Source organism: Ptychodera flava, chromosome 7, assembly GCF_041260155.1.
Source record: "Ptychodera flava strain L36383 chromosome 7, AS_Pfla_20210202, whole genome shotgun sequence".
Lineage (NCBI taxonomy): Eukaryota > Metazoa > Hemichordata > Enteropneusta > Ptychoderidae > Ptychodera > Ptychodera flava.
The window spans coordinates 22032249-22145144 of record NC_091934.1 but is presented as its reverse complement, the minus strand read 5'-3'; the positions used below and the strand labels follow the sequence as shown (position 1 = coordinate 22145144).

Below are 112896 nucleotides of genomic sequence, written 5' to 3'. Positions count from 1 at the left end.
TTTACAGTTGTAGATTTGCCAAAATCATTCCAAAGCCGGCCGTACTCTTAGAAAAGCTTAGATATTATAGAAAAATTCTCGAATATAATAGCAACAACCGTAAGACTAGGGATTCTATGCAGGTGTTAGATAGAATCTTACAAGACTTGTAAAATTTAATTACTCATTTTTTGTAGTTTTCCCCGTGGGTTTTGTCTTTTCCTTTCCTTTTGTTTTCCTCATTTCTTGTTGTGCTTCTTCTTTTTTTGAAATAAAAAAAATTAAAAAAAAAAAAAATACTATTGACTGGGACTGCAATTTTACTGAGAACATTTCGCATTAACATGCTTATCATTGGTGGAACTCAAAACAAAAGGATTATCTGAAGTCCTCCTCGTTGCTCTGAACCAGACTGAATGGTGAAAGAATACCACTGCTATCAAGAAAATTAATAAGCCTGCAATCCAACAAACAGTTTTGCAAGACAACCATTCAGACTCAATTTTAATTTTTATGGATCACTTGTATTACCTGTGATTGGAACACTGGGACCAAATATGCTTTTTCCAAGCTTTTGGAAATGTTCCTGATCTAAGGATGACATTACATAATGAACGCAGTGGCGTAAGTGTGGAAGACCCACCGTATTTTAGCATTTCATTTAAAATACCATCAACACGTGAAGATTCCCCTGATTCTAATGTACACATAGCTTTGTCAAAGTTTTAAAAGAAATTTCGATAATTATCAACACACCACAAGAGGGCGTACTTTCGAACACACTGCTAACAAGGGACAGCATGTTGAATCACTCTCTGTTAAGATACTGGCAGATTTAAAAAAAAAAGAATCCTAACAAACGTCAGTAAAAAATCAGCCAGAGAAGGCTTGACTGAAAAAAGGTAACGCATATGGTGATAGAAAAAATCCATCATAAGTTACTTTCTGGAACAATTTTCTTTATTTTCTGGGCGCCCTTCGGGCGCCAATCAGATATACTATTGTTCTTTGGACAAATCCGCGGGAGGGGGTGGGGAAGAGAATATATTTGGTACAATGTGTCCTTTCTGAAGTTGGATCTGAAGGGTGTAGTCGTCGTCAATAAATGTAGTAACTTTTTTTACTTCCACTGAAGTTGGACATCGCAAAGTAATTTGGGATCGAAATATGTACACCTGTGATTGTTGACAACTATATTGTGGTCCTTAAATTATGAATAATATACAAGAATTCTAGAATTTAGGCAGCTTGCATTGGGTGCGTAAAATGGGAACACCCAGTAAGCATATGGAAAAGGAACAGTTGTCACATGCTTACCCAAATTTGTAATTTAAAGCAACGGACAATGACAAATATTTAATTTGAACTGAATGAACTTTAATAACTTAACGATTGGAGGAACTTTAATACCTTAAACCCGAACCGCAGGTATAACTCGATCCGAAGGGTATAATAGTGACCAGTAAACGCAGTAACTGTTGCTTTTATAACTTTTGTTCAGTTTGTTAACTTGCTTCTTCTCACTGAAGTTTGACATGAGTTTGATATCAGGTAAACAATTGATGAGGTAACATAATCTTTTTAGACAATTAGACAAGACAATTAGTTTATCTCTCATAGGTCATGAAAAAAATAACAATACAACACTATTTATACCTGGTAAAATTCAATGAGAAAAGAACTGAAAATAGTTGCATTCCGCAACTAATCAGGTTCAGCCTCACAACTCACTGTACAACAGTTTTCAAAATACTGGTATTATTTAGGTAACACTGTTCCTTTTAGAAAATAAATATGGATGAGCAATTTCAGACTCGGTAAATCAGTAGAGTATAAGAAAATAAATATAAATCAAAACAATACAACAATTTCTAAGAAAAGCAATAAACGCATGACAAATAAAAGATAAAATTACAAGCCTAATAAGAGATACTTTTTCAATTCACATTTGAATAGGTGTCTTGAATGAATAGTTTTAATGTTTTCTGGAATACTGTTCCACACCACTGGACCAACAAATTTGATTGAAGTCTGGCCTAATCTACTATTAAATTTAGGGGGATGAAGAATACTTATATTTTTAGACCTGGTGCCATAAACATGCTCTAGAGGGAAAAAATGAGTTAAAATGCAAGGGGAATCTGTCATGGAGTGACTTACTTGATCCATTTACCATAATTTTTTTGATCAGGTAAAAAGTTCTATGCTACCTCAATCTTCCAGGCCCCAGGATATCGAATGGTCCACCACTAGCTGGCTAAGACAGTACTGACCGGGCATACTACAGTTACTGTATGTACTACTATATGTTACTGTATATCGACTACATTTCTGACGGTCTGTACTACTACTGTATTATCTTGGCATAAATACTGATCATCTCGCAGGATTCAAGTGCAGTTGGATAGATTTCAAGGATGACAGATATATTCAATATTTATCAACAATATTCATTAATTATAAATTTTCAATAACAGGGTCTGTACTGCATCAGTTTGGCATAACTGCTGATCATCATTCAGGAATCAAGTGCAGTTTGGTACTTTTGTAAGTATGATACAATGACACAAATAATATCACAATAGGGCTGAACCCGTAGGCTCGCCCAGCTGTGTAATATACGTTGGTTTCACTCGGATTAAATTTCAATGAAGTGACAGTCCATCGATCGTAGTAGATGTGCTTTGGATAAAGATATTTTAAAGATACACCTCTTCACAGGTGTTGACAGCCTCGTAGCAAGCATGCGGCAAGCTTGCTGAGTTGAGACCAACTACACAAGGCTGCCGCGTGATTTGTGTCACTGCAGTGACCCGGGCAGTGACCCCTATCAAAAGATTACTGCCAGCATGCACGTACACAGCTGATGCTTTTGAACGGTGCAATGTCTTTTATCCTTAACGAAAATATATGGATGCTTTTGATCTATATTCATTTTACTACATTAAGTAATTTTATAATTTTATCGCTAGCAAATCTTGCTCAAAATGAAAAACTATTAAAGCTTTGCCGATATGTACGATGACGCAGTCACAAGAATCATGGAATTGCAATGGCAGCGACCATGCCATCAAGAATTTTATTCTTATCGTACTGCACTGACGTATGAGTGAGCTGCTTGCGAGCTGTTAAATTATTATCAAAAAATTCACATTCATAAATTTGTAAATTTATTAACACTTTTGTTATGACTGATAGCCCTAATACCCAGAAACTTTATTGGAGATTAGCTGATAAGAAAGGGCATGCTGTCAAATGTTAAAATTGGTGAAAATGTGCTGTGATCTCACCAACAATTACAAACCTTCTTTATTCAGTCGTTTTAATTCAACAGGAATTGTAAGCATACTCAGTATTAAGTATATAATTGAAATTGAATTTATTCAACAGATGCCTGTGTCAGAAAACAATCTTGGTGACAATATCAAAAGATTGGCAATTGTAGGGATTGGAAATGATCAAAATGGATCATCTGACACTATATTGTAGCCCTTCGTCTGAAAAATACTTTGGAATGTAAGAAAGTAAGCTACTCTGGATGAGATTAAGTTACCCTATAATCCTATGTTATGCAACTCAAATGCTGTCCTTCTTCATGGATGAATCAACTGTATTTAACTTATATGATGAGGAACAAAGCTGATGATTTTATTACAAAGTATTCAAACCTTGTACCACTTAAGGGTTCACTCCGGAATTTTGGAATTACACAACGCTGTATTTCTTGAGAAATATTTCACCTCATTTTTTGCATAAATATGGTTTGTAAATTGAATATATGATGGATGAAATGATGTTTCTACAAACTCTGACTATATCTTAAATTACCATACTTATTGTACTATTTAGGGTTTCACACCAGAATGCTTCTTGAGATTGTCACTCCGCTGAACTGTTTTACCACAATGCTTTTATTCACATGGCTTTACAAGTTAATGTATAATTATACATGATACACAATAGTGTGCCACCATATAAAAGCGCTACCATTATACGCAAATGGTCGAACTTTTTGACTTGAGCAGGTCAACATATGTTTTCAGACTATGCCTGTCTTTATGTTCTACCGCACTCATTACACTCATGCCGTCTGTTAGAGTTTGTGGATCAACATATGTGCCTTTCGATTGTCTGCATTTCCGCATGTTTTGCCACACCCTTTATACTGGCTTGATGTCCTTGTGGGCAGGGGTCAGTATATGTATCTTCAGCTAGTTTTTCCTTTGAACACTCATAAGGTCTGAAATTTGTGTGGGTCAAAATATGTTCCTTCAGATGGTTATTCTGTGTTGAATAATCTTTACGGCCCTGATACGGCTTTTGCGGCCCGAGGTCGTACGGCGGAAGGGCCCGAGCGTGCGAGGGCCCGTACGCCGTACGACCAAGGGCCGCAAAAGCCGTATCAGGGCCGTAAAGGTTTTATCATATACCTTATGGAATGATAAATATGTATTTTACATAATATTCAGCGTTGTTTAGGAGATAAAAATGCGTGCGATATCAAAATTTATCGCCATTTGTGTCAGTTTTTCATAAATTCGATGGCCGCTTTCCCGGCGCGGATTGACAACATAATGACGTCATTTGTTTACCTGCAGAATTCTAGAACGCGCAAAGCAACATCCGTACTTTTACGTGACCAACAGAGATCAAGGCTGAAAGCGAGGTGCAAGAAGGACAAAAGCGTGATGTCAGTTTCTTGAAATTTATACTAAACAGGCACGCACCTAGTATACACAGGATTTCACCAGAATTTAGAAATATAAGCTGATGTCACCGGCGCGGCTCCACTGTCGCCACGCGCAACTACGATCTGAGCGAGCAGACGTTTTCCTAATCTCGCGCTGGCTTTGTGTACGAATGGAACGTTTGCGGATAGCAACGCGCGTAGTAACCAGAATTGAGTTACTTCAGAAATGCACGCGATTGCCCATATTTGGGCACCGGGCCGGGGCGTGATACGTAAAAAAAATGCACGGATCTGAGGGCGCTTCCTCCCATAGGTTTACACAGGCACGTGAATGTAGGTATATGATAACACTCTTTACATTCATAAGGTCTGGTATTTGTATGGGTCAACAACATATGTCTCTTCAGATTGCTTTTTTGGATGAATGTTCTACCACACTCTCTACACTCATGTGGTCTGATATTTGTGTGGGCCAACATATGTGACTTCAGATGGCCTTTCCTATTGAATGCTCTACCACACTGTTTACACTTGTAAGGTCTGACATTTGTGTGGATCAAGATATGCGCTTCAAGATTGTATTTCCTCGCGAATGTTCTACCACACTCCTTACACGCATGTGGTCTGATGTTTGTGTGGGTCAACATATGTGACTTCAGATGGCTTTTCTGATGAAATGATCTACCACACTCTTTACACTTATGTGGTCTGATATTCGTGTGGGTCAACATATGTGACTTCAGATTGCTTTGCTGATTGAATGTTTGTCCACACTCCTTACACTCATGTGGTCTGATATTCGTGTGGGTCAATATATGTGACTTCAGATTGCTTCGCTGACTGAATGTTTTTCCACAATATTTACAATCATAAGGTCTTATTTTTGTGTGGGTCACCATGTGTTCCCTGAGATTGTACGCCAGTCTGAATGTGCTACCACACTCTTTACACTCATAAGGTCTGATATTTGTGTGAGCCAACATATGTCTCTTCAGATAGCATGACTGTTTGAATGTTCTTCCACACTCTTTGCACTCATGTGGTCTGATGTCTGTGTGGGTCAACATATGTGACTTCAGACTGCTTTGGTGACTGAATGTTCTACCACACTCTTTGCACTCATGTGGTCTAATATTTGTGTGGGTAATAATATGTCTCTTCAGACAGTGTGAGCGTTTGAATGTTCTTCCACACTCTTTGCATTCATGTTCTCTAGCAAGCGAATGGGTCAATCTTTGTAATGGCAGAGAGCTACTATATGAGAACGTTTTCCCACAATCTTTGCGTCCATATGGTTTTATGCCATTATGCATTAATTTATGACTATCAACATTTTGTGTTTGGTACTCTTGAAATGTTTTGCTACTTTCTTTGTAGAGACATTGTTTTACATTTGTTTGCATGCTCAAATGTCTGTTATAAGTGTCATTGTTTATGATGAATACTCGATTGCACTCTTTGCATTGATACGGTTTGATACTTGATTGTGTTAACGTGTGAGCTGTTAAAGTGCTTCTCAGGTTAAATGATTTAACGCATTTTTCACACTGAAATAGTCTGATACTTGAGTTTGCCAGCATGTAGTTTGTAAAAGTTCTTTTCTCAGTAAATGTTCTGCTAAACTCTTCAAATTTATCTTGTTGTACACTTGAGTGAGCTCCAACATGTGTCTTGTGACTCTCTTGGTTGTCATATCGTTTACTTTGTACATTTGCGTGGATCAAAATATGGTCATTTAGTTCACTTGTTAACATAAAAGTAGCATCACTCGCTGAACAGGAATTACTCTGTTCTGACTGTGATAGGCTATTTTTCAATGGACTAGGTTGGCTTTCACACCTCCAGCGGCTACTGCCCTTGACTTCTTGCAGATTGTGTACAAGTATATCACTTTCTCCCGTTTGAAAGCACTCTGCTGAACTGAAGAAGTCTTTGTGTGCTGTTGATTGGTTGTCCCTATGCTCAAGTTCAGTTTGTTCATTCAGGTCTTCTTCAAAAATTTTTTTACTAGATCTACTGAACTCCAATGTGATGAAACCATGTTGGACAAGGCTTTGTATGATTATTGATGTACCTGTAAGCAGAGTGATATATAAACATCAGTCGGTGGGAGTACCAGAAGTGGCATGGTATGACAATGAAGAGACAATGTAAGTTATGAATTTCATAGATGCTTTCAATCAATCTCTATCTGTCTATCTATCTATCTATCTATCTATCTATCTATCTATCTATCTATCTATCTATCTATCTATATATATATATATATATATATATATATATATATATATATATTAGATATATAGATATATAGATATTGTCTTTACAAATGGATCCTTGGCACTAGCTTTGCTAGAATTGTGAATGGAGTTTGCATATATTAGGTTGATTGTGACAGCAATATATTTATATCTACCTCCGCAAGATCTTTATACACACACACATACACACACACACACACACACACACACATATATATATATATATATATATATTAGAGAGACAGACAGTTAACTCAATTATCCTGAGATATTTTCTCATTTTAATGGTTTCGATGCTCCTTTTCATTATGTTTTTGTTGGTGTTGAAATTAATTGAATAATATTATTTGATGTATTGTAACACCACATAAATAATTATATGGTACATACAACCATATAAATGAGAGTGTAGATCTAAGGATAAATTAGTTCTCTCTGCTAATGAGTGTTGGATGCATGAAACTTAAGCTACTGTGTCTGTCTGTGTGTGCATGTTTGTGTGTACAAAAACCTCCACTGTTCTGCACCGTTCACACTGTACAGATATATACAATGGCTGATAAAACGTTGCAGTGCTGTTTTGCAATGTGATGCAAACCATTTGCTCAATTAATGAGGAAGGCTAAATTTTCTGGTAAAGACTTGATTAAAAGCTGTGTTCATTACTGCCCTATACTTACTTTTCATTGGTAATGCCTTGTCATGATATTGCCGACACAATGTTTTTGAAAGCATTTCAAAATGTCTCACTAGCTGATGTAGCTGGTCAAAATCTCTTGCAGCTTCACAAATCGCTGAACATTCTGAAATATATAAATGAAATATTTTAAAACCTTGCAAACATTAAAGCACCTACCAACTATATAATTTGACAATACAGAACAAAAAATACACTTATGATATGTCTGTCTCTGCTGTTGGTTTGACAGATAACTATGGTGAAAATTGGACTATCTCGTATTCACAGTGGATATCGAGCATTGACTTTTACGGATTATAAGTCAATAGTTTCAACAAGTGCAAAAGTCCCACAAAACACTTATTTGATAGATTTTTATGGAAACTCTCAAAAACGAGCTTCTTGACCAAAACTTGTATGTGTGAAAAGCATAGCATGCTATAGAGAAAGAGAGCTTATTACTAGGGGAATGTGAATGTGAGGAATATGTAATGGCCTATATAATTGCCTTTTAGATGAAAGAAATCTATAACGTATGTTAAATTTGGGAGTTTATATTAATATTTAGATCGCCCCATGCTGTACATAACAGGAATGTGAAAATAGAGCCTGCTGCCAGCAAAAGCAACCGGCATCAGTTGTCAGCTACAATTTGGCAGCTGTGAAGATTGAGTGTTAGTTTAAAATCAGGTCATTTCAAACAAACTTCATGTGTATTTCACGTACATTATACTGGTAACAGCATCACGGATTGAATATTAAGCGGTAGTCCCGCGTCCACACATACCAAAGCATGGGACATGAAATTCAGTCACTACTTTGCGCGCGATGCACAGTAAGTGAGGTTATCCACAATTCTCCGTGATCTGTACACACGGAGATCACTCACTGAACTGAAGCAAATTTCATCTATACGCAAAAAGCTCGGTCCATATTTCATAATTGCGACAACATAAGTTTTCATAATCATAGTTTTGTGATTTCCCGCTGTGAATTATGAGAAGATAAACCACTTTTCCGTGGAGCAGATAGCAATTTTGTAATTTTTTCAACATAGATTTTTGACACCTATACACAATAATTTCAAGGAAACTAAGGGAATAAGTTGCATCTGTGTTGGCAAAACAAAGAGTATTGATTTTTTAATGTTCATGACAAAGGAAAATTGCATGTCTGACAGGTGGTCTTATGAAACCATCCCAGTTGCTGATAACATTAACATTATCTTGACAAGTGTACAATTTTTAGCACACATTCAAACATTGACTTTTATTTAATTTACTTTTGAACTTTAAACATAATCGATAATTTTGTGACAAATAATCCTGAAATTAAATTCTAAGTTTCAAATTGTTAAGAAACTGATAAAATTGAAGAAGCCTTTAGCAAACAATGTCTGAGTGCACAAATCAAGGGGAATTGTTGATAGCCTTACTGTATGATGTCCATTACTTTGGGTCAAGCTAGCTATTAAATGCAGTCAACCCAGCTGGACACAGAAAGGTCAGACCATGACTTTGTTTTGAGCATTTTAAAGGCGGCAGTGCAGTGGGATTTTTGCAACAAAGTGTCATTGTCTGAACTGATGTACTTGGATAACAGGCACAGGAAATGATGGCCAATGAAAATGTATTTTCGTTGCATTTTGATCATAATTTGAATACAACCAATGACTATGAACAAAAATGGTTGTCAATAGGTCACCAAACTTTTGAGTGTTACTGTTGTCCATTATACTATTTTTCCTTTGGTATTAAAGTGTGCAAGTATTCACATCAAATGACTAGAAAATTAACTTCATTTGCAGAAAAAATATTGAAAAATAAGTCTTTTCTTGTCTTGTTAATGAAAAAATATAACTAAACTAAAAGATGATGGGCTACCAGGCATTGTAACTGAGCTACCAACTTCAGAAAATGTTAGCCAAAGTGAATAACTAGGGGAAAAGTTAATTTCAAGCCCTGTTTTAAAACCGCATACATACTTTCATATTTGCCACCTGTATTAAACCAAACCAAAATCTCTACATCCCTGTATAATGGTTGCTCCCTAATCTATACTTGTGGCCTTCCCATGTAGCTGTGATAATTGTAGCCCACCGACCATGCGGTGGCTTTTTCCATCATGTTGGCATTGCCGATCAGTATGCCAGTAGTGGTGGCGCTTCACAGCCAACGCAACAAAAAAATGGAGTGTATGTTGACACTTTGGTGTCAATAGTCAAGAGCTGTCCCACATGGCTATCGACACTCCCGTGACCTTCATAAATGTAATAACCTCCGTAAATGTAAGATTAACAACAATTGTAATAAAAGCAACGACAAAGGTAATAAAAGAGCCAGCCATTGATGCAACAACCTGGACACAAACGTAATACACAAATTAACCGTAAATGTAATAAACTTGAATTGTATATGTGATCATTTGTTTATCAATTCCCTGAGTAAATAATAAACTTCAATAAGATTAGTGTAATACTATTGCATACTTTCCTAAAACTACATTTCTTCTGAAATACAGAATAGAATACATTGAGAACCCTGTCAGACAACGGCAAGATAAGGACGTGGAACAACATTTCTAGACACTAATGATGGCGCAATAAGGAAGCGTCAAAATAGCTCATCAACCAGTGATACCACACAAAGTTTGCAACAGATAAATAACAGAGAAATATGCAACCTTGTCACGGAAACTTATGACACAAAACATATTGACGAGGGCTACTCATAATCGATGAAATAATTTAGCGAAATGGCAAAATAAGGGACGGGACAGAGATTACCGGGAGGGAGGGCGAGCGTCTTTCAAAGTGAATCTGAACATAAAATAGTGACACTAAAAAGTGTTTTGCAACAAAAATGTGACCTAGCCCGATTTCCCTGTGCAACAAACAATGATCCTCCCCCTGTGTGTCACAGCCAACATCAGTAATATTTTATTTGACTTACAATTAATTAGTTAAAGATATGATTAGGCGACTCATTCCACCAATTATGAAGGCTATATCGAAGTTACTGATTTCAAGGCATATGTGTAAAATCGAGGTCTAAGGTCCTGGTTATGTGACATTTTGGCAGAAAACTTTGCCCACATAATCATCTCTGTACATCACAAATTAGATCTCTAGCTCTATAGGCTAGCCTATTATTACATATGTGTATAATTAGTAAGGTACGGGATGATATGAGGGCCAAAGGTCACCAGCAACCCAAAATATTGTGCATTTTCGTCCCTTACAGGCCACTGTTCAATAGACAACTGAGCCCTCTACGACTGTTTACAGGATAACATATAGCCATAGCTTAGCTGCAGAGGTACAGGGCAGGTCTACGGTCAAAAATAATTCAGAAAACTTTTACTTTAAACAATTATCTTCGCAAAATTGACATGGCTTAACACCTTCATATTTGCAATATAGCAAGCTGGCCATATGATCTTTAAAGCCAATGTACAGAATTTTGATTGATCAATTTTTAAACAAATTAGGTCAGTTTTATACAAATTTATTTAAATTTATACAAATTAGGTCAATTTTAAGGGTTAAAATCTGATGGCCGCAAGAGAAAGGGTCCAGATATTATTGATGTGGACTGTGACACGTAGGGGAAGAGCCACTGTTTGTTGCACAAGGAAATTAGGGAGAATCACTTTTTCATTACCAACACTTTTAAATTTAAAAGCTCAGTATTTTACGCAAACTGTCGTTATAAAAAACACCGGCCGTCTCTCCGTTTAGTTTATCCCCTTCCTTTACCCAAACGGGATGCTGTATTAAGGGGACAATGGGGAGCAAGTGGCACCAGCAGTATATGGAATCGATCGTCCCTTTTGCTGTTTGTAGGATTTATTTCATTGTATATACTGTAGTTTCTTTATTTCTTTATTAATGTTTGAATTTATTTTTCAGTTTCTTTATTTCTCTATTTAGCTATTCCTCCATTTACGATTCGTCGATTATATTTAGCCGTTGACGAGAAAATATATTTCACTAGGGGTGCTAGGATGTCTAATTTTGTTCTATTGTGTTCAAGGTAGTGTTCGTATTGTGTTTACTAGATTTATTACATATACAAATATTTAAGGGCTTATTATTCAATTGCGATGACAAATATATTTATCATGTTTATGGTTAACAGGTATTACATTTAGGGGTGATTTTTATTATAAATTAAGTAGTTAATTTATTATGGGTGCATTATATTATTATATCACATCTATGGGTGCATTATATTATTATATCACATTTATGGAGGTTACAACCCCAGACCCCTTCTCGAATCCTTTCAGAATCAAGCAGAGTTACGTCATGCATTCCTTGTTTTTTTAATAAGTTCATGCCATTTTTGCATGGTTAGAGATATAAAGTTGTAGAAAAATATATCCCTTCAGGGTCAATAAAACCTGATTTTGTTCGTGAAGTTGACTATTGATACCCTATTGGTAGGCAGCCTACAATGTCAAATTGAGACTACAATATGATAACCACTGTGGTTGCAAAGAAAACATTCCGGGGATTTCTAAATAGCTACGTTTGTACGAATTTAGAGGCTAACTAGTGAAAAAAGAGGATTGTCAATATCCAAATACAAGGCCAGTAGGCTATTGACACGCATTGGCTAATAAGGCGGCCCTCTGTCGCACTGTTAGGACTGCAATATGATGACCACGGTGGACATGAAAGTATTCATAGAGTATTTATAGCCAAATACAAAAGGCCAGTTGGCTATTGATACCACGCTGTCAATAGCCTTGAGATACCTTATATGGCTATTGACCCCCGGGTGTCAATAGACTCGGCCTAAAAAAAACCGACACGGCCTAAAAACAAGTCGGCCACGACCTAGTTCCTACAACACGATTGGAACTAATTTGGGATAATTGGATAGTGAAGAAATGTCTGTTTAATCTACAAATGTAAGCTCATCTGCTTTTCTTCGTAAGTCATACACTTGTTCTTAAAAGTGATTTGTAATATTGCAACATTTAGCTATAAGGCACCTAACATTTTTGAGAAATTTGAAAAATATGAAGATCCAATAATCCCAAATTAGTTCCAATCGTGTTCTACATATGCTGTTGCGAACTCTTTATGTACTGCTTTGTGAACACACCACCGCTAAGTTGAGGGAAAGACAGGAGGGTTTATTGCAAAAAGGAGAACGTAAACGCCAACAAAGTATAGAACAAGCGACCTAGCGGCCGATATAGCTCCGCTGTGTTTATGTAGAGAATAACTATTTTTGACACATGTTGATGAAGAAGGAGGAAATCTTTGATAGCTCAATGCAGTGGCCAGAAAAAAGTGGCTAAAATAAGCTGCAAAAATACACAATTGAAGATTTCATCATACTTTGAATATATCACATCGGATCATCCCTAGGAACATGTCAACCAAAGCTATCTGATGAGTAGTTTTTGAGAATAAAATTTTCTGACCAAAAATGGCAACAATTGCCCCCCAAAATAAAAATTGCAGATTTCATCATAATTTCAAAAGATCAAATTTAGTTCATCTATAGAAACCTGTATACCAATTTTCAAAGCTGTTAGACCAGTACTTTTTGAGAAACACATATTTTGACCAAAAATGGGAAAAATTGCCCCAAAATTCAAAATTGCAGATTTCATCATTATTTCAATAAATATCATTTAGTTCATCTATGGAAACCTGTATACCAAATTTCAAAGCTATCAGATGAGCAGTTTTTGAAATACACATTTTTTGACCTAAAATTGCAAAAATTGCCCAAAAATACAAAACAACAGATTTCAGGAGAAATTAAATATATATTACTTAGCTCATCTGTAGGAACCTGTATACCAAATTTCAAAGCTATCAGACCAGTACTTTTTGAGAAACACGTTTTTTTGTCCAAAAATGGCAAAAATTGCCCCAAAATTACAAAATTGCAGATTTCATCATAATTTCTATAAATATCATTAAGGTGATCTGTAGGAAGCTGTATACTAAATTGCAAAGCTATCAGATGAGTACTTTTGGAAATACACATTTTTTGACCAAAAATGGCAAAAATTGCCCCAAAAATACAAAATTGCAGATTTCATCATAATTTCAATACATATCATTTAGTTCATGTGTAGGAACCTCTATACCAAATTTCAAAGCTATCAGATGAGTAGTTTTGGAAATACACATTTTTTGACCAAAAATGGCAAAAATTGCCCCAAAAATACAAAATTACAGATTTCATCAGAAATTCAATATATATTACTTAGTGCATCTATAGAAACCTGTATACCAAATTTCAAAACTATCAGACCAGTACTTTTTGAGAAATACATTTTTTGACCAAAAATGGCAAAAATTGCCTTAAAAATGCAAATTTGCATATTTCTTCACAATTTGTACAAATCTGAAATAGATCATCCCTAGGGACATATGTACCAAATTTCAAAGCTATCTGACTGGTAGTTTTGAAGAAGAAGATTTTTAAAGATTTTTTTACCAAAAATGACAAAAATTGCCTTAAAAATACAAATATGCAAATTTCACCACGATTTGAACAAATCTGACTGAAGTCACCCTAAGTAAACTGCATATTAAATTTCAAAGCAATTGGACAAGTGGTTTCAGAGAAGAAGATTTTTTAACCAAAAACACCAAAAAATGCCCCAAAAATACAAATATGCAAATTTCACCACGATTTGAACAAACTTAAGTGAGGTCACCCCAAGTGAACTACATATAAAATTTCAAAGCAATTGGACTTGCGGTTTCAGAGGAGAAGGCAATTGTTGACGGACGACGACGACGACGACGGACGACGGACGACGACGGACGACGACGGAAAATCAACCTATTTGATAAGCTCCGCGTCGCTGACAGCGGAGCTAAAAAAGCACAAAATGAAACGGCAAATATAAAGCGGTAAAGGGCATAGAACTTATAAGTGCCCTCGCAGATCTCAAACTAAGTACTATAAAAACTTACAATACAAAACAGTCAAAATAGAAGTAGCAAACTAACCTACAATAAAATATGAGCAAAATATATGGGAGAGGGCCCCTTCAGTCAAGCAACCGAGCAACGGTCATTGGCGACCTTGGGGTCAAGGTCTGAATGACCTTGATGATGAATCCATCCTGAGAGGCCGCAATGTGGGAAAGGGGTGGAATTCCCGAGAAATGGGGTCAGGATGGAATCCAAAGCCCAAACGAAGGAAGTATGACTGAAGTGACCCCCAAAAGGAGGGAAGAAATTGAGGGGCCTTGTGTAAGGCTGAGCGCGGGGTCTTGAAGCTGGTTGAGTATTCGGACGCTGAGATTTTTTGGCTGTCTTCGGACGTCCTTTGGCTGGCATAGTTGTTCGACGGAAGGGATCGTAAGCGTATCCGGACGTAGAGTAATTGGCTGAGCTGGTATGGCATGAGGGCCGACTCGCAGCGATTTTGACGCTGTTAGGGACTGGACGTAAATTAGCAGGGGGGGGAGGGCCGGGGGGATTTCGTAAGAGAGTGACCAAAAATTTATGACCCTCCCCCAAAGCAAGGCTGAAAAATTTATGACCCTCCCCCAAAGCAAGGCTGAACAATTTGTGACCCTCCCCAAGTTTCAAAAAAATAGAATATTACAATTGATCGAATCTTTAACGATCAAAAATTGAGGTGGGGATTTACAACACAGGGCAATATAGATGGATACCAGCAAGGGATGTCTGCAAATTTTTTATTTGCTTCTGCTTGTGACAAGACAATCTAGATATGGATGTCAGCCTTACCTAAGAATACTTTCAATGACATGGTGTCAGTCCCATTTGACCAGCATGGGTAAAACTAATCTTGTAGAAAAAATCTCGATTATTCTATGCTACAGATTTTTCAGTACTTTTAATAAAAGGGAAACCCCATGATATCTCTGCCCACACAATATTCAGTTTTAATTGTAATGATAATGGTTTAATATACTGTTTAACCCTTTCACCACCATGGTTTGGCCCAATCCCATTGTTATCAATGGTGAGTGTGGACCTGTTTACTGGGAATTGGGGGTGAACAGGTTAACTTAGTAAACCAATCACCAGATAAAGGAGTACTGGTATTCTTGTTTCCAGTGTGGTATGGGTGGATTGTTCTGGGGAACACCATAGGATAAACTCTATGATTAAATTAATTCATTGTTTGATTTTCTGCACAAGTTTGATGAAATGCTCTATTTTCAACTTTGTCAGCACACTTGTAAATGTGGAACAACCACAAAGAACAGTTTAAGACTTCACTGGACACAAAAAATGACACACTGCATGCTCAAGTGTCATCAAGCTAGGCTGACAAACTGAATCAATACAGAGCATATCATGCTAAAATACAGCAGCTAATACTGAAAAATTCTGAAATCTTATGAATTTATATAACTCTGACCTGCAAAGTAAACAACAAAACCACATCTTGTCCAAACACCATTGTTTCAAGTTACAGTGACTGACAGGCAAAACTAACAAAACAGCAAACATGGAATTTAACCATTTTCATGGCCATTAAAGGGACAAAGTCACTCATTTTTGACAAAATTTTGGTGATTTTAATTTCCTTTGAATATATATGCTTTTCTGCTGCTCACTTAAATGGGCTAAATTGCAATCTCTGGTTGTCACAGCTCAACTCATATGCATGCATGGATATAACATGTGGCTACTTAAGAATTTAATTTAAGGTATGTACCAAAAATTGTCACAGTAAATTTCACATGTTAATGTGCCTTATAAAAAGTGAGAATTGAATTGCAATAACCAGAGAGTGAGCATATTTCAGTGAGAATAATCTATCAAAAGAAATTTAAATGGCAAAATAATGTCAATAATGAGCAACTTTGTCCCTTTAACTTGGTACATATCTAGTAGAGATTCTTTTAATTCAAGTGTCAAGCAGCATGACCATTGCACTGCTGAAGTATTAAAATGGTGGCAATGAATTTTTTATAATTGGTGCATTGACAAGATAGTACTGTAAAATGTTGACAAAAATAGCTTTGTCCAAAGTATCATAATATTAGCCATTTGTGAACAGGGATGTAAGATTTCACCACCATGTGAACTCACAAATATTTCCAATATGAAAGTGCAGTCCTCTGCTGAGTGCCGAACCATGTACCGGTATGTTGAACACCATGGAGGTAGACACAAAGCATAGCATTATGTGAAAAAGTTAAAGTCTTGGTACTAGATGACCACTAAACAAGATTGGCAGTCCGCTTGTTTCAAAGCTATTTAAAAATTTTCTTCTGGGCCTTCATTATACTTGACCCTCTGTACTTGACCTGCAAGCTTGGTACGTACATGTATTCTGGAAAGTGACAGTAATTTCAACGTCATTTTAAGTCACAGATTCGTCATGTAAGTCATTAATTTCACTCAATTATTTCTGTCTGTTCTTCCTGACTGTCAAAATTGATAAAAGTCTAAGTATTGAAAGTACTTAATTTAATGATGATTTTCACAAATATGTTTCACTTACAACTTGACTAAATTGTCACTACTTCCAAGTGTGACTGTGAACATCATTCTAAAAATATTCAAATACCTTCAACGCATACAAGTTTGTTTACAAGTTTCGCGCTGTACCAAGAAGTTCTCTGGACGTACACTGTACATTTTAGCATATCATTTTCAGGAAATAAAGGTCTGTATGTTTAAATGATTGACTTATTGGCTTATGAAAAATATATTAAGGATCAGAAGGATGTTAATATTGCAATTCACAAGTCTCGGTGTTGTTTTCCAAGCAGGAGCGTACCAGGGGAGCGTATCAGTATCACCATGGAACTACCTAGCTCTGCGTGGCAGGACTGTGTGTTTTACCAGCGCGCGTTATACGGCCTCCTACCACAGGCCGTATAACGCTGGTAACACACAGCCCTGCCATGCAAAGCTAGGAGCTACCACACTCTTTTGGTAGTACCGTGGTATCATATATTGCTTTATGTAGCTGCAGTTCCGAAACTGAAGGGTTTGCCTTTTTTCGAGTTTAAGCTTTTAGATTTTAGGGTTTGATCAAGTTGACGTCCTACCTAAACAGCAGTCCAAATATTGAGGTACAACGGCAATATTGCCCTACGCTAGAAGGATATGTGTACCACCGTCGCTACGCAAAGACTACTTCCCCAAAGAGCTCTCTCTCTACCGGGTGAATACTCCTACCATTCTCTTAGGGCTCAGACTGCTACACCAAGTCAATGGCATATATCATGTAAAGTAGGCAGTAAATATGTACCCTTTCACTTTGGCTTTGAACTGCAGATGTGGAATGTTATGATTCAACAGACTGTCCAATAATTCCAATAATGAATGCCCAAATTGGCTCATAATGGACTAGAGCACACTTATACTCCATTAAGAGTGATTGTGATAAGTAATGCTCTTCAAATGTTTTCTTTTATATTAATGCACATGCATGTGCCTGCCATTTTTTCTAAGGAATTATAATTTAATATTTATCACAATATCAGTGAAATTCATAATTTTAGAATGTATCACATTGACAATTGAGGGAATACTGGAAACACAATGTGACACTGATCTCCATAACAATGATATATGGTCATGTACAATGTATTGAGCAGTTCAATCTCTACATGAGGAGGAAATATGGGAAAGTACAATGTACGTGTTTAAAATGTGTACAGATATAGAACTACATGTGTGCATGACCCCATTATTCACTGGATTTTATAATATTCCTGATCGACCTGTGTAGTCAGAGAACTGAAAATACCTGTACATGTGCTCATTGCACTCATATCAAATCCAGTTTTACAAAATGTACTATTGTGTTCCAGTAGACAATGAGAAGTTTAATTTTGGTCATGTTACCCTGTTTGTGGGGAAAGGTCAACAGAAAGGCTATGCCTATTCAAGCAATAATTTAAGCAAACAATTCAAAGTGTGGTCATGGATTGAATGCTATAGTGTGAAATTATGGTGTTTTAACATTGACAATACTTTGTCAATTTTTGTGCCTCGTTTCTTTGCTTTTTAAACATATCACAGAAAGCAGCCTAGATAATAGATGATAGACTGATCCAGATTTGACACAGAAGTGGCAAACACTATTTCATGACCAATCAAATCTCCATATTCTGAAATAACATTCGGATATCACCATATTTAATCAAGTTCAATCTGAATACGTGATCAACATGGCTGATTCACTGTATAAATTACCCACATTAAATTTCAACAAATGTCATATACCTGCCTTCACAACACAAATGAACACTATCCATTTCAAAGATAGTACCCACGTGGTAAAGCCAATATAAACTTGAAAAATGCCACAAGTAGCCATACCAATCAGATGACTGTATACCTAAATATTTAAGTATACTAAAATCACTTTTCTGAATCAAAATTATTAATTATCACACCAAAGCTTGCTCTTAATTTCAAACGATAGTGTCTCTGAAAACTAAAATTCATGAACCTAAAAAGTGACTGATACAGGGTGGAGCTTGGCCTTAAACTTTAAAGGGAACGAAGTGGCTTATGAAAGAGAGGGAACTTTTGTTGATCAACAAAAAGTGGAATGAGAAATAATATTGTCAAACAGTTATAGGTTCAAGTTTGACTACATCAGTGGAACAATGTAAGATATTGTGGTAAAATCCAGCAGGTTTTTGTTAAGGGCGGTACCTAGGTAAATGTTACCGGGGTTCCCCGGTCATTTTACCAGGGTTAGCCTTGGTATATCAGTGCAGTCATACTAGCGGACAACAGAAATTTTACCAGGGTTCCCAATGTTCCCCAATCTTAGCAAAAACACTGTCCAATGTTTATTAACGAAACACACTACATGTACAGTGGGCAGCCAGAGTGCCACGGTTAGCTGAGGAACATTGGATTTGCTATATACTTAATGGCGATAAGAATAGCAACAAGAGAGGCAATCCTGTTTAAGATTAAGATAATGGTGGGGAAGAGATACACAGAGAGTTGGGAATGAGCACTTAATAGAAAGTAAGAGGCAATTGTGCGAGTGATGTCATGTGAGCATAATTGTCTATACAAACAATTTGCTTTCTACCTTTAGTGCACCGACAACAAGCCCAAAAATTTGTGACCCTCCCCCTTAGAAGAGCTCAAAAATTGTGACCCTCCCCCAAACAGAGGCTCAAAAATTTGTGACCCTCCCCCGAATCCCCCCGCCCTCCCCCCCCTGCTAATTTACGTCCAGTCCCTTATCCAATTGGTTGGCAGAATCGTACCGTTATAATGAAATAATACAAATAAACTCCCTAAGTTGCTGTGAATAGTGACAATCGACCAATCAGATATAACCTTGCAAACACGCTGCGAGTCAGCCGCGGCATGAACCCAGCGGCTGAATGAATGAATAAATGAATGAATGGGAGCGATGAGACAAAGGCTTGATTATGTAGTGTCGTGTGCAAACGTGGCTGATTGGCTTGGAAGGAGGATTGACAGCGGTCATGGCTAGAAGAGCCGATTGGCTAAGGGGACGACAGTGAATATGTAAGGAAGGCAGATAGCTAGGTGTAATCACAAAACACATGTGTGATAAAACACAGATTCCACATTAGGGGCCGTGGATAATTAAAGCGTGTGCACGGTAAACGAAACTAAGTGCGTTTGGCCTCAACCCGCCCTCCTAAACTAAACTTTAGAAGTGCTAAAATCCAACCTAGCCTCATTCTGTATCATACCTACAATCGGTAATAACGTGGCTATGAATTTTCGGTATTTTCAATCGGGTTCACATCCCAACATCGAGTCACCTAGTGGAGAAGCAACAGACAGAAATACTCGGCCAAATCACGCAATTATGAATATGCGTCCACCATCACTGGCATACCCCCTCTAAAATCAATCTTTGTTCAGCATCAACTCGACAATAACGAAATGTATCCAACTGGTTGTTATGTTATTTTACACCGTGCACTGAACCCCATGTATGTCAAAAGAATGGTGTAGTGCAGGTGCTGCACTGGCCCGGTACAGGCCAAACAGTATAGTGCGCTATTTTGCGATACAGTAAAACGTTGAGCGAGATGTTGATATGAAAACATGCAGTGCGATTTTTTGCGCACGGTAATCGAAATACAGATAAACCCCCTTCCCCCCTCAACGCGGAAGTTACGTTTGCCGTGCGCGTGTTTTGATTATCTACAGCCCCTTAGGGATCGCCTCAGTTTGTCGCGTAAGTCCAAGAAACGGACTATCTCAGATTGTCAAATAAGTTCAAAAAGTGAAATTCGTTCGCAGTGACAGTGGTTAGTACTCAAATTCGATCGATTACTTAGCGATGTAAAGCTAGAGTCAGGGGAAGTATATACTTCAGTATCTAGAGCAACACGCTACATTGTACTCTCAGGCAGACATCAACATTTCGCACTTTTGGACTTTCGTTTAGGGGAGGGGAGGGGGATTTGATGTAAAAGAAGGAATTTCGTTTCTTGAATTCATGCGATAATCAGAACGGTCCCTTATGGCCCGCGTGGGCGGGACGTATGAGCCATACGCTGGCATATGTCGAAAAGTTGTGTGCATGAACAAAAGTTTTCGACGACCTCGCCGTACTACGACGTATACCAGCGTAGCTTCACAAAACGTAGCCACGTATTCGACGTACGCCCAGCGTATTCGCCATATTTTTCATACGCTGGCTAAATTGTCAAACTGTGACAGGGCCATTATGAAATTTGGCATACATGATACTGTAAATACATCTTTGATATCACCGCTGAGAACTGAACAGAACGCCGCAACAAGCATATATACCAGCACTACCAGTACAAAGTACAAAGACCATTGGTTTCATCGGTTGTATTCTGGGTCTCCCCATCCGGCAGAGGGCTGTTCCTGTCCATCATCCCCGCCGACTCCATTTCTGCTGAAGAAATACTTGTGCGCCAGTCTGAATGTGCTACCACACTATTTATACTCATAAGGTCTGATATTTGTGTGAGCCAACATATTTCTCTTCAGATAGCATGACTGTTTAAATGTCCTACCACATTCTTTACACTCGTGCAGTCTGGTGTCTGTGTGCGTCAACATATGTCTATTCAGAATGCTTTTGTGACTGAATGTTCTACCACACTCTTTGCACTCATATGGTCTGATATTTGTGTGGGTCATAATAGTCCGGGGTCAATTGTCATTCCGTGTGTTTTAGGTGAAGATTTTTGCCAACCTAGCTCATCGATTTACTGAAAGACCAAGTTTTTCAAAAAAGATTGTTGGCATTTTTTTTGACAACTGTGAAGGTCATTTCAAGGTCATTTCCTTAAAATCGACAAAAATCGTTTTTTCTTAGCCATGAAAAGATTTTATTGCCAGCTTGCAACCATATTACCTTTGGAAACATGCATTTTGATGTGAATTATTCCTTACAATCATTAACATTGAGGTTTTTTGAAAAAAATGGTTATTGTATTAAAAATATATAGAACTACTTTACCAAAGGTCAATTGAAGGTCAGTATGAAATTTCTTTCTAATTTTCGTAGAAATGCCTTCCATATCTTAAAACATCACAATGATTATCTTGTATACAATTTCAGATTCATGAAACTTATACAACAGTCTCAGGAAGTAAGATGTCTAACATTTCATGTCAATGGTCAATGACTTTTAATGCCATAATCTCTAATCTGAAGAAAGTTTTGTAATAAAAGTAATACTATCACACAGCAACTTCAAAACTTTGATAACTCTGCATGAGTGACTTTCAAAAAAACAGAAGATTTCCATGCTTGAGTTGTTAATCATCATCAAAATCATCAACAAAAGTGTCACTTATAGGAGGTGAACAGTTCGGACAAAAATTTTCATCAGCCTCACCGTGACACATTTCCGTACATGTGATGTCATTGCATTCGTCTTGCAAGAGCAGATATTTGTTTTGTATATACATGTATTTTGTTTACATGAACATCTGATCAAATGCCCAACAGCTTCAGGGAAAGGAGGAAGCATGCTTACTATGGGTATGAATGTGTTTTCCTCCAGCTTCCATTGTTAGTTTGCTGGAGGTGGCAATTCGGGTTTGGCAATGATATCATTTTCCATATCATTGTTTGATAATGGGCTATGAGAATTGCTCGGATAAGATTGCCTTTGGTTGGTGTACTTCTTGAAAATGATATTGCTTTTCTCAAAATTTTGGCAGCTTTGAATAGTACTCTTACATTTTCCTCTGTACTTTTCTCAGCAACTCCCTGTATTGCTGCATCTTTAGTAGCATTTAGCAAAACCAATTCTGGTTCACTGTGTCGTGCAGATTTTCCAAATTCCACACTTTTATGTGATCAGTTATAATTTTCTTTAATTTCCTATTTCCAATTGATGGGTTCACAATTCCATGTTCCTTACGTATTGCCAAATATGAGTCATGTACTTCACCCAGCTTTAAAACTGAACCTTCAGCTAAAGAATTTTCCAACAAGGAAACAATTGATATCTGCAGCAAGCATGGTGGTATTTATGATTACCGACATTTGCAGATCCAGTCTCACATAATGGGTCTGCCTTTGTGTTTAAATTTCGCAATACATTTTCAACGTTTTTGGTCCAACATCTTTTGTGATATTTAATATCAATGGCTGTAGCATCCTTTGGATCTATTGCACCACTGAGTCTGACTTTTAACAAGTCTGATTTTCCGTGGTTTTAATACTGCTCTTTGTGGTTTTTCCTCGGCATTGAATGAAGAAACCTCATGGATAGGACCCAAAGAAAATATATAGTGTTGACAGAAAAAACACAGGCTTTTGTCTTATGTACTAGCTGATGATATAGTGAAAGCAACTTTAGGTTCAGATAAACCAGCACTATACGTGGTAGATGAGAATAAAGTTGGTGTACAGGGTCGTCCACGAGCTAAACCTATTAATACAGAGCTATCACTTCGCTCTAACGCTTTTTCATAGCCCAATTTTGCTCACTGGAGTACACCTTTGTGGCAAGTATTTGCATAACATTCCCTATATGCCAGCAAGCACCACAATCTCGAAGGGAAGAGGAAACATCATCCCTGAGTCTTGAACATATTCTTGGAAAGTCATTATCACAAAATTCACCTCTCTGGTGAACAAACTCCAGCACTGTGTCATATTCAGTGCGATATGTGACACAAGCTCACCACTTGCTTCCTGACATATCAGGCATTACGTCCTCTTTTCGGAGGAATGAAATGCTTTTTTACTGAAGGTTTTGACGAAGTTATTTGCATGCAATGTCAGTTATGTGTAATATGTATATGTGAAATGCAACCACTAAATGTCAAGATTCCGTGACAATAAATATCGAATAAATAGCCTTTGGATAACGGTTTATGAAAAACTACTAACACCGTATATGACTAATCTCGTCGTTTTTAACCGCAAATAATCTAAGGACTTCCAGTGTCTCACAATAAAAGTTCAACCCATTGTTAATGAATCATTTTTCGTACTCAGTATCAATATTTTAACAATGGGTGTCTTGGTTAGTACAACATTGTGCGTACTGGAGTTGATTTTCAAAAGCCACAGGTAATAGCCTATATTTCTCAGCGCAGAGGCTTAGTTTTGATAAATGGCTTCTGCATGTAGCCTATGTTTAGCAACAAGTCTCTAATCCCTGCTATTGTTAGGAAAAAATACAAATCGTTTTATATGACTTGGAGAGAAATGCGAGGAAAAGGGATGACTTAGTCTCACTACAAGCAGAGAGTATACACTGCTAACTGCACAGCAATCCTGTCTTCACTAGTGAAAGTTTGCACAGAGGTCTGGAATTTCAATTTACAACCCACCAGAGTTGGTAATACTGCGGATGGCTTACGCCGAGATGCAGGGAAAGTTATGATGTAGTTGTCAAGCACAGTGCATGTCAAAAACCGATCTGTGTCATTATTTAACACCGTGCATGGAAAAAGATGTACAACTGCAATACAAGCAAATCCTTGTAATTGCATAAAAATTCATATAAAATGATAAAAAACAGAAACAATAAGGTTTTTAAAATCTTTTATGAGCTGTGAAGTTCCCTTCCACCACTGAAGGTATTATAAAGTAATTTGGTCAATGAGTATAGCCATTTTGTACGCACTACAATGCTTAATCAATGGAATTTGTGGAGTAACGAATGACCTTGAATTTGACCTTGACAAAGTGGAAAGAAAAAATGCCAACAATGTTTTTTGGACTCTCCAGATATTAAGGAACAAAATGATATATGTTGACAAGAGTCTTCACGAAATCCACACGGAAGCCAAAATCATGACATGTGACCCCGGACTTTAATATGTCTCTTCAGATAGAGTGAGTGTTTGAATGTTTTTCCACACTCTTTGCATTCATGTTCTCTAGCAAGTGAATGGGTCAATCTATGTGATGACAGAGAGCTACTATACTTTAAAGGATTGTAGTGTTATACAGTCTCTCTACTCTAGAGAAGAGACTGCGCTGACACACAGATTACAGCTGTGTCTAATCGTGGCTAATCAGTTCTATACACAAATCATTCCAAATGTAAATAGTACACAAACACACTAGTCGCAAACGAATAAAATATGAACAATGTGTGGAGTTGCTTTCCTTCATAACATATACCAATATTTAAGGGCTAATTCTTCAATTCCGATGACAAATATATTTATCACATTTATTGTTGTATTACATTTAACATTTAGGGGTAATTTTTATTATTAATTAATTAGTTGCTTAATTTCTGGGTGCATTTATTAAAATTATGGTCGATGTTACGTTTATGGAGATTATCACATTTATAGAGGTTACAGCCCCAGACCCCTTCTCGAATCCTTTCAGAATCGAGGAGAGTTACGTCATGCATTCCTTGTTTTTTAATAAGTTAATGCCATTTTTTCCATGATTAGAGATATAAAGTTATAGAATAATATATCCCTTCAGGGTCAATAAAACCTGATTTTGTTCATGAAGTTGACTATTGATACCCCATTGGTAGGCAACCTACAATGTCACATTGAGACTGCAATATGATAAATACAGGGATACATAGAAAACATTCCGGGGATTTTTAAATAGCTAAGTTTGTACGAATTTAGAGGCTAACTAGTGAAAAAAGAGGGTAGTCAATACCCAAATACAAGGCCAGTTGGCTATTGACACGCATTGGCTAATAAGGCGGCTCTCTGTTGCACTGTTAGGACTGCAATATGATGACCAAAGTGGACATGAAAGAATTATTTCGATTTGGTTTGTTGTTACAAAGCTAAGTTTGTACGAATTTGGATGCTAACTTGGGAAAATACAGGAGTATTAATAGCCAAATACAAAAGGCTAGTTGGCTATTGACACCACGCTGTCAATAGCCTTGAGATGCCTTATATGGCTATAGATTGACCCCCAGGTTCAATAGACTCGGCCTAAAAAAAAACCCGACACGGCCTAAATACAAGTCGGCCACGACCTAGTTCCTACATAATATGCTGTTTGCGAACTCAGTAACTGCGTGTGGGACGGCTGTGGTGTTGACTTAATGATCCGCTGATACGGAAAGCCGATTAGCAAGTTGGCAACGTTTGCGGAACAATTAAAGTAGTATGTACAAAGGTTGGAGAGGAGATAAGGACTGGTAGGTAATAAAAGAAGGAGTCAGACGGTTTGGAGTTAAAATCTTTATTTGAAATGTCATAGTCAAAATTAATGAAATTACCTGTAGTAATAGAGAAAGCAGTCATACGGTTTGTAGTTGAAATCTTTAATTGAAATATCACAGTCAAAATTAATAAAATAAAATAAACCCGTGTACAAAGACCCAAACCCCAGGGGACTGCCTCCTTTACCCTGTGCACTGGCCTGGCCAAATAGTATAGCGATTTTTGGGATACAATTAAACGTGGAGCGATATGTTGATATGAAAACATGCAGTGAGATTTTTGCGCACGGTATTCGAAATACAACCACCCCCTCCCCCATAAACGCGGAAGTTACGTTTGCCGTGCGCGTATTTTGATTATCTAAACCCCTTAGGGATCGTCTCAGATTGTCGCATAAGTCCAGGAAACGAAATTCCTTCTTTTACATCAAATCACCCTCCCCTCCCTCTACACGAAAGTCCAAAAGTGCGAAATGTGGATGTCTGCCTGAGAGTACAATGTAGCATTTTGCTATAGATACTGATGAATATGTTTCCCCTGACGTCATTACATCGCCAAGTAATCGATCAAAAATGAGTACTCACCACTGTCACTCCGAACGAACCAATTTCGCTTTTTGAACTTATGCAACAATCTGAGACGGTCCCTAAGTCGGAGGTAGGTTATACTCTCTTTGCTTTGACCAAGGTCCTTTTGTGGAGGGAACGTGCTTTGACACACGTTCACACACGTTACTTGTAAGTTACTCATAAGTCGAGATGCGCTGAGATAATTGTCTAGCGTACCCAAACCGTATTTTTAACCTATGAGTACGTTATAATTACGCTATGTATATGCCCGAAATTGAAAAATACATGGTGACGTCAGCAAGCCAGCGTTTTAGAGAAATTTTGATACGTCGGCATACGCCAGCTAAAGTGACAGGGCCCTAAGAGGCCGTCTCAGATTGTCGCATGAGTTCAAAAAGCAAAATTCGTTAGTTTACGGGGGAAGGGGTTTTGACCTCTATTCAATTAGTTAACTTGAAAGTGAAGTCACTTTCGCACTTTTATTTTGTGATTACAAGTTCTCCTTAAAAATAAACAAAAACTGCACACTCGTACCAACAAAGTTTGGTAACTATTTCTAACCCATTCGTGTTATTTTGACGGAGTGACAGAGGTTAGCACTCAAATTTGATTGATTACCTGGCGATGTAAAGCTGGTCAAGGGAAACATATTCATCAGTATCTAGGCGTATAGCAAACTGCTACATTGTATTCTCAAACAGATATCACCATTACGCACTTTTGAACTTTCCTTTAGGGGAGGGGGAGGGGAAGAGGGATTTGATGTAAACGAAGGAATTTCGTTTCTTGAACTTATGCGATAATCTTTGAAGGTCCCTTATGGCCCGCGTGTGCGGGACGTATTAGCTGTGGAAACGCAGCTATCTGTTGGAGGGGTAGCGTGCGTCGCTATGGGGGTCACACAGCGACCTACGTAGCGACGCACGCTACCCGCCAACAGATAGCTGCGTTTCCACAGCTAGAGTCGTATGAGCCATACGCAAAAGTTTTGTGCATGAACAAAACTCTTCGACGACCTCGACGTATACTACGACGTATACCAGCGTGCTTCAGCGTGCTCTTATACAAAACTTAACCATGCCGTATTCGACGTACGCCCAGCGTATTCGCCATATTTTTCATACGCTGGCTACATTGTCAAGCTGTAACAGGGTCATTATAAAATTTGGCATACATGATACTATAAATACATCTTTGATATCACAGCTCATACCTTGAGAACTGAACAGAACGACACAAGCATATATTCCAGCACTACCAGAACAAAGACCATTGGTGTCACTGGTTGTATTCTGGGCCTTCCAATCCGACAGAGGGCTGTTCCTGTCCATCATTCCCGCCGACTCCATTTCTGCCGAAGAAATACTTCAAAGGGTTTCAACTGGGTGACAGATTTGTGCCGAAAGTGACACTGTGATTTTTATACAGAACATAAAAAGGCAAAGACCACTTAGTCAACTGCAATTTCTCGATCGGGTTCAAAGTTAAAGCGCAGTGGTCGTCGCGCTGCGCATCCTCCTGAGGGGTCCCCCTCTGTTGTAAACAAATCCAAGAACGCCGCACATGTTACGGGTTGATTGTAATGTTTGCGATATTGCCGCTTGTTAAAATGGCGGCTCATCTGTCACAAGTATACCAACTAACCAAATGTAACACGCGATAAAAGGTCAATTAATCTAAGTTAAATATCTGCTGAATATTGAACAATAATTGCACGCTGGATTGAGGTCACATTTGCTCATGATTTTCTTGAATCAGTTGAATTGGGCTCGGCTACTGTTATCGCTCGAGCCATAGAGCTAGACGTACGCATGTACGCATGTATACGCCAACAGACTATCAACGACCGGGCTCTAGTTTTCGACATCGCTAGCAAGGACGAGAGCTTTCATTTCAAGAGGCCCGACAGGAGTACAAACTACAGAAATCTACAGCTCGCAGAGCAATGCCCGCTGCAGCAAGAAGCATCTCTGCATCTGTTCCGTTCCGTGGTCTGTATGAACGTCCGTGTCAAACCGGGTATATGGCGCGCTTCACTCGGCTGTGGAGAATCCAACTCAACTACCAAGTTTACCCCGTTTGGGGGTGCAAACGAGAATTCCGAGTACAGGTATCAAGTCAAGCGAAGGACCTTTCATAGGTCTTCTTGTTATGTGGGGGTTATCTCACTTGAAAGAGGATTCAGACCTACCCGGCAATCAGGAGGTACAACAACGACGTTTGCCCATCACCGGTAGGCCTACACCAGCTAGCGGTTGGATCACTGCCATGACCGTGCACAGGGCCGGGGCACAGGATCTCTCGATACGTCTATGCACGGTGTAGCCGTGCAATTTCCTGTCAAATGCCGCGAAAACCCGCTCGTTTTGTCTATTGTTTCCTGTCATTTTACTATTTCTTACCACGTAATACTAGGAGAAGTAAGACATGGTGATCAACAGTTGGTTGTGGGCCAAGTCGTCGCGGGCCGGTACGTTGTGGGACCGGATTCTCTATATCCGTGTACGTCAACGCGGTGACCGTCTCCCAACATCTCTCGTGTCCTGCTATGGCTTGCCGATCATGGTCTTGAGTGTAATTTTTGTGTTAGGCATTGTGCTTGTTGCTGGTCTACATATATAGGCAATGTTGATCATTTTAGTTATGTATTTTCACTGTACTGTACATAGCATCGTGTACAACCAACGTGATCGCGCGCGATCAAAGCTTTTTGTTCACTGTGTCTGCGTGCAGTAAACTCAGCGACATAGTGTGCTGAGTGTAGTGTCCCAATGTTCGTAGCTCTACACGAGTTATAGAATACACCACTGAAGTTCGTTTCCGATCTTAATATTTTACTATTGCATGATGTTGAGTCTTACAAAGGCCTTAACAAAGTGGGGGACTGCTCCCATCTCACTCCTATTGAAGTTGAGAAGACTTATGTTTACAAAAATTTATGTTTATCAACAAAAAAATCACGCACGCGCAGCGCGACGACCACTGCGCTTTAACCTGGGGGTTACTCCCTATATTTTCATACGGGGTATGTGGCCCAAGTTGAAAACATCAACCCATGCAAATTTCAAAAGCTGATCCATTGTTAGTGATTTCAAGCTAAAATCAGACCCATAGTTAAGAATTTACTCATGGAGGTAGTAGGAGTACTACCTCTATGATTTACTATACAAGCCTTACGAAACCAACGGTCAAAATTACCTGAAAAGAGGCTATTGAAACCAATTAGTTACTAAGCCGGCCTTCAATGGCACTGTACGACTGCAATATAATGATCAAAGTGGATATACAGAAAGAATTCGCTGGATTTCTAAATAGAATACATGTTGTTTAGAATAACTAAGGAATTTTTTGACGAATTTGGAGGCTAACTTGGGGAAAAACAGGAGGACTGTCGATAGCCAAATACAATTGGCTAGTTGACCATTAACACCCCAATATCAATGGCCTTGAGAAGCCCTTTATGACTATTGACACACAACTGTCAATAGACTTGGCCTGAACAATAAGTCGGCCATGACCCGACCAAGTTCCTATGGTTTTCTGTTCCCTTAGCTGTGTGCAAACTCTATATGTACTGCGTTTTGGGATTACCCGCGTCACCTGTGCATGCCGTCCAGGAAAAACCAGAGGTAAAAAACCTAAGATAAGGGAAATTCTCTGGAAACCTGTGTCCGAAAACAATGCATAACACAGGACCACGGGGTGGTGCCGGACGTCACCACTTTTGTTCATTCCCTCAATACGTAAAACAAAACAGCGACTTTGTTTTTTGATGATAACTTGGATGAACCCGTGTGTAGGCTGCTGAAGTGTCTGGCTAGACTGATTATCTACTTCCTAACTTCCCACTTAAAGCTCCGTAGCCCCGCCCACGCATTAATTATCAATGCCACGTGTCAAATTCATGTAACGCGAAGACATCAATTTCTCTCTGTACTATCGAACCGCGAGAAATTATATGTCTTCTCTATACTCTCATTCTAATAAATGAATTACGTTCCACTCCATTCATTCATTAATGATGGATCAGCCAGAGGGGCAGCTTTATTTACTGTCTTTGCTGCAACTTTGCTTTGATGTAAAACCAATGGAGACTTTGAATATACAATAATGTAAGAACACTGACAAAATTTGTTCGTTTAAGATAAGTTTAGAAAACAACAATGACTGATTGACAAGCTCACATTTCATACCGTCCAAACACACATAGCGAACAGAAAGTACTATGATAATAGTAATAAGTTTTGAAATAATTAAAGCGACAGTTGTCAGACTTCACTATTGACAAAAACGAAATAAAAAGTAAGCGGAGCGGCGAGCATAGGTCATCCATACTGGATGTACACTATACTTTTGACCACTCAGAGCTTTGACATGTGAATTTAATTTACGGTAATTTACATCGGGATACGGCCATAAGGACACGCTATCTGGAATGAAAGTTGTTTGTTTACCTGGCCGGCAGTTGCAGTTCATATACACCTGAGGAGAAGTGGTCAGAAAGAGGAATCAAATTTTATTTTTTTCATATCCAAAGATTCCATCTCATTTATGGCAGACATGACTTACTTGGCTCTTTTCGAATTCAGCTTTCGTTTCTGTATTTTTAGTTTCACAAATGTATATATTTTATCTGCAAAAGTAACAAGGTGGCTAAACATGTCCATTTAGATAGTAACCTCATGTGTCAATTGCTTACACACTTCTTCAACAATTTGCCCTACTTTCTAGTTCTTAATGGAAGCTTATCTGATAATGGTAGATGTAAAATTTGGTGGCTGTGTGTTTAATTCGGGATAATTGGATGGTGAAGTAATGTCGGGTTAATCTGCAAATGTAAGCTTATATGCTTTTCTTTTTAAGTTATACACTTGTTTTATGAGTAATTTGTAATATTGCAACATTCAGCTATAGAGCACCTAACACTGTTGAGAAATTCGAAAAATACGAAGGTCCAATTATACCAAATTAATTCAAATCGTGTTATTGTGAATTGTATGATATTGCTAGTGTCAAGAAGTTGTGTTTGCAGGGTTCCACACGTTGCAGGAATGGTGCTGAATTGAGGGCAGGCAATACATTTGGTATTATGGCATACCTTATTTTTTTCTCCCTTTATTTGTGTTCTTTGCAATTCTATGTATTTCCCAATGTCCCCATTTCGCCAATGATAACAAGCAAATAATACAAGAATACATAATGTATTGCCATCTCGCAGGTCAGATGACTAAATCTTGCCTAAGTGACATTCCTGCAACATAGAGCACTACCATTGTCCTTTTGAATTATATGTTTAACTTGCAGTTTTTCCGACAGGAAAGTTACATTTTGTCCCAATCTTGTTTAGCTTCTGGAATTTGAATTAATTGAAAAAGATACACTTGGAACAGGATTTTTCCATTTGGAGAGAGAAACATGTACAGCAGTGTGGGGTTTTCGTTGAAATATATATTTATTCTATAAAATGGCAAATAAATTTAAAGCAAGTCTACGTAACTGCTTGAATGTGTCGAGAAATATAACGAACAAAATTGCAAAACTTGTCTGAAAAAATTGAAAATTGATCATATGAATGCATTGAAGATATATCCTTCTTTCAATCCGTACATTTGGGCTTGAAAATTCTGTAATCAAATCTTATCAGCTTCGTTCTTTATCTTATTAAATAGTAAAGTGAAATATAGTATACGTATATTCATCAACTAAATAAAGACAACATTCGAGTTGCATAACATACGATTGGAGGGTCATTTTAATCTCATCCAGAGTAGCTGAATTTATATCTAAGACCGTTTATATATATTTACAAACAACACGATTAAAACTAATTTGGGATAATTGGATGGTGAGCTTATGTCTTTAAAATCTGCAAATGTAAGCTCATCTGCTTTCCTTTTTACGTTAGGGAGCCTTCAGTAATAACAGGGGGGTGGGCTGGGGGAATTTCGCGAACACCTGTACCGTAAAATGTGACCCTCCCCCTATCCTCCTGTCTAAAATGTGACCCTCCCCCTTGTCCGACATTCTAAAACTTGACCCTCCCCCCCCAACCACTGCGGTATTCTCCCCAGGAATAACTAAAACAGTATCAGCTAATTTACATAACAATTGGTTCAATTGTTATGTTAGGGACAAATTACAGAGGGGAGGGCTGGTGTTTTTGGAGGGACAGTCGCAATTTATCACGCAAGAATTTTTGAAGAGATATGGTATTTCATACATTTTAGGGAGGGTCACCATATTTTGTGCAACTATAAGAAGGCAAGATGTAGCTGATTTAGTGCTACATCCAAAAATATCAAATCATAATACATGGAGTCTATCAGGCAAATTATTGACAATTTACCCCCACAAAACATGCTATATCTGTATTTTATATATGTTTGATAATGTATTTAAATGTACTTTGCTTGAATAGGGAAGTAAAATGAACATTTGTGTACAAAAAATTGATTTCTGAATTTCATCTAAAAAGTTGGTTCACTATCCATGGTGTTTAGGATGAAATTATGAATAGTTTTTTCCAATACAAAATAGGTAAATCTTTGCATTTGTGTACTCTTGATTATTGATATTATTTTTCTTGATTAGACTAGAGTGGTTACAAGTCTATGGTTGTGTAAGAAATTTGATTTTGGAATTTCACCAAATGTCATTCAATACACTATGCATTGGGGTCTATGATGAAACTATGAATATTTTTTTTTTCAGTACAAAAGTAGATAAATCTGTGCATTTATGCATGCTTGATTATTTAGATTATTGTTCTTGATTAGAGTACAGTGGTTACAAATCTATGGTTGTGCAAGAAATATGATTCGGAATTTCACCAAAATGTCCATACACTATGCATTGGGGTCTATGATGAAACTATGAATAATTCTTTTTCAGTACAAAATTAGATAAATCTGTGCATTTATGTATGCTTGATTATTCACATTTTTGTTCTTGATAAGACTAGAGTGGTTACAAGTCCATGGTTGTGCAAGAAATTTGATTTTGGAATTTCACCAAAATGTCGATTCACTATGCATTGGGGTCTATGATGAAACTATGAATAAATTTTTTCAGTACAAAATTAGATAAATCTGTGCATTTATGTATGCTTGATTATTCACATTTTTGTTCTTGATAAGACTAGAATGGTTACAAGTCCATGGTTGTGCAAGAAATTTGATTTTGGAATTTCACCAAAATGTCGATTCACTATGCATTGGGGTCTATGATGAAACTATGAATAATTTTTTTTCAGTACAAAATTAGATAAATCTGTGCATTTATGTATGCTTGATTATTAAGATTATTGTTCTTGATTAGACTAGAGTGGTTACAAATCTATGGTTGTGTAAGAAATTTGATTTTGGAATCTCACCAAATGTCAATTCACTATGCATGGCGGTCTATAAGTGTGTGCGTATTTTGTTGGTGATTTCCTATTCAGGAAATATCACACGGACAATCAAAGTTTTGGCCATAATATCAGCTTCTGTCAAAAGTGACCCTCCCCCCAAGATAGGTTTATAAAAAGTGACCCTCCCCCTTGAACTGTTTTATAAAAAGTGACCTCCCCCTAATTCCCCCGGCCCACCCCCTCCTGTAATTACTGAAGGCTCCCTTACACACTCGTTTTAGTAATTTGTAATATCGCAACATTCAGTTATAGGGCACCTACCATTTTTTGAGAAATATCAAAATCATGAAGATCCAATTATTCCAAATTAGTTCCAATCGTGTTAAAGGGTAGTGGTGCAGTATGTCTCGATTTTCATTTTTATGATTTTCAATTCCGGCAATTCCTAAGGTTTTGATATTGATAATATCAGCAATATTGTGTTTTCTGACAAATTGAAGAATTGCACTGCTACCGAATTTCTTTTCCATATTTACACTACAATGTGTTCAAGGTTTCTTATTGACCACAAATATTAGCGGACAATTTTAGACGAATTTAGTGAATTTGACACGTGGCATTGATAAATAATGTGTGGGCGGGGCTATGGAGCTATAGGTGGAAAGTTAGGTATTACTGAGATATTCAGTTTAGCCAGACAATTCAGCAGCCTGCACACGGGTTCGTCCAAGTTATCATAAAAAAACTTGCTGTTTTGTTTGCGTATTGAGGGAATGGACAAAAGTGGTGAAGTCCGATACCATCCCGTGGTCCTGTAATATGCATTGTTTTCGGACACAGGTTTCCAGAGAAGTTCCCTTATCCTTCTGTTTTTTACCTCTGGTTTTTCCTGGACGTCATGCATAGGTGACGCGGGTATTTCATTTTATTTGCTTCTGCCATTTGCCCCTGCACCCTAATATAATGTGTACTGTATACTTTTCTCTACTTGTCTGTAATGAAGCTACCACCTCTTGCTGATCCATCATCAATTAATTTTTGGATTAAGTCCGCACGGGGTATGATGTATTATTTCAATTTTGGCCATAAGCTGGCATTCGTCAAAATGTTTTGTGCACGCACAAAACTTTTCGACGACCTCGCCGTACTACAACGTATACCAGCGTGCTTCAGCGTGCTCTTTAAAAATTTACCCATACCGTATTCGACGTACGCCAAACGTATCAAATTTTTCATACGTTGTCATACGCTGGCTAAATTGCCAAGGTGTGACAGGGCCATTATGTAATTTGGCATACATGATACTCTAAATACGTCTTTGATATCACCGGTCATACCTTGAGAGACCATTGGTTTCACCGGTTGTATTCTGGGTCTCCCCATCCGACAGAGGGCTATTTCTGTCCATCATCCCCGCCGACTCCGCGTTTCTGCCGAAGAAATACTTCAAAGGATTTCAACTGCGTGACAGATTTGTGCCGAAAGTGACACTGTGATTTTTATACAGACCATAAAAAGGCAAAGACACTAAGCCAACTGCAATTACTCGATTGGATTCAAAGTCAACCGGTGGGGGGGGGGGTACTCCCTATATTTTCATACTGGGTGTGCGGCCCAAGTTGAAAACATCAACCCATGGAAATTTCTAAGGGACGGAACATTAGATCTTGGGAAAGGGGTGGTCAAAAACAGAAAAAAAATGTCAGAGCAGAAAGTTAGGAAAAAAAATCTTCAAACTAGTTTGCAAAATAAAAAAAAAAATAAGAAGACAAATGCGTAAAAAAAAATCTGCAAAAGTCTTTAAAATCTTGAATTTTTTTAGATTTTACCGACAGGAAGCAACTTTCTGTATTTTTTAGTACATCCTCCAGGCACATTTTTAATTTTAATTTATACATTTAGAGTGACTGTATCCCTTATACTGGAAGTTGTGATTATCTTATCTTTTCAGGACTTTTGTATTCTGATCACTTGAAAATTATACAATTATAGAGCCTGTTTTCTACTTGTTTCCTGCGTACAAACCAAGCAGGTACACTAGGTAAAATATTGAAACTATGGTATCGTTGTCAAGACAGAAAGTTGTATTTGCCTTTTAAGATCAAGGTAAACAGATGCAGGTCACATCAGGTTCATTTTTTCACAGCATTTTATTGCAATGATGAATACAAGAAGGGGTTAACAAGTAGAATAAGATAAAACAACATATCAAGTTATTATGTATTATTTTGCTTTTAAAAAGGCATTTTCAATTCTTTTTTCTCAAAAAACAGCCTCAAAAAACAACAGCAACACATTTTGTAACATTCAACAATACACTACGTAGAATGCCATCTATCCAACAAATCCCAACACAAAAACACACAAAAGGGTTGAACTTTGAAAGTTTCTCGATAGCAAATACTGAATAAATCTGCATGAATAATCGTTTGTGTGTAGCAAATGCTGAATGACAATTATCTGAAGAATTTTTCCACCACAAAAAAGAGCATGATTTAAACAAATCTTAAGGGACTTATGTAGCAAATTTCAAAGAAATTAGACAAGCCCTTGCAGAGAATACACATTTTTTTACCATGAATGGCATAAATTGCCCTAAAAAGACAAATATTGAAATTTCACCACATCTATACACATCCAATCAATTTGGACATGCTGCTACAGAAAAATAGATGTTTTGATCAAAAAAGGGCAACAATTGCTCTAAAAACACAAATATGCAAATTTCACTATATTTTGCAAACAGCTTCTCAGCTTGTCAAAATCAATTGTAAATCATGAGATATGCATGATGTTTGATGGAATGAATGTAGGCATTTCACCACGCAGTAGAAAGGGAAGCCAGGAAACCAAAATAGTCAATTTTCAAAACTATAGGAAGCTACTGAGGAGCAAGAAGACCATGTTTCAGAGGAAGATGTGTAATCTGACCTCCCCCCAGTGACCGCTTGTGCGGCCGCTTGTGGTGCTTTGCACGACATCTTTGCCCTCTTTATCTTCAGACAGCGACGAACTAAAAAAAATTATACATCTGAAAATTTGCTCTGAAAAAAAAATTGCACAGCTAATCTCAATTTGAAAAAAAAAATTAGAAATTTACAATAGTAAAAAAAATTCACAATTGCATTGTGACCAACCCCCCCCCCCCCCCAAGATTTAATGGTCCATCTCTAAAGCTGACCAAGTGTAGTGATTTCAAGCTAAAATCAGACCCATATTTAAGGATTTACTATACAAGCCTTACGAAAGTAATAGTCAAAATTACCTGAATAGAGGCTATTGAAACCAATTGGTTACTAAGCCAGCCTTCGATGGCATTGTACGACTGCAATATGATGATCAAAGTAGACATATAGAAAGAATTCGCTGGATTTCTAAATAGGATTCATGTAATTTGAAAGACTTATCTTGATCGCATTTGTATTAGTGAAGTTTTCTTGACTCAGGTAAGATTTTTGACGAATTTGGAGGCTTACTTGGGGAAAAAGAGGAAGGCTGCCAATAGCCAAATACAATAGGCCAGTTGACCATTGACACCCCGGTATCAATGGCCTTGAGAACCCCAAAATTTATGACTATTGATACACAACTGTCAAAAGACTCGGCCTTAACAACAAGTCAGCCATGACCCGGCCAAGTTCCTATGGTTTTCTGTCCCCTTAGCTGTTTGCAAACTCTACCGTATATGTACTGTGTTTGCTGCAGCTTTACTTTGATGTAAAACCAATGTCGACTTTGAATATACAACATTTGTTCGTTTAAAATAAGTTTAGAAAACAATGATGACTGCATGATCGACAAGCTCACATTTCAGACCGTCCAAAAACCCATAGCTAACAGAAAGTACTATAATAATAGTAATAAGTTATAAAATAATTAAAGCGATAATTTCCAAACGAAATCAAAAGTAAGCGGAGCGGCGAGCATAGGTCATCCATACTGGATACATGCTGCATACTGCAGTGGCAAAGGTACGGTCGCGCCTACATAATAGATAATCATAGCATGGATGAACAATGTTTGCTGGTATTGATACTTTTGACCACCCAGAGCTTTGACATGTGAATTTAATTTACTGTAATTTACATCGGGATAGTGATGGGAAAGACTTATCTTGATCGCATTTGTGTTAGTGAAGTTTTCTTGATTGTTACATAAATATGGTAGGGACAAGACTGAGAAATTGGACAAGTAATGTCCTTCACTAACTGTACCACATAAATTTAAAATGTATTTACACTTTTGTTATGACTTATAGCTCTTTATTACCCTTAAACTTTATTGGAGATTAGCTGACAAGAAAGTGCATGCTGTCAAATGTCAAAATTGGTGAAAATGGGCTGATATCTCACCTACAATTACAAACCTTTATTCAGTCGTCTTAATTCAACAGGATTGTAAGCATATGCAGTATTCAGTACATAATTGAAATTGAAGATATTCAACAGATGCCTGTGTAAGGAAATGCATTCTTGGTGAAAATATCGGAGGATCAGCAATTGCAGGAATTGTAAATGATCAGAATGGAACATCTGATATTATAATGTAGCCCTTCCTTTGAAAAATACTTTGGAATGTAAGAAATTCAGCTACTCTGGATGGGATTAAGTTACCCTACAGTCCTATATTATGCAACTCAAATGCTGTCCTTCTTCATGGATGAATCAACTGTATTTCACTTACAAGATGAGGAACAAAGTTGATGATTTTAGTACAAAGTTTTCAAATCTTGTATGGCTTGAAGGATCACTCCTGAATTTTGGAATTACACAACGCTATATTTCTTGAGAATGCTTTTGTTCGTATGTTTAACCTCACGTTTTGCATCAATGTGGTTTGTAACTTGAATGGATAATTTGATGTCTATACAAACTCAGGCTATATTTTAAATTACCATACTTATTGTATTATTTACGGTCTCACACCAGAATGCTCCTTGAGATTGTCACTCCGCTGAAATGTTTTACCACAGTGGTTCATTCACATGGTTAATACATCATAATTTATGATACATAGGAGTGTGCCACAATATCAATGCGCTACCATTACATTCATTTCACACGCAAATGGTCGAACATTTGCCTTGAGCAGGTCAACATATGCCTTCAGACTATGCCAGTCTTTATGTTTTACCATACTCTTAACACTCATGTGGTCTGCTAGTTGTGTGGATCAACATCTGTGCCTTTCGATTGTCTGCATTTCTGCATATTTTGCCACACCCTTTACACTGATACGGCTTGATGTCCTTGTGGGCAGGGGTCAGCATATGTATCTTCAGCTGGTTTTTCCTTTGAACACTCAAAAGGTCTGGAATTTGCGTAGGTCAAAATATGTTCTTTCAGATGGTTATTCTTTTTGAATGTTTTTCCACACTCTTTACACTCATAAGGTCTGATATTTGTATGGGTCAGCATATGTCTCTTCAGATTGCTTTTTTGAATGAATGTTCTACCACACTCTTTACACTCATATGGTCTAATATTTTTGTGGGCCAACATATGTGACTTGAGATGGCCTTTCCTGTTGAATGCTCTACCACACTGTTTACACTTGTGTGGTCTGATGTTTGTGTGGGTCAATATATGCGCTTCAAGATTGTAATTCCTTACGAAAGTTTTACCACACTCCTTGCACGCATGTGGTCTGATGTTTGTGTGGGTCAACATATGTGACTTCAGGTGACTTTTCTGATGAAATGATCTACCACACTCTTTACACTCATGTGGTCTGATATTCGTGTGGGTCAACATATGCGACTTCAGATTGCTTTGCTGATTAAATGCTTTTCCACACTCTTTACACTCATATGGTCTGATATTTGTGTGGGTCAACATATGTGACTTCAGATTGCTTCGCTGACTGAATGTTTTTCCACACTCTTTACACTCATAAGGTCTTATTTTTGTGTGGGTCACCATGTGTTCCCTAAGATTGTACGCCAGTCTGAATGTGCTACCACACTCTTTACACTCATAAGGTCTGATATTTGTGTGGGCCAACATATGTCTCTTCAGATAGCATGACTGTTTAAATGTTCTACCGCATTCTTTACACTCGTGCGGTCTAGTGTCTGTGTGGGTCAACATATGTGACTTCAGACTGCTTTTGTGACTGAATGATCTACCACACTCTTTACATTCATGCAGTCTGATATTTGTGTGGGTCAACATATGTCTCTTCAGACAGTGTGAGCGTTTGAATGTTCTTCCACACTCTTTGCATTCATGTTCTCTAGCAAGCGAATGGGTCAATCTATGTGATGACAGAGAGTTACTATATGTGAATGTTTTCCCACAATCTTTGCGTTCATGTGGGGTTATGCCATTATGCGTTAATTTATGACTATCATAACTTTGTTTTTGGTGCTCTTGCGATGTTTTGCTACTTCCTTTGTAGTGACTTGTTTTTACATTTGTATGCATACTAAATTGTCTGTTATTAGTGTTATTTTTTATGAATACTCGACTGCACTCTTTGCATTGATACAGTTTGATACTTGATTGTGGTAACGTGTGAGCTGTTAAAGTGCTTCTCAGATTAAATGATTTAACGCATTTTTCACACTGATATAGTCTGATATTTGAGTTTGCCAGCATGTAGTTTGTAAAAGTTCTTTTCTCTGTAAATGTTCTGCTGAACTCTTCAAATTTATCTTGTTGTTCACTTGAGTGAGTTCCAACGTGTGTCTTGTGGCTATCTTGGTTTTCATATTGTTTACTTTGTACATTTTCGTGGATCAAAATATGGTCATTTAGTTCACTTGTTAACAAAAAAGTAGCATCACTCGACGGACAGAAATTACTCTGTTCTGACTGTGATAGGCTATCTTTTAAAGTATTCAGTTCAATCTTATATCTCTTACGGTCTTGGCCTTCACACCTCCAGCGGCTACTGCCCTTGACTTCTTGCAGATTGTGTACCAGTATATCACTTTCTTCCCTTTGAAAGCACTCCGCTGAACTGAAGAATTCTTTGTTTGCTGTTGATTGGTTGTCCCTATACTCAAGTTCAGTTTGTTCATTGCGGTCTTCTTCAGATCCACTGGATCCACTGACCTCCAATGTGATGAAACCATGTTGGGCAAGACTTTGTAAGATTATAGATGTACCTGTAAGCAGAGTGATATATAAACATCAGTCGATGGGAGTAACAGAAGTGACATGCTATTGCAATGAAGAGACAACGTAAGTTATTAATTTCATAGATGATTTCAATCAAGGAGATAAAATCTATATCTGTCTATCAATGTATACAGATATATATATATATATATATATATATATATATATCTATCTATATATATAGATATATATATATATATATATATATAATATATATATATATCTTGTGGAGTTGATATGAATATATTGCTATCACAATCAACCTAAAATATGCCAACTCCATTCAGAATTCTAGCAAAGCTAGTGCCAAGGATCCATTTCTAAAGACAAAGTACAAAGTCGTTGCCTGAATATTATAAGTTGAATATAACCATCGATGAGTTTAGCAAACTGTGCTGGTTATTATCAAACAATTTTGTAGCGGGAATGATAACTGGTTTATCATTGCATAAATATACAATGGCTGATAAAACGTTGCAGTGCTTTTGCAATGTGATGCACACCATTTGCTCGATTTATGAGGAAGGCTAAATTTTCTAAAAAAGACTTGATTAAAAGCTATGTTCATTACTACCCCATACTTACTTTTCATTGGTAATAAACTGTCATTAAATTGCTGACACAATGTTTTTGAAAGCACTTCAAAATGTCTCGCTAGCTGATGTAGCTCGTCAAAATCTCTTGCAGCTTCAAATATTGCGGAACACTCTGAAATATATAAATACAATATTTCAAAACCTTGCAATCATTAAAGCACCTACCAACTGTACAATTTGACAATACAGAACAAGAAATGAACTTATGATCTGTACGACTCTGCTGTTGTTTTGACAGAATTGAAGAAGCCTTTAGCAAACAAAGTCAGAGTGCACAAATCAAGGGAAATTGTGGGTAGCCTCACTTACTGTCTATTACTTTGGGTCAAGCTATCTATTTAATGCAGTCAAGCCAGCTGGACACAGAAAGGCCAGACCATGACATTGTTGCGAGCATTTAAAAGGCGGCAGTGCAGTGGGATTTTTGCAACAAAGTGTCAATATCTGAACTGATGTTCATGTACTTGGATGACAGGCATAGGAAATGATGGCCAATGAAAATGTATTTTCGTTGCATTTTGATCATTATGTATCACTCACAATTACAGGGAAATTGCGATTGCATACAGCCTCTGAGTATTAACAAAAATGGTTGTCAATGGGTCACCAAACTTTTGAGTGTTACTGTTGTCCATTATACTATTTTTCCTTTGGTATGAAAGTGGGCAAGTATTCACATCAAATGACTAGAAAATTCAATTCATTGGCAGAAAAATCTTGAAAATTAAGTCTTTTCTTGTCTGGTTAATGAAAAGATATCCCTAAATTAACAGATGCATGAGCTTCTAGGCATTGTCACTGGGCTTCCAACTTCAGAAAATGTTAGCCAAAGTGGATACCCAGGGGAAAAGTTAATTTCAAACGCTGTTTAAAACCGCATACTCCATACTTTCATATTTTGCCACCTGTATTAAACCAAACCAAAATTACCTACATCCCTGTATAATGGTTGCTCCATAATCTATACTTGTGGCCTTCCCATGTAGCTGTGATAATTGTAGCCCACCGACCACGCGGTGGCTTTTTCCATCATGTTGGCATTGGCGATCAGTATGCCAGTACTAAAGTTAGCGGCGGCGCTTCACCGCCAACACAACAAAAAATGGAGTGTATGTTGACCGGTGTCAGTAGCCAAGAGCTGCCCCACATGGCTATCGACACTCCTGTGACCTTCATAAATGTAATAACCTCCGTAAATTTAATATTAACGACAAAGGTTATGAAAGCATCGACAAAGGTAATTAAAGAGCCAACCATTGATGCAACAACCTGGACACAAACGTAATACACAAATTAAACATAAATGTAATAAACTTGAGCTTGTATATGTGATCTTTTGTTTATCAATTCTCTGAGTAAATAATAAACCTTAATAAGATTAGTGTAATATTATTGCATACTTTCTTAAACTACGTTTTCTTTCTAATACATTGAGAACATTGTCAGAAAACGGCGAGATAAGGACGTGGAACAGCATTTCTAGACACTAAGGCAGCGTTCAGTTATTATGGTCGGGGTGGGCCGGCAAATTCTTCCTGCGCAAAATTAGAAATAAGTAACCCCCCCTACCTATTGCACCAAATAAATGATGACCCCCACTTTTAAGATGAAAAAATTCATGACAGCCCCCCCCAAAAAAAATTGCTTGAGTAAAGCTGCACACACAAAGACCTCGGCGGATATAATCGAGAAAAAAAAAGATTCTCAGGTTTTTTTAGATGACCCTCCTTACAAACTCACAAGGTGTTAATGTTCAGATTTCCCCTTGTGATTTGCTATAATGTTGAAATTACCCCTCAAAGGGATTGGACAGAGGTTACAGGTGGTTCGCAATATTTTTGCGCAAGCGTGTGTATACAAAATTTGATATTTGGACTTAATTAATAATTAGCGGTTGATAATGTTGATTCACTATACAAGGTAGTGTATGAGAAAACTATGTAATACTTTTTCAATACAAAACTATATCTATGCATTATAGATATTTGATAATTGACATAATGTAGTTAAAGGCGGAGCCTCCCTTTAAAAGAACGCCAAGGTATGGCAGCGTTCATTGTGTAAGTGGACACCAAACAGGTGACACGCGGGCACACGCTCCAAAAAATGCCACTTTTTATAGTTTTCCCCGGCCGCAAAAACACAGACAGACTGCCAAGCGGTCAGCACGAAGTTGCTGCAGATCGAACTCTGTGGTTATATTCAAAGACTAACGCGACTAGAAGCCAATTTTTTAGGAAATTCGAGCGTTTGTGGTGGGGAATCAATGACTGTTGGGGATTTGAATCGACCGTGAATCAAAAGCTTGCATAAATTCTGTTTGCAGGATTAGCAAAATGTGACAAAAGGTTGAGACCAGTTTGTGTAATTAATGTTATAGAAATCAAAAATCGAACTGGCCAAGCGTTTGACTGGGAGGAGAACTCCACTAATGCAAGAACCTGGGATTGAAAAGTGCGGCTTTAATTGGAATAGTGTTGTTACAACTGTTATGTGGACAAAAAATTTGACTTTAGAATTTCAGCAAAAATGTTCATCCATTATACATGGAAGTCTATGATAAAATTGTGAATAATTTTTTTTCAATGAAAAACTTGCTATACTTGTGCATATACAGACGTTGAATAATTAACATAATTGTACTTGATTAGAATATGATGGTTAAAGGTGCATATTATGTGTACAAGAAATCTGATTTTGGAATTTCACTGAAAATGTTCATCCACTATACATTGGAATCTATGAGGAAACTGAACAATTTTTTTCCAATACAAAAATAGGAAACCTGTGTATTTATGTATTCTTGATTATTAATATTAATGTACTTGATTAGACTGGGATGGTAACAAATGGATGTGTTCACCAGAAATTGGATTTTGGAATTTCACCGAAATGTAGATTCACTGTACATGGGAGTCTATGAGGAAACTATGAATATTTTTTTTCAAATACAAAAATAGGTAAATCTGTGTATTTATGTACTCTTGATTATTAATATTAATGTACTCGATTAGACTAGGGTGGTTACAAATGGATATGTGTGCAAGAAATTGGATTTATAATTTCACTGAAATGTTGATTCGCTATACATGGTAGTCTATGTAAAAACTATGAATACTTTTTTTCCAATACAAAACTATCTAAATCTGTGTATTTATAGACATTTGATAATTCATTTTAAAGTACTTAGTTAGACTAGAATGGTTAAAGGTTGATATGTGTGCAAGAAATTGGATCTTGGAATTTCACCGAAATGATGATTCACTATACATTGGAGTCTATGAGAAAACTAATTCTTTTAACAATGCTAAATTAATTTGTGCTTTTATAGATGTTTGATTGATACAAATGTACTTGATTCAAATAGAATATTTGAAAGTTCAGATGTTGACAACAATAATGATATTGGAATTTCAACTAAATGTATTATTTAACTTTTCATGGTACTAGTAGTATACAGGTAACTGTTAAACAATTTCCCTGACAAAACTTGTTATATCTCTAATATGCAAGAAATAGGAATTGTTCATTGCCCTCAGTGAGCTCAATTTACAATAGGACAAGCCTCAGAGTTGCCAAGTAAAGATGTTCATGTGACAGAAAATTATACTTTTGTTCAGATTTATAGTTATGTGACTTCAGAGAATGAAATCATGCAGCGAATCATTTTTATCTCCCAGAATATTTCTGAACACTGAAACTGCTTTTTGACGGCACGGATACTTTTGAAAATTAAGTGACCCCCCTCTGAGCTCTTTAAAAAATCACATGACCCCCCTTTGCAGGTTCCAAATTTAAGGTGACACCCCCCATCCTGGATTTTGCCAGCCCACCCCCGGTAGTAATAACTGAACGCTCCCTAATGATGACACAATAAGGAAGCGTCAAAATAGACAGTCATCAAACAGTGATACAACAAAAGTTTGCAACTGATAAATAACAGAGAAATATGCAACCTTGTCACGGAAACTTATGACACAAAACATATTGACGAGGGCTACTCATAATTGATGAAATCGTTATAGCGAAATGGCAAAATAAGGGATTGGTCAGCAATAACCGGGAGGGAGGGACAGTATCTTTCAAAGTGAATCTGAAGATAAAATAGTGACTTTAAAAAGTGTTTGCAACAAAAAATTAACCTAACCCAATTTCCCTTTGCAACAAACAATGACCCCTCCCCCTTCATGTTACAGCCAACATCAGTAATATTTTATTTGACTTACAATTAATGAGTTAAAGATATGATTAGGTGACTCATTCCACCAATTATAAGGCTATCTGGAAGTTACTCATTTCTAAGGCACATGTGTGAAGTCGAGGTCAAAGGTCCTGGTTATGTGACATTTTGACAGAAACCTTTGCTCACATAGTCTTCTCTGTCCATCACAAATTTGATCTTTAGCTCTATAGGCTAGCATATTAGCATATGTTAGAATTTATTTTTCAGTTTCTTTATTTCTCTATCTAGCTATTTCGCCATTTCGCTGTTTGCAATTCGTTGATTACAATAAGCTGTTGACGAGAACATATATCTATATTTCAATCTAATAAACACAATACGAACACTACCTTGAACACAATATAACAAAATTGGACATCCTAGCATCTTAAGTGAAGGAACAAACTTCAAGTAGTACAACATAGGAACAATAAATTATTCCACAGTTCATCCACAGAAGATAAATCTGAGGCGACTGGTAAATTTTCGAAAAACACCTTTAAATGATTGTAGTTTATACAGGCTCTGTACTATGGAGAAGAGACTACACAGTACACTGACACACAGATTACTGCTGTGTCTAATCCTGGCTAATCAGGTCTCTACACAAAACATTCCAAATGTAAATAGTACACAAAGCACACTAGACGCAAACAAATAAAATTTGTGTGAAATTGCATTACTGCTATATTATATACAAATATTTAAGGGCTAATTCTTCAAGTGCGATGAAAAAATCTATTTATTACATTTATGGTTGACAGGAATTACATTTAGGGGTGATTTTTGTCATTAATTAATTAGCTAATTAATTTATGGGTGTATTTTATTGAAATTATGGTCGATGTTACGTTTATGGAGATAATCACATTTATGGAGGTTACAACCTCAGACCAATTCTCGAATCCTTTCAGAATCAAGCAGAGTTACGTCGAGCATTCCTTGTTTTTTAATAAGTTCATGACATTTTTTTCCATAGTTAGAGTTATAAAGTTGTAGAAAAATATATCCCTTCAGGGTCAATAAAACCTAAGTTTGTTCGTGAAGTTGACTATTGATACCCCATTGGTAGGCAGCCTACAATGTCACATTGAGACTGCAATATGATAACCACAGTGGATGCATAGAAAAGATTCTGGGGATTTCTAAATAAGGTAAGTATGTATGAATTTAAGGCCAACTGGCGAAAACGGGAGGGGTGTCAATACGCCAAATACAAGGACAGTTGGCTATTGACACCCATCGGATAATAAGGCGGCCTTCTGTTGCACTTTCAGGACTGCAATATGATGACCACAGTGGACATGGAAGAATTATTTTGGTTTGGTTTGTTGTTACAAAGCTATATTTGTAGTTGTACGACTTTGAATGCTCACTTGGGAAAATACAGGAGTATCAATAGCCAAATACAAAAGGCAAGTTTTTGGCTATTGACACCACGCAGTAAATAGCCTTGAGATGCCTTATATGGCTGTTGACCCCGGGTGTCAATATACTCGACCTAAAAAAAACACACGACCTAAAAAACAAGTCGACCACGACCTTGTTCCTGTATTTTGTTTTCTGTTTAGCTGTTTGCGAACTCATATGTACTGCATAAGGAGTTGTGGATAATTAGACCATGCGCACGGTAAACGAAGCTATTCTCGACTGCGAATCATCCGGGTACTTGCGGTTTTTTACGTCATTTTTGCGTCACAGCGCCGTGAAGGGGTTCGGGTTTTTCAACCACCAAAACAATATTCAAAGTTTCAATATACTTAAATGACATGACTTTTAGTTCTGCTTTTTTCCACACAATTTCTGTATCATTCGCTCTTCTGTATCGTCTGATCTCTCATTCACCTCGCTCGTATGCGTTTCACCTACTGACGTCAATCCGCGGTCGAGAATTGCGTTTGGCCTCACCTCCCCCCTTTCCTAAACGTTAGCTGCCTCACCCCCCCCCCCCCCCTTCCCTAAACGTTAGCTTAAAGGCATGGTTCAGGCGTCAGATTGTCTTGCCAGGAAATTCACTTACGAGATTAAAAATTTCAATGGAAAACAAAAGGTTATGACACTTTCATGATCCTTTACAGACTAGAACAAACTCGATCCCTGAGATCGATTCCCCTGTGCGAAAATCCTGATTCTGTATCATACCCACAATCGGTAATGACGTGGCAATGAATATACCGTGTTTTCAATCGGGTTCGAACCCACAACATACAGTCACCTAGTGGAGAAGCAACAGACAAAAATACTCGGCCATATCACGCACGACGAATCTGCTCTCACCACTGGTATAACCCCTCTAAAATCAATCTTTGTTCACGCCAATTCGACAATAACGCAATGTATCTAAAACGATACCGTGCACTGAATCACATGTATTATCAAAAGAATGGTGTAGCCAAGGTGCCGCACTGGCCTGGTACAGGCCAAACAGTATAGTGCGATATTTTGCGATACAGTAAAACATGGAACGAGATGTTGATAAGAAACCATGTACTGCGATTTTTGCACACGGTAATCGAAATACAGTTAACCCCCGCCAAACCCCCTCCCCACCCCGCTCCCTCGCCCTAAACGCAGAAGTTACGTTTGCAGTGTGCATGTTTTACAGGTATGGGACACGATCCCAGCGGTCGAGTTTGTTCTAGTCTGTAAGAGGATTATGAAGGTGTCATAGCCTATTTGTTTTCCACTCAAATTGTAATCTAGTAAGTAAATTTCCTGGCAAGACAATTTGACTCCTGAACCATGTCTTTAATTATTCACGGCACCTTAGGGCCCTGTCACACCTTGACGATTTAGCCAGCGTATGCCGACTTATCAAAATTCTCTAAAACGTTGGCTTGCTGAACTTAAACCCCGGTTCGAAAAGTCCCGGGATAAGGATTAACTGAGGTGTTAAGAAGATTGTGAGCCGTTTCTGTCTTTTGCCTTCTTTTGAAATTGCAATCATTATATACATATGCTTTTAGATTTTTGGCACGGGGGTAAAAGATGTATTTTTCAATTTTGGGCGTATGCACAGCGTATTCATAACGTACTTATAGGTTAAAAATACGTTTTGGGTACGCTAGACAATTATCTCGACGCATCTCGACTTATGAGTAACTTACAAGTAACGTGTGTCAACGTGTGTCAACGAGCGCATAAGCTACCTATAACTTTAGGGACTGGTCAGTTTCTTCGCCCTGGGGGCGGAGAATTATTTTTTGCCGACATCAAAAAGTGGCTGAACCCCCTACTCAAACTTTCAAAAAACAGGGTGACCCCCTATTCAAACTTTCAAAAAACAGGGTGACACCCCCCTGCGCGAAACAAAGGTAAAACAAAAGGTGGAATGTAAATTGAATAATTCAGTGTATGTATGTATGTATGTATGTATGTATGTATATATATATATATATATATATATATATATATATATATATATATATATATATATATATATATATAATATATATATATATATATATATATATATATATATATATATATATATATATATATATATATATATAATATATATATATATATATATATTATATATATATAATTTTTGGGTATATTCAGTCATTCTGTGTTTTAATGAAATTGTTGTCGTGTCAGTTGTAAGATAGGAACTTAAAAGTGTCAATTCTAAAGTTTGAACACTGTATTTTTAATGAGCTGTGAATGTATTCCACTTTATTTATACATAACCAGATGCCCAGAACTGTTGTAAAAAATGTGATTGTGAAATATTAGTGCATGTTGCTTTCTAATACTGAATTCTCATAGAGAAAACAGAAAAGTATCAGGAACTTGTCATGCTTTTCATATGAACTGCGGATTTCATAATGAAAAGTACACTTTGCAAAACAGATTTTCAATTTACAGACATCAAGATATTTCTGACATATATCTCTGATATATTAATTTACTGTGCCCAAAGGGCACGCTGAAAAATATTAAACATGCATCCAGATATCTCTGATATATATCTGATATATGAAAGTCATGCAGCTAAAGGGCATCATGCTGAAAAATATTATTTGACATTTTAAAGAAATGCGCCCAAAGGGCGCGCCGAAAAAAATTAAACATAAAGATATCTCAGATATATTTATGTCTGATATATTAAAGTTTTGCACTAGGACGGGGCTCTGAAGAATATGTCTTATTATTATTATTATTAAAGGTACGAGCCCGAAGGGCGCGCCGAAAAAATGCGACTGAATGATGAAATTTGTGGCTGGCACAATGCATTTTACTCAAGTATGAGCCGTATCGAAATTCAAAAACACACTGACCCCCTATTTGGCATTTCTTTTGAGTCCAAAAGTCTTTTTTAGTTCAAAAACATGCTGACCCCCCTATCACCAAAGTCAAAAACAGGGTGAACCCCCCCCTCATGAATCCACCGCCCCCCAGGCCGAAGAAACTAACCAGTCCCTTAATGCGGGACATGAGCCATACGCTAGCATACGTCAAAATGTTTTGTGCATGCACAAAACTTTTCGACGACCTCGCCGTACTACGGCGTATACCAGCGTGCTTCAGCGTGCTCTTTAAAAATTTTACCCGTACCTTATTCGACGTAAGCCCAACGTATCAATTTTTCATACGTTGTCATACGCTGGCTAAATTGCCAAGGTGTGACAGGGTCATTATGGAATTTGGCATACATGATACTATAAATACGTCTTTGATATCATCGCTCATACCTTGAGAACTGAACAGAACGTCACAAGCATATATACCAGCACTACCAGTACAAGGACGATCGGTGTGACCGGCTGTATTCTGGGTCTCCCCATCCGACATAGTGCTGATCCTGTCCATCATCCCCGCCGACTTCATTTCTGCTGAAGAAATACTTCAAAGTGTTTCAACTGGGTGACAGATGTGTGCCAAAAGTCCCACCGTGATTTAACGCAAACCATAAAAAGGCAAAGACCACTTAGTCAACTGCAATTTCTCGATTGGGTTCAAAGTTAACCTGGGGGTTACTCCCTATATTTTCATACAGGGTGTGCGGTCCAAGCCGAAAACATCAACCAATGCAAGCTGACTTATTGTTAGGCATAAATAAATAATAGGTTTGTTGCTGGTCATTGACCCGTGGCGAAAATGATGCGGTGACGCGGGTTTTTTTTTTTCAATTGTTTTTTTTTTGGGGGGGGGGTGGAATTTGATACATATTTTCCTTTTTTCCATAGGGGCAAATGAAAAGCTGGAAAATGAAAGAGTTGACGCGTACACTTTGAAATGATGCGCGCGATGACCAGAAACAAAATCAATTTCTTTTTCGGCCTTAGGGATTTCAAGCTAAAATAAGACCCGTAGTTAAGGATTTACTCATTAAGGTAGTAGAGTACTACGTAGTAATCCATGATTTACGATACAAGCCCTACGAAACCATTAATCAAAATTACATGAATAGAGGCTATAGACACTCATTGGTTTCTGTGCCGGCCTTAAATGGCACTGTACCACTGCAATATGATGATCAAAGTGGATATATAGAAAGAATTCGCAATTCACTGGATTTCTAAATACAATACATGTTGTTGACAATAACTGACGTAAGTTTTTTGACGAATATGGAGATTAACTTTGGGAAAAGCAGGAAGGCTGCCAATAGCCAAATACCAGGCCAGTTGACCATTGTCATCCCGGTATCAATTGCCCTGAGAAGCACTTTATGGCTATTGACACACAACTGTCAATAGAACTTGGCCTGAACAATATGTCGGCCATGAAACGACCGAGTTCGTATGGCTTTCTGTCCCCTTAGCTGTGTGCAAACTCTATATGTACTGTATTTGGGATTTGATATACATAAAAAAACCGGCTGTCAATAGCCGAGAGCTGTCTCATTTGGCTACTGACACCCCCTGACCCCTTCTCGAATCCTTTCAGAATCAAGCAACGTTATGTATGTCGTCCATTTCTGCTTTTACTAAATTGATGGTATATTTCCATGGTTAGGGTTATAACGTTATTTGGCATACATTATACTGTTAATATGTCTTTGATATCTTAATTGATAACCGGCTGTCAAGAGCCAAGAGCTGTCTCATTTGACTACTGACACCCCGACCCCTTCTCGAATTCCCTCATATATACCAGCACTACCAGGGGAAGGACGATTGGTGTCACCGGCTGTATGCTCTGTCTCCCCATCCGACAGAGGGCTGATCCTTTCCATCATCTCCGCCTACTCCATTTCTGCTGAAGAAATACTTCAAAGTGTTTCAACTGGGTGACAGATTGGCGCCGAAAGTCCCACTGTGATTTTTATGTTGACCATAAAAAGGTAAAGACCATGTAGTTAACTGCATTCCGACCGGGTTCAAATTTAACTTAGGGTTATAACGTTATTTGGCATACATTATACTGTTAATATGTCTTTGATATCTTAATTGATAACCGCTGTCAAGAGCCAAGAGCTGTCTCATTTGACTACTGACACCCCGACCCCTTCTCGAATTCCCTCATATATACCAGCACTACCAGGGGAAGGACGATTGGTGTCACCGGCTGTATGCTCTGTCTCCCCATCCGACAGAGGGCTGATCCTTTCCATCATCTCCGCCTACTCCATTTCTGCTGAAGAAATACTTCAAAGTGTTTCAACTGGGTGACAGATTGGCGCCGAAAGTCCCACTGTGATTTTTATGTTGACCATAAAAAGGTAAAGACCATGTAGTTAACTGCATTCCGACCGGGTTCAAATTTAACCGGGGGTTACTCCCTATATTTTCATACGGGGTATGTGGCCCAAGCTGAAAACATCAACCCATGCAAATTTCAAAAGCTGATCCATTGTTAGGGATTTTAAGATAAAATCAGATCCATAGTTAAGGATTTACTCATGGAGGTAGTAGAAGTACTATCTCCATGAGTTACGATACAAGCCTTACGAAACCATTAATCAAAATTACATGAATAGAGGCTATAGACACTCATTGGTTTCTATGTCGGCCTTAAATGGCAGTGTACCACTGCAATATGATTATCAAAGTGGACATACAGAAAGAATTCGCTGGATTTCTAGTAAATAGAATACATGTTGTTGACAATAACTGACGTAAGATTTTTGACGAATTTAGAGACTAACTTGGGGAAAAACAGGAAGGCTGTCAATAACCAAATACAATATGCCAGTTGACCGTTGACACCCCAGTATCAATGGCCTCGAGAAGCCCTTTATGGCTATTGACACACAACTGTCAATAGACGTGGCCTGAACAACAAGTCGGCCGTGACCCGGCCAAGCTCCTATGGTTTTCTGTCTCCTTAGCTGTGTGCAAACTCTATATGTACTGTATTTTGGATTTGGCAAACATTATACCGTTAATACGTCTTTGATATCTTAATTGACACCCGGCTGTCAATAGCCAAGAGCTGTCCGATTTGGCTTCTGACACACCCCGACCCCTTCTCGAATCCTTTCAGAATCGAGCAAAGTATGCTACTGTTGACCCCTCGTTGTCAAAAACCTGATTTTTGTTCTAAAGTCGACACCCACATTGGTAGGCCGCCTAATATGGCACATAGAGACTACAATATGATGATCACAGCGGGCATTAAGAAATTAATCCGTGGATTTCTAGATACGATACATGTTGTTGAGAATAACAAAGTTTAGACGAGTTCGGAGGCCGTAACTAGCAAAAAACACGAGAGGTGTTAATAGCCAAATTCAAGGGCCAGTTGGCTAATGACACCCATAGGTAGGTGGCTTGCAGTAGCACTCGGAGACTGCAACATGATGACCAAAGATGATTATACAAAGAATTTTTTGGATTTCTCAATAGAATACATATTGCTAAGAATTTAATACTAGGGTCTTTGCGACTTTTGAGGCCAACTGGCGAATCATCATAAGGGTCAATACGGTCAGTGGCCAAATACAATGCCAGTTGACTATTGACACCCATTGGTTACTATGACGGTCTTCAATGGCATTGTATGACTGCAATATATTCAGCTAATTTTGGCCAAATTTGGAATTGGAAAAATACAGGAACGGGTGTCAATACCAAATACAAAAAGCCAGTTGGCTAATGACACCCGGGTGTCATAAGACTCGGCAACAAAAGAAAGTCGACCACGGCCCAGTCTAGTTCATATGTGTTTCTATCTCCTCTTTACTCTTTAGTTGTGTGTGAAATCTATGTTTACTGCATTTTCAGATTTGGCCCATATGATACTGTAATATCACCGCCCATACCTTGAGAACCGAACAGAACGCTGCAAGCATATATAGCAGCACTACGTGTAGAAGGACCGTTGGTGTCATCGGCTGTATTCTGGGTCTCCCAATCCTACTGAGGGCTGTTCTTGTCCATCATTCCTGCCGACTCTATTTCTGCTGAATAAATACTTTAAAGGGATGCAAGTGGATGACAGATGTTTGCCGAAAGTCCGACTGTGATACTTATATGCAGATCACAAAAATACAAAGACCACGCTGTAAACTGCAATTTGTCGATCGGGCAGAAAGTCAACCCCTTGGGTACTCCCTGTATTTTCATATGGGGGTGTGCAACCAAATTTGAAAACAGCCCATGCAATCTTCAAAAGCTGACCCACCTTTAGCTCCGCTTTCAGCAAAACGGAGCTTATCAAAAGGATGATTGTCAGTAGTAATCCGTCGTCGTTGTCGTCGTCGTCCGTCCGTCCACCGTCCGCATGTCACTCGTCAACAATCGCCTTCTTCTCTGAAACCGCATGATTGATTGCTTTGATATTTGATGTGCAGTTCACGTGGGATGACCTCAGTTAGGTTTGTTCAAATCATCGTGAAATTTGCATATTTGCATTTTTGGTGTATTTGGTCAAAAGATCTTGTTCTTCGAAACCGTTCGTCCGATTGCTTTGAAATTTAATATGCAGTTCATGTTAGGTGTTCTCAGTTAGATTTATTCAAATCGTGCTGAAATTAGAATATTTGTATTTTTAAGGCGTTTTTTTGTCATTTTAGGTTAAAAATTTTTAAAAAATCTTCAAAACCTTTTTGGGGATAATTTTGGTCAAAACTTTATTTATCAAAAAACTACTTGTCTGATAGCTTTGGGTGACATGTTCTAAGGAATGATATTTATGTGATATGTTTAAATTATGATGAAATCTTCAATTGTGTATGTTTGCAGCTATTTTGCCAGGCCAGTGTAATGAGCTATAAAAGATTTCCACTTTCATCAACACATGTGTCACGAATAGTTATTCTCAGCATAACACAGCTGGGCTATCTCGGCCGTTAGACTGCTTGTTAGGGATTTCATACCAAAATCAAACCCATAGTTAACGATTTCAACTACAACCCTCACGAAACCAAAACTCAAAATAACCTGAATATTTGTCTTTAGAGTAATATATTTCCCATAAATCTTTGAAAAAACACCTAAATTAAATGACCAATGAAAATTAAGTGTAATTTTTTTATTTCAAAGTACCACATTGTAATGAATTCAATAATGGGCTACATACTAAAAGTAATTAATCATATTTTTAGGATAATTATGATCATGTCATATGATACTGTAAACCCCTATATAGCATAGACTAACTGTGAAAGCAACCCAAGAAGGTAAATATCTAGTGTTTCCACTGGACAACTGACAGGTAAGAATTTCAAAGTTAATTAAGGGTAACACATGAGAGGCCGAGGGAAGAGAACGTAAGAGAGGTGTCCCCCTCTCATGTCGGAAAGTTTTAGAAACTGTTGTGTGCACTGGTGTAATATGAGAGCCTGTGTTTTCATTTTGTTTTGTACTTCGTAAAACTGTTTGAAATGGCACAGGATACCCCAAGGGGGAGAGTGCGAGAGGGCGTGTCACTCCTCTTGCATCAAAATTTTTGAGAAATTGACATGTCAACGGTGCAGTGATGCAGTCTGGTGCAACCTGTGAGGTGACTCGGTGTATTTTTGCACTAGGTAAAATTGTTTGAAGCTGACATTGAACACTGAATATTTTTAACACGATTCGAACTAATTTGGGATAATTGGATAGTGAAGTAATGTATGTTAAATCTGCAAATGTAAGCTTATCTGCATTTCTTTTTAAGTTATACACTTGTTTTCATGAGTAATTTGTAATATTGCAACATTCAGCTATAGGGCATATAACACTTTTGAAAAATTTGAACAATATGAAGATCCAATTCTCCAAAATTATTCCAATCGTGTTTTTGTACAAGCTTTGCATGATCAGTGTTTGAGTAACAATATTCAATACATTTGTACCTGGTACACTTAAGATCTCAGTTAGGCAGCGATTGCAAAGACTTCGCAGGACTAGCAAACTAAAATGAAATAATAAAAATCATAGGTGAAAAAACCTCTCTAAGTTGCCAGAGACTGCAAATCAAAGACTTTCTATGAGGGTCAAAATCAATCATTATATCACCAAAATATCCCTTATTTTCATTCCAATTCACTTCATAGACAACACTACACAACTCTACTTCTCGAACTCATCCAGGCGAATATCACTGTTTGTGTACGTTGTCACAATATTTATCTCATAACACGGTCTGAAATTTGAAAACTCAATTCTAGCTCATTGTTGCTGATCAGGAAACAATTATGTCGTACAGACACTGTAAATTCATAAAAACTTATTCAGCCTGAGTATATAGTTGATATAATCAAATCAGTTGACTTGATGTTAGTAGGCGTCACGAATCCGTACGCTGCTGGACAAGGCTAAGACGTAAGCAACTTGGTTTCATCATTCAAATTTGCTGCAGCTTTATTTCGATGTAAAACCAATGGCGACTTTGAATATACAAAATGTAAAGACACTGACAAAACAAACTCACATTTCATACCGTCCAAAAACACATAGCTAACAGAAAGTATTATAATAATAGTAATAAGTTATAAAATAATTAAAGCGATAATTTCCAGACTTCACTATTGCCAAAAAACGAAATAAAAAGTAAGCGGAGCGGCGAGCATAGGTCATCCATACTGGATACATGCTGCATACTGCAGTGGCAAAGGTACGGTCGCGCCTACTTAATAGATCATCATAGAATGGATGAACAATGTTTGCTGGTATTGATACTTTTGACCACCCAGAGCTTTGACATGTGAATTTAATTTACTGTAATCACAGAGTAAGATAGACAGAGTGGTAACGCCTGCATGCCTTTTGTTCCATGGTCGTCTCGGTAGATTATTGGCTTTTCATATTAAAATGAGCTTCAAAGATGTTAAACTTTTTGGAGGCTTTGTTTGTGGTTGATAATTACACGAGATTATGCGAAATATACGACGAGATGAGATGGCATCGTACTGCCAGTCGCGTAGCAACCATAGTTACTTTGTGAGCTCTCAGGCCAGAAACACTGCTTCACGCCAATCAAAACAAAACACGCCAGCAGTTTCATAAACATGTCCTTCCTTGACGCACGTGTCAAAGACGGTATGACTGACCGTAAGCCATTGAGTAAAACCAGACAGTATCGATAAAAGACTTTCAAATTTGGTTAAAACACACTCATTATATATTCATAAAAATATGAGAGGAATTTTTAAAACGGTAAAACTCACTTTCCTGAAGCCTCAAAACACTCCCGTTTTCGCCAGCACGTCAATTCTGCTCAGCACCACACGAAAACAACAACACAAACTTTGCCGAACATACTTTCGCTTAACAATTGGCGAAAATCCGAAAATTACCGAAGGATTCATGGTCGGCACTCTTCGGAAAAGAGAGGCGAGAGCAACCTGAGGCGAGGCGAACATGGATGGGTTACGTAACCGCTTCACGCCTTAAACAATACCCGTTGCGACTCTATCTATCTTTCTCTATGCTGTAATTTACATCGGGATAGTGATGGGAAAGACTTATCTTGATCGCATTTGTATCAGTAAAGTTTTCTTGATTGTTACATAAATATGGTCGGGACAAGACTGAGAAATTGGACAAGTAATGTCCTTCACTAACTGTACCACATAAATTTAAAATGTATTAACACTTTTGTTATGACTTATAGCTCTTTATTACCCTTAAACTTTATTGGAGATTAGCTGACAAGAAAGTGCATGCTGTCAAATGTCAAAATTGGTGAAAATGGGCTGAGATCTCTCCTACAATTACAAACCTTTGTTCAGTCGTCTTAATTCGACAGGATTGTAAGCATATGCAGTATTCAGTACATAATTGAAATTGAAGATATTCAACAGATGCCTGTGTAAGGAAATGCATTCTTGGTGAAAATATCGGAGGATCAGCAATTGCAGGAATTGAAAATGATCAGAATGGAACATCATTATAATGTAGCCCTTCCTTTGAAAAATACTTCGGAATGTAAGAAATTCAGCTACTCTGGATGGGACTAAGTCACCCTATAGTCCTATATTATGCAACTCAAATGCTGTCCTTCTTCATGGATGAATCAACTGTATTTCACTTACAAGATTAGGAACATAGTTGATGATTTTAGTACCAAGTTTTCAGATCTTGTATGGCTTGGAATTACACAACGCTATATTTCTTGAGAATGCTTTTGTTCGAATGTTTCACCTCACGTTTTGCATCAGTGTGGTTTCTTGCAACTTGAATGGATAATTTGATTTCTCTACAAACTCAGGCTATATTTTAAATTACCATACTTATTGTATTATTTACGGTTTCACACCAGAATGCTCCTTGAGATTGTCACTCCGCTGAAATGTTTTACCACAGTGGTTCATTCACATGGTTAATACATCATAATTTATGATACATAGGAGTGTGCCACAATATCAATGCGCTACCATTACATTCATTTCACACGCGAATGGTCGAACATTTGCCTTGAGCAGGTCAACATATGCTTTCAGACTATGCCAGTCTTTATGTTTTACCATACTCTTAACACTCATGTGGTCTGCTAGTTGTGTGGATCAACATCTGTGCCTTTCGATTGTCTGCATTTCTGCATATTTTGCCACACCCTTTACACTGATACGGCTCGATGTGCTTGTGGGCAGGGGTCAGCATATGTATCTTCAGCTGGTTTTTCCTTTGAACACTCAAAAGGTCTGGAATTTGCGTAGGTCAAAATATGTTCTTTCAGATGGTTATTCTTTTTGAATGTTTTCCCACACACTTTACACTCATAAGGTCTGATATTTGTATGGGTCAGCATATGTCTCTTCAGATTGCTTTTTTGATTGAATGTTTTCCCACACACTTTACACTCATAAGTATAGAAGAATGATGGCCGCAAGAGAAAGGGCTCAGATATCATTGACGTGGACTGTGACACGTTGGGGAGAGTCACTGTTTGTTGCACCTGAAAATTAAGGAGGATCACTTTTTCATTACCAACACTTTTAAAATTAAAAGCTCAGTATTTTACGCAAACTGTCATTTTAAAAAACACCGGCCGTCTCTCCGTTTAGTTTATCCCCTTCCATTACCCAAACGGGGTGCTGTATTAAGGGGACTATGGGGAGCGAGTGGCACCAGCAGTATATGGAATCGATCGTCCCTTTTGCTGTTTGTAGGATTTATTTCATTGTATATACTTCAGTTTCTTTATTTCTTTATTAATGTTTGAATTTATTTCTCAGTTTCTTTATTTCTCTATTTAGCTATTTCGCCATTTCGCTGTTTACGATTCGTTCATTATAATTAGCCGTTGACGAGAAAATATATTTCACTAGGGATGCTAGGATGTCTAATTTTGTTCTATTGTGTTCAAGGTAGTGTTCGTATTGTGTTTACTAGATTTAAAGATAAGGAACAAATTTCAAGTGGGACAACATAGGAATACAGAGAATCTATCAATTATTCCACAGTTTATCCACAGAAGATGAATTTGAGGCGACTGATGAAGATAGTATGGTAAATTTTCGAAAAACAGCTTTAAAGGATTGTAGTGTTATACAGTCTCTCTACTCTACAGAAAAGACTGCGCTGACACACAGATTACAGCTGTGTCTAATCCTGGCTAATCAGTTCTTTACACAAATCATTCCAAATGTAAATAGTACACAAAACACACTAGTCGCAAATGAATAAAATATGAACAGTGTGTGGAGTTGCTTTCCTTTATTACATATACAAATATTTAAGGGCTTATTATTCAATTGCGATGACAAAATATATTTATCACGTTTATGGTTAACAGGTATTACATTTAGGGGTGATTTTTATTATAAATTAGTTAGTTAATTAATATAGGGGTGCATCATATTATTATATCACATTTATGGGTGCATTATATTATTATATCACATTTATGGAGGTTACAACCTAAGACCCCTTCTCGAATCCTTTCAGAATCAAGCAGAGTTACGTCATGCATTCCTTGTTTTTTAATAAGTTCATGCCATTTTTCCATGGTTAGAGACATAAAGTTGTAGGAAAATATATCCCTTCAGTGTCAATAAAACCTGATTTTGTTCAGGAAGTTGACTATTGATACCCCATTGGTAGGCAACATACAATGTCACATTGAGACTACAATATGATAAATACAGTGGATGCATAGCAAACATTCCGGGGATTTTTAAATAGCTAAGTTTGTACGAATTTAGAGGCTAGCTAGTGAAAAAAGAGGATTGTCAATACCCAAATACAAGGCCAGTTGGCTATTGACACCCATTGGCTAATAAGGCGGCCCTCTGTCGCACTGTTAGGACTGCAATATGATGACCACAGTGGACATGAAAGAATTCATAGAGTATTTATAGCCAAATACAAAAGGCCAGTTGGCTATTGATACCACGCTGTCAATAGCCTTGAGATACCTTATATGGCTATTGACCCCCGTGTGTCAATAGACTCGGCCTAAAAAAAACCGACGTGGCCTAAAAACAAGTCGGCCACGACCTAGTTCCTACAACACGATTGGAACTAATTTGGGATAATTGGATAGTGAAGAAATCTCTGTTTAATCTACAAATGTAAGCTCATCTGCTTTTCTTTATAAGTCATACACTTGTTCTTAAAAGTGATTTGTAATATTGCAACATTTAGCTATAAGGCACCTAACATTTTTGAGAAATTTGAAAAATATGAAGATCCAATAATCCCAAATTAGTTAAAATCATGTTCTACATATGCTGTTGGCGAATTCTTTATGTACTGCATTGGGGACCGTGGATAAATCAATCATCTGCACGGTAAACGAAACTAACTGCGTTTGGCCTCAACCCCCCTCCTAAACGAAAGTTTGGAAGTGCGAAAATCCAACCCAGCCTCATTCTGTATCAAACCTACAATCGGTAATAACGTGGCTATGAATTTTCGGTATTTTCAATCGGGTTCAAATCCCAACATCGCCTAGTGGAGAAGCAACAGACAGAAATACTCGGCCAAATCACGCATTATGAATATGCGTCCACCATCACTGGCATACCCCCTCTAAAATCAATCTTTGTTCAGCACCAACTCGACAATAACGAAATGTATTCAAATGGTTGTTACGTTATTTTACACCGTACACTGAACCCCATGTATGTCAAAAGAATGGTGTAGTGCAAGTGCCGCACTGGTCTGGTACAGGCCAAACAGTATAGCGTGTATTTTGCGATACGGTAAAACGTGGAGCGAGATGTTGATATGAAAACATGCAGTGCGATTTTTTGCGCACGGTAATCGAAATACAGCCAACCCCCGCCCCCCTCCCCCATAAACGCGGAAGTTACGTTTGCCGTGCGAGTGTTTTGATTATCTACGGCCCCTTAGGATTCGACTCAGATTGTCGCATGTCCAAGAAACGGACTGTCTCAGATTGTCGCATAAGTTCAAAAAGCGAAATTCGTTCGGAGTGACAGTGGTTAGTACTCAAATTTGATCGATTACTTAGCGATGTAAAGCTGCACAGGGGAAATATATCCTTCAGTATCTATAGAAAAATGCTACATTGTACTCTCAGGCAGACATCAACATTTCGCACTTTTGGACTTTCGTTTAGGGGGAGGGGGAGGGGGATTTGATGTAAAAGAAGGAATTTCGTTTCTTTAACTTATGCGATAATCTGAGACTATCCCTTATGGCCCGCGTGTGCGGGACGTATGAGCCATACGGTGGCATACGCCGAAAAGTTTTGTGCATGAACAAAACTTTTCGACGACCTCGCCGTACTACGATGTATACCAGCGTGCTTCAGGGTGCTCTTATACAAAACTTAGCCATACCGTATTGGACGGACGCCCAGCGTATTCGCCATAGTTTTCATACGCTGGTTAATTGTTAAGGTGTGACAGGGCCATTTTGAAATTTGGCATACATGATACTGTAAATACATCTTTGATATCACAGCTCATACCATGAGAACTGAACAGAACGCCACAAGCATATATTCCAGCACTACCAGAACAAAGACCATTGGTGTCACCGGTTGTATTCTGGGTCTCCCCATCCGACAGAGGGCTGTTCCTGTCCATCATCATCGCTGACTCCATTTCTGCTGAATAAATACTTGTGCGTCAGTCTGAATGTGCTACCACACTCTTTACACTCATAAGGTCTGATACTTGTGTGAGTCAACATATGTCTCTTCAGATAGCATTACTGTTTAAAGGCGGAGCCTCCCTTTAAAAGGACGCCAAGGTATGGCAGCGTCCATCGTGTAAGTGGACACCAAACAGGCAACACGCGGGCACACACTCCAGAAAATGCCACTTTTTAGTTTTCCCCGGCCGCAAAAACACAGACAGACTGCCAAGCGGTCAGCGTGAAGCTGCTGCCGATCGAACTCTGTGGTTATATTCAAAGTTTAACGCGACTGGAAGACAATTTTTTAGGAAATTTGAGCGTTTGTGGTGGGGAATCAATGACCGTTGGCGATTTGAACCGACCGTCAATCAAAAGCTTGCATAACCTCTGTTTGCAGGATTAGCAAAATGTGACAAAAGGTTGAGATATGTTTGTGTAATTAATGTTATAGAAATCAAACATCATACTGGCCATGTGTTTGACTGGGAGGAGAAATCCACTAATGCGAGAACCTGGGATTGAAAAGTTCTACCACATTCTTTACACTCGTGCAGTCTGGTGTCTGTGTGCGTCAACATATGTGACGTCAGACTGCTTTTGCGACTGAATGTTCTACCGCACTCTTTACATTCATATGGTCTGATATTTGTGTGGGTCATAATATGTCTCTTCACACAGTGTGAGAGTTTGAATGTTCTTCCACACTCTTTGCATTCATGTTCTCTAGCAAGTGAATGGGTCAATCTTTGTGATGACAGAGAGCTACTATATGTGAATGTTTTCCCACAATCTTTGCATTCATATTGTTTTATGGCAGAATGCATTAATTTACGACTATCAACATTTTGTTTATGGCGCTCTTGAAATGTTTTGCTACTTTCTTTGTAGTGGCTTTGTTTGACATTTGTGTGCATGCTCAAATGTCTGTTATGGGTGTCATTTTTTATGAATACTCGACTGCACTCTTTGCATTGATGCGGTTTGATACTTGATCGTGTTAACGTGTGTGCTGTTGAAGTGCTTCTCAGGTTAAATGATTTAAAGGTATACTGTCACCTGTTCCAATTTTGCCACAATTACCATGGAAAGAGAAAATCTAACCAATCACAGATTTTAAGCGGGTGGCCGCTTTTTAAAAACAGCGCCCTCACATGGGTGTTTTGAATACCAAGGAACGCCCCTTTGACCATATATGGGCATATTTAGATTACAGGTGACTGTATACCGTTAACGCATTTTTCACACTGATATAGTCTAACATTTGAGTTTGCCAGCATGTTGTTTGTAAAAGTTCTTTTCTCTGTAAATGTTCTGCTCTAAATTGACATGGCTAAAGACCTTGCAATGCAGCAAGCTGGCCATATGTTCTATAAAGTTAATGTGCAGAGTTTTGATTGATCAATTTTTATACAAATTAGATCATTTTAATGGTTAAAATCTGATGGCCGCAAGAAAAAGGGTCCAGATATCATTGATGTGGACTGTGACACGTAGGGGAAGAGCCATTGTTTGTTGCACATGGAAATTAGGGAGGATCACTTTTCATTACCAACACTTTTAAATTTAAAAGGTCAGAATTTTACGCGCATTGTCATTTTAAAAAACACCCGCCGTCTCTCCCTTTAGTTCCTCCCCTTCCTTTACCCAATGGGGTGCTGTAATAAGGGGACAATGGGGAGTGAGTGGCACGACCAATATATGGAATCTATCGTCCCTTTTGCTGTTTGTCGGATTTATTTCATTCTATATATTTCAGTTTCTTTATTTCTTTATTAATGTTTGAATTTATTTTTCAGTTTCTTTATTTCTCGATTTAGCTATTCCGCCATTTACGATTCGTTGATTATATTTAGCCGTTGACGAGAACATATATCTATCTTTAAATCTAGTAAACACAACACGAACACTACCTTGAACAAAATAGAACAAAATTAGCAATCCTAGCATCCCCAGTGAAGGAACAAACTTCAAGTGGGACAACATATGAATACAGAGAATCTATCAATTATTCCACAGTTTATCCACAGAAGATGAATTTGAGGCGACTGATGAAGATAGTATGGTAAATTTTCGAAAAACAGCTTTAAAGGATAGTGTTATACAGTCTCTCTACTCTAGAGAAGAGACTGCGCTGACACACAGTTTACAGCTGTGTCTAATCCTGGCGAATCAGTTCTATACACAAATCATTCCAAATGTAAATAGTACACAAAACACACTAGTCGCAAATGAATAAAATATGAACAATGTGTGGAGTTGCTTTCCTTTATTACATATGCAAATATTTAAGGGCTTATTATTCAATTGCGATGACAAAATATATTTATCACGTTTATGGTTAACAGGTATTACATTTAGGGATGATTTTTATCATAAATTAGTTACTTAATTAATTTATGGGTGCATTATATTATTATATCACATTTATGGGTGCATTATATTATTATGTCACATTTATGGAGGTTACAACTATCAATCAATCAAATTTATTTCACACAAAGAAAAAAATAACTACAACACAAAAACAAATGTCAAAGTAACCTCGTTACAATGTTTCTGGTGAGAACCATGGAAATAGTCCATAGAGACTAATCTAGTCCATGGCCCAAATCTCAAAGAAAAAGTATAACAAAGCAATCATACGTACGTATATGAGACAGACGGGTGTCAGCAAATGAGTGGTAATTGTAATAAAAAAAAATAAAGTGTCAATCAGCAACAACAAATATATAAATATAACACTAAAATAAATATGACACTAGAGTTTGTAAATTAATTTAGTAAATAAGAATGCAATTCCGTTTTGAATAAACTTCTGGATTCTAGTTTCTTTAATGAAAGTGGTAAAGAGTTCCAATGTTTGGTAACTGCATACGTCATGTTATGTTGAATAATTCTAAGTCTTGTATGTGGGGCTCGAATATTATTGTCAGTAATTGAACGTGTTAGATAATCATGAGAGACAAGGTCAAAATAACGATCAATTCTATGGGGTAAATTGTTATGCTTTAAGTCAAAAATAAACATACATGAGTAATATTTACTTAACTTGTAAATATTCAAAATACGTAATTTTCAGAACAAAGGCTCAGAATGAGCATGGAATCGGAGAAGGTGATTAAGCGAACTAGCTTTTTCTGAAGAAGGAAAATTGGCTCAAGGTAAGTCTGATAGGTGTTTCCCCAAATTTCAAATACAGTAGGATAAGTGAGGTAAAATAAAGCGTTGTAAATATGAAGAAGAACAGATTTTGGAACAAACAACCTCAGACCCCTTCTCGAATCCTTTCAGAATCAAGCAGAGTTACGTCATACATTCTTTGTTTTTTAATAAGTTCATGCCATTTTTTCTATGATTAGAGTTATGGGCTAATTCTTCAATTGCGATGACAAATATATTTATCACATTTATTGTTGTATTACATTAAACAAGTAGGGGTGATTTCTATTATTAATTAATTAGTTGCTTAATTTCTGGGTGCATTTTATTAAAATTATGGTCGATGTTACGTTTATGGAGATTATCACATTTATGGAGGTTACAACCCGAGACCCCTTCTCGAATCCTTTCAAAATCGAGCAGAGTTACGTCATGCATTCTTTGTTTTTTAATAAGTTCATGCCATTTTTTCCTTGATTAGAGTTATAAAGTTATAGAATAATATATCCCTTCAGGGTCAATAAAACCTGATTTTGTTCATGAAGTTGACTATTGATACCCCATTGGTAGGCAACCTACAATGTCACATTGAGACTACAATATGATAAATACAGTGGATGCATATAAAACATTCCGGGGACTTCTATAAATAGCTAAGTTTGTACGAATTTAGAGGCTAACTAGTGAAAAAAGAGGGTTGTCAATACCCAAATACAAGGCCAGTTGGCTATTGACACCCATTGGCTAATAAGGCGGCCCTCTGTTGCACTGTTAGGACTACAATATGATGACCAAAGTGGACATGAAAGAATTATTTTGATTTGGTTTGTTGTTACAAAGCTAAGTTTGTACGAATTTGGATGCTAACTTGGGAAAATACAGGAGTATTAATAGCCAAATACAAAAGGCTAGTTGGCTGTTGACACCACGCTGTCAATAGCCTTGAGATGCCTTATATGGCTATAGATTGACCCCCCAGGTTCAATAGACTCGGCCTAAAAAAACCGACACGGCCTAAAAACAAGTCGGCCACGACCTAGTTCCTACATAATATGCTGTTTGCGAACTCAGTAACTGCGTGTGGGACGGCTGTGGTGTTTACTTAATCAATTGATCCGCTGATACGGAAAGCCGATTAGCAAGTTGGCAACGTTTGCGGAGCAATTAAAGTGGCATGCACAAAGGTTGGAGTGGAGATAAGGACTTGTAGGTACTAAAAGAAGCAGTCAGACGGTTTGTAGTCAAAATCTTTATTTGAAATGCCACAGTCAAAATTAATGAAATTACCTGTAGTAATAGAGATAGGAGTCAGATGGTTTGTAGTCGAAATCTTTACTAGAAATATCACAGTCAAAATAAATAAAATAAAATAAATCCGTGCACAAAGAACCCCAGCCCTACCCACCCCAGGGGACTGCCTCATTTACCCTGTGCACTGGCCTTGTACAGGCCAAACAGTATAGAGATGTTTTGGCATACAATAAAACGTGGAGCAAGATGTTGATATAAAAACATGCAGTGCGATTTTTTGCGTACGGTAATCGAAATACAGCCACCCCCCCCCCCCCATAAATGCGGAAGTTACGTTTGCCGTGCGCGTGTTTTGATTATCTACGGCCACTTAGGGATCGTCTCAGATTGTCGCATAAGTCCAAGAAACGAAATTCCTTCGTTTACATCAAATCCCCTGCCCTCCCCTAAACGAAAGTTCAAAAGTGTGAAATGTTGATGTCTGCCTGAGAATACAATATAGCATTTTGCTATAGATACTGATGAATATGTTTCCCCTGACCACATTACATCGCCAAGTAATCGATCAAATTTGAGTACTGACCATTGTCACTCCGAACGAAATTCGCGTTTTGAACAATTGTGACAATCTGAGACGGTCCCTAAGTCGTAGGTAGGGTATGCTCTCTTTGACCACGGTGCTTTTGTGGAGGGAAAGTGCTTTGACACACGTTCACACACGTTACTTGTAAGTTACTCGTAAGTCGAGATGCGTCCAGATAATTGTCTAGCGCACCGAAAACGGATTTTAACCTATGAGTACGTTATGAATACGCTATGTATATGCCCAAAATTGAAAAATACATGGTAAGGTCAGCAAGCCAGCATTTTAGAGAAACTTTGATACGTCGGCATACGCTGGCTAAATCGTCATGGTGTGACAGGGCCCTAAGGGACCGTCTCAGATTGTCGCATGAGTTCAAAAAGCAAAATTCGTTAGTTTACGGGGGAAAGGGGTTTGACCTCCATTCTATTAGTGAACTTCACTTTTGGACTTTCATTTTGTGATTACAAGTTCTCCTTACATTGTGTGTAAAAACAAACAAAAACTGCACGCTCGAACCAACAAAGTTTGGTAACTATTTCCAACTCGTTCGTGTCATTTTGACGGAGTGACAGTGGTTATTAGTCAAATTTGATCGATTATTTAGCGATGTAAAGCTGGTCAGGGGAAACATATTCATCAGTATCTATAGCAAAATGCTACATTGTAGGCCTACCTCTCAAACACACACCACCATTTCGCACTTTTGAACTTTAGTTTAGGGGGAAAGGGAGGGGGATTTGATGTAAACAAAAGGAATTTCGTAATTTTGTATCATTTCTTGAACTTATGCGATAATCTTTGACGGTCCCTTATGGCCCGCGTGTGCGGGACGTATGAGCCATACGCTGGCATATGTCGAAAAGTTTTGTGCATGAACAAAACTTTTCGACGACCTCGCCATACTACGACGTATACCAGCGTGCTTCAGCGTGCTCTTATACAAAACTTAGCTATACCGTATTCGACGGACGCCCAGCGTATTCGGCATATTTTTCATACGCTGGCTAAATTGTCAAGCTGTGACAGGGCCATTATAAAATTTGGCATACACGACACTGTAAATACATCTTTGATATCACCGCTCATACCTTGAGAACTGAACAGAACGCCACAAGCATATATTCCAGCACTACCAGAACAAAGACCATTGGTGTCACCAGTTGTATTCTGGGTCTCCCCATCCGACAGAGGGCTGTTCCTGTCCATCATTTCCGCAGACTCAATTTCTGCTGAATAAATACTTCAAAGGAATGCAAGTGGGTGACAGATGTGTACCGAAAGTCCCACTGATTTTTATGCAGACCATAAAAAGGCAAAGACCACGTAGTCAACTGCAATTTCTCGATTGGGTTCAAAGTTAACGGGGGGGGGGGGGGGGGGGGGGGGGTTACTCCCTATATTTTCATATGGGGTATGTGGCCCAAGTTGAAAACATAAACCCATGCAAATTTGAAAAGCTGACCCATTGTAGTGATTTCAAGCTAAAATCACCCTTACGAAACCAATTGTCAAAATTACCTGAATAGAGGCTATTGAAACCAATTGGTTATTAAGCCGGCCTTCAATGGCACTGTACGACTGCAATATGATGATCAAAGTGGACATACAGAAAGAATTCGCTGGATTTCTAAATAGAATACATGTTGTTGAGAATATAACTAAGGTATGTTTTTGACGAATTTAGAGACTAACTTGGGGAAAAACAGGAAGGCTGTCAATAACCAAATACAATATACCAGTTGACCGTTGACACCCCGGTATCAATGGCCTTGAGAAGCCCTTTATGGCTATTGACACACGTCAATAGAAGTGGCCTAAACAACAAGTCGGCCGTGACCCGGCCAAGCTCCGATGGTTTTCTGTCTCCTTAGCTGTGTGCAAACTCTATCATTAGAATCAGAATGATTAAAACGTTAAAAAAGTTTCGACAAAATATCAAAAGACAAAAGTAAGTTGCCACGATTTTAGTTGAATAACTCTCTTAACTTATCAAATATTATTTGTTATTAGGTGCCGAATGTTCCATATGCAGGTTGATAAAGCGTTGTGATTGTTGGTTTATCAGTGATCATGTTGATCGGCACTGTCTTCTTTGGCGAGAACTACACCTCGTCATTACGATGATTATACGTTGGGCAATTCTACTGTTTATGTCCAATTTGTTCATAGTCCCAACACTTTGTAGAGATCCCCTGCAGACACGCTGTACGTGGCCTTTCTCTCCACATAAGTAACATCTCACTTGGAAATTGGTGAAGTGTAGCGAATTCCTATAGATCGCAAATCGACTAAAACTCCAGGAGCCAGCCTGGTCTTTTTCCGGCAATGGGTTGGTACGAACGAGTAAATACGATTGAAGTGATAATTGGTCTGTCTTCGAAAAGTGGAATATCCTCCATCCCGATCAACGTGATATCTGAACTAATACTTTTTAGGGTAATTGGCAAAGGTTGATCAAAGGATTGTGGGTATTTAAGATTTTTTTCTTTTGCATAATTCCTGGCTGTCTTTATTGGTTCTGTTCATGGTGTGAGTAGCAATAGCATAAGGACACGATGTCTGGAATGAAAGTTGTTTGTTTACCTAGCCGGCAGTGGTAGTTCATATACACCTGAGTAGAAGTGGTCAGAAAGAGGAATCAAGTTTTATTTTTTCATATCCAAAGATTCCATCTCATTTATGGCAGAGATTACTTTCTTACCTCTTTTCGAATCCAGCTTTCGTTTCTGTATTTTTAGTTTCACAAATGTTTATATTTTATTTTCAAAAGTAACAAGGTGCTTAGATTACCTATTTTAATTAAACAGATGTCCACTTAGATAGTAACCTCATGTGTTAATTACTTACAAACTTCTCAATACTTTGCCCTACTTTCTAGTTCTTAATGGAAGCCTACCTGATAACGGTAGATGTAAAATTTGGTGGCTGTGTGTTTATGTATGAATTGTATGATATTGCTAGTGTCAAGAAGTTGTGTTTGCAGTGTTCCACATGTTGCAGGAATGGTGTTGAGTTGAGGGCAGGCAATACATTTTGTATTATGGCATTCCTTATTTTTGTCTCCCTTCATGTGTGTTCTTTGCAATTCTATGTATTTCTCAAAATCCCAATTTCGCCAATGATAACAAGCAAGTAATACAAGAATACAAAATGCATTGCCATCTCGCAGGTAAGATGGCTAAATCTTGCTATGAGCCTGTAAGCCTAAGTGACATTACTGCAAAATAGAGCACTACCACTGTCCTTTTGAATTATATGTTTAACTTGCAGTTTTTCCGACAGAGAAGTTACATTTTGTCCCAATCTTGTTTAGCTTCTGGAATTTGAATTAATCGAAAAAAATACATTTTGATGAGGATTTTTCCATTTGAAGAGAGAAACATGTGTGGGTTTTTTGTTGAAAAATACATTTATTTGAACAAAATGGCATATAAATTTAAAACAAGTCTCCATAACTGCCTGAACGTGTCGAGAAATTATCGAACAAAATTGCAAAAATTGTCCGAAAAAAAATACGAAAATTTATCATATGAATGCGTTCAAGATGCATCCTTCTCATTTCAATCCGTATATTCGGGCTTGTAAATTCTGTGTGCAGTAGGCCTATAGGCCCTACCATAGCTTTCTTCATTTTTGAGGTCCGAACTGATTATTTGTTGCCAGGAATCTGCAATTGAATTTTCCGCAGCGCCAGTGACTGCAGTCAGTCCCACCTACCAAGAGTGGCATATGAATGTGCACCACTGTGCACTGGGCAGTCGCATTTGCCAAGGCCGGGTACTCCTGCTGCGTATACTCGTGCTTTGTGAGCCAGCAAGCGTGGTATGAAAAGTGCGCCCTCTTGTGATAAGTTGATGATACTGTTGGGAGTTTCAAAGTGTTTTTCTATCGTTCAAGAAAATTGCACTCAAATGTTACATCACAAAAATAAAGAAACCCGGAAAATACTGGATTTTCATCGGAATGCAGTATAAATTACGTTCTTGATAGTACCTTTAATACCACAATCCAAGCGAGTGTGTTCCAGTAGTCTGGGTAGTCTGGGTGCGTTTGGGCGCACTGTTCTCGACACAAGAACGGTGCTCGGATATGCCGAGCGCGCTCGATTCTCTTCGCTACATTTCCGGAAATAGCCGATCTTCGTTCCGAGAACGAAGAACACAACCCTGGTCTGATCCGGGAGCAGACGAGAACAAGATGGCGGAAACCAGCCGCGCGAAATGAAAATGTCAGTGCTATGTTGCTATTGTATGAAAAACGTCTCAGATTACAAGTCGAGATAGGTGAATTAATATGTAACAGGTCTGACCTGAGAGCGAGCGCAGCGTAGTATATCGTTATTGATATTTTCAGGCAATAGCATGCTAATTTCTGTGTTTGATGCATGATTCATAACTTAGCCATTGACTCGTTTAGGTTGAATTGTTGTCAATTGTTTTCTAGAATAACATTTATAGCAATTTAACTCGGAAATGCCAAGTTCACTGACGAAAATTATTTAAAACTGGTAATAATAAATTATATGATTCCGATCAGTTTATTATAGCGAGCGCAGGAACAGAGGCAGTCTAATGTCAAACACGTACTTGATATTCCCGTCGGTAGCTAGTTCTCAACACACTATTTTTAATTCTCGCGTGAGTTGACCGTTCGTTCTCGCGAGAGTAGGCTTGTTTCAAAATGGCGGCGCCTAGTGATGACCGATCCGGGCCTTCAAAAGTGATCGAAAATAGTCATTTTGAAACAAATTTCACACTTTCTTTGGAACAGAGAGATTCTTTTGTCGGCAATACACATTGTCGAGTAGTTTTTGTGGCAGATGATATCTTTAATTTCACGCAATCCGTGTAAAAGTATTCAAAATGGCCGCCTCCATGGAACTGTGCTCTCTTTTCAAACTCGTAGGTATATAGAGATTCCATTCTAAATTTCTTGTACACGCATTAGTCTTAATGCTCGCTTCGCGAGCGGCCTTCGGCCGCTCTCGCTGCGCTCGCTATTATTAAAAATTTGATCTTTCCAAACATTGGATGTTTTTCGTTTTTCGAGAGCTGTCGAAAATTTTTTAGAGTAAACTGTTGTACAAATGTACAACAAACGTCTTCAACGTAATATTTGGTATGAACGATGATTAAAATATAGCGAAACAGGATTTCCTTGGTGAAAGTTGTCTGTTGCCGTGACTACAATCACATTTGTACCAAGTTCTGCCAAAGCGAGGCTGTGTCGTTTGGTCGTCAAGAACAAGAACAGCTATCGGAAGCTCGCCCTCGTCGGATGTTCTCCTGACGAGAACGGTACGCGGGTTCCCTGCCCCTTTCTACCGCTGGCTGCGCTGTGCTAACGAAACCTTTTCGTTAGAACAAGGGCAGTGTAGTCGAATCCAATCGAAGTCCAAAATTTAGCAACATCGATACCAACGAGGGTCTTCACTGATTATGCACCAGATCGAGAAATTGCAGTTTACTACGTGTTCTCGTCTTTTTGTAGTCTGCATTAATGTCACAGACGGCACATATTTATCGCCCACTTGCATCCCTTTGAAGTATTTATTTAGCAGAAATGGAGTGCCCTCTGTCGGATGGGAAGACCCAGAATACAGCCGGTGACACCAATGATCTTTGTTCTGGTAGTGCTTGCGGTGGCGTTCTGTTCAGTTCTCAAGGTATGATCGGTGATATCAAAAAAGTATTAACAGTATCATGTATGCCAAATCCAATAATGCAGTACATAATAGACATGGCACTAGAAAGGGAAGGCCCTCCTTTCCCAGCATCGTACCATGATGATCCGATCGTACGCATTGCTACAGCCTATGCCATGTAGCTGGTAGCTCCATGCCTACACACATGGCTATACAGGAACTTGGCTGTTTAGCGGCTCAGCTATCCAGTATCCTGCCGACATGACACAAAAAGCCACTGCACCGCACGGTCTGTTGGCTAAAATATTGCATTTGCATCTACATGAAGTAGCCATAAGTATAGATAAGAGAGCAACCATTGTGCGCAGCATGGAGGGGGATATAAACACAAAAACTACAAGGTGGATTTAGCATAAACATGGAGGTAGTCCTCCTATCCCCATGGCATAAAGTATGGCAACTGAATTGTGACTACAGCAGTACAGCCATGTCTTTATGTTTTTATGCTTGCCAATGAAATAATCACCGGACAGAAAAAAACATTTATCAGAACTCAATCAATTTTATCAGCGTTCAATCAATGCTTCCTCACAGGTAATGATATGTCATACTTTTTATAGCTGTGATATTTTCTTATAAGTACTATTCAAATTTTTTGTAAGTACTATGCAGAGTCTAATATAATAAAAACTATGAAAGGAAAATTGCATCAAAATGAAAAAGAACTATCATATCAAAGGAGATGCACACCTATCAAGTATCATCAATTAGGATGATAAGATATGGTGGATTTCAGGAAAATGATTTTCATTAGACAACAATGGCAAGCAAAAGGTTCTATTTTTCCATTGAGTCCCATCACTGGAACTTCCATGTTGTTGTTTTTCATATGTTATTGGTTTCTTTCTTCCAAAAGATAATTTTATAGGCCATACATCATCTTCAGATTCACACACCCCTCATAATAGTCTCCCCTTCTTTATAGCTGTATGCTTTTCACACATACAGTTTTAGTCCTCATAGAGAGGTTGAACCACGGCAGTACTCAGCGCGGCATGGATTATTCTAAACTGTCTAGAGGGCCTCTGAGTCGTTGACTGCGTGCCCCCGACCAATCTCTGCCACAGGTAAATTTAAATATTCTGAACCAGGTCTTCTTTCAGTCCTGCGCATGCCCATCGGTGTACTGAACTACCAATGTGATATACGCAGTCTTTCAGGCTTTCTTGTACGTTATTCTACACTGAACACTTCACACGCCTGTTGGCTCAATAAACATAGCTGGCATCTCAAATTTTGAGAGGAGCTGTATTCCATAATATGCCATAACTTTGACAACCACATCACCTCGGCAAGCTGACAGCCGTAGAGGCAGGCATCTTGAACAGTCGATTCACATCTATGTAACCTAGAGCAAGGTCTATGTTTTGCAAATGTTCATTGATTTGATGATCGATATTGAAACTGCTGTATTTTTTATTTATTTTGTTTATTTTAGATCGAAATATCAAAGATAAAAAGGACAGAAAATGTATATTATGGAAAAGGCACCATACCCAAAAAGTGGGAGTAAAAATGTCACCTGTGGCAGAGTTTAGTGGCTCTTGGTCAGTCTCCCTAGCTGGGTCATAATTATCCATGCCTCACTACAATCTGTGTGTGGAAATTGGTCAAATAGCTCTTGTTTTTAGCTACTATAGACTATAGTCTATAGAAGCCATTGGGATGGGTATCCGTCCAGCATCCGGCGTCAGTCTGTTTGTATGTACTGGTATGTTTACATGTATATCTGTTTGTCAGGATGTCAGTCCAAATATTTTGAGAACGGTAGTACTTACAGACTTGATATTTGTTGTGTAGATGCAAAATATGATCTTGAAAAGTAAGTTCTCTTAGATTTTTGATTTTGTCGAAAATATGCAAATTAGCTCAAAAAAGGCGTTTTTGGTTAAAAAAATCAACTTCATAACCCCTGGATAGACTGCTTTGATATTTGTTACACAGGTCCCTAGGGATGACCTAACTTAATTTGTTTAAATTGTGATGAAATATGAAAGTTTGTATTTTAAGGCCATTATTGTCATTTGATCTGGATTACCAAATATGGCAGATGTGATCTCAGAAAAGTGACTTTCATGAGACAAAACAGGGGACAGGCAAAAGGTCATATTTTCCATTGAGTTCTATCCCTGGAACTTCCATTCTATTTTATTATTATTGTTTTCTTTTATCTATAGCTTAATTTTATGAGCCATTACATCTTCCTCACATTCACACACCCCTCAATGTAATAGTCTCCCCTTTTTCATAGCGCTCTATGTTTTCACACGTTTGTTCAGTGGTGAAACCATCTTAACTGTCTGTGAAAAATCTTTCAAATAAGTGTTACTCTCCATATTTTACTCTTTTGTGGAACATTCTCATTCAGTTTTCCTCTAGAGCTGCATTTGTTGAAATTATCAACCTATAATCCCTGAAAGCCAACGCTCGATATTCACTGACTGTGAATACAAGATAGGAAACGTAACTTTCAAGTTTCATCATAGTTTTCTGTAAAAACTACAGCAGAGATATACAAACCATAAGTTTATTTGTTGTTCTGTATTGTAAAACTGATGGATACTTTTAAGGATTTCAAGGTTTTGAAGTATGCTATTAATTTATTTCAGAATGTTCAGCAATTTGTAAAGCTGCAAGAGATTTTGACCAGCTACATCAGCTAGTGAGAAGTTTTGAAATGCTTTCAAAAACATTGTGTCAGCAATATCATGACAATGTATTGCCAATGAAAAGTAAGTTTTCTATTTGTATGTACCTGTAATGAGCACAGCTTTTAGTCAAGCCATGACTAGAAAATTTAGCTACCTTGTCTCTTTTTGAAAATGGATTATATATATATATATATATATATATATATATCCCTTTTCCTGCCAAGTTCATATTTCACCATCAGGTCAAATGGTTAAAACTAGTAAGGCAAAACATGTCCCATATGGTGGATTATTACAAAGACTTCAAGATTTGAAGGTCCCTGAAGACAGAGATACTGTAAACATGATTTTTACAGACTAAAGCTGCTATAACATACCAAGCCAACTGGGTGAAAATACATATGGTTTTGGCTCAATACCGCTATTTACTGACCTGGCAGATGGGCAAGTGATACTGATAGCGATAACATTATTAGCTATTATAGACTATAGTCTATAGAAGCTATGGGGATGGGTATCCGTCCGGCGTCCGTCTGTATGTATGTATGTATGTATGTATGTATGTATGTATGTCCGTTTGTGAGGCGTCCGTCCACTCAAATATCTTGAGAACCGCAGTACTTACTGATTTGATATTGTGTAGATGAAAAATATGATTTTGAGAAACTATTTTTTTTAATTTTTTGATATTGTTGAAAATAGGCAAATTAATGCCAAAAAAGGTGTTTTTGGTAAAAAATCTTCTTCTTCATAACCGCTGGTCAGACAGCTTTGTTATTTGGTATACAGGTCCCTAGGGGTAACCCAACTTAGATTTGTTCAAATTGTGATGAATATGCAAATCTGTATTTTTAAGGAATTTTTTTGTCATTTTTGGTCAAAATTTGACTTACATTGTATGTAATTCTTGTACTGTATACACCCTATCAATTCACCCAGAAAAAAATAATTAATATGATTTTAAATAATTGAATTAATTAGGAAATCATCAAAGCCAAAATAATTTTAGTGTAGAATTATCAGAAAGTTCAACTTTTTTTGACAGTTCATAGTGAAATGCTTACCATCTTGGAGGATTAAAACATGTAAAGGCAACTTTCCTGAATCCCAACTTTGACATATTCTGAACCGTCATTTATTGTGCCCTGTATGTTATCTAAAAGAAATTGCTCAAAATAGTCAATAGAGATAGAGATAGAGAAAGTTCTAATTTCCATTTATGGTTGACTTGGTAAGGATAAAATAAAATTACTTTTTGAGGAAAAAAATAGAGTGGTCAATTAAAAGAGTGGTCAAAGTGATAGGGTTTTTATGGTAAAGCTGGGCTGTATAAAGATTCCTCATGTGCTATTTATAGCAATTACGCAATCTGTGTAAACAGTGCAATGAAAGTGTAACATGATTCCTTATAATGCTTTTGATGACCTTGAACTTCTTAAGTTTCAAACCTTTGTCTCTTCAGTGTGCTTTCTCTGAGTATGTACAGTCTCAACTTATTAAACAGAACTCACAATGTTAATCAAAGGTATCCACCTTCTTCATCAATACATGTGTCACAAAAGGATATTCTCTACATAACTCAACAGAGCTCTGTCAACTGTTGAGTTGCTTGTTCTTTCAAAACCGCTGGTCAGACAGCTTTAATATTTAGTTTACTTGTCCGTAGGATGACCTTAGTGAGATAATTTCATACAGTCAGGAAATACTTAATTTTGTATCCATGTCTATAGTAGCTTCAGGGACTTTGGCCCTATGTTATTTATATCTCTTTTATTGAAATCATCTATCAAAAGTTATTGTTGAAATTTTCTCTTCATAGTTGTTTCATGATGCCATGTCACTTATTTTCTATTCCAAAGGACTGTTGTGTATATATCACTCTGCTTACAGGTACATCAATAATCATACAAAGTCTTGTCCAACATGGTTTCATCACATTGGAGTTCAGTGGATCCAGTAAAAAAATTCCTGCAGAAGACTTCAATACACAAACTGAGCTTGAGCGTAGGGACAACCAATCAACAGCGCACAAAGAATTCTTCAGTTCAGCGGAGTGCTTTCAAAGGGGAGAAAGTGACATACTGGTACACAATCTGCATAAAGGTAAGGACAGTAGCCGCTGGAGTAGACTAAGTTCAAGTCGGTAAATTTTCAAAAAATGAAATAATTTGTAACATTTTTTCTTGTGCATCTTTGTTCAAACCCTTATGATATTTGGCAGCCCATATCAGGCTTTCGTAACGATCGAATGCATTGCCTTTGAGTCTACACAGTAGTGAGTTAGTTTCTGCTGGATTCACTGACTTGGACTCCTTACACAGTACCAGCGGCTTGACTTACAGCGTCCACAGTGACGTACAGTAAATACAAAATGATCCCCAGCCCTTCCCCACGTATTCTGGCCAATAACAAGAACACTCGCTTTACATATATTAAAACATCTATAGCCATCCTCACGTTGTGCAAAGCCACCTTGACATCAAGTATGCTATGCCCTGAGCAAATATGGCATAAAATTTAAACATCAACTGCATGCTCTTTAAAACTAATCAGTCGACCATCACAAATCATACAAGATCACCGGACAAAGTCATCGAGAGTTATATTCAGGGAAAATATGTGTTCGTCTACACACTATCTGGCAAGGGTAAATCACTGACGTAGGAAATCGCATTGGTCCTCATTGTTCTGACTTTTCGCTTTGGACACGTAAGAAAATAAACTAAAACTGTACCAATCAAAATCTCCCTACTTATTGCTCAATAATGGAGCAAGCCTAGAAGTTGAATGAAAGAGGACCGAAAGTTGTGTACATCAGCGACCAGAAAGTTGATATGATGCAGATAGTTGTCTGCTGGTTCAAATATTTTTTTTCCATAATACAACAGCGGCTGTGCTGACTTTGTTGGTAGTCATTGCACTCCATATACCGGTATATCAACAACACCATGTGAGTTTTATACAAATCTCTAGGGGATCGAGAGGTAACTCATCCCAGTACACCAAATAAGATGATGTCATTGTATGAATGACACATCAATGAATAGGAATGTCTTCTCATTAATAATTTATTGCAATGCAGACCGTGCAAGGAAACCAAAGTCTGTGCTACAGGATGAAATTCCCTGTAAAGTGTTCACCCCACTCACTGCGTTCACCCAATTCACACATTCCACATGAAAACAGAACACAAATCATCATATTCACCCCACTCAAACGTTCACAAATCACAGACTTGAACCAAGTGTGCCTTTGGAGGTGTGAAAGCCAAGACTGTAAGGTATATGACAGTGAACTTAGTCCAGTAAAAAATAACATATCACAGTGAGAACAGTATCATCCCTGTTTAGTGTGTGGTGCTACTTTTAAACTAAATAAATGACCTTATTTTGATCCACACAGATGTACAAAGAAGACAAGAGAGTCACAAAAGGCATGGTTCGACTCAATCTGGTGTACAAGAAGATGAATGCAAAGAATGCGATAAAACATTTACCAATCAAAGTGACCTCAAAAAACATAGTTTGGTGCATTCAGCTACTGAACAACATGCATGCAATGAATGTGGTCGATCGTTCACACAACTCAGCAGTCTCAAGTCACATATGCTGTCTCATTCAGGCGTTAGAAAACACAAATGCACAGACTGTGGAAGAGCATTCAAATGGAGAGGTGATCTGACAAGGCATATGTCGATTCACACAAATATCAGACCATACGAATGCGATGAATGTGGTAGAACATTCAGGGAGGCATCTGCTCTGAGAACGCATTTGCTGACCCATTCAGACATTCGAAAACATAAATGCACAGACTGTGGAAGAGCATTCAAATGGAGAGGTGATCTGACAAGGCATATGTCGATTCACACAAATATCAGACCATACGAATGCGATGAATGTGGTAGAACATTCAGAGAGGCATCTGCTCTGAGAACGCATTTGCTGACCCATTCAGACATTCGAAAACACAAATGCAAAGAATGTGGGAGAGCATTCAAACAGAAAGGCAATCTCATGAGACATGTGATGTCCCACACAAATGCCAGACCACATGAATGCAAAGAGTGTGGGAAAAGATACAAACACAAAATCACTCTTACAAATCATATATTGACCCACAAAAATATCAGGCCACATAAGTGTAAGCAGTGTGGGAGTACCTTTACGCAGATGTATGCACTGAAATCGCACATGTTGACCCACACAAATATCCGACCGCATATGTGTGAAAAGTGTAGGAGAACATTTAATCATAAAAGCAATCTTAGAAGGCATATGTTGACCCATACAAATATCCGATCATTCGAGTGCAATGAATGTGGTACATCATTCAAACACAACGACTCTCTAAAGAAACATATGCTTGCCCATGCAAACATCAGAGCACATGAGTGTAACGAGTGTGGTAGAACGTTTGTTCAGAAATACAATTTGAAGTCCCATATGTTGACCCACACAAATATCAGACCATATGAGTGTAATGAGTGTGGGAGGGCATTCAGAAAGACATCCGCTCTGAAAGGTCACATGATGATCCACACAAATTTAATTGTCAGACCACATGAGTGTAAAGAGTGTGGTAGAACTTTCCGTCAGACAAGCAATCTGAAGTCACATATGTTGATCCACACAAATGTCAGACCTTATGAGTGTAAAGAGTGTGGTAGAACTTTCAATCAGAAAAGCAACATGAAGCTACACATGTTGACCCACACAAACATCAGACCACATGAGTGTAAAGAGTGTGGCCGAGCATTCACACTGAAAGAAAATCTGAAGAGACATATGCTGACCCACACAAAGATCAAAAAACATGAGTGTCAAGACTGTGGTAGAACATTCAGTCACAAAACCAAAATGCAGAGACATAAATGTTGACCCAAACAAGTATCAGACATGAGTGTACAGAGTGTTGTAAAATATTTTAAAGCAACAAATATAGGCTGGTCCTTGAGAGGCATAGTTTCAACTATATAGGGTAGAAACCACATAAATTCAAAGAATGTGGTAAAACATGTTCCAACAAAAGCTATGTCAAGAAGCCTAACTCTGCTGCATTCAATGAAAAAACCTGCAGTAGAATATTGATGTAATCATCTGCACAGATAATTTATTTCAAGTCACATGAACTGATTTTTTGAGGTACAGATTAAAAGGATATAGTCTTTTACCACTGAAAAATTGGACAAGTAAATTTAAATTTTAACCGTTATTTTGATTTCCCACCATTTTAATATTAGTTATGTTACAAAGAAAACATAGCGTATGGTGTTCCAGTGGAAAACATTCAGCAATCTGCATTATATTGGACTACTCTGTTGTTTCTGTGAAGATTCCAATGCATATATGCACTGCGTACTGTGTTTTTGCTTTATTTGCATGAGGGCGCCATTTTACGTTTGGGCAAACATTTATTATTTATCTTGCTCAAAATTGCACATGTAGTCCCGGTGGACAGTTTATAGCTACCTGTATAAACAACCTTCAATGTGTACATTCCCATGAACTTGTTTTACTTTGGAAGTAAAATCACAAAAATAATGCGAAAAAGATACACCTATTGGGCCTGTAAATTTCAAAATGCAGTGGTTTAAAAGTCTCCTTGAAGAAAGTTTTGACATACAGTCTTTCAATTTTGAGGTGCGAATTATTTTAGTTCATAACTTAGAATTTCTCACCATAAAATCTATAAAATAGACCTTTGAATAAAAAATCGTTTTTGTGAAACCATAACTTATAAGCAACCTCTCACCTGCCATATGAGACAGATATCACAAATAAAATGTAGTCTTAGTTTCAAAATTTCTTCGTGGAATAAAGAGTGCATAGGCTGTTTTGTTCAGTACTAAGTACATGATGACGTGGCTCTTCTATCAAATATGGTAAAAGACCACTAATTCACTTCCGGGTTCATTACCTATGAAGATAGTTTTAAGAAATATAGTGCAGACCTTGAAGTTTTGATACCTGCATGGATGCTTGTTCAGTTTGAACTTTAATGTGAGGTATTTTTTGTAAAGATATTTTTCTGCCTGAATCAAAGTGCAGACTGTTGTGAATAATGGCTGAAGCATTCTGTGGTAATATGTGGAGTTCTAAGGCCCATAGAAATCATAACAATAAGCCTGAAATTGGTCAAAAACAACACTGGGGGCGCTATTTTCATCGCTATGTTAAAAACTTTTGTTGACTTGCCCACATGAAAAATTCATCAGCTGTCGGCTAACATTGACCTAACACCTGTTAAGAGGATTCGTGTCGCTGAATGTTTTAAAATAGGAAAATTGAACAACACTACTGTGGAGGTCTTTGGGAAATTAATTAGTGGTCTCGTGCCATATTATCACGCACACCAGAGGATTCGGTGATAACGTCTTGATGATATAGCAGACTGCATAGTCGTCAGATGACTGAGACTCCCCCTGAAACTAATTTCAACTTGACAGCTTTGCATTTTACAAACTATCAAACTACAATATTTTGCACTAAGCCACATACTGCATTTCAAGAAAAATCAATGTGTCACTTTACAGTGATGCAAATATATGCCTTTGCAATTCATAAGGAATATAGTTTTAGTTTTGTAGGTATTTTTGCCTGTCGTGGAAAACAAGCATATGATATGATTGTAATTTACAAAGCAAACCATAAAAATCTGCGTCAAAACATTATGCGAGAGGCATGTTATAAAACAACCCCAACAAAATCCTATACCCCAGCGACAGCAGACCGTTGGCCCTCTCAACATCAGGCAAATGAATGGGCAAATGGTCACCTGCCCTTAAGGGGGTGCTGCACCCAACAAGGCGTATTTTGCTCAAAAATCACTTTTTTGCAAATATCCATTCAATTTTAATTAATTTGTTATCCCAAAATTAAAATATTGGTTTGGTTCACCTTTTCGGTTGTCAAACAGTCGTAAGTTGCGTGAAACAGAAGTATTAATTTATGAAAATGTATGCAAATTACCGATTTCCTGGCTGCTTTTTCCTCCCAGTTTCAAAATTTCCAAAGAATTTAACTCCACTCCGCCTGGGTCAAATTTTCTGAAATTCTCACAGTATGTTCTTTAAATGCTAAAAAAACCAAGTATTTTGTTTGGCAATAAAGTTCTTACATTTTTAATAACAGGCATTTTAATTTTGCTTTGAGTTTTTGAGTTCCAGTTTTTCAACTCTTGCCATTTTAGAATGACAGATAATGCAAAATAAAATGCTCGTGTTTTTCTACATATACTCTTCTTTCAAGTGAAATATTACATTTCAGAAAATAGCGTCAAGTTTTTGACAAATGAATTTTTATCATTATACCAAAATTGAGATTTTTTACCCAAAATATACACCGATTTCATCCTTTGAGTAAATTACTGCTTCCATACTAAACTTTAGAGTCTCTGCTATTTGAAATTATATAGTATGAGGGGGTTTCCTTGTCATCTTTGATGAGAAACATTGCTTTGAAAAAACTGTGTTGGCAACATGCAGCTCCATCTTAGGCAGAGTTCCTTGTTTGAACTATTATTATATATTATATCTACAGGTGTGGTGTGAGTTAAGGGGTCATGCGACATATTGGGAGCTTTCGACAGTAAAAACATGATCATTATGACCAACATAGTTTTTCCATTTTACTTCAGACTAAATTTGATTGAGGTATTTACCTTGTTATGACAGTAAAGGGCTGTGAAATAAGCGATTTTCTTTAAAATAAAATTATTAAAACTAATTACTAAGTCTAGGGGGAGTTACATAGAAGTTACAAGTCAGTGTAAGAATTACTTAGCTTGGCTGGGACGGCACAAAACTAAATTACAGTCTCCAAGGGAGTTAAGTCTAGGCAGACTGAAGAGTGAGGAATTGAGTTGTTCTCTGTCTACAGGCTTGATGTAAGTCTGAACCATGCAGAATTCACAGAGAAGTCCAGCGTGAAGGTCTTAAAGTGAACACATTACTGACGTGAAATCCCAAATAGTCTAAAATCTACTGTACCTTATCCACAGAACACAAGAAAATTCTCTATTTCCCACTCATATGCTACTTGCAGTTCTAAAAATATATTCACTTGTAGTGATCATGACCCTCTGAAAATGATCCAGACTAGAAGGCTAATTAACCCTTTGAGCATCAAAGTCAATTTTTGTCACCTTTAGAAGATATACTTCAGTCAATTTTTTTCAGATTTTTGTCAAAATTTTGATAACAAATGTAGCCAATGAAATGTGATGTCCATTTTGTCTGAAATTATAAAAAAATTACAGAAAAATTCATAAAAAGATGTAAAAATGTTGCACTAAAATTTTGGTGGGAACACCCCAATACCCTGTGAACCGATCCAAACTTGCCATAGATAACAGTGGGTTTGGACCAACCGATCTGTGCACAACCAACCGATCTGTGCACAGAGTTGATGTAAAAATCATGGAACCTACTGACATTTTGTATTTTAAAAAGTATTTTATTGAGCAGCTTTCACTAATTTGTGAAAAGTACCTATTCTCCCAGTTTTTTTTGATTGGGGTATGACAAACACTGAAAAAACCCACTGAAACTACATGGTTCATTCCAATTCATAGAAGACATGGGGTATAGATCAGTCCTCAGGAGTAATACAATACATTAATAAAAGTTGCTTATACATTAATCATATTCCAAAGAATAAAGAAAAATAATATTTTAGCTATCAATATTACCTTTCATTTGCTCAGTGGTATATAGTCATGGTCCTTTTCATCTTTTTTCACTTTCAAAATTGCATTAACACAACAAAAACGGATTTATGGCTTAATTTACAAATATATTTGAATGCAATGAATGATACAACAGGTGAAACTTGAAAATTTTCCAAGCATAAAGAGAAGGACAAAAAATATATGCAGATAATCGAAAACCTGTGACATATCTTTTTGAAAATGCTTGAATATTGCAGTCACTATGGGGCTATGGTCACATACTAATTTCAAGCTAATTACTACAACACTTGTCCATGGTGAACTGAAGTAAACTCAGATTTGCACATTTTACATATTATTTTAGATATAACTTGACCTTTGCCGTGACAGAGTACCAAAAGGGTAATGGTTGCTTGTCGTAAAGAATCAATGAAAAAATTGTGAGAAATCACCGAGAAGAGCAAAAATTGTGATGAAATTACAAAACTAAATGTGAAGGTAGGTATGCCATTCCAACACGTATCCTTTCGCCTTTACAATAAGGCTAAATTAATAACCACGGTAATTTGAAGTTTTACCAAGTAAGAGCTCTATTTGTAGATTTGGACGAGACGAAAGCAGCTTACATTTAATATTTTACAGTACAAAGTGTAAATGTTTTCATTACCATTTTTCAGAATATTTTCTCACTTCCCCTACAGCCTTTTTGTGAGAAAAAAATCAAAACAATGAAATACACTTCCAGCATTTGGTACAAAAAAGAACTACAGAAACAGCTTACAGAACAAGTAATCAAGAACACAAAAAAGAATTTGTTTATTATGTTGTTTTTCATGCAGTCAGCGGCAATATTGCCCTTGAAGGCTGATATTGCTCAGTGTCACATGATTACCAGCACCTAGAAACTGCTTACGCTTAGCGGTTCTCTCTGTGGCCTCTCCGCTAGGCGACTGATGCCGTATGTTGTGGGTTCAAACCCGATTGAAAACTAGCCGTATATTAGATATGTTTATAATGATTTTCTGCATATACAGTGGACAGAGACGGTTTCACAAGTGGTGACTAATATGGGAAAAGGCAAAAACAGTTTATCTCTCCATCTTTTTCCTTCTTGTACTCACTGTATTGCACACTGCTATGCAGTATTTGGTGATTCAGTACTCAGATTGCAATGTTGGCAACATCTAAAAGTAGCCAGCCACAGCATATATGTGTTCTCAAATCTTCACAAAAATGAATATTAAAGAAGATATTAAAAACTATTGAGCTGGCTGAGAGAAACCTCAAAGTAAGAAACCCCTAAAACTAAGCAGTCCGTCTTACAGCCATAAAGAAGTTTTCTGATAATGGGCTGAGGGCATTTATTCAAAAATTGGGTAAATTGTCAGTGGCACATAAGAAGCTTAACAAATGCCTACAGTTTAATTCAGTAGGACATGGGGTGACCAACACCCACTAAGGGACCGTCTCAGATTGTCGCAGAAGTTCAAGAAACGACATTTCTTCGTTTAGATCAAAACCCCCTCCCCCCTCCCCCTAAACGAAACTTCAAAAGTGCGAAATGTTCATGTCTGCCTGAGAGTACAATGTTGCATTTTGCTATAGCTACTATAGACATATTCCCCTTGCTATATTACAATTAAAGTAATCGATCAGATTTGAGTACTAACAGGGCATTTTACCGCATAAAAGTTTCATTTTATTTTACTTTCCCTTTTTGCATCTCTTGTCCTGTTCTTTGTCTTTGTGAACACGCAATTTGTACTTGGTAGGGGCGGTAAATAAGCGAGAAACTTTGACAAGGGGGCCCAGGCATGTTCAATCATATTGAAACGACTATGACCAGGTGCATAACAAGTGAGAATAAAGACATCTAGTGGTTAGAGCAGACGCTCATAAATAGCACATTTTTAAAAGATTATACTTTTTGTCTATGTATATAATTTGATGAATGAAATGTTTAGAATACAATGTTCCTATCGGTAAATTGTGTTTGGGGCACAAACGAGATGGAAACAGTTACAAATTTGTTGGCACGAGTGTGCAGTTTTTCTTTAATTTAAAATAAACACACGAAAACTTGTGATAACAAAATAAAAGTGCGAAAGTGAAGTTCACTAATTGAATGGAGGTCAAACCCCCTCCCCCCTAAACGAATAAATTTCGCTTTTTGAACTTCTGCGACAATCTGAGATGGTCCCTAAGGAATCATAAAAGCTGATTTTTGAGTTGAAGCTCATACAATGACAAAAAAAGAATAAGATGTTGCAGAATTCCTTTTTTTGTATGTTTTTTTCAGATTTTTTCTTAGCAAATTCTGACAAATCCACCTGTGCCTCAGTAGGACACAATGTTACACATTCTCTGATCTGTGAATGACTAAGAGAACACACAGACCTACTCTGACATAAAAATACAGCTGAACCCATGATACAATATACAAAGGGATGTCTAGTCATAAACTGCTACAATGTCTCGTTGTCAGGATCATTCCATTTGCAGTTGTTTTCAGTAGAGTAGGGGTGTCTGATGGAAAGGACTGCAGTCAGGAAGCCAGAAGCCTGAATATTTTTATATTCACCACACAACAGTTATTTTAATACAGCTCACTGGTAATTTTTAGTGTAAGGGTGAGGCAAATTGAGATGTCACTGGTAAAGATTAAGCATAACGAAAATCCAAAACAAGCACCCAACCCGAAAATAATCACCATGGGCCTTTATGTAGGTGGGCCTATTATCAGAAAACTTGGGTACTACCCAGTCTGCAGCACAATGATGCTGAACTGCAAATATATTTCAAAAAGTGCAGATCTCTGCAACTTTTGACACTCAAAACATTTTCCAAGCTAATGTCTTCTTTCTGTAAAACATAAAACCAGCTTATGATCAGAACTTTCAGTGGCAAAAATTGCTGCTCTACACCTGTGCGACATCAGCAAATAAAACATTCAAATTCTTGAACAAATGTAATGAAAGCTGTTATTTGCGGTGCAAGCTGGAGAGTATTCCACAGTCTCCCTATAACTAATTGTCATTTTTTACATTTCTATGTAATGAATTATCCTTGTCGTTTGATCAGCAAGTAAATAATACCTATTGCAGCAGACAAAATGTAGATAGTACTGATACAAAACTGAAAATATTGAGTTTTCATATCATTCGTTCTATCCAATCCTCTAAATAAAATTGATATGGTTATGATACATGAACGCCATATGGTATTGCTTATCACTTCCCTCTGTCTGTCTCCAACAGTACCTCTGCAACAAATCATTTGAACTACGGTAGAATTGGTCATGCTTTTTGTAAGGTATTGTTACTGACATAGTTAAGATGTATGTATGTTCCAGATCACTCTCCAATACAAAATCACAAATCACTTCCCTCCAATCACACCCTGTAACCCATGTGGAAAAGTACTGGATTTTCCATGGGTAATGCCTCACCATTCAAAGAAGCAGAGTAACACAATTGCAGTGAGGTGTAACAGTCCAAAGAACAGTTTCTTTGTTCAGATCATAAAATAATGACACAACTCAAAACCCCACATTACATTCACCAACATAGTTACCCTCCCCAGTGGCCCATAGAACTCACTCTCAAAATCGCTCTAATGCCGCTGATAAATTTTGATTATCATGTTAGGTAGCCAGTCAAATTACAACTGGCACTCAACACTTTGCCATCAGGCTAAAACATCCTTGGTTGTGAAAGATGTGCAACTTTGACCCTTTTATCGGTATTTCTACATGTTGAGGGCCAACTTTGCTACAGAAACCAATATGTTTGGAACACATCTTTGTGGCTAAAAGTGTGAATAGTAAACTCTTAAAGGTATACAGTCACCTGTAATTTAAATATGCCCATATATGGTCAAAGGAGTGTTCCTTGGTGTTCAAATTACCCATATGAGGGCGCTGTTTTTAAAAAGCGGCCACCCGCTTCAAATCTGTGATTGGTTAGATTTTCTCTGCCATGGTAAGTGTGGCAAAATTGGAACAGGTGACAGTATACCTTTAAGGTAGTACACGCCTCAAAAGTGAAAGAAAAAACTTTTGCTCAAACTTTTCTTAAGATATCTTTCAGCCATTCTTATTCAAAATCAAGAATAAGCATCGGGAGTCACCATGCATATTTTGGTTCCAGAAAACAAATTACCACAAACTGACTGATCATTGAAATTCAAAATGGCTGTCATCCAAGTGATACCTAGTAACAAAAAATACATAAAATTTAAAATTTTCTAAAATAAGATGGTGAAAATTTTATTTAGTCCAAGAGTATCAAATGAGTGCTCACAAGTGATATATCAGGAAAGTGTTGTAGAAGTGAGAGGATTCAAAATAACTGTCCCAGAGGCGCATTCTACCTTATGTAGAGATACAATATAAGAAGAAAAACTTGGCTCTACAAATACAAGTTATGGTGGTTTGCTACACATTACTGTGAACACACTGAGAATATCTCTTCAGTATTGTATCTGCCTATGATTCAGTTTCAATCTTTAGTAAGCTTACAAGACGATGGAAAAAAATTAGCCTCGGGAATGAAAAATGCCTTTTGTGTCTCAATTACAGAGTACAGGTCCAAACACAATGCCAGAAATTATAGCATTGAAACAAAATGAAGAGTAGAACAGCAAGGTGTTTGGTAATATAAAACTGACCACAAAACAGGGGAGACAGATCCTTCTGTGCACAACCTCCATCCGATTTTAGGAATAAAAAGAAGAAAAACTCCCTCTCATCTGAGATCTTGGAATTACGTGGTTTCTGCACTGATGATAAATCAAACTACAGATTGTGGCAATATCAGACCGCTCAAACAATATGGCACTGGTGTCTGTAAAATAACACTAGAATTCATCATGAACACTCTTTGCATAGTTGAACATCTTGCTACCCACAAAGAAGTCGTAGTTGACAAGAACTTCTTTCAGAGACAGCTGTCCGTCTTCATTGAGATCAGCCACGCCCAGCAGATGTCTGGCTTCACTCTCTGCATTGTGAAGACTCTTAGGGTCCATATATGCCTGAAAATCAAAAATACATGAGAAATATTAACATTTCCTTTAGCATGGTAAGATTCAACTGCTTATAAGCACAGTTATTGGGCTAACTTACATGTAGATGGCCAGGAGCTGCAACTATTAACCCTTTGAGTGCTGTAATTGTTCCTGCCAAAAATTTTGGTGCAACGTTTTGCCAATTTTATTAATTGTTATAGAATTTTTCATAGTTTTGGACCAAATGAAGATCACATTTCATGGGCTACAGATTTTTATCAAATTTTGCAAAAATTGGGAAAATATTGACTGGTGTACATACCGGTATGTTAAAGGCAAGCAAATTGGACTTTGGCGCTCAAAGGGTTAATTGGTTTTCTTTCTCTCTATTTTTGTTTTTCTTCTTCTACACTCCAAAGAACATTGACATACCTTGTGTAGAGCTAATTATATCAGCCTGTACATGTGTAGACCACATTGTTATTGTTGACAGGTGAATTCTGGTCTAGATTAGCATTTAAATGTAAACAAAAATAGTTCATTTTGCATGTGTAGACGCTGTGTTGACAAGCTAAATACTTTGGTGTTTCAATATGATTTGGGGAGTACAGCAACAACCTTCAATCGGCAGAGAAAACAAAAACACAGAAAAACAAATCATAAGTTACAGCTACTGGCCCTTTAAGAAAATGCAGAAAAACTCAAAACTTCATAAAAAGTTAAGGAACCAACAATTTAAACTGATTAATTACTTACCTCAAGTTCTTCAACTGTGACTCGGCCATCTTTATCAGAGTCAATTGTTTTTTCAAAGACTTCTTTTCTTTCTCGAACCCACTCGTCTTCTTTGGCCATTCTCTCTAATTCCCCTTCATGTCCAATTGGCAGTGAAACAAACTCAATCAGAGAGAGGACAGAATCTCCATCTTGATCTGAAAAAAATGCCAAAACATGAAACCAACGGGAACTGTGAAAGGTACGGAAACACATACATTCGTACATACCGGTACATATGTACAAACATACCACATAAGCTCTCTTTGGCATATATGCATACAGGTATACCAAATGTGAGCTACAAATTAGAAAAAAACATACCAGCCATCTAACAGTTAAATTGCTTAGGTGTAACAGGTAAGTAAAAATTACCTAATTCTGCTGGTCATTCAATGATTTGATGAACGTACTAAAATATTGATTATTAGAAACTGAGAATTGATGACATGCGGAAAATATGAATCAGTACAATTGCATCTGAAAATCAAATATGCTGACATTTTAAACAGATATGCTACTGATTTGTCTCATAAAAATGATTTTAGACTGACTTTTGTTTGATAATTTGAAAAGTGACCGCAAAATTGTACATATGTAACTACTGTTATCATAGGAACGTGTCGGACTGTCATTTCCAGGGATAGACATGCAGACTTTCATACAAATGCAAAATGCAAATTTCACCATCATTTGAAGACACCAAAGAGTAAAAATATTGTTTAGGAACCAGCAATCCAAATTTGAAAGCTATAAACACAAGAAACATTATACAGATTATTGAAAACCATAACCGCTGAAATTTAAAGATGCAAATTTTATGCTAATTTTGATGCATCTGAAATAAGACGTCCATTAATTCTTATACCAAATATAAAAGCAAGTGGAAAGTGCAAATTATGTAGATAAAACATCTGTTTGTATATGATGTAGAAAACTGATCAAAAGTTATCCAAAATCCTCATCCTTTAAACATTTCAACTATCTTCATATTTTAATGAGAACAAAATTGTGACCAACACTGCCATGAGTTTCCCCTATGTACTGGTATACAACCAACTTAAGCTACGCTATGTTTCTATACAGTGCACTTGGAGACACTTCAGAGTGACCTAGAGTGGGTGGCATGGAAAGATAACTTGAGACTACCACTCAGACATGAAACTGAAAGTCTCCCACAGTTCAAGTTTGAATTCTAAAACCTTGCTGTACATGGCTGGAGCAGACTCAATATTAAGTAACTCTGACAGGATTTCATTGCTTTTGCACTGTATGCTGTGCACAGTCTGTTCGATAACATTTTTCCATATTTCATAAATCAGTATAATAGGGCGAATGGACAGGAATTTACAGAAACGTCAAAAAGTAATTAAGAGATACAACACTTCTATATACACTACTTGTAACTGAGAAATTACCAAAATGAGCCAAGTTGAAGAGATGTGAACAGGTTACAAAGAAGATATTGTCTGAAGTTTTTTGATGTTACATGCCAAGATCTTAGCACAAGACATTCTTGACAATCTCTAGTTTTTTACTTTTTATAATTTACATGCCACGCCTAAGTAAAATTGATGACCGCGGCATTGAGATTTGACCTTTAACCCTTTTCCTGCCAAGTTTATATTTCACCATCAGGTCGAATCGGTTAAAACTAGTAAAGCAAAACATGTCCCATATGGTGGATTTTAAGAAAGACTTGAAGGTCCCTGAAGACAGAGATACTGTAAACATTATTTGTACAGACTAAAGATGCTGTAACAGACCAAGCCAAGTGGGTGAAAATACATTTGGTTTTGGCTCAATACCACTTTTTATTGACCTGGCAGATGGGCAAGTGATACTGTCTGGCAGGAAAAGGGTTAAACTTCCAGAGATTCGACTTGTACTCACCGAGATCGTGTAAGATTTCTGATACTAGCAATCGCAGCATTCCTCTGCAATGTTCCGGATGTTTGAAAGCCAAGAATTCCGGTGGAGTCAGGCAGTTGTCCTCATCTTCGTCTGCCTGTTGCCATCTGTCTTGGTCACGGTACAAATCATAGTCATCTGTAAGAGATGTTACATTGGTGGCAGTGGTGAGACTCTCGGAAGATTGTCACTTTAGAGAGAATGTGACCGCAAGGATAGATATTTGGATTCTCCAGCTTGAAGCACTTGGAGAAATTTAAGTTTTCACTATCTTAGTTTCCGGGAAATCCAACAGAGCTAAGGCAATGATGGCAGCCATATTGAATTCCAAATACCAGGAAATGTTCAGGTAATTTATTTCTTTAGTGAAAACATTTCCAAGAAAACCCATGAATTTTATTCTTGATTTGGTAAGAGAATGGTTGAAATATTACTTGAGGAAACTATGAGCAAAAGTTTAAGTCTGTTGCTTTCAAGGCATATACTACTTAAACAGGTATTTACGTGACTGCCTTTTACTCGAAAAAGTATGAGATACAAAGTTGTGCACCCTAAACTTTGGAAGTGTCAAAACAGGTAATTTTAATACGTGGAGAAATTATAGCTTTAGCAGAGCATATTCAGTATGATTGATACACAGAAAAGACATACATAAATAAATAAATAAAGAATAACAAAGAAGTAACTGAAATTTGGACTGTTTCCTGAAGAGTGGGTAGGATGCATCGGGCAGTGGTTGTTATACCTACCGTCTTCATGGAGTTCAATATTTTCATCTCCCTCAGCTGCTTTAGCTATTACAGGGTCATCATACCCTCTCTCTTTCAGAAAATGAATCCTGTATTCATTCCAAGTTATTTTACCTGAAATATTGAGAAAAAATATCATAATTTTAGAGGCTGTATTATGGCAAAGAAAACACAAGGAACTAAGTGCCAGAGGGTAAATGACCATTTTGATGTCAGGAAGACCATGGTCTCCTACCGTGAGGGTGCATAGTCCCTTGTTTGGGCTACGTTTTTATTACATGTCTCTCTTACACTGTTTTTACTCCAAATATTTAGATTTATGGGCAAATGACAATCACATATTTTTCCATTTTTCATACAAAAATTGGAATGAGTTTAATCATCAAATGGCGCAGTGAAATATTTATATCACTGTTGTGGTTCTTCAAATTTTTTATGCATCATTTTCTAAAAGCCAGATTTCACATGTAAAGCATGTAATTTGAACATTTTTTAAACCTCAAAAATGTCAAGTTGAAAATACTTCCAGTTCCTTTTATAAGTAAAATGATGACTATGCAGCCTAGGACATCATCAACAAATTACCTTTGAATTCCATGGTGCGCGTGACTTTTGATATAAAAGGCATGTAATAATAATAGTATATGCGACACTGTCCCACTTTTGCTTTGTAGTGTGAACAATAACAGGATGAACTTCTGACATAATGATTATTGATGTGAAAATGGCTTCAGTTATTGATGTGGAAATGGCTTCTAGTCGAGCATTCATGGACAAAAATCTATACAAATTACTGTTGATTAAAATTAATTATTGTGAAAATAGTTGCTTCTTACAAGACTGTTATATCGCAATTGGATAATTTGAATTAAAATTCAAGATTTAAATTTCAGAAAACATTCTGATAAATGACTCTACACATTAAAAAATTTACTTCCATGAAAACAGCTAGAACAGCTTGTTATGCTAGAAATTGACTCAGTTGGAATAAAATTCACTGTGAAAATTTCAGACATGCATTTGACAAATAATTGAAAATAAACAAGTGGCGGTACTTCAAAAAAAATAGACACATACTGATGTGCTCATCTATATGCAAGATATCACTTCGATTGTAAATTAGTTTAAAAGCGAAGGGGTCCTTTTCACTGTGCTAAAGGGTCATATGGGACCCATATGACCAATGTAAAGTGTATCAATGGTACATTGATGATTGATGACAGTTGAACGTGTTTGTCACAATGTACATCGTACAACGAAAACTATTGCAGCTAAGTTGACGTGATGCATCTAGATACTGTACATAACATACATTGTTTGCAAACAAGAAAGTCATCCAGTCACAGTTCTGACAACCTCTTCCCTTTACATCCACATAACAACACTATGTTCCGTGCTTGACATGTTAGGAATGTACAGAGCAGTTATAGTTACAGTTATCAAATTACTATGGAATTCAAGAAAATTACAAAAGTCCAAATTCTAAATCCTAATATGATGCAACATTTAACCCTTCGAGTCCTCACCAAAATTTTTAATAGTGCCACATTTTACCAATTTTTATGAACTTTCTTTACTCTTTTTCATAATTTTAGACCAAATTGACATAACTTTCCATCAGCTGCAGGTTTTGATCAAAACATCAGCAAAAACTTGTTAAAAAACATTTTAATCTGAGAAAAATTGTCTGTATGATATTTTGTAAAGATAACAACATTGACTTTGGCACTCAAAGGGTTACATGTAATAAGCCCTACAATTTGGAATAAAGGTTCACCAAGATGGAATGGAATAAATGGATGGTCAACCCATTGCAAAATGGAGAAATAGGTGAGAGCAGTCCATAGAACTCCTACATGTATACTGTGAAGAGACCTTACAGTATCTAAATTTCACTCACCATCTTTGTTTGGATCAAACCTTGGAAATATTTTTTCACTTTCTTCTTTGGCTTCTTCGTAATGTTCTCTCGTTTTCTGTGATATCCATTCTGTGAGCTCGAGTAGGCTGAGCTGGTTGTTAGCGTTTGTGTCTGCCCTGTAGGAAAAAAATTAATTTTTAAAATCTTTTTGCTAACAGGTACATGTAGTACCATTCACAACGATCAAACTGATACCAGAGGAAAATTAAAACATTCTCAACTGAACTTTGAGATCCAAGTATTGTCAGTAAGTTCCATTTGATTTAATAATTATTGTAGAATGCGACTTAGGGACATGATCATATATACTCACTCTCAAACAATACGTTTTCAGTCTTCACTTGTTGAGGGCTTATTTTGAAACTAATCGAGTAAATAAGGTTTCCATGGGCTTATTTTTGTGAAATTGAAAATACATTTTTCTCCCACAGATTTAGCGCTGGGATGGCAGCCATTTTGATTTTCAAATAACAGGAAATATCAGATGATTCGTTTCGCTCATATAACTACAAAATTTTGACTGGTGACCCCTGACTTTAATTCTTGATTGCAAAAAAGAATGGATTGTTAAAGTTTCCACAATCAGAAGGAAGTTCCCAACGAACATTTATTGATCTATATTAGGATGATATCCTTTAAAATGCAAGATCATTAAAACTTGAATAAATCTGAGTAATCATCACGGAAGTGACAAGCATCAGAGGGAAATGCCATTCTAAAAAGAAGTCTTTAGCAAAACTCTCTCAAGAGCTTCTTTTGCCACACATTCAAGTGAGATTTAGGTAATAATGAGTTTTGCACCAATAAAAGTACCTTTGACAATATCATTAACAAAGGATAACAGCACAGTGCAAGAAAAATTTAATCAACAATCTGAAAACAGAAATGCATTTATTTGAAAAGATAGTGTCCGCTTTCACAACTTCCATAAAGGTAGAAGACATCCTGCAGAGTGATGTATGTTCCTTACATTTTGCATTGATGGTGTAAAGTATGATAAACAACCAATATCTGGAGAATTGGCAAAATGAAACTTTGATGAAATCCCACCACTTGGGACCTTACCAGCGAATAATAAAGTCGTCTATTTTCTTCAGGTAGAGACATTTGCAAAACACTTTCACTTTCTGAGAAAATTTCAATTTTTTTTATTGCACAAAAATGGCAATAATGCAGTCTTATTCACTTCCCTGGTGAATACAATGTATTAGGAGACAAGTGGCATAATTTATGAACTAAAATCTCACAGATACTGAACACAAAACTACACAAAAACAAATTTAGTTTTTTTCTCCAGTGTTATCAGGTTCATGTAAAGGATAGGGGAAGTGAAGTGTTGTCCAAACTGTTTCCTCACTAGCAAGATTTATTGAACCCATACATGTAGAAGACTTCACTGGTTGGGATTACTTGGATTAGTTGTCAACTATAGGATTCTCTACAAGGGGATTTTTAGGGTGGGTCACGCCTGTTTTGCCAACAATCACTTCACATGATAATATCTGTACAAAAGTATACATTTTCACAACAAAAGAATATGCATATGTTGCTTTTTTATGTATATTAATCACTCCTCTGTTTTTCCAAGCCGTGGAGAACTCAGAACAATATGGTAAACAAAATGCTCAGCTGCTACCTGAGAACATCCCCTCACTGCATTTGAGTCAAAAGTCACAATTTACAGATGAAACTACAAAGGTTTTATTCAGATCTTCTTCTAGCTACAGGATTACATCTTCACACTGCTCAGGAGAAAGCAGATGTGCCCATGGTGTACCGGGTGACTCCAAAACCAAGGACCTCCTTGCCTAACTTGGACTTTCCCTTCTTATTCAATTGTCCAATCAAACATTTTTAATACATTGATGCAATGTTCTTTTACATGGATTTATTTTTACCATACACACTGTACACATGACAGTGAGTATTCTTTTTCGCAGTACAATGTAAATTTTTGTAAAAAATTTAAAAAAAGAATATGGATGGTAATGTCATGGACCTTAAACAGCACAGGATCTACATGTTTCAAGGATGATGGCCATTGAAATTTCACTACAGTGACAGGAATATTTAACTTCTGCATTTACTGCCATTTTTCGGCTGCAATTCACAGCATACATGTACATGTAATAGTACAGTGTATATTCAGTCTGAACAGTGAAAATCATATTCTTAGCAAACTTAAAATGAGAGGATATAACAATTCCACTATCTATACGGCAATATTAATCTACACTCTTCAAATTTCACAAACACAAAAATGAACTAACTGATCTGTAAAAGTGAAAGGAAAGAGAAAATAAAATTTCCTGCAAGCTCGTTCTTTTGATCTCTATTATTCAATATACAGACAGCAACATCTGTATCATAAATCATTTAGGGCAAATGTTTTTATAATTCTATGATAATTTACAACTTATGGTACTTATAACTATCTGTCATGTGCAATTCTGTCCTGTGTATGTGGACATATGTTTTGTGTTTTGTAAAGGCCAAATAAAAAAAATGTATGTTTCCTGTAAACCCGACATGCACCAGGAAAACCTGCCAAGCCTTGAATTTTTGTTGAATTTCTCACACTGCTTTCTCAGCCCTTCCACATATTGGAACTTATTAGTTGTAATTCCTGTACCCTATTTCCTGTATATGGATTGACCCACCATATTGAAAACAATTGGGTTGTGCAACACTGGACAATGATAGGGTGGACAAGACCTACTTACATTGGAGAATTGAAACCACCATAGTGACAGGTATACCATACGATTTTGACAACTTCCCAACATGTACACATATTAAAGATACAGAGTGGATTTATGCAGTGAACTAGTGAAAACCGACTGGTATACCTGTTGCTGAGGCAGTGTACATGTGTGTACTGTTATTTGAACATACCAGTATATTGCAAGAAACACATAATTTTTTCTCTAGCTGAGAACTCACACACTTTCAACTGTGCTACATGTATATCTTAAACATAGCATGGTTATTTTCATGTCTCGACCAATCAGACAAGAGTATTTGTGTCAAAAATACAAATGTACACTGGTATGATAAAACACACCATATTGCACGCATGCAATTATTACTTGTCACTGAAGCACTGAGATATCAAATAAATCAATAACATTCAATGTTTAATTAATAGATGGATGAATCATGATGTGTAATGAAAAGATAGTATTGCGGACACACCATTCACACATCGGTAGTCATGTTGAAAATGTAGGTCAGTGCCTTCAAACTACAATAACTGTCAGTTCTGGCAAGTTTTTCAGTATTTTTATCTACAGATTGACTACATGTGTAGTTTTCTTGTCTACCTTCTACAGCATGTAGAGAGCCTAGCATTTAATATGTCCAAACAGATCATACTATTGTGATGACTCGAAATGAGCACTGTCTGGAGAGAAATTCAGTTGCCAATATCAATGCCCATCATATCAACATGCGAGCACGAAGTAGCCAAATACTGGGTTTTGTAACACACTGTGGGAGAGGGGAGATCAGGATACAGCAGTTGATATAGACAAGAAAATTGTCAAAATTTTAGATACCTTTCTCCAGCTTAGTTAGCAATGACAAGGCTGACTGTACACAGACTTTTTTATTAACTTAACTTGCCTATGAAAATATCTCACACAATTTCATTGAATTATTTGATAATCCATCCATTACCGAAAAATGGCTTACTATTTGGAGGGAATTAACCAGAACTTAACAAAATGATGAAGAAGTCATGAGCTGAGGCTGATGTCCAGCAACTCAGAAGAATTTTCGCCAAATGGTACGATCGTACTTCTTGAGTTATTTCAATTCAGCCAATCAGGCAGAGAACAGCCCTTTTTTCAGACTCCCTAGTCACTGTAGATAATGACAATCTACCGATCACATATAACCTTCCGAGTGGCTGCACATTGCCAGAGTCAACTTAATTAAAAAGGGGATGAGAATAACCATGGCTCTGTATGTAGCTGGGATAACTCTTGTGGCTGGCATATTGGAAATGCATTTATTACATGCCTCGAGGTGACTGCAAATCAGTGCATTGATTTGAATAGGAACATCCGGGATGTTAGCAGGCCGGTGAAGGATGTACTGACCGGTTTCCATGGTTACCCGGGCCAGTGAAGCCTTTCGATGTTTTCGACGTCAAAGTAGACGCTTAACACTAGATGTAAATTATCCATGCGCGCACTGCTATATGGACTTTCGTTAAAATCTGTTTGATGCTGGTCGATAATGGTAAAATTGTTTGAAAATACCCTGCATGTAACTAAATGTTATATAGCATTAACTGTGAAGAGGCATGTAATAAAAATATTATTGCCTGAATACATGGGTTTATGTGCCCTCGCAAATTGACACCTGCTCTCGGGCACCTAAACCCATGTATTCAGGCAATAATATATATTATTATACCTTTGAGCGGGAAAATGTCAATTTTTATTGCCTTTGTAAAATATATCCCTGTCAATTTTTTTTAGATATTTGTCAAAATATTGATAATAACGTGTAGCCAGTGAAATGTAATATACATTTGGTCTAAAATCATCAAAAAAATTTTATAAAAATTCATATGAGGAGGAGGCATCATGGGCCAGTGGCTAGAGCGGTGGACCCACGATCAAAGGATTGTGAGTTCGAGCCCCGGCATGGCTGTGGTGTTGTGTCCTTGGGCAAGGCACTTTATTCCTCATTGCTTCTCCCCACCCAGAAGTGATGGGTACCTGGTAGGACAGAGGTTGTTATGTGTGCGTTTAGCTCTGCTGCGCTTATTGGCTGCACATGTGAGCTGTTGTCTGCTCCCCAGGGAGTTGAGTGGTATCATATTAGGTCCAGTGACCAGGGGTAATAATAATTGTAAAGCGCCTTGATCACATCTATTTGTGGATATGTGCGCTATATAAGAACCAAATATTATTATTATTATTATATAAAAGTTAATAAAATGTTGCAATAAAATTTTGGTGGGAAAAATTACAGCCCACAAAGGGTTAAAGGGGAAGTTCACCAAGGATGATTTTCACATATTTGCTAGCTTTTTTGTCACTTACCCCGGAAAAGCTATTTTCATCATTTATAACTTGCGAGATTTATTACTAAAAACGATAGAAATAGTACAGGAAGTTGCCCATGTAATTTGAATCATGGGAAAAAGCGCCAAGTTTGGAGCTTGCATAATGTGATATGGAAGGGACCATTTTCCAATGGGTATGGCATTGTCCACTCACCCATGCTTAAACCAGGCTGTGCGTATTTACATAATTTTTGTTTATACTGAGTATCCTTGCACAAACAATGAATCATTATAATAAAATTTCCGCTGTCAGATTTTGTGTTGCTGTTTACTACTGTGTTACTGTGAGTGGACAATGTGGGGGCCATACCCGTCCGAAGATGGTCCCTTCCATATCACATTATGCAAGCTCCAAGTTTGGAGCTTTTTCCCATGATTCAAATTACATGGGCAACTTCCTGTACTATTTTATCGTTTTTTGTAAAAAATCCTGCAAGTTATAAGGGGTGAAAATAGTTTTTCCTGGGTAAATGACCACAGAGCTACCACATATGTAAAAATCATCCTTGGTGAACTTCCCCTTTAATGTAGGTCTATGGTGGCCTGGCGTTGTCACTAATAAAAATACGTCTAAATTATTATTGTATTTTGTTTTTATGTCAAATAATTTAAAAAGCGATTTTTTAACAAACGAATTCGTGCGTAATTAGTGTTATCAAAACAAAAACGAAAAAACTATCGCAATAACTCAAATAAATTTTAAAAAAATATGTTTTTGTTTCTTGAAAAGGAAAAAATCAAACATTAGACATTGAAAACCAAAATTGTTTGTTTTATGATTTTATTTTGATTAAAAAAGCAGGAACATTTCATTTGAAACATTTTTTAAGAAACAAAATAATTGAAATGAAAATATGATAAAGTGAAATTAAAATGAAAAGTTTACGTGAAATAAAGAAATTAAAAGTTAAATGAAAACACAAATTAAAGTAAAAATTAAATAAAAGTAAAATGAAAATAAAAGTAAATCAAGTAAAAGGAAATTAAATTCAAAGTAAAATGAAAACGAAATGAAATGTATTTCAACTATGGCCGACAGTTGTCATAGTAGACCAGCATCCTTTTCGGTTCCCATAGAGTTACATGCAGTCTAATGACATTCCTCGGCCGTCGTGTCACAAGCAAAAATTTTCAAAAAGAAAAAAATCAGAATTTGGCGATGGCCGAGGATTGTCATAGTATACCAGCATGCTTTTCGGGGAAGTAGATCCACAATGGCGGCGATACGCACGCTTCCCTCGCATATAGGGAGAAAAGTGGGCTTTGCATGAGTTTACAAGCGCAGCTTAGCATACCATGTACCTAGACGAGGTCAGTGTGCTCGAAAACGCAGACCAAAGCAAGTTCTGGATTCCAAATCGACTGTTTTCGGTGGAGAAATCGCGCGCCGCAAGTCCGCGGCGCTAGCTGTGGTGGGAGGTAGCCCTGCGTACGATGCTGTGTGTTCCGCTACAGCTAATCGCCCCGCTGAGCGGGGCGTACACAGGGCTATGGTGGGGGGCCGGTAACAGTAATTAAACACACAGTCCTACGCTGTTATACTGACAGGCCGATATATCCACAACAAGTGGACATAAAGTTCGCTGAGGCCGAAGCTCTTGTCAGTAATTTCGCATTCTGGACCCAGTGTGACTGACAAAAGTGCCAAAGGAAATACATGAGCAAATAAAATCATAAAAAGTGACGACGATATTAGCGTAGCGTTTAACCTGCAGGGTTAGGGGAGAACCATTTGATTTTTTTTGGGGGGTATGGAGGAAATGGGTATGGGAGCAAATTTTTTTTCCTGTCACAGTGACAGCAATTTTTTTTTTCTACTGTCAGAGCTGCATCAATTTTTTTTTTCAAATGGCGTAGCAATGCAATTTTTTTTTCTTAATATTGTCATCAAGTTTGTGATGCGTTGTATATAAGGGAGCCGTAATTATTTACGGCCTGAAACTCAGAAATTGCAAGTGACACCCCCCCCCCCCGTCAACCATGTATGAATTTGAGTAACTCTCCCTCTCTAACTCTGAAATTTTGACTGACTCCCCCCCCCCACTTAGAAAAGTTAAATACAAATACATGTATTTGTAAAATTTACAAAATACAGCAATTTAACAGTAAAGACCTTTGAAATCCTGATGTACTCTGCTAGACTATCATCAGTTATCTCATGATGGTTCAAAAAAGGTGAACCCATCAAAATGAAATTGCAAGTCACAATAAAATAAAGATATAAAAGCTCACGCAGTATCTAACCATATAGTATATTGTTTAATTTGGATGGGTATTATGACAAGGTTTTCACTAGGATATCTGACCGGGCAGAATTTTAAAGTACAGGGGGAGAACACGCGAGAGGCTTAGGGGAAAGTGTCACAGGGGCTTTCCCGTATCTTGCATGGAAAGTTTAAGATATTGATGTGTGCAATGGTGCAGTCTGGTGCTATCTGAGAGGTGTTTTTTAATTTTTTTACTAAGTGAAACTGTTAGAACACCTCAAGGGGGAGAGCACGAGAGTATTGGAAATTTTGGGAAATTGATGTGTTTAATGGTGCAATCTGAGAGGAGTTTCAGGTTATTTTGCATTTGGTAAAACTGTTTGAAAATGACATTGAACACTGCAATATTTTTACATTTTATGCATGATCAGTGTTTGTGTCACAATATTCAACAACCAAACGATGACAATACAATTTGTGAAAAACAGTTCTTGTTTGCCAGAGACTGAAGATAAATAAATATACAGGAACGGAAAATTTGTGACCTTCTTGTGTCATTTCTCCAGCTGCCAGCTTCTAATGAAAAGCTTGAATATGGTATGTTTAACTGTCAAATGGTCATTGAAGTGAGGTAAATGGAAACATATCTCTGTGATAATAAACGATGAATTCACAACAGTTCAGTTTTGTCCTAGATCCTGGGAAAAGTTTGAGAAATTGATGTGCGCCACGGTGCAGTTTAGTGCAATCCGATAGGTATTTTAAATTTGTCTTTTACGAGTAACACTTTTAGAAAAGCCAAGGGGGGAGAGAAACGAGAGGGGGTGCCCCCTCTCGCATTGAAAATTTTGAGAAATGGATGTGTGCAATGGTGCAATCTGAGATGTGTTTCAATTATTTCGCCAAAATAAATTGAGTAACCCGTCCCCCTTCTTCCTCTCCACATTTTGAGTAACGCCCCCTGAAGTTTTCAATTTTTTTAGTGACCCTCTCCCTTGTATTTCATTACATTTGTTGTTCCTCAATTTTTCATTGTCAACTTGTACATCTTCCTAATATATTTATATTGAGAGAATACTATATTGATTTTAACACTAGTTTATTGACTCCTGTCTTGTTTTAAAATTTTCACAATTTACAGAGGTCAAAAAGTCCCCTTTAGATAGTGCCTATGCCATTGAGATATTGCAACAGAAATCCTGAAATATGATTTCTTGGGTCAGGAAAGGGAAGGAAAACATTGAGTGCACTGAGGTGTAAGTAGACCTATGTAGTGCATGCTTATATCATAAGTGCTGGAAAAAAACATAAGAATTGCTTGTGGTAAAAACATTTGCGCCGCCTATGGCGGCGCGCCGGCAAAGAATACATGAGAATAGGGTTTCCAAATTTTGCTAATTTCTGGTGCATATTGACAATTTTTTTTTCACTTCTGTCTGTTATGACATTTTTTTTTTCTCAGGCCATGGCAGGATCAATTTTTTTTTCTTCTATCTCACCTGGCGACAAATTTTTTTTTCTCAAAATCCTCCATACCCCCCCCGAAATCAAATGGTTCTCCCCTTACTGACTACGGAGCGCCACGCTATGGACGAGCTTGATTTACCTGCTTTGTAGTCTGCAGGCCCGAGGTAGAGTGAAGTCTCCACAACCGGCCTGAGTGCCCAATTTGCCTATATAACTATAAATGTAGCCACTGTGGCAAGGGTCCGGGAATAAGACTTTCCCGACGACCAAGAGCCTCGGCCGGCCGAGAGCTAGTAATGGCCTGAGGGCGAGTGTCGAAGACGCGAGTCTCGCCTGTACGACCGGGCAGCGATTTATCACCCTTGTTCTTCACTGTATCTGCACACAACACGATTTGAACTAATTTGGGATAATTGGATGGTGAAGTAATGTCTGTTTGATCTGCAAATGTAAGCTCATCTGCTTTCCTTTATGAGTTACACACTTGTTTTTATGAGTAATTTGTAATATTGCGACAATCAGCCAAAGAGCACCTAACACTTTTGAGAAATTTTAAAAACATGAAAATCCAATTATCCCAAATTAGTGTTAATCATGTAAGGCCTACACAGGGAATCCAGAGATTCGGTTGTTGTGGTTATTTGTATTGTTGTTGACTAGTCGTGTTGTTGTTGTTGTTGTTGTTGTTTGTTGTTGTTGTTGTTGTTGTTGTTGTTGTATGTTGTTGTTGTTGACCAATAAAATTCAATGGATATAACTGTGTCGTTGTTGTTGTTGTTGTTGTTGTTGTAGGTTTCAACAGCATTTCGGAGGGAGTTGCACTGAGTCAAATAATGATACAGTCCTTGTAATGTTTCTTATGACATATACATTACGTTTAAAACAACATAACAATTATGTTCCTTGAATTTTATTGGTCAACCAAAACAAGACTAATAAACATAAACAACAATGCAAACAACAACAACCAGATCTCTGGGTCCCCTATGATGTGCCTTTGACACTCGCTCTCGGTCGTCGGGAAAGTCTTTTTCCCGCACCCTTGCCACAGTGGCTCCGTTTATAGTGTGATTCGCAAATGGGGCACTCGAGCCAGCTGCTGAGACTGTGTTGACACTCTACCTTGGGCGTATTGCAAGTAATATTAGTCTAGAAGTTATGAATATCATAAATAAATATCATATATCAAACTTTTTCATTATACGAACCTTACCTGTGGCTAGTGTGTGTCTATTACTTTACCCTAGCTATCTGTGTGTTTCAAAGAATACAGTTTATATCTGTCAATTGCCCTTCTTATCCCAGTCATTAATTTGTTCTGCCGACCACCGACGTGGGGAGGGGGGGCTTATCCCCCTGACCAAATAACTCATAAGGTAGTAGTCGGTGATCAACAGAACAAATTAATGACGGGGATTGGGAGGGCAGAAATAAACTGTTTTATTTGTAATACTATACACAGATAGCTTGGGTAAAGTACTAGTAATACGCACAAACTAGACATATGTAAGGCTTGTATAATGAAAAAAAAATTAATACACGACATTTATTGATCATATTCATAACTAATAAACGAATATTGCTCGCGATGCCCTGTGCTCGGGCAAGCAGACTACACAGCTAGCTTGTACCGACCGGTAGTTGATCCGACCGACCTCCATGTTCGGCCAAGTGCATGTAAATCAAGCCAAACCATAGACTAGAGTGAGAGCTCCGTAATTAGTAAGCTTAACCCTGCACGCTATACTAATAGCGTCGTCACTTTTATGATTTAATTTGCTTATTTATTTCTTTTAGCACTTTTGTCAGTCACACTGGGTCCAGAATGCGAAATTACTGACAGGAGCTTCGGCCTCAGCGAACTTTATGTCCACTTGTTGTGGATATATCGGCCTGTCAGTATAACAGCGTATAGGACCGTGTGTTTAATTACTGTTACCGGCCTACCTCCACATACAGCTAGCGTCGCCGCGGACTTGCGGCGCGCGATTTCTCCACCGAAAACAGTCGATTTGGAATCCAGAACTTGCTTTGGTCTGCGTTTTCGAGCACACTGACGGCATCTAGGTACATGGTATGCTAAGATGCGTTTGTAAACTCATGCAAAGCCCACTTTTCTCCTATATGCGAGGGAAGCGTTCGTATCGCCGCCATTGTGGATCTACTTCCCCGAAAAGCATGCTGGTATACTATGACAATCCTCGGCCATCGCCAAATTCTGATTTTTTTCTTTTTGAAAATTTTTGCTTGTGACACGACGGCCGAGGATTGTCATTAGACTTCATGTAACTCTATGGGAACCGAAAAGGATGCTGGTCTACTATGACAACTGTCGGCCATAGTTGAAATACATTTCATTTCGTTTTCATTTTACTTTGAATTTAATTTTCTTTTTACTTTGAATTTACTTTTATTTTCATTTTACTTTGAATTTTTATTTTCAATTTTACTTTAATTTGTTTTTTCATTTAACTTTTAATTTCTTTATTTCACGTGAAATGTTTTTCATTTTAATTTCACTTTATCATATTTTCATTTCAATTATTTTGTTTCTTAAAAAATGTTTCAAATGAAATGTTCCTGCTTTTTTAATCAAAATAAAATCATAAAACAAACAATTTTCGTTTTCAATGTCTTATGTTTGATTTTTTCCTTTTCAAGAAACAAAAAAAATATTGTTTTAAAATTTATTTTGACTTATTTGCGATAGTTTTTCGTTTTTGTTTTGATATCACTTATTACGCACCAATTCGTTTGTTAAAAAATCGCTTTTTAAATAATATTTGACATAAAAACAAACTACAATAATAATTTAGACGTATTTTTATTAGTGACAACTCCAGGCCACCTTCCCCTTTAATGTAGGTCCATACAAACACAAAATATGGCACGATGAAAACCGAGAATGTGTGTGAAACATGACACGTCAAGGAAATCTGATCTGTTATGATATCATTGTCTTAGCATTGATATACATGTAGCACAAGGTCTCATTGCAATCTGACTCTGAGACATCAGACATGGTCTCATTACAAAAGCAATTTTCTAAGAAAAAAAGACACCAAACTGTTAAATAGCCCCCCTCCCTTGGACGTTGTCATTGATATCCATGTCAATATGATGTGAATGTCAGTATTTCTAGTGGGGAGAAAGCGACTTGTCCTTACCATGAGTGGCTAGACGAGATTACAATGTTGAGTCACTGGCCTTGATCAATAATCATACACTGTGTTACAGTGTACATCCTTATGACAACAGACCTTTGGGAAAATGCTACAGCACTAACAGAACTTAAAATTCAGTCGTCATTGATAAAAAGCAGACATAATCAATAATTTACACCAATATTCATAAATGACAAGAATTCTATGTGGATGATAAATACAAGATTATTGTCAACTTGAATCTCTCATAAACATGGTGAGAAATTCAAGGCAAAAGATCTTTTAAGACTTTTTCTTACCATGTGTGGCTAGATAAGTTTACAATGTTGAGTCACTGGCCGTGATCAATAATCATACACAGTGTAACCTGACTGCAGACTTACCAGACCTTAGAATAAAACACTACAGCAGTAGTAGATGTTAACATTAAGTCGTTGTTGATAAAAAGCAGACATAATCAATAATTTATGCTGATATTCCCAAATGACAAAAATCCATTGTGGGTTGTATATACAAGATATGGTCAACTTGAATCTCTCATAAACATGATGATAAAAAATTCAAGGCAACACACCTTTCAAGTAGCGTAGGCTGATATTGCTTTCTCTGTAAAAATGTATGTGGAATATCATAGCTGCACTGTATCCTTTTTCAGTGTCATTAAGTCTCAAAACAAAGGTCCTGAGGTACTCAAAACGTAAATTGCCATGGCAGTTCATTCCTCTATCATGCCATTCCTCACTCACATTTCAAAATAATTTTGTTTAGTATATGAGACAAGTCAGTGTTGGTATGCTTTCAAATGGTCAAGCTTGTTTTATTCCTGGTTTTAATCAACTTGACCTGATGATGGGGCAGATGAATATGCGTACTAGAGGGCAGGGGTAATATCTGTCATTATTTCACAGCATTGTCGCCATCAATACCTTCACGGAACCGCATGGGGCAGTTATCCAACCCTTCCACACTGTGATATCAGGTTACAAATACTTTCTGAGAAGGGGATTGCATTGGTTTAGGATGAAGTCATCAAGCTATGGACCAAGTACTGGTATGTGAGTGTTGCAAGGTTCACAAAGAGAGTGTTTTGCAACTACAGAAAAATGTCTGGCAATTAGCACCCCCTTAAATTCAAAATTATGCAGCTTTGAGTTCCAATGTCCAATAATGACTAGATACTTGACTAGCACTATTGCCAGACAAGCCATTGGTCAATGTAAACAATCTTTTCACAACTATTAGGACAGAAATCGAGGTGGATACAATCAAGCTCTCAATCAGCTGGCTGCTCTGAAAATTTGTAATCTTCAACAATCCAAATTTTGCCTTGTTCTGGACAAATAAAAGAAATGACCAACTATTCTCTAAAGGTTGGCCATCTACTATACATTGAAATATTTTCTCATTCGTGCAATCTGGGATACACCTGCTGTGAACTCCCACACATGTACTTTCCTGGCCACCTATCAGTGAAAATCAGCTACCTATTTGAACAATTTCTTACCAAACTCTATCATGCCAGGAATGGATGGGAGGTTAAAGGTATACTGTCACCTGTTCCAATTTCGCCACAGTTACCATGGAAAGAGAAAATCTAACCAATCACAGATTTTAAGCGGGTGGCCACTTTTTAAAAACAGCGCCCTCACATGGGCATTTTGAATACCAAGGAACGCCCCTTTAACCGTATATGGGCATATTTAGATTACAGGTGACTGTATACCTTTAAAGACAGCAGGCTGAAGCAATAACAGAGATAGGAAGATGGAAGGACTACGGTACATCACACCATGGAGAGGCTTGGAATTTATTGAATGTCACATCTTAACCCTTTGAGTGATTTTTTCCCACCAAATTTTCAGTGCAACATTTTACCCATTTTCATGAATTTTTCTGTAATTTTTCTGATAATTTTGGACCAAATGAACACAAAATTTCACTGGCCAGAGTTTTTTATCAAAATGTTGGCAAAAATTTCACAAAAATTGACGTAGGTATATTTTATAAGGGTGACAAAAATTGACTCTAGCGCTCAAAGGGTTAACAGTTGCAGAGCACAGAATGAGGAAAAGACGATTGTTCAACTTCCTAAACCCCGTAACATTTCAGAAATATTGCTAATTAGCATTTTCACAAATAATTTGCATATTCATCCATAAATGTACTATTTTATTCACATATGAACAGACCACTGTATCACCAAAACAAAGAGGTGGCCCACTCCCCCACAAACCCTGACTGCACACCTTGTGGTTGAAAAAGGTACACCTGGAACCAAATGGCCAGTGCCTTTATACTTGGATAGTGGGAACAGAATCAACAATATCCATGAAAGTTATGAAACTTTAGTTCTGATGCATGCAGAGACTTCTAGGGAAGGAAATAGTAACTAGTTGATGCCATGGCACCAACTTGTTTACTAATCGATGAGCTTGAATGATAAATGCTGAGAAACCAAAGTTGTCATGTTGTGTAACACCTGTATATGATCACTTTACCACAGCCTACATATTAAATATCCATCTTTATGCATTTAAGCAGCAAAAAATATGAACCTACATCATTATAACACAGAACAGCCGAGTGTAACATATGTCATACTACCATAGGTATGCATACTTACTGTGCAAATATATCTTTTAATCTTTGATTTCCCTCATCTCTGCTGATGTCGTCAAAATCTTTGTGTTCGTTTCCCAGAAATACCTCTTTGTTAAATTCCTTGTTCAAGTGTCCATCCCGTTCAAGTTTCACGCCCTCTATATGGTCTGGTGGAAATGGTTTCTCCTCGTCCCTCTCTCTCGGAAGGACATTATCTCTGTCGTTTTTCAGCAACAGTTGCGTGTCATCTTCCTTTAAAGATTTGTCTTTTGCAATCTTTGAGAGTTTTGTGTCGTTAATGGGCTTGCCCGAGGGTCCCTGTAGGAAGGAAACGATAAGTACTGCCACAAATAGATAAGTCCGTGTGTTCAACTGCAACAAGTTCCACCGTGTTTGTATCGATGGCCATTGGCACGAGGCACTCGTAATACGGGACGTCATAGCGGCGATTTCCCCGCGGTAACAACTACCCCTCTTCTTTCAAACAATTCTACTTACAGTAAAAATAGCCAGCTGCTAGCAGATGACACAATGGATGGTTTAAACTAAGCCAACGATGAACTGAACGCCAGCTGACGTGTCCTCACACACAGCAAGCTCTGTTTGTATCCGCATTGCACTCGTAGTTAGTTTGTTCGGTGTGTGTTTCCTCACAGTAGTGCCCAGTATCGGTAGAGAGGGGTGTTGCCGTCTATAGCAATACATATTTCAGACTCAATGGCGTAAATCCCGGCCTTTACTACATGTAATACAATACAATACATGTATTATGCGGATACACGCGCGATACGGATAGATTCTCACCTCCGTGTTTTAGACTGGAAAATCTGTCGTTCCAGACAGCGCCCTCGAGCGACGGATTTTCAAATCTACTCTGTGGTCAGCACCATGGAGCTTGCTCCATGTCAGAACGAAGTGAACTAAAACAAAAACACGTTTCCAGTTTTAGCATCGAACGAACTCGATTTAAACAGAAAGGTCGGCCATTTTCAAACAATCCTGAAATTGGTATGTGTTGTATAAATCTATCATGAGATTCTTTAAAAATTTCCGGATTTGCTGATTTAAATCTAATTGAATATCCTTTGAATAGGCCTAGATGTGCATTAGCCGACATAGACGTTTAATATGCAACTTTTTTCATATTTCGTTTTCTCTTGTCCTTAAAATGTCCACGCTATATATCTGTCAGTACGAACGTCTGAAGATGTGTTGTCAATCCTCGTTTTTGTAACGGTTTCTGTGATGCCCCGACAAGCGACGTATTTCTCATGAGACTTCACAGAAAGTCGATTGTTTAAACAGATCTGAAGTTCAATAAAGAAAAAACTACCAATTTGTGCATATGGTAGAAACATGCGGACAGCAATGAGCGTAACACCTCAAACAGTGTGTCCCTTCGAGTCCTTAGATTTTTTTAGAATGAACCTCGTATATCTGATGTCAAAACAATCATTATTTATGACACACATTTACACTTTTAGGTCATATGTCGACATGGTGTAATGCGTTTAATAATAATTGTCTTTGCTGCGATATTTTTGATCAGCTGCATCGGTATTTGTGGTAGGAAAAGGTCTGTCTGGGGAAAAAAATAACGACATATTGCTCCACATGAGTAGCTGAGCGAGAGAGAGAGAGAGAGAGAGAGAGAGAGAGAGAGAGAGAGAGAGAGAGAGAGAGAGGAGCAAAATTACATTATGACATTCTGCAAATCAATCAACAAAAGATGCTAAAAATTAACTTCAATAACTTTTAAAGGAAGTTCTGGCATTACTGTATGACCATGCACCCTCGCGCGATGGCCTATCCATCCACCTGGTATACCATTTAAAAACTGATAATTGAACTTCAGAAAGGTTGTAATTTATTCTGCTACTGATTGGCTAATCAACGGCCAAAACGAAGGTCACTGCAAGACGTCACTGGTGAAGTATAGTTGAACCAATCAGCAGCGGAAAAAATTACGTCATATTGTAGAATCGTTCTGCAGGCCACATTTCACTGCGCTCGGTCTCAAAACACGGCCGATTTCTTCAAGATGACGCGAGTAACACGTTCATCAGCGTGATTTTCGAGGAGATGGTTAAATTTGTGATCAACTAGGTATATGGAAGTGTAGTTCTGAATGTTTTGTGTGAGCGTACGGCCAGTTGACAAATCGGATGGTGTGTTTTTTAGTGATTATGTTGCACACCTTGTGAGTATTTACGTTGCAGTGGCGGGCATATCGACTACGGGATCAATAAATCGATCCGAAAATCGATCTACTTAGCAAACTACCCAGCTGAGGAGCGCCTGTGATAGTTACATTCAACGTCGAACCAACGTCGAACCATTTAATTGAATCGAAACCTGAGAATAGTTATTTCTCCCTTTTCATTGTATTTCCTTCGTGTGGCTTGAAAAGGCGCCTATGCTGAATCGTGGATAGAGGGACTATGGCCGAATGATCCAGTCTGGTCCCCTGATTCTACCGCATTTGCAGCGCAGCTAGCGGTAGCAGTGAGCCAGCTAGCCATGGGGGCCAGACTATTGCCGCTGTCATTTGTTGGGTTTGTTAGCAAATGAAGTTACACGAATGGTGATGTTACAATTTACAGAGTTCTGTCGAGGATTGGGCCTTCACACTTGGTGTGTATGGGAATGTGATGATATCATATCAGAAATTACCGACTAAACCTAATTTACGGGGTGGGTGCATTTGGTATTTTCTGTAATTTCAAATCAGCAATGATAGCAACAGGAAAGTTTGTTTTTTGGGGGGTTTTTTTTTTTTGGTTTTTTCCAAAACAATCATTGTGACTTTTGAAAAAATGTCGAATTTCCCATAAAGTAAAGGCGTTTCCCGTTTTTTCTCCGTATAGTATTGAAATGCACAGTGTCCACCTTGACAACTGAATGCACTATACTGAATGCACTGTATATTGTTCAATGTTGTCGTTGACAAATGAATACTTGTACACACTGAAATGTAGCTGTCAGCAATAACATTTGCCTAAAGCACTTACAGACTTTGCAGACACAAGAGGGTCACTAAACATTGCGACGAGGTTTTAGTTCTAGAACAAGACACAGTATCATGAATATTTTGCAGAAAGAAAAAAAACAGTGGAAAACAAATCACAAGTAGTCACTGAATCTTTCAAACAGGCCTGGTACACGTTTCAGGCGAAACCGAGGACATCAACAAAATACCCACATGCGAAGTCATGATTTGTTCATCGTCCGTTCCCACGGATCTTTAGCTCGACTAAAGTCTCCTACCAACTTATTTCGGGGGACATCGATTGCCCGGCGGACAAGAGACCTGGGCAAGCGAAGATGTGGTTGATTCAGTATGTGCCCCGTCGGCATAAAATCTGACGCGCTTTCGGCAGTGATTTATAAATTGTAGTAACTACTGCCATGGTGGCTTTTGGTACAGTAACTACTATTTGCTCAGTCTCGATGTGCAGTAAAACATGTCATTGATTAAACTTACTTTTACAACGACCC

The 112896-nt window shown here is 37.5% G+C and overlaps 4 protein-coding genes across 15 annotated transcripts; 1 reads left to right on the top strand and 3 right to left on the bottom strand.

Moving 5' to 3' along the window:
• Positions 1 to 3334: 3334 nt before the first annotated feature.
• Positions 3335 to 33491, bottom strand: LOC139137023 (zinc finger protein 708-like). Of its 3 annotated transcripts, none has more exons than XR_011553292.1 (4): positions 27990 to 28279; positions 7611 to 7733; positions 4410 to 6743; positions 3335 to 4287 (listed from the first exon to the last, which is right to left on the bottom strand). XR_011553292.1 is itself a non-coding variant. In XM_070704943.1 (4 exons), the coding sequence occupies exons 2-4, from the start codon at positions 28123 to 28125 to the stop codon at positions 4885 to 4887; spliced, it is 2118 nt and encodes a 705-aa protein (XP_070561044.1). In that variant the 5' UTR covers positions 28126 to 28127; positions 29975 to 33491; the 3' UTR covers positions 3335 to 4884. The 3 variants fall into 3 exon arrangements, 2 of the variants coding, with proteins under 2 accessions (XP_070561044.1, XP_070561043.1); XM_070704943.1 differs by adding an exon at positions 29975 to 33491 and having other exon boundaries at positions 3335 to 6743; positions 27990 to 28127; XM_070704942.1 differs by having other exon boundaries at positions 3335 to 6743.
• Positions 33492 to 36253: 2762 nt separating this feature from the next.
• LOC139137022 (zinc finger protein 493-like) lies at positions 36254 to 68794 on the bottom strand. 7 transcript variants are annotated; one of them, XM_070704935.1, is made up of 4 exons: positions 68581 to 68794; positions 50767 to 50904; positions 41837 to 41959; positions 36254 to 41238 (listed from the first exon to the last, which is right to left on the bottom strand). In XM_070704935.1, exons 1-4 carry the CDS (start codon positions 68699 to 68701, stop codon positions 39353 to 39355), a joined length of 2268 nt encoding a protein of 755 aa, XP_070561036.1. In that variant the 5' UTR covers positions 68702 to 68794; the 3' UTR covers positions 36254 to 39352. The 7 variants fall into 7 exon arrangements, with proteins under 7 accessions (XP_070561036.1, XP_070561035.1, XP_070561038.1 ...); XM_070704934.1 differs by lacking the exon at positions 68581 to 68794 and adding an exon at positions 62327 to 62462; XM_070704937.1 differs by lacking the exon at positions 68581 to 68794 and adding an exon at positions 54644 to 54743.
• LOC139137024 (zinc finger protein 99-like) lies at positions 52483 to 88559 on the top strand. 4 transcript variants are annotated; one of them, XM_070704946.1, is made up of 5 exons: positions 62632 to 64558; positions 65576 to 65657; positions 75806 to 75928; positions 77738 to 77950; positions 79250 to 88559. In XM_070704946.1, the coding sequence occupies exons 3-5, from the start codon at positions 75874 to 75876 to the stop codon at positions 80725 to 80727; spliced, it is 1746 nt and encodes a 581-aa protein (XP_070561047.1). In that variant the 5' UTR covers positions 62632 to 64558; positions 65576 to 65657; positions 75806 to 75873; the 3' UTR covers positions 80728 to 88559. The 4 variants fall into 4 exon arrangements, with proteins under 4 accessions (XP_070561048.1, XP_070561047.1, XP_070561045.1 ...); XM_070704947.1 differs by lacking the exons at positions 62632 to 64558; positions 65576 to 65657 and adding an exon at positions 52483 to 52739; XM_070704944.1 differs by lacking the exons at positions 62632 to 64558; positions 65576 to 65657 and adding an exon at positions 68908 to 73157.
• On the bottom strand, positions 84283 to 110037 carry LOC139137025 (45 kDa calcium-binding protein-like). The gene is made up of 6 exons (XM_070704948.1): positions 109421 to 110037; positions 94859 to 94995; positions 92959 to 93072; positions 92192 to 92347; positions 90281 to 90456; positions 84283 to 89551 (listed from the first exon to the last, which is right to left on the bottom strand). The coding sequence occupies exons 1-6, from the start codon at positions 109837 to 109839 to the stop codon at positions 89375 to 89377; spliced, it is 1179 nt and encodes a 392-aa protein (XP_070561049.1). The 5' UTR covers positions 109840 to 110037; the 3' UTR covers positions 84283 to 89374.
• Between the last annotated feature and the right edge of the window lie 2859 nt (positions 110038 to 112896).

Excerpts from the sequence above, each read along its gene's own strand:
- LOC139137023 (XM_070704943.1), bottom strand. The coding sequence starts at position 28,125 with ATGGAGTCGGCGGGAATGATGGACAGGAACAGCCCTCTGTCGGATTGG. Across the intron at positions 7,734-27,989 it reads CGTTCTGTTCAGTTCTCAAG|AATGTTCAGCGATTTGTGAA; the intron begins GTATGAGCTGTG and ends TATATATTTCAG. Across the intron at positions 6,744-7,610 it reads CAAGGCATTACCAATGAAAA|GTACATCAATAATCATACAA; the intron begins GTAAGTATAGGG and ends CTCTGCTTACAG.
- LOC139137022 (XM_070704934.1), bottom strand. The coding sequence starts at position 62,462 with ATGGAGTCAGCGATGATGATGGACAGGAACAGCCCTCTGTCGGATGGG. Across the intron at positions 50,905-62,326 it reads CGTTCTGTTCAGTTCTCATG|AAATGAAGTCGGCGGGGATG; the intron begins GTATGAGCTGTG and ends TTTCTTCAGCAG. Across the intron at positions 41,960-50,766 it reads CGTTCTGTTCAGTTCTCAAG|AGTGTTCCGCAATATTTGAA; the intron begins GTATGAGCGATG and ends TATATATTTCAG.
- LOC139137025 (XM_070704948.1), bottom strand. The coding sequence starts at position 109,839 with ATGACGTCCCGTATTACGAGTGCCTCGTGCCAATGGCCATCGATACAA. Across the intron at positions 93,073-94,858 it reads GTTTGATCCAAACAAAGATG|GTAAAATAACTTGGAATGAA; the intron begins GTGAGTGAAATT and ends TCAATATTTCAG. Across the intron at positions 92,348-92,958 it reads TATTGAACTCCATGAAGACG|ATGACTATGATTTGTACCGT; the intron begins GTAGGTATAACA and ends CATCTCTTACAG.
- LOC139137024 (XM_070704944.1), top strand. The coding sequence starts at position 73,055 with ATGGAGTGCCCTCTGTCGGATGGGAAGACCCAGAATACAGCCGGTGAC. Across the intron at positions 73,158-75,805 it reads CGTTCTGTTCAGTTCTCAAG|AATGTTCAGCAATTTGTAAA; the intron begins GTATGATCGGTG and ends AATTTATTTCAG. Across the intron at positions 77,951-79,249 it reads GGTACACAATCTGCATAAAG|ATGTACAAAGAAGACAAGAG; the intron begins GTAAGGACAGTA and ends TGATCCACACAG.